The 121,896-nt window shown below is 38.8% G+C and overlaps 1 protein-coding gene across 3 annotated transcripts; it reads right to left on the bottom strand.

The window, feature by feature from the left end:
- Nucleotides 1-6,417: 6,417 nt before the first annotated feature.
- Nucleotides 6,418-91,047, bottom strand: ARHGAP8 (Rho GTPase activating protein 8). Of its 3 annotated transcripts, XM_062592417.1 has the most exons (15): nt 90,888-91,047; nt 88,833-88,970; nt 77,446-77,536; nt 68,046-68,157; nt 64,754-64,891; nt 54,523-54,610; nt 51,698-51,829; nt 48,705-48,791; nt 44,210-44,308; nt 42,978-43,088; nt 32,528-32,601; nt 20,661-20,738; nt 19,837-19,965; nt 16,327-16,430; nt 6,418-9,937 (listed from the first exon to the last, which is right to left on the bottom strand). In XM_062592417.1, exons 4-15 carry the CDS (start codon nt 68,080-68,082, stop codon nt 9,740-9,742), a joined length of 1,275 nt encoding a protein of 424 aa, XP_062448401.1. In that variant the 5' UTR covers nt 68,083-68,157; nt 77,446-77,536; nt 88,833-88,970; nt 90,888-91,047; the 3' UTR covers nt 6,418-9,739. The 3 variants fall into 3 exon arrangements, with proteins under 3 accessions (XP_062448401.1, XP_062448391.1, XP_062448410.1); XM_062592407.1 differs by lacking the exon at nt 77,446-77,536; XM_062592426.1 differs by lacking the exons at nt 51,698-51,829; nt 77,446-77,536.
- Nucleotides 91,048-121,896: the final 30,849 nt, after the last annotated feature.

Here is a 121,896-nt window from a genome sequence, read left to right as displayed (position 1 = left end):
CAGGAAAACGGGTCACTTTCTGAGGCAGCCTCGGACACCTCATCCTCAAAGACAGTGCTTTCACCGTGACACCCCTGTGACCACTGGGGACATGAACCACACAGCTGTCACTCCTATTAGCTTCCAAGGGGTAATAACAGCAAGGAGTTGTTATGCTGTGACATGCACCGAGTGGGCTGTTCATTGCCTCCCTGGCAGGTGTACACATGGTGTCAGGGCCTGCGAGTGAGCTCTACAAAGCCTCCTGTTATTTTCACCCTCTCATTTATATTACTTTGTAAAAGCTCTTTTGGTGCAGAAGATAGTGATATTATCTTACTGATTTTTGTTGTTATTTTGGCATGGATTTGCTTTGTCCTTGTGCTCTGGCCATTTATCCATCAGGGCTTTTAGCGAGCAGTTTAAATCTCAGAAGACTTTTGCTGCAGTACCCCTGGGAATTCAGTCACAAGGCAAAGATTAGAGAAAAGATTCATCCAAGATTTAAAGCAGCAGACATCTTCTAATCCCTTTGCAAAGTTGGAAGTGGTTACTGAGATTTCAGCATTTCACTTGCATATTTGTTTCCAGTGGCATTAAATACTCCATGCAGAAGGCCCTATGCATAAGCATTTGGGGCTATTGGCAGCTCATGGTTGGTAGCCCAGCGAGGCCAGCATAAGGGAGCTACTGGGCGGCAAAGGAAAGTGAGGAGGGAAATAAATCCTCTCTTCAGGTTCCTCGTATGGAACAAGGCAGACCCTGACACTAGCCCGTACTTGGGTCCCTCAATCAACTCTGTGCAGGTGTTTGGAGTGAAAAGTTATGCTGCCTGTAAGGGATGCTGTTTTCACTCTGGATGCGGCTGTTAAATACAGTGCTACCCCGACTAGACATCAGCTGTGGCTGCATTTCAAGTATGCACCAGTATGGTATGCTTTCCAAAGACAGAGGCTGATGAGGAAGCCTGGGAGTAGTGGGCAAAATGGAAAGGAAAAGCTTTGGGGAACTTTTTTTCCCTTCATCACAACAAGTGTTGGGTTATTAAATCAAAATCATAACTATCTATTTCAGAGATAAGAGAAATATATTTGGGGCAATTTCACATGCTCAGCCATTGTGATTTTGACATTTCCTCAGGGAACCAAACCTTTGTGCTTTCTTCTCAATTTATCTAGCTGCAGAAAAGCCATGAAAGTCTCTGACCCGGCCAAAACAGAGCTGGGGAGTCAAAGCGGATGAAAGCAAAGGAAGTAGAAGAGTCCTGGTACAAGCAGCTACATCAGGAACTGGAGATCTGTGTGCAGTCACAGGGCCATGATCTCATTGTAATCACAGAGACACGGTGGGATAGCTCGCATGACTGGAATGCTGTCATGGACGGCTACGTGCTTTTTAGGAAAGACAGGCCAGGGAGGCGAGGTGGTGAAGTTGCTCTTTATGCGAGAGAGCAACTGGAATGCATCCAGCTCTGCCTAGGGGTGGAGGAGGAGAAGGCAGTTGAGAGCTTATGGGTAAAGATCAAAGGGCAGGCTAACAGGAGGGACACAGTTGTGGGTGTCTACTCCAGGCCACCTGACCAGGAAGAGGAAGTTGATGAGGCCTTCTACAGACAGCTGGAGGTAGCCTCATGATCACAGGCCCTGGTTCTCCTGGGGGACTTCAACCACCCTGACATCTGCTGCAGGGACTACACAGCAAGGCACAATCAGTCTAGGAGGCTCCTGCAATGCATCAATGATAATTTCTTGTCACAAATGGTGGTGAAGTCTAGGAGAAAGGATGTCCCGCTGGACCATGTCCTCACCAACAGAGAGGGACTGTTTGGAGATGTGAAGGTTGGGGGCAGCCTTGGCTGCAGTGACCATGAGATGGTGGAGTTCAGGATCCTGCAGGTAAGAAGTAAAGCAAAAAGCAGGATTGCAACCCTGGACTTCAGGAGAGCTGACTTTGGCCTCTTCAGGGACCTACTTGGTGGAATCTCATGGGTTAAGGCCCTAGAAGGAAGGGGAGTCCAAGAGAGCTGGCTAGTATTCAAGCATCATTTCCTCCAAGCTCAAGAACGGTGCATTCCTGTGAGTAAGAAGTTCAGCGAAGGGGGCAGAAGACCTGCATCGATAAGGAAGGATCTCCTGGCAAAACCCAGACAGAAGACGAAAGTACACAGTCAGTATGTGGAAGAGGGGACAGCCTACTTGGGAGGATTATAAGAACACTGTCAGAGTATGCAGGGATGTGATGAGGAAGGCTAAGGCACAGTGGGAATTAAGTCTGCCAAGGGATGTCAAGGAGAACAAGAGCTTCTTCAAATACATCCATAGCAAGAAGAGGACTAGGGAAAATGTGGGCCCACTACTGAATGGGGTGGGGGCCCTGGTGACAAAGACTACAGAGAAGGCAGAATTACTGAATGCCTTCTTGGCTTCAGCCTTCACTGCTAAGGGCAGCCCCCAGTAATCCCAGAGCCTGGTCATAAGGGAGAAAGTCTGGAGAAGGGAAGACATTCCTTTGGTCAAGGAGGATGAGGTTAGAGATCTTCTGGGCACGCCTGATGTTCACAAATCTATGGGGCCTGATGGGATGCACTCACAGGTACTGAGGGAGCTGGCTGATGTTGTTGCCAGGCTACTCTCCATCATCTTTGAAAGGTCATGGAGAACTGGAGAGGTACCTGAGGACTGGAAGAAAGCCAATGTCACCCCAGTCTTCAAGAAGGGCAAGAAGTAGGACCCAGGCAACTATAGGCCAGTCAGCCTCACCTCCATCCCTGGAAAGGTGACGGAACAGCTCCTTCTGGATGTCATCTCCAAACATGTGGAGGGAAAGAAACTGATCAGGAGTAGTCAGCATGGATTCACCAAGGGCAAATCCTGCTTAACCAATCTGATAGCCTTCTGTGATGGAATGACTGGGTAGATAAGGGGAGAGCAGTGGTTCTCGTACACCTTGACTTCAGCAAGGCTTTTGACACTGTCTCACATAACATCCTCCTAGATAAGCTCAGAAAGCGTGGGTTAGACGAGTGGACAGTGAGGTGGATTGAGAACTGGCTGAAAGGCAGAGCTCAGAGGGTTGTCATCGGCGATGCAGAGTCTAGTTGGAGGCCTGTGGCTAGTGGAGTCCCCCAGGGCTCAGTCCTGGGTCCCATCCTGTTCAACTTTTTCATCAATGACCTGGATGAGGGGACAGAGTGCCTCCTCAGCAAGTTTGCTGATGACACCGAGCTGGGAGGAGTGGCTGATGTACCTGAGGGCTGTGCTGCCATTCAGAGAAACCTGGACAGGCTGGAGAGCTGGGCAGAGAGAAACCTCATGAGGTTCAACAAGGGCAAATGCAGGGTCCTGTACTTAGGGAGAAATAACCCCATGCACCAGTACAAGCTGGGGGCTGACCTTCTGGAGAGCAGCTCTGCAGAGAAGGACCTGGGAATGCTGGTGGATGACAGTTGACTCTGAGCAAGCAATGTGCCCTTATCGTCAGGAAGGCCAATGGTATCCTGGGGTGCATTAGGAAGAGTGTTGCCAGTAGGTGGAGGGAGGTGATCCTGCCCCTCTACTCAGCCCTGCTGAGGCCTCATCTGCAGTACTGTGTCCAGTTCGGGGCTGCGCAGTACAAGAGAGACATGGAGCTACTGGAGAGAGTCCAGTATAAGGCTATGAAGATGATCAGAGGGCTGGAGCACCTGTCCTATGAGGAACAGCTGCGAGAGCTAAGTCTGTTTAGGTTGGAGAAGAGAAGACTGAGGGGGGATCTTATCAATGTGTATAAGTATCTGAAGGGAGGGTGTCAAGAGGATGGGGCTAAACTCTTTTCAGTTGCCCCGTGTGACAGGACAAGAGGCAACGGGCACAAACTGAACCACAGGAAGTTCCGCCTGAACATGAGGGGGAATTTCTCCCCTGTTAGAGTGACAGAGCCCTGGAACAGGTTGCCCAGAGGTTGCGGAGTCTCCTTCTCTGGAGATCTTCAAGGCCTGCCTGGATGCTACCCTGTCTAACATGCTCTAGGTGACCCTGCTTGAGCAGGGAGTTTGGAGTAGATGATCTCCAGAGGTCCCTTCCAACCTTACCGATTCTATGATATTCCTTTGGAAGTTTTTGAAACAGTAAACTAATTACCTGCCCTTCCTATTTTTAGAGCTTTGGATCAAGAATTCGTTGAGTGAAGCATCCAAAATTCACTAATCAGAAGACTCTCAATTGACTGCTGCAGAAATTATGTTCATATGCTAAAGATGATGCCATTTGGTGCATTTTGCAGTTGCTTTTTATTGTCCTGTTAATTAAGGGGATACTCTTTATGACACAAGAATAAAAAGCTGTAAACTGCTTTTGCAGGTGATGAGATGTCGAAGCGCAGAAATCGTTTGACTGTACATTTCTGTATTGAGGAACTTGATCCATGTAATAGACAAAAAAACAAAAAGATGGAAGAGAACTCCTGATTTGGTATTAGGAAGGTCAGCATCAATCTGGGAATTCCTTTGTGCTAATAGTAGCTTATATGTTTTTGAGTACTGAAGTAAAAGTTAGTTCCTGTGCTGTTCCTGAAAAGCATGCATTCATTTTGCAGCTTTGCCACACCAGCATTTGGGTCAGCCATCAGATTCAGCCACTCTAAAGCACAGGCACAAATCCTAACCCTGTGACTGACAAGCCGGTGCTCGGGGGACTGCAAACAGACTGCCAGTCATTAAAGCAGTTGCTGTAAGATTATTACACCATGGAGAAATCAGGGCCACAAAAATCCTCCACTTTAACGGTCACTCAGTCATGTGTGCCTCCTTCCCCCCATCCCCCAGCTCCCGCAGAATTCCCTACTTGTCCCAAGCAATCATTCCAGCACCACGTACGGGAAGGTAATTCAATCTCAAAAAGAGACTGCAAAGGAAAATCTGCAATGCTCCTTTCCCCTCAGAGGGGAACTCAGCCCTGTTTTGGAGCAGCACAGCTGGCAGGTTGAGCTGGAGCTTGGGACACTGCAAGGCTGGGGACACCCTGCTCGAAGGAAGTTGTATAGGCCTCCTGAAGACCTGAATGACTGCTGCAAGAACCTCACTAATAAAAAAATGCTTTTATTTTTGTTGAGTTGGCATACTCCAGCAGAAACATTTCCCAAATAGTTAACTATTTTGGGGGTACAACTGCCAGCTAGTCTAGAGATAAAAAGCCAGGGTAGTAGGGCTATGGTCCTTCTACACACCCTGGCACTCACAACATTTAAAGTAACAGACATCCGTTAGGAAGAGTACGAAGAACTTGTCTACCAATTGTATTGTTTGTTTATAGAGCTCACACTCTCTGAAAGGCAAATCAAAGTCCTATTTTGCTTATAGTGATAATTCTAGGTAATGCTTCTTAGCTGGTGACAGGTCTGCAACCTACTGTGGAAAAGTAATCTTTTCCTGGTATTTGAAAGTTTTGTTCTTAGTCTGTAGGCTAGTTCTCTGTCCAAGCCATGAACTTAACCTCAGAGAAATTTCACTGATGAATGGAGTACTTAAGCTTTCCATTTGCAAGAAAGATGGAAGTGTTTGTAGTACATACACCTTTTTAATCCTTCACTGCTCCTAGATGATATTGAATGCTATTGGAATCTTTTGCACAACACACTGATTTTCCAGTATGTGCATCATAAAGGTAAAAATTAAGACACTTCAGATGGTGAAAATAAGTATTGCTCCACTGGGAAAGGCAGAATGCCAACTTACACCAGCCAATCACAGAGATCATTTAACACGTACAATTCATACATTTCTCAGTGTCATACCTTTGTCTTCAATGGAGATGTGACTATTTAAAGCAGGGTCTGTTTGCTTCTTTTTTGTAAGTAAAAATATTTTAGAAATGAATAGAATACAAGTAGGAGGTGTGACTGGCCAGTCAAGTTTCATTTGAACGTGAGTTTCTAACTTAAAAAATTATAGGTGCTGGCAAACCTATGTTTTCCAGGGTTATGAGGATGAACAATTCAAGAAATGAAGCTGGATGACTATACCTTGAATCTAGTTAAAAGTTCAACTTGCTCCTTTATCTAAATACACATCTAATACATGAATAAAGTATCTGGGGCTTTTCTATTATTAGTATCATCATGACTGGCGGAATATATTAAAGTTCATAAGGCTGCAAGAGATGGATGCTGCTAGAGTGCAGCATACACATACAGAACATCTGCACACATTTAAGTGATATTCATTTATGGAAGTTTTTTGTAAGGACTATAAAGACTCCCCTGGTTAATGATATGGTTCAATCTTTTTACACTTCCTCATAGAGTCAGAGTAGAAAAGTATTCCCTTCCCCCTTTAGTGCTTGTTGAAGAGGCATCTGATAATCAGACTAACCTTGGGACCAATTTTAAAATGCCTAACAGCTCAGTAAACTAAAATACTTAAGTAATTTATTTTCTGCATATTGTAAGCCAGGTAACATTCAATTTCTTATTTCATGACTGTATTTTATTGTTTTAAACTGAAATCCAGTATGTGTTTCCAACAGATTATCTCCATAATCACTTTTTGCTATGGAAATGATCTGAAAATTGTTCTTTGATATGAGAGAAGAGTTCACAAGGCCACACTGTACAAAAGCTCGACTCGCGCAATTATCATTTGTAAAGAGAAACTGTTATCAAAGTAACTGCAGGGGACACCTCCAGGACTCCTCTCAGAGTCAGGAAATTTGAAACATATATTTCTCTAACACGAATTTCACTCCAAACCCTTCTGAATAATTCATGAGTGCTGATTTAATGCTGTAGTTAAATCTGGCATTCAGGCCGGAGATCAGGGGCTCTGCGGCAGATGTCAGATTTTGCCAGCTCCTTTGGGGCAGGGGGGATGGAGATCGGCTCTTGCAGGAGTGATTTGCTACTTCATCTGGGGAAGTCCCTTCCCGTCTTGCAGGAAAAGGCTGGGCTGATGCCGGTATGATACTTCCTTCTTCTCATGGCCGCATCCGGGAGAGGCAGGAAGGAAACACAGAGAGAGAGCACCTGTCCCTGCCAGCACGAGGGCTTATGGCAATCAGAACCAGAGGCTCTATTTTGCTTAAGTAGCATCGAATTTCCCAAACTGATGGGTAACAGATGGTATCTGTTATTTCAAGAAAGAAGCAACCTTGGAATGTGAAAATGCCGTTTTGTTCTTCATTCAGTAAATGATAGGAGCTATTAATTCCAGCAAAATGATAGTTCACAAAGAACTAAAAGGACCACCTATAGTTTGTATGTATGGTGTGAGTCTGATTTTAAATATCTCCCATGTCTCCTGGCAGACAAAATAGCCAAAGTGAAGCTCATTGCTTGTACTTTCTACTTGTTGCTGATTCATGCAATAGGTGATTGATGCCTAAGACCAACACTTGCTAAAAGATAGAATAAAAGAAAAGAAAAGGTCGAATACACCATGGCCACTATTGCAGGAATTACTGCAGGGATAGGAGGCAGCTGTGCCTAGCAGCTCCCTTCACTAGCACACTCCCACTACGCTGGGAAATTCCTGCTCTCTCCTAACCTAGGAAAGGAAAAGAAAGTAAGAAAACTAAAACTATGAGGTAAACTCCCCAGTCTGAGGGCTCTGGCTTAAGCAAAGTTGATATTCAGGAACTTAGGATTTCACCCCACAGGGCTCTGGTAAGCCACCTTACCAAAACTGCTCAGTACTCTGATTCCCATTACACAACTTTGCCTGAAGACTACTAAATTTAAAATGTCCTTTAATTTTGCTAGATTTTTTGAGGAAAACATGGGAAAATGAAATACAACTAGTACTTATTAGCATTTAATCCCAAAGCACTTTTCAAATGCCAGGTTTCAATGCTACTTCCTTTTACAGACAGGGAAACTAAGACGCACATATTTTGTCCAAGGTCAGGGAGTTACATAGTGGCAAAATAATCAGGTTTTGTTGATTCCTAGCCTTGGTCATTGGCTCAAAGCCAAATTTTTCCCCTGTAGGTACTTGGTGCTGATTCACAGAACCACACTGCATACAATTGTGTTTATTTTTCGTAACACAGTAGACTACGATGCTGTCACTGATAATTCAGGTCTAAAACTAAGACTAGTTGCAGTACAAAAGTTAGACAGCTTTATCTTTTGCAATCTCATTTTGCTAAAATGCAACAATTATGAATACAAGTTATTCTCTTTGTATTATGCAATATTTTACATTTAAATAGGAATAAGGTTTGCTTATTACTTACAAACATTTGCGAGTAAAAAGTTGTCCTTGAGACACCTGAGGAACTGAGCAAAATACATCACCATAATTTGAGAAGTTCGTCCTAAAATACCTTGCTCCAAAGCCTCTGTATTTTTCAAATTTTAATCACTACCTAATGCTATAGATGACACCTACTGGGCAATTGAAGGCCTGACACATCCAGCATTCTGCAGCTTTTCAAATATTTGGTTATTTCCCTAAACTGCTGACAAGAACAAATCATCTTTTATCCACTGCAGTGCAGTTCTGTTACATCTTCTACATGGATGGATAATTCATAACCGCTGAGATGAAGGTAAGGATTACAAACTCTCAACTACCTAGAAGCTACAGGATAAAAAGTGGCTTTATGTTTACAGAGGGGGGGGGTGGCTAAATTGGCCTGCAGTTTTATCAAAGCCTGAATGATCTCTCTCTTTGAGTAGCTTTGTACAAGAGCAGACCATTAGGGAAAATACTGCTTACCTTTGTTACCACTGGTTCATTTTCTTTTGCTTTGCAAGCAACTGTAACGATAACCGTTACGCCGCCCCGTTATCAGAGTTAAACAATGAACGAGCAGTGTGTTAGAGTTCATCCAATACAAGTACCATTAATAGCATAGTTAGAAAACACTGAAATTTCCCTTGTTATTTTGGCTAATTGTTCATATTGGGATTAATAACAGACTTTAAACATATAAAAGTGACATTAGGTATATCATCCAAGTTGTTGCTGTTACTGCATTTTAGAGAAACTGATTTGAAGAGCCAATTTCTATCAACTCAAATTGCAAAGCATGCAGCCCAGACATAAGCAATGCTCTTCTCAAAGTTATTCTATATTCTGAATTATGCAGTCATTGATATAAACAAAATATCCAAGTATTTAAATAAAAAAACTAAGATTTGAACTCCCCATTTGAACTTATAAAAAATCTTCCATACACTTTGCATATGCAGCTACAGTGATTAACTGGGCATATTAAATATTTGCAAGCATAATTAGCTAGCTGTCTGCACAGCTTTAATACTTCACTCTCCATGGCAGTTGCAAACCTGATGTGTCACAACTCCACACAACATCTTATATACAGGCACTTAAATGTATCAAAAACAGTTCTCAAAATTTTAGTATCTTAAAAACTGATTCCATCTTTATTCACTTATTAGATAAACTTGTAATAAACCTGTTACCAAATAAGTAATAATAAAAAAGGCTGTATAGTCAGGAGTGGTCCAGAACTTAGCTCTGTATAGCCTCAGAAAATAATGGCAGGTAGTGAGATCTCCATATCCCTAAATAAATAACAGAGTGGCACCCTGTGGCATGATTTTTTTTTAGCTATTGGATTTGGAACATTTCCCATGGGAAGAGAGCATATTGGAAAGTGTGCTTCTCCCAGCATCTTTGGTTTTTGGAAAGTTATAGAAACTTTACTGTGCGTTGAAAATGTTCTCTACAACAGAGAGCCCTGAATATAAGGCTCACGTAAGTTCAGATATGGAGACTCTTCCTCCAGGCAGCCACACACTGTTTCCTTTTCCAGGAGCGCTAAGGTAAGATCTCACCAGGCACTGTTCGGGAGTTGAATATATTGGAGTAGAAATCTATAAGAAGTTCAGTGAAGAGATTTAGAGGTACCAAAGCACTCAGAGAGGCTGCTCCTTTAGGTGGCCAGATCAAATTCAAACCAAAGACACAGGCTAGGTTGGATCCTGTCATTCTGTTATATATGCTTTCCTGTGAAACCTGGAAAAACATGAACATAAGTAAGTATATGTAGACATGTGCCACTGAAAGTCAGAGAGAAGATACCATATGCTATCTAGGATGAACCAATTGACTGGAGTAGTCCCTGACCACAGGAACATCACTAGGTTCTTAAAAGTTTCAGCTGGATTTTGGGGCCACTAGGATCTGTGTCCACCAGGTCATATCAGATGTCAGTAAGTCAAGCAAAAAAAAAAAAAAAAAAAAAAAAAAAAAAAAAAAAACTAAATGTTTCCTCATGTTAGGAAATAAAATGTGTTAAGTCTTTATGGAATCTATTGTTATCTCTGAAGGGAGGTGGTGTGAAGCACAGTGCAAATGGACAGCTATTCCATCCTTTTGTGCTATGTCATTTACAGAATAACCTCCAGGATTTCTTAAGTAGTTTGCAAGGGTTTAGATGGACTTTTTTTTCTCCCCCTGATGCATGACTTTGCATCTAAGTCCTCTCACTCTGACCCAATTCCTCCAAAGCAGTGGAGCTGGAAGCAGGATGTAGGTAAGATGCACAGCCATGAAATCTGTTCTGTACCTGGTTGATGTCTCCTACTAGTATCTGTGGATGTGAAAACAAGACTGGGTAGCAGGAACTTATTTTTTTCCTGTGTGAGCCTGGCAGCGAATATGTGGGTGTTTTGCCCTCCTTCATTGCGTGGCAGGTATTTAACACCCAGTATGACCTTGGTGTCCTATCTGGCAAGTTCCCTGTTATTCTAAACAGCCAGCATGCTGAAGGTGCTCTTCATTCTTCCTGGCCTAGGTAATTCCGCCAATTCTTTCCAGGCCAATGGCTGGAGTTGTTGCTTGATTGGTAATCTGTCCTTAGAAGATCATCCTGCCACAAACTGGGATGTACTAGTTACTCTGAAGTTGTCATCTCGGAATAGAACAGGGTATTGGGCAAAATCTCCCACACATTCTTCCTGCTACAATTTCAAGGGGAACAGGAAAGCAGAAGTTCTGCTTCTCACTGTCTATTTCTGCCTTGCTGTAGAGCCTCCTGAAAATGCAACTCTGGTATTACTAAAAGTCTGAGGGCCCTAGAAGTCCTAAAAACATTATGATCACTTGTACGCTTCTTAGTGTGTGGATAAATCAGTTCCCTTTACCTAATAAAGCAGCATTCATTCCTCTCTATCTCCTTCTCCTCAGCATTCAATCTAGTGAAGAGCCTACTTGCTCAGCCATAAGGGGATCTCATGTCCCTTAGTCATAGGAAGAAAGTCTTTCCCTTGGGAGACATGAAGAAGAGCTTATGTGCCCAAAAGCTTAGCATTTTCTTCCCAATCAGAGGTACTATTTCTCCATCCAGTCTTTGCATTGCCCTCTTGGGCCATCAGAGCTACAATGCTACTATGTCTGCTACAAGTATTAAAGGGTTCATTTGTTTCTAAGGTCATGGAGCAGGGCTGGACACAGGGAGAGGCTGTTAATAAAGTGATACTGGTATCATAGCTGCCTTTCTGAAGGAATGGGTTCACAACATGAAAATAAAAAGATGACAGATTAAACAGCCATGTCTGTTTCATGACCTCAAGCAAAAACCACACCATTCTCTCTAGAGTACTGATCACGTATAGCCTGCTGACCTTCACATGCAGCTCTCAATGCACTATTTAACTATAAAGAAAAACAAATAAGCCCATCTTGTTCATTTAATCTGCTTCAGATGAGATCAGTTTAAACAAGAGATCATTATACTGCAGCGATGTAGCAAATCCTAAACTATTACTAAAATAACTGATGAGGGAAAAACGATCCGTACAACAATGTCTATGCCGTTAATGAGGAGACACTGACCTAGGTACAACCCTGGTGGTAGACAGACAATGAAGCTGGCCTTTGGATACTGCTAAATATAACAGGGTCAGGGACTGCAATCTGGCCCCTCAGGTCAAATGGCCTGCACTGGCTTCATTCACCTATATAGCATTTTGCTGTGCAACCCCTACAGATCTAGGATAAGTTCTTTTTGGTGTTTCCTTCAGCTGAAAGTGTCTAAAACCATAAGACGTGTGTTGTATACCCTAAGGCAAGTACCTTACGTGTACACAGCGCAGGTACCCTGGGATGGTACAAAAGCCTGTGGTATAATACTGGAGGACAGCGGAGGGTAGAAGGAACAAAACCTGTTGTAATTTTGTCCACGCTGTTTTTTGGGAAGTGCTCCTCGACATATTCTATTTTGTTAGTCATGTATGGGTGCTCTCTCTGAGTGCTGGTTGAAACACATCCAGCCGGAATTAGTTGTTCTCTTCAAAGGCCTATTCTTCTGCAAAAAGCAACGACACTGACTTGCTGGGAGAACTAGCCTTTTTTTTTTCAATGGTGAAAGGATCAACAAAAATATGCACGTCACAGCTTTTTCGAATGATTAAACTTAAGGCAGAGCTGTATTAAGCCTTATCCATGAGTCATCAATTAGGCTGCATTTAGGAATTCAAGGGAGATACTACACATTGCTTCACTCAAAAACATGAAGTAATCCCTTCCTCAGCAGATCCAAGAAAAAATGTGTGACCAAATCCTACTCTCTTGCCATAATAATATTTGCCTGCTCATCAAGAGCAACAAGCAAGGAAGCCACGTCATGGTGGTATGTAATGGCTTTATCCCTCCTGGACAGCATCAGTCCTCACTACTCTAAGGTCACATTTCTTTCACAAAGATCACAAATACATCCACTTCATCTATGACACTCTCAGTGGCAGCTGATGTTTTCTTCTAACACTAGACCATGGAAGGGTGGCATGCAGTCAGTGAACCTTTTTACGAGCTGCCCCTCTAAGCTATGATCTATCTAAGAAATACAAATGACACCTTTAGCATTTGGAATAAACCCCTAGACTCTTTGAGTCCAGCACAAAGTTAGTAACCATCACCTCCGTGTCAACTGGGAATACATTTGCTCTGCCAATTTGACAAGCTAATAGAAGACAATTCTCCAAAGACCGAGATCATATCTCTGAATGAATCATCTGAACATCACAGAAACATATTACAAGAAAGAACTACGTAGCTCCACTTTCTTGCTTTTCTCCCCTTTCATTGTAACATGTATAGCAAAATCATTAAATAATGACAGCTTATATTGAAAGAAAGTCTAGAAAATGTCCTCTCAGTCTTCAAGTAAAACTTGTATGTTGCTAAAAGCATCAAGTAAACGCGGAAGTTTTCGTGTCACGTGTTTCGTGTCCTAGTGCCCTCATGGATACTACAGGAATGAAACCAGAGAGCCACTATACACATAATGAACTCACACAGAGAAATGATAGAGTGTAGAAACAGCTAATTATCATCACATTTTAAACACGTAAGTACATCACCACCTCTCTGACATCTTAGTTTCAATGCTGAAGGGACCCCCACAAAATATTGTTAAAAGAAAATTAATTTTATTAGTTATTAAAACACCTGACAAACTGACTGGCAATACTAGTTTCCATCCCCAACTCTGCTAACCTTGCATAGGTGCCAACGCCTTGTGTCTGCTCAATGAGGCTTAGTCATCTAACTCTTCCTAATGCCCACCCTCCCCCCACTTCCCCTAGGTTTAGTGGTGCTAATTACACTTCTTAACTGAACAAGTGACTGAGACAAAAAATTAATTCAGAGAGACTTTTTCCAGCTTGTACTTGGGTTTATCTTTGTTGCTTTAGTTATAGATATGAAGAAGAGCTCATCTGCCCAAAGCCTTGTCCATTTTTTCCTAGTTGGTGCAAGGCTGAGGTTTCGATTTGGCAAGACTTCCGGCAATTTTTCTTTACAGTCAAGAGGGCTGTATGAAGTGGTACTAACACTGAAGACATTGTTACAAAAACACAACCTAAAAGATACTATTGTCTCTACAAACTAACCATGAACTATCAAGGAAAACGGCAATTACAGTTCTCCATGAGAACTATAATTAGTTTCTGACTTCAGAACTGTAAAGCTATAACCTCAGCATGTTCTGCCAAGTAATCTGCAGGAAAACTTCTCTAAACCCTGCAAACCTGTGTGCACATTCACAATACCACTCCACAGCACAGGCAAAGCAGGGTGTGCAGAACACAAATGCTTGTGACTCACCTCTTGTGAGAGCAGCTGAGCAAGCATGGAAAACTTCTACAGACACAATTAAAGGACCAAGCGGGGGAAAACAAGCCTTTGCTTTTCTCTTTACTTCTAGTTGTCTGATTATGCCTATGGACCTCGTCTGGGGAGTTCACTTCAAATACAAGGGGACCATATGCCCAGCAGGTCACTCTCCAGCAGCCATATGCACCTCAGAGTGGAGGTGGACAGCTTGCACCTTCCAGAGCATGCTGGGCTTATTACTGGCACAATCATTCATTGCCAATCTGGGGTTAAAGGATTTGGACCTATTCTCAAAAATTCAAGATTTTTCTTTTGTAGGAGCAATATGGGTCTTGTGTAGTATTCTTGGATTAGAAAGAGCTGTTTCATTAAGTAAGGAAGTGGAGACTGCAGAAAATAAGGATTTTTTTCTCCTTCCACAAGCCTGGATCAAACTCACAGTGTTCAAAACCTGTATCCAGTGATTACAATTCATCCTACTTCATGAAATTACCACAAGTACCTCTTGCACTACTCAAGGCTGAGCTCATGGAAGAATTAAATTGCCTCTTAAAGGTAAGAAGGTTGATGCTTGTAGGTAAAAACCAGGATTACTGGAAGAGTGGTGTGTTGAAGTCTGAATTGTGGCAGCTTGCACAACACAGCAATCTGCAATGAATAGAAATCTCTAGCTCCTAGATTTTTTTCATGTTCCCTTGACCTTTCCAAATGCAAATATTCCCTGAGACATTAAGGATGAAAAGCTATGGATCAGCAAAAATTACAGATCTGAGCACTAGTATCAACTTGATGCTGTGCTTTACATAATAAGGCATACTCAAAAATAATGCTATATTCTGTTACCCAATTACAGAAAACACTATGTAGTACTTCTGCACACCTCATTAACACCTCAAGTGCTCAGCTCTTAAGATACGCGTTGCAACGGTGCATCTATTATTGGAACAGTCACTTACACGATTCATAACACTGAGGAAAAATATCAGTTGCTAAAATAATAGCGAATGACATGAGGATTTTCTTAATAGCATTAGAGTTCAGCTAAGTAGCAATAAGTGAACATGTAGATATTACATGAATCTTGCTAGTGCTGTCTGAGTCAGGGTTGTATCAATGTATTTCCTTTAATCTTGCTTTTCTGTAGGGTTTTGATATAAAAAGGGATTAAATGTACTTGTTTCTGGAAATATGCTACTGGCTAGACTATGGCAAACATGTCTTAGCCAAAGAAGAGCTACTGAGGGCTAATTCCTTCAGTGGTGAAAATCATCATCATTTCACATACGTCATTGCTTTGGTAGGCTGTTAGGACTTCTGAATGCGAGATCACTTTATTTAGTTGTCAGTTAAATAGATACCATAAGCCCCAATTTTAGTCACCTGGCTTTGAAAAACGCAGCATTGAATAAGGCAGAAGGGAGGGAAATTTACACTCCTATCTCTGTCCTTTCCTACACAGAACTGGTAGCAAAAGGATATCACTAGGCTAATAGTAGAGCTATGTTTAATGAAGTTCCCAAAACTCCCAAACTCGTGGGCCGAAAATGGGTTAAATAATCAGCAAGTTGAAAATTAAGGCAGAAGACGCATGATTTGATTTATCCTGAAGCATACCAAAAATACTTGCAAAATGACATAGTCAAAGTTTTTAGGTTAACACTGCAGTAAGTTACAAAATGAAAGGCTATTCTGAATAAGAAAATGTTATTTTAAAGATTTAATATACAGTATTTTACGATTTTGGAATATTCCAAAGCTCGTTAATATTTTCATCTTTCTCCAAAAGCACATGAATCCATTTGGTGTTTTAGCAGCCCAAGATTTACAAATTGGAGAAAAAAAAAGGTGAATTAATCCAGTTTTTTTCTAGTACCAAAGGCTCACCAACCCATTTTCAAGTCTTTAAAAGACTTCTTCACTCCAAAATAGGAAAAATCAAACTAAATCAGTAAAGCTTACATGTGTAAGTGGGGAGTGGAAGGGGACAAGACTTCAAAGCATTTTGGTGCAGATGCAGTTTCATTTGTATTCACATAGTAGTTTTTATTGCCTCTAGGGAATTCTGCAGTGAACCTTTGGCCAAGACCATTGTTTAACACTGACTTCTATCAAAGCTGGACAGTCCTGCAGCCTGAGTCTTCTGCATTTGCAATTAATGCATAACCACCTTATCATACTTCTTAAATTCTTCAGTTTCATTTTCTGGGGTGATTTCAAATGTTGAATTAACAAGAATAAAATTAGAAAACAAAATTTGGTTCAACTTTGGAAATTTTGCTTATACTCACCATATGGAGAAAGCATATCAGATATTTCAGAACAACGTAATTGTGTTCAGGAAGTCCTTGAACAATTTGTTTACATCTGGTTACACGTAAACTGCTCTCCACACCTGTAATGTCAAGATCAGTGTAATTTAACTCCAGACATCAAAATATCACCAAATAAATTACATCTTATTTGTATCTGCTAGAATTATTTTGGATATTCATCCGTAAAACAGATCACAGAATTTGGCTCTAAAAAATCACCATCACCACAATAATAATTAGGGTTATATCTTTGGATTACCCCATCATATTTAGTATTATCATGTATTTGGCTAAGACTAACTCTCAGAGTATTTTCTCCAGTCAGTGAAATAACCAAAATAATTTCTTTACTAAAAAGGACTTTCAAAAATTTTGATTTAAATCCTACTATCGCTTCATAAACTGGGTCCAGATGTCTACTTTTTATACAAAAATTTTATTCCTGATGAGACACAGTCCTGTCCAAAATGCTCTTTGTACAGTCCACTAGCTACAAAACCACTTTTGTGATTCTTCAGGAAATGTTTACATCTCAAAGATTTATGAGACGGTCTCGTGGGAGGGTAAGAATTTCCTAGGGATGAGCCTGAACACGTTCGTTAGCTTATTCCTACACGTAGGCAAAAGCTGTAATTGCACCCAAGACTTCTTGCACCACCTAAAGAGTCTGCCTTAAATTTACACTAACACTGGAATATATTTTAAGTGCTGTTCCAGGTAACAGAAATATTATGCTTCAATATAGTAATTATTTTAGTTGTGGAAGTTTAACAAGAATTTGGAGAAAGGTCCAAAGACTACAATCATGCCTGATCCAACCAGCTCATTTTGTGCTGATGCTGTTAGTTACTTTTGCCTTTCTCTCTCTCTTTCAGAAAACAGTTAGAGGTTCACGTAAGGATGTGCGCAGGCACAAAATTCCAGCATGTTAAATGCTCCCTTGAGCTCTGAATTAAATACATGAAGCTATACCCTGGTGAGCTGCGTTTGTATTTTTATTATTACAAAGTTGCCGATTAGTTTAAGACACAATACTCTCTGTCCCAAGATTTTTTTTGTCAGTGTTCTGCAAAGGAGGCAGTATTTCAGGACTCAATAGCAGATAAAGGAACTCAAATTCATAGGTTTCATGACCAAAGAAGAAATTCTTTTACACTTACAAGCTTTCAAGTTTCTATTAATTTTTTTAGTCAATACTAAGTCATTTTATTTCACAGCTCCCCTCAGTAACTCTTTCAACAGTTTCAGATGAGACAGTGGTGTGAAAAGTTTCACTTTCATTTCAAAGTGTTGTAAAGCAGGACTAGCGTATCTCTAGGTTTTCAGGATAAGAGATGCAATAGGTACATTACACTGCTACTGTGCTGCTCTGCTGATTTCCAGAAGACAGAATAAGAACTTTAAATCATCCCAAGACAGCTGCCTGTGCTTGCATCTCTTCAAAATTCCCTTCTGGGCTGAATTCACAGAGAACATGCATTTGCTGCAGTCCAGCTTGGTTCTCAAGCTCAAGATCTTTTAGGATCCAGAAATCACCACCAAAAAGATGACAGTGCACATTTTACTGCATAACAAGAAAGCCCAAAGAGGAATTATCTTAAACATGACTTTTCAACATATTTTGTCAACATTTAAGACATTGATGAACAAAAATTACATGGAACGAATGTTTCACAAAAGTTTTTGCAAAGCAAGTTTTTCACTGTTGCAAGGAAAATGAGTGACAATGAAGTGTTTTCAAATTCCTTTAATATTTATTCCCATTTTTCACTCAGCTCTAGTATAATGCAACGTGGAGTCCAGAGAGCACAAGATAATTCATTAAAAACTAGCATTTATAAGTCCTTTTCCCAAGGACTATTCTTCCTAAAGTGACTGTTCTTACTCCTATTTCTACAAGCTACCTGTGAATAGATATATTTTTCTCAATGCTCTAAGACATTTATTGTGTGGATAGATGAATATTTGATTTTTAAGGTGGCGATCTAAAGATTCCCCAACAGCAAAACAGTACAGAACTTTAGAAGATTCTGAATGTGATCTGATTGATTTTTTACATTGAAATACATGAATAAAGTTTATTATACGGAAAGTACCTGGAGGTGCTACACTGATGGGTGCAACAGAGGATTTATCTACAGTATATCTAGGTAAACTTGTCATACCGTTATGAGAAAGGCAGTATTATACAGGAATCACTACACTTTACGTAAAGACGCAGTAACTGAAATTTCTCCCCAACTTGAATTATCTTAGTCACCTAACCCAACAGCAACAGGCACAATACTGATGATAACCTAACCTTTGCAACAACATCACCCCATGGTTATCAAAAGCACACTACTGGACTCTACAGGAAACTGCACTCTGCTAAGATACGCATTCCTCAAAAAGCAGGTGTTGGAACAACATGTGCTTGTGACTGCAAGCCCCACTTGTTCCCTGCTCACTTGACTGTAGCCTGGATGGCAAAATACCAGTCTGTACAACTACCACGTACTAAATTTCAGGTATTCTAGACTACATGGGGTTGCCTAGGCAGCAGTAAAAACTTTCACAGCCTGACAAAAACTGTATGATTAGAATTTTATGATTGGTAGATTAGTGTGGTTTCAAGTTTTTAGACGATCAATGTCTTCCTTTATGGGAAAATTAGAATTTGTCTTGGTAGTCCTGTCCAAAATTCCTACTAGGTTTCACAGCTAAGCAGAACACTTCCTACTCATTTCTGATGCAGTGTCACCTTTCACACTCAAAGACAACTGTGCCAGAACAATTTCTATTTAGCAGAATACTACCAAACTTATGAGAAAATGCTTTGTATGTGTGCGCATGCATCTGAATTTGCTTGCAGTAATACTTGAACCTTTTGGGTAACTTCAGCTAAATTTGGTAGGAGAGGTCTCAAACATATTAGGTATTAGATTTTTTTTTAATTCTTGTGCACACTTACCAAACTTCTAATTTCTGCACGTGTACTTCTTTGCTTCTATAGCTCCTACTAGACAAAGTATTGTCCAAAATGGCCCTAATACTCACATAAATGATAATTCATACATTTACAATGCAATCTGTATTGTCTGCACTAACATTATCTAACTGTATAATGTGTTTGCACTTTCATAGTGAAGGCTAAACCAAGAAAAAAGAAGCAAAAAGTGGTGGTGGTTGGAAAATTCACCCCTTATATATCCAGCTTGTAGATACTTGTCAAATTTCTGAAACAGCAAACAATGCTCAACAAAGCAGAACTTCGAAGTTCCATGTTTTAAAATCCCAACGAGATACTAGCACCACTGTCCTCTACTGGATAGACTCTCAGCCCTGCTCTGGTACAGATTATGAGGGTATCCATTAACAGCTGTAGTGAAGGACTAATTATATATAGCCAAGACTGTGTCAAGGTTAGCAAACAGCAGTGATTATGAATTAGTTAGGTCCAGTTCAACTCGTTCTACAACTCTCCTAAAACTGATTTATACTCACTGGTGATTCCAAGGATATGATCAAAACACTCAAAGGTTAGTAATGGCTCAGGGAGTTCCCTAAGGAAAGTCTTTAGGATAACAGCAGGAATATGGATATCATCATAGTCATCGAAATTCACAGACTTGCCTAAATGGGAAAAAGAAGATAAAATGTGTTCAGTATGTGTTCAGTAATGTATTTTACTTTTTTTAAAAAAATCCTGTATAAAAATTGTTTCACATCACAGAGATGAAAACCTCTTGGCTTTCTAGTTGCTAGTAAGTCTTAGCATTTTCTATTTTTCATAGTTTTATTAATCTGGCTGCAAGAGATTCTCTCCATAAAGGCATTTCACAAAATGACTTCACAGGCAAGCCAATGACTTTCAGAATGACTTTCATACATTTCATAAATTATTAGGTAAAATTATATTTATTTTTCATAACCATGGAAAAATGCTAGAGGCAAAATGAGAAGAAGACATTGTACTTGGTAATTTTTAACTAACTGCAGTAACTTAAAGTGCACAGGAGCAATACAAGTATTTACGAAAAAAACAGACCATTTTTGACTCAAACCTCACCATTCATTAGCTGCTACAGATTTTGGAAGCTCCGGTCTGACATCAACTGATGACTCACTATTCAGTAAGCTTTAAATGCCTGTTGTTATCTTTCAGGCTTCTGTAGCATAGTTTTTATTTCTATGACATTTTAGTCTACAAATGGCTTCGTGATTACATAATCAGAAGAAAGCTAGTGTTACTATTACTCTGTAGATAAAAGATTAGCAGAGCCCTCACACTGTTACTAATCTGTGGCAATGGCGTGATGACAGCTTACCCAGATTGTAGAGCTTCTGAACATCTTTGATAGTTTGGATGCTGGCTGACCTTCTGAAGAGGCCCTCTACTCGTAGTCCTGAAAAAAACAATTAGTGTAGGTCCCATCCGTGAAAGCTGCCACTCTCTTGTTTTTCTCAATGGGTTCAATTGAAAACAGAACAAAGGAAGAACATTTGGGGACAGGCCCACCTAGCAGATTTAGAAACCATTAGTTCTCAAACACTACCATTTTGTTGACTTTATTGTACTGTCAAGCTCAGTTTCAATGGAAGGACATGCTCATTTGACACACTTTCTTTCTTCATAACAAAGCCATTAAGAATATAGAATCAAATAATGCTGTAACAGTGCCTACAGCATTTTCTTTAATGTGTCTCACAGAAATACTACTACCTTTCCTTACATGTTTTAGAGTGCCTTACCATTTTTTTTTCTTTAGAAGTAGCTTTCAATAGAGTCTAGTGACATAGAAGCGGAAGATTTAGATTCACCAAGCTGCTTATGTACCTTGCTCTCACTGATTGTACCAGCAAACCAAGACCCAAACCATGCTAATAAATCAGCTATTCTACTTTTAAATGCTGTCAGCATTTTAAAAGCTAAAGAGGGTATTTGCAAAGACTGGCTCCCTAAACTCCATCTTCTGTCAGTGGCTGAGATGGGATCCTCTAGTCTGGGGATTCATAACAGCTTTGGATCTACGAGCCAATTTCTTGCCATCCAAGAGATAGAAGCCTCCCCAACCTAAAAGTAGTTTTGAGCAGACCACTGATCCTTTCATCTCTTTCTGAAAATCAATGGAATATAGCACTCTGCCTGCCTAAGATATTTTGAAATACGTTATTTTACTCCTGAGGTATTTCTGAAACAACTCCCTGAAAGGTATCTACCTAATTGTCTTCCATGTCATTGACTAAGTAAAAGCTGATTTCAGCTACAAAGGAAAAACTGCAGTAAACTGCATAGAATAACAACCTAATTCAGATTATAACTTTTATGGTGAGATACTTACCTGAGTTATTAAGCAAAACAGGGCTGGAATAAGAAGCAGTACTTTTTTGAGATTTGTGGTACTTCCTACTTTTGATTTTGGTAAAACCATTTCTCTCTCCAATTTGTGCTGTTATTTCCACCCATCAGGTAATGCAATTCATTCATGTGTGTTCTCTATTTGAGACTACTGCTGGAAGCATGGTGGTCTGAAATTATAGTCTGTGCTGGTCTGCTACAACACAAAATTTTGAGAAGAATTTTTGACCTTTTGAGAAGAGTGGCAGACCATCCTTTACATGAAGGGATTCCTGTGTAAGTGTTTCTGTATTTGAGTATGTGACTTTCATACCTTGTCATGCTTATCTTTCAGCAGATAAACAGCCATTCTGAAATCAACAGTTGCGTATTTCATTTCAAGTATACATATATCCATTTGCATGATCAAGTATCTTTAGGCTGTTTTAGAAAGTTTGAGGTCATATACTGATTACTCAGTCATTCTTGTAAATCCATCTAAGACACATGTGAGAATACACTTTATAAATGAAAAATTAGTATATTACTATAAAATTCCTTAATCAACTCATTCCTTACAGAATAAGATTTAATATTGTTCATAAGAATGTAGATCAGTATACTAAAAGAACTGATAATGTACACTAGAAATAGATCTTCACAGACATGTTTCAGAGGCTTTGGAAAGGAAACCTAACTTCTGTTAAAAGTGCTCCACTGACTACATTTAGATGCTTAGCTGGAGTTTAGCTGAATATGACTCCTAGTTATTTTCTAGAGATTTATGTCCTTGCCTGTTAATTTCAAAGTTGAATATTAAAACATTTGCTTATGCACTCAAGTCTGGAAGGAGTACTAACTCTAAAATGGCAATATCTAAGCAAGACAATATGTGTGTTTACTAAAGGAACCAAACAGACAGTAACCATAATCTACTTGAACTCTTGTTTTATTCCCAACCAGACCAATTTCAGTTGAATAAAGTTACTGCAAATAACATCACTGTAGTAAAACTGTTCCTTTAGATTTATAGTACAGCCTGTGTAAAGACATGGTTTTGAAAGTGGCAGCACTGAATAGCTAATTCATCAAGGCATTGCCCACAGCAAACAAGAAATACAGTGATTTCCTGAGAATGGCAGAATTTTATGCTGGCTGTCAGTGGACTAGACAGTTTTCTATAGAAACAAGCCTTTCTGAGGATAGACATCATAAATGCTTACAATTTGGTACGCAGGAATTTAATAGTTAATGCTTTTAACTGATGCGAATCTCACTGTATAAACTATAGTGTAATAAATATCTATTTTTACCATGTTTATTCCTTTATTGGCTATCCTTTAAAGAGTTTAATTAAAAACATTAATCTGTAGTGCACACAGTAGCTGTACTTGTATAGCCCTGCATCTCAATGTTACTATAATAGCACATAATACTAAACTCTTTGCTGGATATGTTTTTTCGCGGTCTTAATGGTAAAAAGCAACTTCTATCTTTATCTGTAGAAATTTGGAATAGTGATGTTATTTCTGCTTCTTCCAAAATTCAGTTTTCAAATGTAACAAAATTCAGCTGAAACTGAATCAATACATGGTAATTTATTTGATCACACACGGCAACAAGCCAACTACCAAAGCAAGCATCTCCAATCCTTCTTACATTTCCGGACACTCACATGTACAACCAATTCATCTAAATGAAGCGATACTAAGGATGTTTAAGTTAGCGCAACAATTTTTAGGATGAAAGAAAAAGTAATACTCTCTTTCTAAAATAAAAGAACTGTAACAGCAAAATGGTGCACATTTTTTTCTTTGCCTAAAAGATGCTCAGATCAGAAAATAATATATAATAGCATTTTTAAATAAAGCATTAGTCATAACTTCAGCCTATCAGTAAACACAAATGCAACAGTAATTATGCTACTGAAGGTGAAAAACGGTGAGCCTGGATACCTTTTCCAAATCCATCTTCTCTTCTTATGTCACCACAGCAAAAAAAAAAGTAATTCTTGGAACTACTGTAACTAAGCACTGTTTAGCATGACGTACCCATACTAAAATAAAATTAATAACTTGGTGTTCTTTTGCAGATAGAATACATACCAGAGCCAAGAGTTACGGAATAAGGAAATATAACTGTAGGCATCAGTACAGGCTGGGGGCTGACCTTCTGGAGAGCAGCTCTGCAGAGGAGGAGCTGGGAGTGCTGGTGGATGACAAGTTGACCACGAGCCAGCAATGTGCCCTTGTGGCCAGGAAGGCCAATGGTATCCTGGGGTGCATTAATTGTAGGAACAATAGGAAGAATGTTGCCAGAAGGTTGAGGGAGGTGATCCTGCCCCTCTACTCAGCCCTGCTGAGGCCTCATCTGCAGTACTGTGTCCAGTTCTGGACTGCGCAGTACAAGAGAGACATGGAGCTACTGGAAAGAGTCCAGCGTAGGGCTACAAAGATGATCAGAGGGCTGGAGCACCTGTCCTATGAGGAACGGCTGCGAGAGCTCGGCCTCTTTTGCCTGGGGAAGAGAAGACTGAGGTGGGATCTTATCAATGTGTATAAGTATCTGAAGGGAAGATGTCAAGAGGATGGGGCTGAACTCTTTTCAGTGGTGCGAAGTAACAGGACAAGGGGCAATGGCCAGAAGTTGAACCACAGGGAGTTCCACCTGAATGTGAAGGGGAATTTCTTTTTTGTATACAAATTGAACTATTTTGCCACTAACAGCATGGACAACACAGCCCAGCCAGAGAGAATACAGACCTTGGACTAACAATACTTTGTAGAACACTACTAGGCAAATGTATGTATGTATGTATATATACATATATATATATATGTATGTATGTGTGTATGTATATACCTCAGATAAATTTTGCTAGTCTGCACTGGGCTCTCTGGACCACAGACAGCTAAGTTTTACTTTAGAATATTAAGTGCCACATAAAACAACACAGTGATTTGAATAGTAAAAGTGTCATCTGTATTCAGCGAAAAGTGATTCCAAAATTGAGATCTTAACTGAGTAATTATTTAGATATGTCGGTATTCATAAATGAAAACAGGCAGGTACTTCATTCCACATTGAAATAGGATGGGTTTTACCATGGTAGACAAAATTTTACAGTGCAATGACACAACTGTGTCACACTTGGAATTAATAAATTGTTGCTAAAAATACTTACCCCCTTCTACCCCTCTGATCTGTTATCCCAAAGGAAAAACATAGAAAATCAAAACCAATAAAGACATATTAAAAGCAACACATGCTGTCACATTGCTGAAAACTTGTCAAGGAAAAAGAGATGAGAAAATTATATTCTTTTACTTTCAATCATCCTCGATTTGAAGCTTGCTGGCATCATAAACCTTTGTTAATTTGTCTGCATTAATAAGAGAAGTAGCAAGAAATGAGCATCTGAATTCTTTCTGTCCCAATTTGAGTTTGGAAACGTGTCTCTGATTACTAGTCCTACCAAGTCTCAGTAAGTATACATGCTGACTTGAAATTAGTTTTCTTTCTCATTAATACAACTGACCTAGGGATCTTCTTGCAGATTAACTATTTCTAAAATTCATTTTTAAAAATTAAACTTACTTATTTCTACACCAAGAAATGATGAGTTTATAGCATATTTAAAATGTCCATCATCATCTTAATTGTTCAAAGTAACAGCAATTGTGAAATTATATGTATAAAATAAAATTGAGATTTTTTTTTTTAAGCTAGAATACAGTAGAAGATTGAGGAGGATGTTACACAGCCCTTCCTTCCCTGGTAGTCTGTGCAATGAATATAGAACAAGCAAGTGTGATGCCTGCAGTTTGTAAAGATGATTTTCACTGCAAGAAGGCACACAGAAAAACAAGGACAGATGGAAAGAAGGAAATGTATAGTTCCAGTCCTACTGAAAAACTGACCATCAGAGCAAGAGTTTAGAAATAGAACAGTCTCCACAGAAACAAAGTGTATTTGTGGCTTTGTTGTTTTGAACAGCAAACCTGGCCTTTCAATTTATGAATGAATATTCTCAGTTTACACTTGGTATCTCTGAATATATTTTATTTACAATGCCTGAGCACCAGAAACAAAAACTGTGCTTATTATAAGATTCATTTTTGTTTGATGACACATGAACTAGTGTTGAGATTTATCTCGTCTCCGTGAATCCTTGGTAAAAATATTCTAATGAAAATAGAAAGAGCCAACAACTCAGAAACATTTATACGACCAATGTCAGGTTTTCTCTTTGCTGCATTTTTAAAAGATATTTGATTGATTGCAAGAAGTAGAGGCCAGGTGGCAAATTTGCTAAGCTGCAGTGTATTCAGAATGCATCACCATCTATCTCTATCTATTCTGACCACCACCGCCAAGATGTATTCATCCACATTAAAAAATGGAACCAAAACTTTCTCCCTCAGCAAGATTTGTTGTAGTTCATGAAGGGATGGGGAGAAAAGATTAACTGCTGTTTACCACTACTTTTGCTATTGAACAGATAAAGGGCAGTGTTAGTTGTCACTATAACCATACTACAAGGTGTTTATTACTTTATCATTAAACTACTGTAGCATGGTTATTACTGCTGCATTTAGAAGTCTTTGTCATCACCCAGGACTCTCTTGTGGTAACACTAGACAACATGAAACAAAAAGTTTGTACTGCAAAGCACTTGTACTCAACAAAAGAGATGAGGTAAGAGAAAAAGACCCACTTGTGGGGACTACTAGGAGATAATTTTCCTACAGGGGACAGTTATCTTCTCTATTTTACAACTCTGTATTGCGATTACTTCACGATGAGCTTATTGGTCTGTTCCATCATTTCTGAGCTGCTGTTGATCTCAAATGGTCTCTTTAGTAACCAGTTCTCTTACGTTTTCTATGTAATTTTTACAGCTGCTGCTTTATTTGCCCAGTCTCTTTAGAACACAAAGATTTTCAAATTCTGGAAATTTCTGTAATAATCCCAAGAGATTACCTTTGCCTTAACAGGGAACCAATACTTTTGAGAATATTCTCAATAAAAATACATTAAAAATAATAATCTATAACTCCACTCCTATTAATAGGAATAACTCCACTCTACAATCTATATGTTTCAAATTGTTAGATTTATTTATAAATACTAATATGTATTAATACTTGAGATTGACTTCAGCAACATGCCTGCCCCTTTGTAACCTATTTGACATCTTAATGCAGGTCTCAATAGTGCAGTTAATACCCACCTTTACAGCGAATCAAATAAAATTTCCCTTAAAGCTCTCTTTTGACCTTCAGTCACTGGAGTGCTTGCAAATAGAATACAAATTTGCTATCCAACTTTACTTGTGGGCTAGATTATCTTGATTTCTATACTTAAACTGTTGGTCAGAGTTTAAAAAGCAAGAGAGCATTCTGAATTGTGTTAATGCTGATCCAAACAAGCATCAAAACCTCCAGCCATACACCACCTAGCTTTTAATTTATCACAATGCCTTATATATAACATGTAACCTGCTTTTCTAGAGAAATACAAAGTAAAAGACATGAAAGAACTTCTGCTGTGACATCTCACTAAATTTTAAAGCAGAACTGCATTGCTACCCACTTTCTGAATCTGGAAGCCTCTGATGGATAAAATGTTGCCACCAGGGCTGAAGCAGGTAGCCCACGTCTGTTCAGTTGTTGGTACGGGGAACACCAGCAGCTTTAGCCATGCAGACAGTTCAGTTTCCAAGCATTACGGAAGCTATACACAAAGACGTGCGTTCCCTAGTATAGCGTTACTTACATAGGTGGTTACTAAAACAATCTGTTAGAAGTGACAGCTCCCATTTACAACCTCACTTCAGAACAAAATAGGCTACTGAGGACACTCGGGGACATATTAACCAAAGAAAGAAAATTATTACCCTCTGGCATAAGCTGGGCTTTTTTGAGAAAAAGGGTCTGTTAGCAAAGCATCAAGATCATTACCACCAAAGGAACGACATTAGGTTAGAAGTACTTACGAATTGTTCTGACAAAAGAGTGAATATTTAATTAACAAGGATAATTGCTCATGGCATGGTAGAGATAAGGTAGTCCACACAAGTCTTATTTAGTGGGATGTCAAGCCCTGTATTCATAAACTAGACAGATAAACAGGTTGTGGTTTTGAGGCTGAGCATAGAAAAAGAAATGCCCTCTTGTTTCTGGGCAACTATGAAGATCTATTCACAAACATGTTATGCTTGTGAATACACAATACACATCCCTCCTCTTTTGCCTGTCTAAATTACCATTTGGCTTCAGATGACACTGACACTTCTACTTTGAAATTAAGAGTACTCCCCTGTTTTGGTCCAGAAGATAGACTCTAACATGTAGTCTTAATGAGTTGATGACTTTGTCAGACATTCAGAACTCACGTTAGGAAACCAATTCTTCTCTGTGAAGGTTAGCAGGCACTGAAATTAAGCAGTTTTAAATTCAGTATTAAAAGCATCTTTCATGCTAAAGCAGAGATAGAACAAAAGTAGTGACATGCCTAATTTCTCTTCCTTTGCTGAAAAAATAACTTGAAAATTATTATAAAATACTAATAAATTTAGTTTATCATGCTTATTGTAATAGTTTCTGAGGTAGCAGCATATTTGTAGAGATGAGAATGCCTCCACGCTGGGACCAACACTTGTGGCATGTGCAAATAGTGTTGTCTGAAACTGAGGCAGAAAACGTAAATATCGAGGAGGAAAAATATGATATGCAGCAACCTGCCACAAGGACTGGAGTCAATAAGATGAAAAAGGCTAGCTGAACATTACAGACTGAATGTTTCCTTAACGTGGTAGTACATGACTGCAGGCTGGCGTCAAGTTTGAGTACCATCACAGCTCTTGCATCAGATTTTTTTAATAAACAAAAGCCTGAATAGAACAGAACAGAATTGGGAATGTCAGAGAGAGACTGATATTTTAAGAAATCTTAACCCAGTTGATGAAACATGATTTTGCAGAAGTGCTTATAATCTAAGCCAGAGTTTCAGAAATTGATTTCAGGTACACGGATGTGAAAAGGTGGCGATGGGAAGAAAGAGCGAAAATACTGCACTAGTGTTTTTTTTTTTTTTTTTTTTTTTTTAAAAAAAGAGAACAGAAAAAAAAGCAAACTATGCTAATTCTACGAGGACAAAAAACTATGTCAAAATCAAAAGGAATAGGAATGGGGTAATGACAGTGAATTGTTGTCACTTCCGGAAGATCAACTGAAGTTTTCACTGTGCTTACAATTGCGTCTGGAGTGCAAAGAATGCTGCCAGTCAGCTTCCTCGGGCTGTCAGCACTGGAACCGACACTCACTGAAGTTGACGGCAGAATTGAGATACTCCAGATTTAGACAAAGAGTTAAAATCATAGCAGACAGCAGGTACAACAGATACCTGCACACTTATAATCAAGTGCATGTCTATCACCTCCTGGTTAACAGCCTTGGCATGGCAGGTACTTGGCTTTCAGCTATCAGCTGGCTGAGAATGTCAAAAAATCCTCTACCTGACAAGCCATCTTTCCTTATAAATCTGCTTTGTGGAGATCTCCTTATGATAGGGAATATGTCAGCTCTGAACAAACTTGTGCTTGGTTGGAAAATAACAACATTGGCAGAGTCTATGCCCTTCATTCATGCAAGCATGTAAGGACAGAGAGCTGGGGAAAAAATAAGATTGCCAGGCTAGCAAGTGCATGGCTGAACTACGTATCAGTAACCAGAATCACCATGCTGCTGACTTGCATATATCCATAGACCAGGACAAAAGCTTTTGTTCATTACATTTCATCACAGACCACCCTTTACAGACTGTGCTGATACTGCGCTGGAATTATTAATTTTTGAACTTATTTTTAGCCAAAAAATAAAAAAAATAGTCTAGAGAAAAACAAGGATGATGATTGCTTTCATAATAACAAATATTTAATCTAACAGAAATTCTGCCACAATAAGGTTGGAGAAAACCTTGTACTTCATCACAACCATGAAAATTTTCCTGTATTGCACAGTTTTGTTGCTTCCAAAAACTGGGCACCTGAGCTGGACTCAACAACTGGTGAGAGGGAAGAGTATGAGATTACTGCAAAAAATTATCAAGAAAGAACAAAAACAGGATTATGCAGGAACCACTGTGTCAAATCACCACAGAAAATTACTAGTGAAACACTGGTCACAAGCAAAATATAGTAATGAGTATACAACACTAATTTTATTAAAATTTTTAAAGGGACCAGTGAAGCACCAGATATACAGCCTCTTTCTCCCAGGTTTAAATTAATTAATACTTTTAGCGACCGTATTTTTGCTCAGTTTCTAAACAGAAACAGCTCTGAAAAGTAATGATATTAGTGCACATTCATCCTTGATTTAGTTCTCTTTGCTCTAGTGGATTAGTGAGGAAGAGGTATTTGCCTATTAAAATGAGCTAAAAATATGTAAGGATGATTGTTTCATAACAATTTAAGACATAAAAAAAGTCTAGCTTTTATCTGCAGATGGGGGATACACTGACACACTACACAAGCTCTAATTATCCACTTACAATTATAATTAAAGGGGTTGTCTCGAGCTGCCAATCACTTGCCTTCAACATTCTTAGTAGTGAACAGTTTACATTTGCTGTATCCAGTCATAAGGTATTTGACGCATGCTACACCTGCAAAGTTTTCATCTTTAACACTAGTCTGGAAACAGCACATTCAAACAGCTTCATGAGCTTGAGCAGAAGTCCTGACTTTGGACCAACAGGTCTTCAATAAAGTATATTAAAGACTCTTCCTCTACTGCAAACTAGTAGATATTTTAATGGCAGAATCCGGTATTTGGCCTCTGATTGCTGCAGGTATTTGGAAGATAAATTAGCAATTTCATGAGGAAAGGAGCCAACTCTTTTCTACGTAAACATCCTTATGGATGCTATGTTCCACTGCTTGCCAATTGTCAGCAGGTATCCACTGACTGACTCTCATTCTCCTATTCATATCACAAATTAGGTTCACTCAAGGTATGAAACAAGTAAGAATAAAATGAGCAGCTATTTAATGTTCTTATTAAATAAGAGATAAACTAAAATATGAAGGAGCATAGCCTAGTAACGAGGTCAAGACACTAAGGGTCTGTTCCAGCATCAATTAATTCAGTATGATCTTGCACTGACTTAAATGAAGCCAGAATTTCTCTTGGGAATCAGTACTAGAGTAGAAATGCAGTGTTCTTCTGCTCCTCCTAATCAGGCTTTCCTCCACCACTCCCATGTGAGGTCTGCTCTGTATGAGTTTAAAAGAAGTTTAAAATTTCTCACTTAGGGTTCAAATAAACTCAAAATAAGCCTGGTGACAATAGTTAAAAAGAGCAGAGAGAAATGATGCATATATTTCAATACTGAAAGCAAAATTCACCTTGTTCAGAATGACAGCTCAAGGATGGAAATTAAGAATCAGGATTTTTGTGGGACATAAGTTTTGGGAAAGCCTCTCTCTACAGAAGGATGAATTTTATTAAAAATAATACATATATTATATTCTTTATTTTTTACCATCAATACAAACAGTTTTTAAATAAGGAAAATCTTTGCTAAAATGACCATATTTAACAGCAAAATACAGATCTGAGCTTGATTTTTGTCTTAACAAAAATCATGCCCATCTTCAAAATCTGTTCAAGCACTGCTCAAACTTTGTAAAAACTAATGACATGTTAAAGTCCAGGTGATGTTTTCTTTTCTGAAATAAGTGAACCAAACACATTTTAATTTTCTTCACTTGTCTCTACAAACACACCTATTAAAACCTGATACTCTTCAGAGGTCATATCATTCCCAGTTCTACCACTGTGTAATTTTGTGCCAGTCATAGAACTGTGCTATGCTGTTTCTGCTCTGTCGCCTGTCAGATAAATGTCGCTTAATTTATAGATTCATTGGTACTGTGAGATTTAGCGAACATTTGTGAAGCTCTGAGATCTTGGAATATAAAGGCTATGGAAATATTACTGTCATTGCCTTAAAAAATTAATGCTCAAAATGTGCAATTGTATTATACTGACGAAGTAACAGGAATCAGGTTGTGGTTCTCAGGACTACAATCCCCTCTCTGACTTTCTCCCTGCACGCACCTTCCTCCCTATGCAGGGAATACCGTGCACTTGCCCTAGAGATAGCACCTGATACTTCTTCCTTAGTCTGGAGCACCCTGGGGAGCCCACTGGTACAGCCAGCTGCTGACGCAATTCATTCTTTGTCCAGTACATGAAGCTGATCTAGTGAACTAACAACTGGATGCCCCAATTTTAAATGTAGAACTTTGTAATTTTTATTGTGATATAATTATAGCTATGAACTGCAGTTAAAAGCCCTTTGACTGACTGTCACTAAAAATATTTTATGAAAAGAGGACTTCAAGCTTATGCCTACGAAGTAAGTTTTTTCAATGAGCTTTTATGGCCACCAGCTTTATAAAAACAGAACTTCTGAATTAGTTTTTTACTGGGAGTTCTAATTAAAATCAATGATATAATATGAGTTAAAGATAAGACATCTGTCACTTGTGTTCCCTAATATAATCCTCCACGTGAAAGTTTTTTTTTTTTTTTTTTTTTTTTTTTTTTCCCCTCCAGTGGGCAAAGATCTGATAATAAAATCTTCCGTATTCATCAAAGCTGTCAAGGTAGTGCCCATTTCCCACTCAAGTTTTCAGGAATTAAACCCATGCTTCAAATTTAGGATGTTTCCAGAAACTTTGCTGAATCAGGCATGGGTACTTACATAGCTTCATGCTATTGTCCTGGTTCTGAAAGACAAATCCCCACACTCTCAAGCCCTCCCACCCCCCAAGAAACAACTCACCTTTTATTTTTAGGTAGGACACAGTTTGCTTCAGTACTGGTGGGATAAGTTCACCTTCATTTTTGTCCTTGATACTGTTAGAAGGAAAAAAATACATAAAGAAAAAAAATAACATATAAATGCTATTTACAGATGAAGAGATAAACCTAAAATCAAAACAGAGCAGTTTCAACAACCTTCTCCCCTCCTGAGGGATATCTGAAAGCATACATTTTAATTCCACAAATCAAGAAGCCTGCACCAAATACAAGGGATCTCCACCATTACAAAAGGCCCTGAAGGAGCCATTGAAACAGGTGACTTGGAGTCCTATTCAAGAAGCCATTCCTAACTGCCTTCTTCTCCCTCAGAAAAGCAGTACAACTTCAATGGGGATGAGTAATAAGTGCTATTTACTACACCGAAACAGAATCCCAGAGTCAAGGACAAAGCAAGAGAATGGTGTTCTGGGCTAACTTTGCTCCCACTTGAGACTGCTTCTGCTCTAGCTTTGCTCGCCCCAATTGGCATACCCTAGCAGGGCTGCTTTTAACAATGACGCAGGGCAGTGCCCACAATGGTGCCGGTTTTGATTGGATTTGGCTGTGCATTGTTAGCGGATCGTGGTTTTAAGGCAGCTTAGAGGAAGGCAAGGAAGGAGTTTGCAGGGAATGTTTTACAAAAAGTCCTGATCAAGGGATGCTGCAAGTTTAGGAGCCTTTTATCATGCGGATTTTTCTTTGTTATTTGTCTCCTTTTAAGCCACTATGTATGTATAATTAAAAGGATATTGTACTATTTATTTTGAAGGAAAAGTGAGGCAGTGAGATTGAGTTTATTAAAGCTTTGAATGATTCCCATGAAATGAGATTTCTTTTTCTTTCATAAGCGAGCTGTTGAGGCAAAAATCGAACACAACATTTTCTTGATCTAGACAGCGCAGAAAATCCTGCAATTATCTTCCTTATTTTTTTAAAAAAAGACTTTGACATTTTCCAAGCATAACAAAAAAAGACGGTCAGTATCTGCTGGGTATTCTGCTATGTTCTTACAGTAATCAACAGCAAAATAAAGGACCAATACCAGATTTTAAAGTATACTTGAAATATATTTGTGTACAATTTTATGTTTGATACTTAAAACATGATCAGCTTTACTGACAAACTCTAAAGCACCAGCTCAAAACAGCACAGAGATCTGTGACTTTATTATAAGAGACTGCAATTGCTGCAGCTCATCCACAGAAAATGTGAGATGTTTATACTCTACAAGTACACACAGCACTTAAACATCCCCTCAACCTAGTACTATTAATTGAGGTCATGCCTGCAGATGAGAATGATTCTTAGAGTCTTTTCCTTTTTAAAGTATTGTCATTTCTTTTGTTTCGCCCCAAGCTCGCTTATTACTGTATTATTATAAAACAACTAATAATAATTGAGGTGTATTTGATACAACTGTTTAAACACTGTCATGTAGAATGGCCAATCCAATATTTGATTTTGTATCTACATTATACGCAAAAACCTACACTAAAATAACCAATACAGCAATAAGATTCAGCATGGAAGTGTGGGCAAATGCTAAATCAAACCCTCCTCTCCTCCCCCTCATCTGCCATGTTTTCCTTATGCCTATGAAGCATGTTAGAAGAGGGTATGCAGACTGCCTAATTTTTGACCTCAATCTTTTCCCCAGTACAAGAGAGACATGGAGCTACTGGAGAGAGTCCAGCATAGGGCTACGAAGATGATTGGAGGGCTGGAGCATCTGCCCTATGAGGAAAGCCTGTGAGAGCTGGGGCTGGTTAGTCTGGAGATGGGAAGACTGAGAGGGGATGTTATTAATGTGTACAAGTATCTTAAGGGAGAGTGTCAAGGGGATAGGGCCAGACTCTTTTCAGTAGTTGCATGTGATAGGACAAGAGGCAACAGGCACAAACTGAACCACAGGAAGTTCCACCTGAATACAAGGAGGAATTCCTTTTCCCGTGAGAGTGACGAAGCGCTGGAACAGGTTGCCCAGAGAGGTTGTGGAGTCTCCTTCTCTGGAGATATTCAAGGCCCACCTGAATGCAACGCTAACATGCTCTAGGTGACCCTGCTTGAGCAGGGGGGGTTGGACTCAATGATCTCCAGAGATCCCTTCCAACCTCAACCATTCTGTGATTCTGTGAATACAGTTCACTTTCACCTAACATGTTCACAACATGACGGTTTTAGACATTTGATCAAATAAACTCTACATATATATGGAATACACTGGCAGAAAGAAAAAGATCAAGCAAGGAACCAGTTTTATTCAGATAATCCTAAAGTATGAACTTCTACAGGTCAGTAATTCTCATCATTTGTTGCAGCTTGTATTCATGATCTTAAGATCATATGATGCAACTTCTTCTCCTTACACATTGGCAAGGCACCATTAATTTCGGTACAAAACAGTACTGAACTTGCTATAGTAATCATTCATTGCAGTATCAAAATAACATGCTAACAGAAAGAAGAAAGATTTATGATCTGACTTGTAAAACGAAGTCCAACCTCAATCATCATCTTCATCACAGATGTCTGCAAGAGCTAACCTAGAGGCCATAAGTACTACATGATAAAACTCACACAACTAGAGATTGTCACAACTTGAAATGCTACCAGGACAAAGTTTATGACCTAGCTCTCAGAGTAGCATCCTTTTCTTTACCACAGTGACAATTAGGTACCTCAGTCAGACATTTCTTCCAGCACCAAAATTCTCCAAAACTCATCAGGAGATGAATTCTGTCACTCCTAAAGCACCAGGTCTCTGCTGGTTCTTGTTACTTTCTGCTTCAAGGTTACTTTCAACAGTCTTGCAGTGGTTTCACGTATGTTGGTGGCAAAGCAGTGCTGAAAGTCAGTGCTAGTGTTACCACCACACAAGAGTTGTGCGGTGCTCTCAGAACAGCTCTGAGACTTGGGCTGTTCTCCCCTTCCCTCGACTTCCATTCAAATCTTCAAGAGGAGAAATTAACAAGCTACTCAACTGCAATACCATGAGCTCTCATACTAGCCCCTGCAAAAGTTGTCCACAGCAACAGCAAAAGGAATGCAGCTGCATAAATGCAAAAAAAAACAAAAACAAAAAACACATGCAGTGTTCTGAAAGCTTATTCTGTACATGAATTACTTGCTCTTGCAGTAGATCAGTGCTATATAACAACCCTACTGCAAAAAATGGAACAGAATAGGCAATGATTGTGCGACCTTTCTAGAAAACCGGCCTCACTAATAAACCATATCAGGAAGGAAGTGTCATAGAATCGTAGAACGGTAAGGTTGGAAGGGACCTCTGGAGATTATCTAGTCCAACCCTCAGCGTAGCTCATTCGGGGATTGGCGACCTTGGCATTAGCAGCACCACGCTCTCACCAACTGAGCTAAACCTGCCCCCCTTAGTAGAGGTTCTCTGCACAGCATGCAAAGTTGAAATCCCTGGGGAAAGGGTATCTTCCAGAAAGGGACTAAACAAGAAAAGGGGGAGGGAGATGAGGTCAATACTTCTGTCTAGAATACCAGTGAAGAAAAACTTGCAGCAAATCAAGACAAGGAAAAAAATATTTATTATATCTTTCTAATAGATGAGTTATGACACATTCCTTGTGTGTCAAATCTTTTGTTTCATATAGTCAAATCAGTACCCTAAACATTTAAGGCAACTTTTATTAAAATTAGTGGAAAGACTAATTCACTTAAATGGGAACATCATCAAGATTTAATTTGCTTGGAAGCTGTTACATTTTTATTATTGACAATTTAAGCCCATTCCCAGTCTCTCCAAAGTTGCACTGATTGTTTTCACTTTCTTACAGCTGCTCACTCCAGAGGCACTAAATAGCAACCGGCACTTTTTTTATAAATGTTTTCTAATTATTGTTACCCACAATTGTGTTCCCCCATTTCAGCATATAAATAGCAAACTGATTATTTATAACACTCGCTTCTGCTGAGAACTAGTTTATCCGTCAGAGAGGTGAGAAAAATAACAGGCTGTAAGTTAGAATAATAAAATCTACACATAATTTTTCTGTTTCTGGGGAAAAAAAAGAAGATACAGTTTCTGCAGGTCTACTACTTTCTACAGAATTCTTGTTTCTCTTGAAGGATAGATTCCAATCCTAATACATGAAAGAGGTCTTCAAGATAAATGGTATTTTAAAATAGAGTAGAATATTCACTTTAAGTCACATGCAGAGGTTTGTTCCATTCTTCCACCTCTGGGGAAAACTGGGATGTGTATTTTCACAGTATTTCACAATGCGGGACATAGTGTTCAGAGTACTGGACCTAAGACAATAGAAAATAATAGGGATATCACCTCACCTAATGTAAATCAGACCAGCTCAGAGATCAATGAAATTACACCTCTACCTTCTATTTGCAGATCCTGTCAAGTAATCTGCATTATTCTTTCCTTGTTCAGGATGGTGTGATAAGCAGCTGTGCTTTATGATGGACAAAGCAAACTGACACTGGAGCTCAGGCACTACTCTAGGCATTTTGGAACAAGAGCTCTCTTACATTTTCTGCTTAAGAGACAACAGCAAAGCGTTTCAATGCACAGTACAGTTTTCTATAACTGATTCCTGTACATGAACAATATCGTGCAACAATATGTCAGATTCAAAAGCGGTCCATTCCAACAAACACGGTAGCCAAGAAGAGTACTCCTCACTAGAGAACATGTGATTAAGTTATTGCAATATGTTATATATCCAATGACTCATTTCTAGACTGTGGACAGTTATCACTAAAGGCCTTTATACATTGTTCTGAAGCGTCATTAAGTATTCTTGGCTGATAATCTTTCTCCCCCCCCCCCCCTCTTTTTTTCCTCTCCTTTTCATTTTTTCCCCACTGAGACATGCTGAGATTCGGTTTAGAATGTATTCTTCTTCCCTGGTCATGCATGCACAGCATGCACAAGCAGAAAGATTATGACCAAAAAGAAAGCACCCTGAAACATTTCTGATAACAATTCAACATGCAAAAGCTATACAATTGTTGCAATTTCTGTGTATTTTTCTGTCCCCTCTTCCCATCCATCGCAATAGCTAGAAAAACAAGACATTTCTTCTCCCCAAAGATATTTAATTTTAGATTTTAAAACCAATTGGAGGAAACAGAACAATGTCAATAGCTATTCAAGGTCAACTCTGCGTTCTGCACTAGAGCTCAGCTGTACTGTTCCTTGATTACAAAGGCAATAGAGTAAAGCAACAGGGGTTCATAGTAGCTTTCAAAACACAACAGAAAACAATGGTGCAGCTTAGCCCATACAGTCAATTATTAGTGTTGCAAATTTAGCAAACTTCATTCATGCATTTTAACTGTGTTCACCTAATTAATATGAGTACACCCTAATTTTCTTCTTGTCTTTTAAAATATAAAATATTTACTAATTTTTTTTAAAATGAAAAACCTATTTCTATACCCTGACACGACACACAGCACAGCATAGAAAGGGTATATTCTGAATAGCTCGTTTTTGCTGCTTCTACATTTTGTGTGTGAAGATGGCATTACTGAATGAAGAGAAAAATAATCTTGATACATAAATGTAGTTTCTTTGAAACACCTGGATTTATAGAAATGATAGCTACTGCTGAGTAACAGAAAGTCACTTTCATGTACCCTGCGGTCCTTTAAGTCTCCAGTCGCTAGAAGCCAGGCCATTATATCAGAAGATGTATCACTATACACTTACCCTGTTCTACTTCTGTTCCCCAGGCATCTGCTATTGCCCACTGTTGAGGAAAGGACTCGAGGCTTGATAACCTTTAAACTAACTCATCGTGATTGTTAATCTGCCCACTGTGGTTGCACATACAGAATGTGAATCAGCAAAACAGATGACGACATGATAAACTTCAAACATGCAAACTATCCCAACCACCCCGAGCTACACATTATGAATTTGTCAAATTGGAGCATAGATTCCTATTAAATCATGACCGAAAAATAAGTGCAGACAAGACTTCTTCTTCAAAATAAGTGCAGACAGGACTGACTGTTCTCTCTGATAAATCCATGAAGCTAAGTACTAATTTCACTTGGGTTATTTTATGTTTCCAAGAAAATCACATTGTTTTTAATATGATTACAAATCTTTAAAGATGTTTTAGGACACTGAAACAGGCAGAATTTGGCTCTCAGGCAATCTAAGTCAGAAACCAGAAATTGTATGGAAAGACTGCATAGTTCAGCAACTATGCTGGTCCACTGTGTACATGGGAGGCATGAAGAATTAAATAGGGAGAGGGACAATCTTTTTTAGTCCCTCACACTCTATTCTAAAGAAATCCTGTAAGTCACCTCTGGATGATTTAATTGCCTTTATTACATTCATTTGTTATTGTTTAAAGTTCATTTATTATTGTTTGCATTACGGTAGCTTCAGTGAAAAATTCAGGACCATTTGGTACTACATCTGAGTTTTAGCTGCAAAGACCAAAAAACTGAGTCCTTATTTTATGGAAGCTCACAATGACAACGGTTTCCACTTTATGTCTCTGCCTACTGTAAAGCACACATTTAAATCCCAGAGAAGTAAATTTAACTAAAGCTGGACAGACACTTAAGATATTAGCTCAATCACAATGTAAACACCTTGCTCAGGATCAGATAAATATCAGCAACACAGCCCAGAACAGAACTCAAGATCTCCTGAATTCCAGTCTCATACCCTTACTGTCTTGCTCTTCTGTGGAAGATTAAAAGATACTGCACAGGAATATTCACAAGTATGAGATGGTCAGTTAATTATACTGAATATTTTCAGTATATTCTAAAATAGTTATTCTAATAAAGCCTGCTCCTGCACAAGATTCTGGCTTCCTTCACAATTCCCTGTTAACAGGCATTTGCAAGATGTGGACTATAGGCAAATCCTAGCTCCTGGGAAGAACTACCTAATGTATTCCTTTCTACGTGTACAGCATGCATTTGATCTATGCTACACAGATAACATAGTGCATACAAACTGTAAAAAGAAAGATATGACCAAACTCCCCTCTGAACTTTAATCAGAGCTCCCATCTACAGCTCCACTGATTTTCCTGCACCATACAACAGCAACATCTCGATTCACTGAAAAACTTTTCTAAATAAAGTCTAATTTCTAAGGTTCTCTCTGCACTTAACAGACAGACACAGAAACTAGCATATTTTGAAAAACTCTCTGAAAATGTCCAAAACAGATGTTTTAAATTATGGGACACAAACGAAATGAATCAGGGTATGCTGCTGTATAAAGCTTTTATATTGAGATGGTTGGAATGACCAAATAATTTCTTTCTGCCTATATTCCTAATGAATAACATGGTGACTGCTAACTATGGCCCACACCACACAAGTATCACCTCATATTCCTTCAACTGTACCTACATATTTAGGCACTGATTTTCTTCCTCTTTGCACAATCACCTCAGGGAGTAAACATAAAGATCATTTTGCTCTTTAAAGAGATAAAAGTCATTCTGCTGCTTCATGCTTCCCCCTCCCCCTGTACCTCTTAAGAGCTTAAGACGACTTTGAGAGGTTAAAGAGATCAAATGCGACCATTTTAAATTCAGATACAGGACCCTGAACTGCTGAGGCTAACATAAGAACGAAAAGCTTTGAACTAACCCGACAATAATCTTTTCACCTCACTCATAAATTAAAGCCAATTCAGTATAGATGACATTTCAAAGAACTATACCTCCAGCTCTCACAGATTTTCCAAGACTTTTGAATGCCCAATTGCCTTATATTGTTTTGAAAATCCCACTTTACAGGGTTAAAAACATGATTTAACAGATTCCTCTAAGACGAAGCACTGGTCTCAGTCATTTATTTATGTCTAGATGAAAACCTCCTTTAAGCTTTGTTTCTCTGCCCTAACAAAACAGGTTTTTTCCTGCTGTCCATTAAGACAAAAGTGAGGGATCTTGAAACAGTGTTTGTCACTTTCTGCTGTTCTACTTTTTAAGTACATCTCTGGAAACCAAACATATTAACAAATACAAACTGACAGAAAAGTTAAATGAGAAAGTGTTTACGGAGAAAGCACTGCATTTGCTTTTAAGGTATGAGTATGGGTCTTTTAAGTAGAAGTATGGGTTGATCGCTTTTGCAGCCAGAAGTCACTGGGGTACCATTACTACACATACAATCAAAATTAGGCCATCTACAAGGGCTTTGGTTAAATCCCATTCACCATTCTTTTACAGACTGGATAAAAACAGTCATCCCTGAAGCATTAAAACTGAAGAAGCCTCAAGCCTACAGGTCTTTTTGTTTTGTTTTGTTTCCTTAAACTAACAAAAAACCTCCACAGAGAAACAGTCTTTTAACAACAGCAGCTTTCTCTCAGGAGCATCTCTGACAGTACTATTTTTACTGGACTGTTACAAAATACACAGCACATAGTACATATATTCCCACAAATCTACACAAAATAAAACCAGAGTCTCCCTGTATCACACTTCAGAAAATGGAAAGAACTTCACCTAGGTGAAGACTTCAAATCTGCTTCCTTGCTAGAGTGGTGTGAGGTTATTGATGTTTTGCCATTACAGGCTATAGAGATCATAAAAAGAGAAGGAATTAGCAAAAACAGTTCATTCATCAAGATAAAAGTCGATACTTTTTTGGTTCAGATTTTAGAAGCTCTCAATATGTGTCATTCTCCTCCATTACCTTTATCTTTCCTCAATCTAAATTAATACAACCTAAATTAATTCATTTATTTCTCATTTAATAGCTTTGGGGGATTTGTTTTTGATTTTTATATGGTCACAGAGCACAAACTGTCCTGAAAGACAGATTTTGGATAACGCTGGGCAAACAATGAATGCACATCCTTGTGTGCTTGAACTCTTGACACATGAGCGCTCTGAACTGAACTTACATACGGATGGCATCGGTTCAAAACCTCCTTAGACAGTGCTGGAGCTCAAGAGATTAAAAATAATAACAATGTTTCTCTCAGCGTTTTTCTCCTGACAGATCTCAAAGCCACACTTTCAGACATGGAGAAACTAAGGCATGCAGAAAGGGCATGGTTTGCTCGTGCTAACACAACTGGAAAGCAGCAGTGCTTGGAAAGACAGGCAACACCCTCACCACATGCAGCCCAGCGAAAAGCACTGTTCAGAGACAGTCACAGAAATAAAGGAGCATTAAGAGTGGCATAAAACACGCTACCAGATTGCCTAAGCCTGTGAGAGGTTGGAGGTGCTTGGGCAGCAAGGCTTGGCTTGAAGTAAATGACGGAGTGTGCCTTGATGCCTGCAAATAGTTTCATCTTTATTACTGAAGCTGTGCCATAAAACACTGTCCTTCTTAATGACCCAGAAGAGACCACCCAAAAGATATTTTCTGAATTAGGAAAGTGAGTTAGCCATGTTTCCAGTGTTAGGTTGAACTCTAAAGAGGTATCATAAAAGTTAATGTCATAGTAGCTCTTACACAATAGATATTGATTGTTCTAATTTCAGGCCTTCCAGAGAGGACTAATGTTTAACATTTAACCAGGGGAAGATTTTATTTTATATCTCATTTACAGCTGAATCATTAGAATCAGAAAAGTGGAGCGTGGGTAGGAGAGGATCCAGCAACTGTCCACATATCAGGTAGAATTCATTTCTAACATAGACAAAATTGTCTTCATTGAATGTGAATGGTATTTTTCAACTGCCTTTGAGCAGGATGACATAGTAAGTTAGAGTTTGACATAGCTCTTAAATAAAATGATTACAGATGGGAAGCCAAAAGTTTTTTGTTATTGTAGGGCTTTGGTGGGGGGAGGTATTTATTTTTTAAATCAAAACTGAATCTTGCAAATACCACTGCAATTCCATTCCTTGTGTAAACTAAATCGTTCTTCTTACACCACATACATCGCTGTAATTTATGTAAACAGCTGTCAGGGCATTTCTGGAACAGAGGGTTATTTTATTTATTTCATAAAACTCTAATCAGAGCAACATAGGAGCAGCAAAGCAACAATCTATAGGGACTCAAACATTCATTTTGGCTTTATGCACCCATTTTGGAGCTTGAAGCTTTGACATGGCTTTGCTACCCACTGTCTAAATACCACCAAAACATTTTCATACCTGCCAGCATCCCTCAGCAACAGATTACCTCAGGGCTCTGTCACATATGGGGAAAAATTCTGTCCACTGGGAGAATTGTGCAGCCCTGCTAGCAGTAAGTACCATAAAGATACTGCAAACATGAAGACCAGGTAGGTCATAGACTGAGACTTCTGTCCTGAATTCATAAAAGCTACTATCTAGCCTCACAGTTTTATAGCTTTCAAAGAGAATCACAGAAACTAAACATATACTAAGAAAACTTGTGCAGACTTTGTGTCCCGTGAAACCACACATTATAAAAGACTGTGGGATAAAATGGAGAGATATCGCTTTACAAATCTCATAGCTTACTATTGCAGGCTGACCCCAAATTGCTGGGTAGGTAGAGGTGGTCTTGGTGGAGGAATCTTCATCACAGGTGGCAGTTTGCCCTTCTGTTTCCCCCGAAGATTTTCATCATGTCTGCACAAATGAAGAAATCATTGATTTTTCAGTGCATCACAGCTGATAAAACTACATATATGAACAGCCATCAGTACTGATCATGATGCTGATCTCCTGACAACAGAGAATATTCTGCAGGTCCTAGAGAACTTACATTAAAATTAATTCGAGCATTACTGAAATTTTTAGGTAGTGTTTGTGGGAGAATATTTAAGGAAGATATAGAAGAGCTTTTGCTTCAGCCAACACAGTACAGTGATAGATCTGTCCAAAAAAGTAGGAATGCACTATAATTTAAAAGCAAAATTCATGACTATTTGTTATTCAAAACAACTCCCCTTTCTTCATCAACCATGCAATCCATTTTACAACCTTAGAGCTGTAAAGTATTTTCTGTTATTCCGTATTTACACAAAGGTGTGTAAAAACTCACCAGGCTTCAGTAACAGTCATAATCAAAGCTTCCAGCTACTTTCATTCAGTAGTGACATAAAATCACTTCCTGTCAGTACATCAAAGCATTTCCATGTAAAACACTGTGTCAGAAAGACTGTCATTGATACTTATAGTGGCATTTGACAATTCCAGCCCTGTGTATTTCTTTTTCTATCCTGTTCCTTCTCCAACATCGTTTCCTAACACACATGTACACAATATAAAAGTCATGGATCTGTTAAAGATATATCCATAAGGTTTCAATTCAGTTAACACTGAACTGATTACAAATGCTCTTAGCAAAAGAAGGTCACTTGATCTGTTTTAATATGCAAATAAATAGGTCAGGAGTGTATTCTTGCCCACAAATATTACTTGGTACTCAAAAGCAGTACTGACATATGGACTGGTTTTCTTAATGCTTACATAGAGGCTACAATCATACTAAGAAAACATTCTACACCTGAGACTTAAATGTTCCAGATCTGTAGAGAAGTATATAGCATTCTCTTCTGTAAACATATGACACTCATCAGTATGTGTTGGATGACAATGCAGCCTTTAAATTTAACCAAACACAAATAGGTAAATTAAGACTTTTAGAATATAATCTTATTTCTTTAATGACTGTCTAGAATAAAAAGAAAATGCCACAACTCCATCTAAGAAAAGGTGAGACAAGATATGTTAAACTTGCCACATACCGGATGACTTCTTGAGGGATATTAAGCTGGTCATACTTGAGATGGTCTCTCAGGTCACTTAAATAGTTCAAGTAAGTGACTTTTTTCCCAAACTTATGGCTAAAAAAATGGGAGGGAAGAATAAAAATCAGCATAGGAGGAACATTTATGAAGGGTTTAGTTTCTATTACAAAAATGTAAGTGCTGATGCAACTCAGAATTAGACTGTAATTGAAGCAGCAGGAGACATAAGATGTATTTCATTTCATATGATCAAACATATACAGTGCCTGCCTGAGAGTCTGATTTGAATGAAAATAACTGACTTCCATCTGAATGTTTTGTGATTTGCATAGATATGAAAAACATTGCTTTAAAAAACACTGAGAAACAGCTTTCACACAGTATTTGAAAGCTTACTAAAAGAATTTGTATAGAAGACTCGAGTTAACTTTGTAGAAAGTATTATATGGGCAACAGGACAACACACTTAGGAGTTTTGTCTGGTTTTTTTGTTTGTTTGTTTGTGTGTTTGTGTGATTTTTTTAAGGTATTCCTCCCTACCAGAAGACAAAATGTAGATACATAGTATACATAGTATACTAGATACATAGTATAAAATATTAAGTGACATGTAAAATTTTCACAGATGTTTTGTGTGCACCACTCCAAGTGTCAGCCAATTAGTTTTATCCTTTTTGGAAAGGCGATTCTTCAATTATGGCTTCTAAAAAATATCCTGAATAATAAGATTCTTTAGGTGAGTTGCACAATATAGACTTCTGAATTTGAAGACTCTGGTATCACTAGTTAGGTCTTGAGTTTCAGCCAGAGTTGATTAGATACAGGCTAAGATGTTTAAGCATGGTTCAGGGACACATTTTTACACAGAGTTATCAAATCCCTATTTTTCTGCAATATAAAATGTAATGAAGTGTCAAGAAAAGCAATAGGTGTGTATGATAAAACTGTACTTTGCTGCAGGTTACTTTGATACTGGATTTGGAGAAAAATTCTCTTCCATTAATGAATTTATCACTGAATTGTCAAACATATATCCACAGACTCCCTCTAGTGGGAGATGGTACAAACGCAAGTTACTTGAGCATTTTAACAAGCTTTTAATTAAAAAAAAAAAAGTGTTAAATTTGCTAATAGAAAAGCAATCTTGCAACATTGATAGATTTCAGTCTGAGTGTGTACAAATTCAGAGATCTTCAGCTTGCATTTTTTCCAAAATGGCCTGCGACTTCAACATCGTAAGTAAGCAACGAGCTAAATAAATTCTCTAATCAGTCATCCGATAGTAATGCACAACATGTTATAAAAGAGGTAATTTGTAACTAAGTCATGAGCGATTAGTAATTTTTGTTGTTCTTTACAAATGCTACCTCACCACCAGCAAAGTGTATTATGTTAATAATAGATAAGTAGCTTTTGCTAGCTCACACAGTTGCTGTTCTGGCATTTGTCTGCACTTTGGAAAAAACACACTTGACTTAACGCATTAACTTCTTGCTCTTTTGGGACTGCAAAGGAGATTAATCAAGTTCTTTTGCAGCTTGAAAAATTTCACATATTTACATTTTCTTAAATACTTTCAAATACAACTATGCTAAAATACTTTTGTTCTTCACTATAAAAATTGTGCTGTTCACCCAGGCTGCAAATGCTTTGTTCATGTAAAAGTACTCAAGCCAAGTTCCTAAGAAATAGAAAGACAAAAGGATGCTTTTGACAATGATATTTATTTTACAATTGTGATTTTTTCTGGCAAACACCATTCACGAATGAGTCTGGGCTATAATTCAGTAAAGTTATGAAACAAAGCAGAGAGGATTTTTCACTCCTTTTTGTGAACTTTGGTTGATATTGACATTTAGCATGCAGCATGACATGCAAACGTAAGATTATTCTAAACTAGATAAAGAAGGTGTAGTGAACAAGTTCTGAATTGCAGTATTCTAAATGAATGATGTTAGTAAGTTTTAGTCTTAAATGAGAACACAGTTTAGGCAAATCATACATGGATGTTTTCACACTTCAGTTGTAAAATTATATCCTTACTTTTTCCCTTGCTTTACAAACAAGGCAGTCTACCTGAACCATGAACGTAGGAGAGTGTTTGATAATTAAACCATTTTCAGCAGTAAAGAGTGTTTTTTCCCAGCTTCAGCTAATTTTGGCCTTCTGGTTTACGGACTTATTCAGACTTTACTGCTGCTTTTAATTATTTCGTCAGTCCCAGTATATGAATAAATTCATTGCTGTTCATCACATATTCTAACAACAGGGAGTAGAGCAGTACTAAATTAGAATCAGAACAAGCATGTGGGAACACAGTAGTAAAAGTCAAATGCAAACAAGAATGCTGGGTATTCAAAAGGTCAAGAAGATGATGCATCTAAGATGATACACCCCGGTTCCAATTTTCTGTGCCAGATATGAATGCTTAAGTGTATCAGTGTTACTCATTTTCACATCCAAAGTAAAAAGGAATCTAAAAGTCAGAGCATTTTATTGTTAAAGGGGAGGGGAAGCATTTATCTTATTTGTGTAGATATCCTGTAAGATTCAAGAGAAATGAGTACTTGGAAGAGGTATCTCTATTTTTTTTTTTGGGGGGGGGGGGGTAAGAATTAGCAGCCAATTACTATTCGGAGTCAAACAGTATGGATGCTGCGCAGCTGCGGCTCTGCCAGCTGCATAAACACCAAGACGCGTTACTCCTGCCAGGAGTGCAAGGAGAAGTACAGATGCGTGCAGGGAAAGGCAAAATCTAGGGCCAGTCCTGCCTTCACGCTGTAGTTTGATCACTGACTACAGTCCAGAAATAGCTGTAACAAGGAATCTTCGCCCATTCTGCTTCTCTGTCTTAACCATGCAATTCCTGGCTTAACTTCTGAGGCCTGATGCTGAAAACTACCTCGTAAGAATGTATGCATGGACATTCCGGGCCAACCTAAACAGTCTCCTTCCTCTGACAGTGACTAACAACAGACATGGACAAAAGTGCATACAAGCAAACGCACAAGGTAATCCTTCCCCAGAACATATTCCCTACTTCCAAAAATTTACAGCCTCAGGGATTGAACCAGAGGTTCAATCTTTATATTGAAAACTCTACTGAGAGCTACCGAACAGATCTGTAGCGGAGGTTTTCCAGCCTAACAGGTGGACCTGTGTCCGTATGGTAATGCTCATCAAAGCCCTTGTGCTCTGCAGAGCTGAGCTCAATCCACCCTGAAGGCCCTGGCTGCAAGGCACTCACAGATCTGATCCACCTAACCCCCTCATCCCACTCAGCAGACCTCCACTGGGGCTATTCCCCCCAAATTTTCTGCAGCCTCTGAGGAAAAGATTTTTGCCTGAGAACTGACAAATGTATCAAGCAATGCTTGCTTGTTTTCTTCCTCAGCCTCTTATTAGAAAGCTGTCCTTATCCATCTAACAGGGAATGAGGAAAAAAAAAATCCATCTCATTCCTGAAGTACAAAGAGCTACTGGACTCCTGCTTCAGTCACACATTTCTTATCATTAGTTTACATCCTCCATCGCTGGCATCTTTTTACTGCCAGTTAAAATAAAAACCTATAGCTATTCTTCTTGTTTCAAGAACAGTATATTCCATAATGATTTTTAGCCATTTATATTTTCACATGCTTCTTGCATGTCTTGATCTGCCTAGAAATTAAACCACCCTAATTCATTAGCTTTCCATCAGTCAAAAATTCAATTAATAGCAAGTTACTGTAATGGACATTTTAGTTGGTTCATTATGGCTTCCCAAGATAAGCTGTTTAGCTCCTTCAACCCTGAGGACATTCAGAATATAATCCAAAAAAGGTCAGAAGTATTTTGAAAGCAGTAGGAGTTCAGGAGCAAAAGTCAACAAAGCCTAATCATCTTATCACTAATATTTGTGTAGATATGTAGATAGATTGCAAATAGCATCAATTATTATCATGCAAAGGAAAAACATCCACCAGTAAAATAAATCCACCTTCACCATTTATCTCAAGTTCTTGTGGGCACTTCAGGGCACATTCATTAACTTTGAACACAAAAGTAATCTCATTCCTATTCATCTCAGCACTTGAGCTCAGACCAAAGGTTAACTGTTTATCATATTCACTGCCACAGCACCTAGTAATTCCAGTCATGGGCCCAGTTCTATTGTGCTAAGTGCTGTAAAATAGGACAAAAAAGTCATTCATGGTCTGCAGATTTTATCATGCAACTGTGCTTTAAAGTGATATTTACCTGAACATATATCCTTACCATTAAACATACTATGAATTGAAACTCCCTTTTCTTAGAAAGAAAAAAAAGCCTACCCTATCATTCATACTTAAGCTTAAGTACATTAGTTCAAGCCATTAGTTCAAGCCACATTTTATATTTGTATTGTGTAGTTACCTGACATATTTTACCTCAAGTCTTTTTAAAAGAAACATACTACACAGCAAACCATCTTAAAACTAAACGAAAATCTTTCAAATAAACTGCCAAATACCTTATAAGAGGTTTAAAAATATTCCACAGAATTTTTATGAAGTTGGTTGGATGTACAACATACAGTGCTTTAAGGTTTTTCTTATACCTAGAAAAAGAAAATGAAACTATTAGAAGACTTTAATATCATATACTATAGAATTGAATAGCTACAACTGAATGAAAAGTTTTATTACTGGAACATTATACAGCATTCTTTTTAAGTACCTTAAAAAGACTCAATTCAAAGAAAACTGAATGTAAAATAAAAAAAATAAAAAATGGTCAGTTTTGACAATAAAATAGTAGGCTAAGATTATACTACTTATTATATTACTAACCAGTGTCTGTTATCTTGTGGGCTTAATTACTGGGAGAGGGAAAGAAGTATTGCAGAAAAGGCAACCTGACAAAGAATTGAGAAGAGGAGGAGTCCTTAAAAATTTTATCACATAAAAAAAAAAACTTTCTTCATCTCCCATTATTTTCCACTTAAAGGATTTTCATGATGAGAAAATTCTAAATTTTCAGATGTAAAAATTATACCTAATCTTTTATTTTTCTTCCTACATTTACCTTGTTCTGATAGTTCATAATTACCAAAAATGAAGCCAACTGCACACTTATTTACATCAGATGACACTCCTTGTTTAAAATAGAAAATCTTTCTCCATGATAGCCTTGCTGTATTCTGCAGTGTCACATCATGATACAATAAATAATGGATTTGGGCTGAAACAAAAATGAAAACCAGGCTGCATGAAAATACTCTGACCTTACTCAGTAGTACACATTTTGTAAATTTCATTTTGCAGTGATCATATATCTTGCTTCTATATATATCTGTTCCTTATTACTTCTTCAAGTCTCTTTCCCAGTAAGGAAAACTCCACCTAAATGTTCACCTTTCAGGGGTTATTGCTAGTAAAAAAATGATCGCAAACTCCTAGGAAAAACTTCTCACAAGTTATGATTAGAAGGAAGAGAGAAGCAACCTAGCATTTACAGCAGTTCTTCCTTCTCAATTTTAATTGGGCTTACACATCTTTGAACAAAAAACGCAGTGTTTTTACAAAGGCAATATCATACACATGCAGACAAGTGTCAGACACTATGCAACTGGCACCACTGGGAATAGGAAACAGAACCCAAATATAACAAAATATAACAAGCAAAAAGTCTGAGCTGCTTCACTGAAGTTTACATTTTGGTTTGTACCTTTAAGCAACAAGTATAAGCCACTACCTTTGTGGAAGTTTACACGCTTGATGGTTTCCTGTACTACAGTCATATACCTGAAAGACTTTCCTGAGCCTCTGCTGTAAACCTCAAAAGCAAGACTTAACTTCAACACACACATATGCAAGAAGCTGAAATGTATTATTTTATGTTTTTTTCCTCTGGCTAGTACAGTTAAAATATACTTTGGGCCAATATTGCTGTGAACTTCTTAAGGACAATATGCAAAGTCGTAAGTAAAATAATGGGTGTAGGTTGTCTGCTTTTACCCAGTTACCCAGGCTTATCTGTTTCCCTTTGATTCTCCAGCTTTCTGGGACACAGTGGGAGATGAAAAAAATGGATTTCTGCCATATGTGATGGTCACATTGTGTACTTGATAAGTACGCATGTCAGAAGGGAATGAAACTGAAGAAGATATTGCCCTTGTATTGCTGCTTCCCACGCAGCAACAGTGAATTTGGCTCAGGATTCTCTCAGAAAGAAAACAGTATAATAGGGCAGGCTTCCAGTACCATACAACCATTTATTTTCAGAAATTGTCCTAACACAGCAAAAAAATGTAACATTCCAAATCTCTCACAGAAGACAAGACACCTTTTCCTTTTCTTCTTTTTTTTACCCAGTGTCAGAAATAAAAGGTATGTTGTATTGATCACATGGAGAAACCTACTAGCAAAAAATAAGCTTTCTCAGTCTACTGCTGAGTCAAAAGCAAAAATCACATGAAAGCAGTTACAGGCTTCTGATGACAACTTCATGCTGCAGCTTGCATGACTGCTTTGCACAATCTCATTTTCCTGGGTTTTAGTGGTTAGGGTTTCAGGATACTTAGGGATGAAATTCAGAAGATTGTGAGCTCTGGCACTAAGCACAATTCAATTTCAATTTTATATGCTCCTGTGAGACGCTCAGGTATTAATATCCAATTTAGTCTAGAAACACCTCTTAATTTTCTTCACAGCATCTTTTTGAGATTTGCTTCCTGTTTCATCTTCCAAATTACAAAAAATCAGAGATGCATGATCCCTTCCAACACACACACACACTTGCGCTATCAGAAAAAATATATTTTTTCAAATATATTTACTATTTTTGATCATGTTGTTGTTTTAAAGACATCTTACAAACACAGTGAAAAATTACTGTCAACAAAAACTTTCAGCTCCATCAATAAGCATTCATTTTCAGAGAATAAACATTAAATCTTTAGTTCCCACTATTAAAATTAAATTTATCCAGTAGCTTTGGCCCCGACTAAGCTGCATCCAACTAAAACATGAGATCTTCAACAGTAGCGAGTATTATTCCAAAGGTCAGTAGTCTATGAACTCTGTGGTCCCTTATGGGCTTTATACCTAAAAACCAGCAAATATCCCAAAGGTTATGAGATACACCTTGTTAGAAACTAATCTCTCCTTTTACACATATAACGTAGCCTTGGAACAATTAAAGGTTCAAATATAACTGCGAGATAATTAATAAAGGTGTCACAAACATCTTGTTAACCACTGCACAGAAAAGCAGTGGCTCATGCTGCTTGTTCCAACTGTTTTTATACCTTTTGACAACCATTTCAACACCTAGGATGTTGATTAGTACTGCACGGAAGACATTTATAATAGCATCAACATAAGCACCAAGAACATTACAAGAATTTGCAATGGCAAAATAAACTCAACAGCCTGACAGCTGTTTGGGAAATATATGCTTCTTTCATGGAAGTTAGAGACATTACAAAAAAGAAAGAGTAAACCAAATATTTTGGAGACATACTTCCTGTCAAATTCTTTGTAGGCAGTTTGCAACCATTTCAGGGATGGTTTATTCTGACTCTTCAGGCCATAGTGAAAGTAGACAATCGTATAATCATTCTCTACATACTGGTCCAGGGTATACTTTAAATACCTGAGAAGACAGGCAACATTTTAGTTTTAAGATAATATACTGGATGAGATTTTTAAACCAGTAGCTGAGAAACTAAATGTACTATTTTTTCACAGAATGCTGGTGACTGTAAATTCATGCTTGCTTCCAAGTATTTACCAAACAAGCTCATTTTGCTTTAGTAGCAGTGTTACCAATAAACTCCACATTACTAATAACCTCCAAATTTGAAAAAAAATGTTTTGCTAAAAGATGTACAATGTTCATGGACCACTAAAAGATGAAGAAACATGGGACTATGTTATCCAAGAAATTTAAAAAGATGCATTTTAACTGACAATTAGAACTGACTTGTATTTTGCTTTCTTCTGGTCTTTGTTAATTCCTTTTTATTAGCCAAGCAAATACCACCATTTTGACTTTTCAAAATAATGATCTTATTTTTTCCTCCCAATTTAAAGTATTTTAAATTCTTGAAAAAAATCCATCAGCTAATTACTGACCATTAGGACTGGTTACTGTAAACTGTTTTCCCTGAATATGTTTGCCTTTCTCTTGTTTGTATTGCAGCAACTGTCTTCATAGATCATTTCCTTTGAAACTAATTTAAGTAACTGCACTGGTTATCCCATCTTGAAATAATACTGTATGTTTTATAAGTAGATTTCTTTGTGTTGATTCTTTTATGGTATACTTTAAGATGCTTTTCTCTTTCCTTTCTCTTACAATTGAGAACACTGTATGGTCTATTACACAGCTCAATGATTCAAATAAAGCAATGACAGAGGAGTACAATCCAGTCTCATCTCTTGCTGTGGCAGATTTTAACTTTCTCATGTCATTCTCAATGCTTTCTTATTATTCTACGGCATAGCCCTAGCTATTGTGCTTAATTGTACGTAGGCCATTTTCATTTAATAAAATAGATGGTTCCATGTGCCGTTTATTAGGCAGTGGCTATTTGAAAGTATCAAGGCTGCTTTGCCTATTCATGTATGTAGAAGCATGCAACTTCACTGTCACCCTGTACTCCCATAGCCTCATTTATCTGCTTATTCCCCTCAGCATACTGTAAATCTTAGACTGTGAATGATCTGGGACAACAACTGCCACTGCAATCAGTATAAGGCAGTTTTGATCCTTGACTTAAGCATTAGATGTTAGTTTAATAGAAATAGTAGTAACAATTACTCAAGACTTGAAATGAAAATACACCTAAAAAGATCTTCTTACATACAGGCAGAATCATACTCTATTTTATGCCATGTAATTCCTTTGAACATTGCATTCAGAAAGCCTGTACTTCCAAAAATAATGAAGAGGGCTTTGTAGGCATAAAATAACTAATATTTCTGTAAAGCCAGTTACCTATTCCAAGGCTGTAAGACAACTGCAAAGACATTATAAAAGCTTTAGCAGATCAATCTTTTAAGTGGCTTAATCACAAACAACCTACCAATTCAGGCCTAGTCTGCACAGACTTTTCCTCAAAACTCAACTGCTTGGTCTAGCTACTTAAAGCACAGATCACCTGACAGACACAGTGCTAGCTTCCTATTCAGATTCAGATTAACTGCCTTCTTAGCCCAGACTTTCCAAGAGAATTTGACGTAGTCTCAGATACAGAAAAACACCTAATTGTTCAAATCCAGAAGAGACAGAGCTGGAAATTCTAGTTTTATCCAGGTACCTCTTTGCAGAACTGAGGAAGGGTTCTTAAGATCTGGATAGCAATGTTGTTGCACATTTCTTTCACATTACCTATTAATCAGTACAGGTAGTTCCTACCAATGAGGAGTTGACTGCTGTGGATCTTGCTCCAAGGAGCCAACACTCCTATACTATAAAGGGAGCTTTTGCTTAAGACTACTGAACTATGCTAACAGTGTGAGGAGAATACAAATTAAGTAGCATTGTTTCAAACACTCACATCTCTCAAATAACCTGTTTTTTAATCCCCCTCTGTTTCTGAAAAGTTGAGATAACAGCACTTCCTTCTTTTGTAAGGGTAGGCATACTGAAAGGTGCTCAAATATTTTGGTAATGAAGTCTGTACAAGAACTCAAAATAGGTTTAAAATACTGAATATGGACAAAACAGCCCCCATTGTAGTGACAAGCCAGGGAATTCAGGTAGAAGTATGTTCTGACACCTTATTGCAGTAAGTTTACACAGAAGAAGAATGTGATTTTTCATGTTCACCACATTTAACCCAAAAATCAAACATTACAAAGTGAGATAAAAAAAAAAAGTTTAACCATAATGATACAGTAAGTAAGGTTATTTTATAAAAGAAGAAAAACAGACATAATAATGAAACTTTCTTGTTAAGTGACTTAGAAGATTAAGCATAACAAATTAAGGCAAATCCTACAATTCATGAGAATGTACATACAGAGCACCAAAATACTCAAATTTCTATCTCATTGTTTCTCATTACAAATTTCATTTAAATACCATCGGAATTCATTAATAATATAAAGACTACAATACACAAAGTTAATTTCTGTAAACAGTGAATTGCTCTTTCTAGTCAAGATTCCTGGCGAAGGAGCTCTGACAGCTTCATCCACGACTCATTCACTTAATATTAACTTTTCACTCTCTGCCCCCTGCTTCTCCTCCCCAAAAAGCTCATTCACCTAGAAACAAGCTAACAGAAGATCACATATAAAATGTAAAGTAATCCAAGCAGGAAACTGAGAGAAACTTACTCCAGCAATCTGGTGTGATTGAGCTGATGGGAGGGAGGCATACGGCAGCAACTGAAAGTAATCACCTTCCTTCCAGAATTGTCATCACCTGGTGAACAAAACAGTAAAGACAATGCTCATTTATTTATGCAGCGAGATCTCAATTATCTGAAGGAATGGCTCGTATCTTCTAATACTTGGGGCTGCCTTTGTAGCTTCCACTGCTATCTAAAATGCTCTGTGAAACCTCACTGTCAAACCACTTGTTGTATTCAGAAATACAATTTGCCCACGACTGGCATGAAAAGATGCAGCTGTCTGGTGAAGGAGGGAAGTAAGCTGAGGAAGTCATATTCAAAGGAGATTGGAAGTGTTCAGCTCCTGCTAGGGGACACTAAAATCCCCTGCAGAGTTCAGTCATAGAAAAAAATAAGCCTGTCGTCTCCAGTAGTGTAAAAGTGGTCTGTTTTTAAACTCTTCAGGCCTTATTTTTCTAACATATAAGAATACTGCTCTGCCTACAGGCACTTCGGGCATCTGCTTTGTCACATACTTGGGTCAGATTTTCTATTAGGTAACTTAAGCAGTCTTAGATACTCTTTTCCAAAAGCACTGCTACATTCAGATCCCACTTAAAACACAACAAGCAGGGCACACATCTGGGCTTTTTATAACCTGAAGATCCCTAACCATCCATCCCCTTAATCTCTCTTGCAAAACATATTGTTACATCCAAGTCCATTACACCCATGATTCAAGACAGGTTCACTCAGGTTGCCTGCAGAGACAAGGCTGCTGTTTGTGCCAGGGCTTTTGGTATCTGACAAGTCAGACTTGGAGTTTAAACAATGTTTGTACTGAGGGTAAGGGTAACTCTGCCCTGAAGGTGTTACGATACTAACATTTATCTACATGAAAGATACCATTCTTGTCAAAATAATACAGAAGTACCCCAGAAAACTTTAAGACTTAATTCACGTGTGAGATACTTAGGTCTAATTTAATTGTTCAAATTAAATTATACTTAATGCTAGCTATTTTCTCCCCTAAAGTATCAAAGTTTGGCTCCGATATCAGTAGGATAGAAAGTTAAGACTTGATTTTTTTAAGATATTCTTCCTAATTCTTGATCCTTTTCCCTCTCTAATTAGGCAATGACTAGAATAAGCGAAGAAAATAGGCAAAATGTAGGAAGCTAACTTTGAAAAAGAGTAACTTAATGAATAAATAAAATCATTGCAGCATTTCTACAGAAATTGGGCAGAATGGCTTCATATATTTTCTCAGCTGTTCTAACTTGTATAACTGATGCTGGTTCAAATTAGATGATCTGAACTAACAAAGTACTTCACAGCTTTACAAACATCCATGTTTTACATGAAAACCACCACAGATAGTAATATGCTTTCCTATTTTCAATTCAGGAGAGGAGGTTGTCTTGATCTGACAAACTCTACACCAAGAAAAAAAGATCCCTGTATTTCTTTTGTCTAGTTCCTACCTAGTTGTGCTCAACAGTACTTGCAGAAGTCATGATGAGACAGTATCTTTACTTGTTTTTTCTTTTAAAACCCATTCCAGTTCAGAAGTGCAGGGGGAAGAGGCAGGGAGAGGCAAGATTAACACTTAATGACTTTCCACATACAAACATAGACTAAGTGAGAGAGATCTGTATTATCAATTCCAAGCCTGCTACAAGGCTGTTCCTGAGATCCCTGCTTTGGACAACCAGCAATCCTATTTTCTCAGTTTCTGTCCAAAAGTTACAGTGAGTTTATTCCAATTTGTTCTTGTGACAATAACATCACTCAGCTGAAACAGCTCTTCTCATTCAGTACTATTTACCTTCCTGAAGAAATTTCCAGACAGTAATGACATCCCCTCTCAGCCTTTATTTTACTGCTTGTAAACACTGTAGTTCTTCTGTCTCATTTAAGTGTCACCAATCCCCTGATTTAGCCATTTTCTACACTGCTCCAATCTGAATACATCTTTCTGTAACACGGGTGGCCAGTATTAGGCAATGAATTGCAGATGGATGTTACACAGGTGACTTGATAGATCTCCCCAAAACATCAACATCATTCTCTATACTGGAAACTAAGGTTTATTGTGGCAACTTTGTCTAGATAACCTGTAACTCCATCTCATCCTTATTTCACAGGAGCCCACTTTCTCTTGTTGTTCTCTTCTTCTTTATACAACCAAAGAACCTTTTGCTATTCGCTTCAATATCCTTTTAAGGTCTAATTCAGCTTGACTTTTGGCAATTATTACTGTAACTCCCTATTTTTGACTTCCAAGACACAGCTTTCTCTGCTGACTCATTCTTTTTTTTCCTGTTCCTTATAGGCTGTCTGCTTATTTCTGTTACCTTTCTTGAAGATGTTTTTTGACCCCATAAGGTCTGGCGCCCCTTCCAACATTAAAAATATATTCCAACTCATTTGCTAAATAAAGTGCTTGAGCACCCCTAGAGAAAGGACATGCACAACAATACAATTACAGACACTCAGGTATGTCTGCATGTTGTTCTTAAAGGGGTCATAATTTTATTTCCTGGAGTTATTTTTAAATATCTTATTTGATGTTCTCAGAGCACTTATAAAGGCATTATAACATGACAAGCATTAAAATGAATGATGTACTAAAATTAAATTAAAACATTAATAACAGATTGTTCTCTAACTCATGATTTGTTTGTGGAAAAAACACTGCATTGCAATACACTGTAGAATATTCTATTCTAAATCTAAGAAAGGTTCCCAGTTAAATTACTAAATGAGTCACTAATTGTTACCATTGGCTACACTGGACTGCCTGCATTAAAAGGCAGAAAAAAATAACCAACTTTATAAAACACTGTGAATAGATACACTCAGAACATAAACAAACATCTTTTCCCAGTTTTAATGATGAGAAAGCTGAGGCAAAATAACTTTCACAAAATTACCAGCAGAGTAGTGAAGAGCACCTATAGTGCTATAAAGACAGTGATGACAAACCAAAACGTGTGATCTCAGCTCTGTCCCCAACCCTGCCCCGACTTATTGCATGGGCAAGACACCTCTGTCACAGCTCTCCCTCTGTAAGGACTTAAAAACCTAAATAAAGCAGTGCCAGCTTCCCACTAGTGATGAGATTTAGAGAAATAAAAAAGGTTGTTCTTTTTCATGCACATCAATAATCATTTTTCATAGGTATCAATAACATTTTGAAAAACATCTAGTTTTAAAATGACACACAGAGTGTTGATCCAAATACAAATCAGGCATGCCTTATCCTCCCCTCCACCAGACAGGCTAAGATTGACCACTCCGGGAAATCCCCATCACTCCAGCACGCTTGCTACCCGGTCTGAGACAGTTTGACACCCAGGACCTTGAGGATACAATTCCTCCCTAAACATCTGAAAGTGCGGTGTGGAAAGTGAAGTGGAGAATGGCAGGAATCTGTATGCTCAAAGGAGCATGTAGTCCCACCCTGCCCATATAAAGGCTTTCCTCCTGTCATCCTTCTGCACTGTTTTTGAGCTCTTCGTACTCAGGCAGGGAGCACGCTCAAAGATCAAGTGCCTTAACTGCCTGGACATTCAAACACTCCTAGCAACTTTTTTTTTTCCTTCAATCTTTATACCCCTATATTATTCATTTTGGCAAAAGTAACTGGTCAAATTCTGCTCTCATGCACCAAAAAAGTCTTCTGTTAGATTTCTCTTGACTATGGTTAAGGGACTACTGCCTTTAGATCAGCCACCAGCATCACGGAGAAACACTCACAAGTACGTAATACAAAAATCCCAGCAGACTATTGACTGCCACAGCCTTAGCATTATCAACTGTGCTCACAGCTGAGTTGGTTCAGTTAGCCTCCTACTGCAAAACCAGCCTCTTCTTCATGAGTAAGGAGGGGTATAGAGAGTATATTGTCCATAGTAAGATTTACACACATTAAAATACAAGATAAGGCCTGAGATTGTATTTGTGTGTTTCACTGAAATAGACAGGAATCACACACCACCTTTGATATCAAACTTCGGAGTCCAACAACAATAAGAAAGTTACAGTAATGACACAGGGAAGGGCAAGTGGGAAAACGGATCGTACTACTTTTTGTTAAGAATTTGGATGGCACAGTACTTACTAAGTGCTTCTTGCAAATGAAAATGATACAGTGTTTCTAATGATACAGCTCATTTCAATTCGCAAATGAGACTTTCTGTATGCTGTAATTTTAGCACAACTGCTTAAGAACTTTGGTTCCGATGATACTAAATAATACCATTTTACAAGTGAAAAGTGATATATTATTTTACTTCACTGAAGCCTGTCATTATAACACTACAGCAGAGCCAGATCCTAATGTCACTGGAAATTCTGCCTCTAGTTTCAACTGGAATAGAAGCAGGGCCAAAATCCAGAAGACCTGCTGTTACAATGAAAAGACTTGCTCACATTTCTGATTTGCTCATATAATTTAGGCTACTGAAAATGAGCCGAATCCTCATTTTCTGATTTAAATGCCTCACAGGTTGTGCATCTTAATGTCAGTCTAATGCAGGCACCTCAGGTATGCCAAGGGGTCCCAAATGGCACTAAAATTCAGTTGCCTAGTATGGCAACAGAACTGAGCTCTAAATCCCCATAATCTAGGTAGCAAACTTGGAGACTAGTGCACTTAGAAACTGCACCCTAACACTTAAATTTGAATGTCAATCTCGACCTGAATCCCCCAGAAATACCCAAATTTAATTTAAAAGCAGCTCAGAAATACTCATTAATCAACTGCAAAGCTCACATCCCCCTCCCTATGCAGATGGGTAGTACGAGGTTTGTCCTCTCCCACATTCTCACTCAAACTTCATGGAAACAAACACACACCATTTTCTCCTCATGGGTCTTACAAAGATAGCAAAATGAAAACACGTAGCCAACAGCTCTAAGATTTGTTTTCATTGGAATCATCATTTTGTAAAAAACTGTGCTGTTATCAATCTATACATTATGATGTATATTTTAATATTTCATCTTCAAGCTGCGTGAAATCTGTGATCATGATCCCCTGAGTAAACACAGAAAATTACACCAACTCTGAATTCTGTAAGTCAAGGCCTTTTGATTTTGCAAAGTTCCCTCTTTGTGTTCACTACTCTGAATTCCACTCACAGCCTCCTGTTCATTTAGAAAAAAAACTTTGAGAGGACTGCACCTCACTGACTCTGCAAAGTACTAAAAATGCAATTAAAGCAAAACGTATGCTCAGGTGTTTTTCCTAAATAGGAATGATTGCAAATGACTGTTTAAGACATTTTCTGCATCTTCACTCCTTTCTGAAAACAAAGATTCCGCAAAGATTCCTTCAGTTACATTTTTTTGTTTGTTTTTTGTTTTTTTTTTGTTTTGTTTTTATATTTTTGAGAAATACTTTGCATAGTACCTTTTCTTCAGGTCAGCAGAAAGCAGAAAACGATGTTCTAGTCTTAAAAGAGACAGTGAAAGTCAGTACCGGTTTCAGTGACGCAAAACTAAATATCAAGACTACACATTTTGCTAACTCACAGACATTGCAAAGGAAATAGAAGAAAAGCAAAGAAACAGGATAATATTCAACCAGAAAGAGAATATAATCTACTTACATTGTGAAGTGGAAATATTGCCAGGCTATTCTTTTAATAAAGTATATTGTGGTGTAGAATGATTTTTCGAATATTTTCAAGATATACAATCCTAAAATCAAATTCACACTCATATTTGAAATTGGCACTTCAAGACATCATTTATTTTAATAAGCCTATTGCTCTTAAGTGGTTGAAATCAAATATTTAAAGCAGACTTTTTTCTCAGATTCAGTAAGAAAACGTGTCCATATATTTTGATGTAATTAACTCAGTTTTATCTTAAAAAACTATACTACTACTTAACAGTCTGATGTTCAAAGGCAAGAAACATGATAAAGAAGGATTTATTTCCTTTGACATTCACAAAAGAAAACAGCTGGAGAAAGAAGCAGCAGGAGGACTGGTCTAGAAAGTAGAAAATCCAAGTTCAATTCCTGTCTGCGCCTGAAGGATTTGAACCTATGGTTCTGTGATTCAAGCAGGTTTCCTCTTTCTAGAGCAGGGAGCATTCTTCATTGCTTTCAATCTTTATTCTGGAGTTCCCCTCATAACAATTGAGGGTAAAAAAATGACAATACTCAACTGGTTAAGACCTGCTTTGTAATGTGTGAAGCCCATATTAAAATCTGTTCTTGTGCTGCAAATCAATTATGAACTGGAACCCTTGGCTTCTTGAAAAGCACTCAATGCCTCTCCAGTTGAGGTTTTTTCCACCATGGATCAGCTCCTGAAGATACTGGAGGAATTGGCAAAGTTGCCACTGATGTAGACTCTTACTTATAAAGACTTGTGTCTTAAGCCTATTTAGTAACTGACTACTGTTTCACTATTTGATAATTCACTACTGTTTCTCCTTATATGTTATCAAAACTAAATTACTACTTTAACTTTCATAGCCTGATCTACGTAACACTACTCTAATCAGTTTCTATTACACTGGTCTGATACCACAAATGGCCATGAAATAAACTGGAGCTTGAAGAAAAATACGAACACTCTCTGTGAGGACAGGCTGAATATCTGAAATCTTTAAACACAGCTACAAAAGGAGTAAAATGCTAGTGAAAATACTGACTTAAAACAAAGATGGATTTTGCATCCATTAGCAAGTTAAGTCTAATGTATGAAGGATGCAATCACAAGTTTCAGAAATAGCCTTCTAGTTAATCAGCACATATCCAAAACAAGGTACTGCAAGAAATTATCAGCAATCATATTACAAAAGCAAACTATAGAAAATAAGGAAGTTTGATGCACCATATATGCTTAATATGCCTTTCATTTTTGCCCCTCCAAAAAATAAAATCTTTGATTTCGTTTTAAGCAACAGTCTAAAAATTCAAAATTGAAATAAAAAATACTAGCATTGCAGCACTGCTGCCATTTATGAATGCTTAAAATAGTCAACACATTAGTATTTGTGGGATAAATCACTATGTAATAAGCAACTATTAAAACCTGTGCCTTTCAAAAATGTCCCCTATTAATTAATTTGCATTTATACAGTGTTAAAATACACTCAAAAAATCTTTTTTGCAGACAGTCAATACTACTGTCAAAGCTATTGTTATGCAAGGCAAGTACAAGTCACTTTAACTTATGGGAAGTGAGGCAGAATTTTAGGGGTTTTTTTTAAGTAACTGTTGGAAACCAAACCACTGTAATAGATGCATAAATTACCGCAAATATTTTCACCTGAATTCTGTGTCGTCATTCTTCAATCACAGCAGACAATACATTTCGTTGTCTTTCAATTACAAAATTAAAACATAAGGAACAGCTTGCAGAATTGCCTTAAAACAGCCATTCAAAACACTGAAATTATACTTTGTCTTATTCAAGATCATTATGAACTGTAATAAGCTAGATACAAATCATTTAAAAGTGCTTTGTTCTCAAAAGGGACTGGCTTTTTCCAAGATGGGAAAAGAGGTATGAACAGCTTGCGCTTGCTGCACTTGATTCTAAATCCAGAAAACACTGATATCTGACTCAACATCAGTTAACACTGGGGACAGAGAAGTCTCATTTTGTGGAAGCGAAGTGTGTTCTGGTGATATTTTTACTTTTTGCATGTTCTGCATTCATACGCACACTTCTGCATTCCCTTCTAAGTTTATACTATCAGAATCATTTCTTTATTTTTGCATACTGCATTATGAAGCGCTGCTGCCAGCTTGTGCTTTGCATTTAAATTGTGCAGTGTATTTGTAAAACCTCATCACATAGTTCTGATGGTTGCAGCAGCTAAATTCACTCTTTTCTGAGTTTACGTAATAGTCAGGGAACTTCCTCCTCCCCAACCCCATATCAAAGACTACAGCATTAAGGAAAAGTCATTACAGATAATCACACATTTCAGCCAAGATTTATCTTCTGAATATTTCTGTTGGCTTCATTGAAGTTACACCAGGAATACATCTAATGTTTGCATTTATTCCAAGCAAATACTGATATGGGTTCTGAGACAATACAATGGAAGCTACCAGTAGTTCTCTTAAAAAGCAGGTCTCACTTTGGACTATACTGAGGCACATTCCTGTTCTCCAATAAGGAAATAAAGTGAAGGCAAAGGCATAAAATTAAGCCCAGTGAGAACGGAGCCAGGAACGGAAAGGTTAGTTAACATTCTGTCTCCACTGCATGTTCTCCATTTCACCAGCAGTAAAGCATGAAGTTTTAAAAGAAGCTGTTCCGGTATATTTCATTTCTTCATTCCAAAATTTCCCCCCTTTTCTGAGTTTCCCAACCATGTGATCTCCACGTCAAAGGACAGGGTCAGTCTGACAATAAGAAGGTTAAGGTTTTTGTTTGTCTTGGCAGCAAATAAATTGTTATTTATTTACCTTCTTAAATCAGCAAGGAATGTCTTATTGGCCACTTGAGTAGAACAAAGAAAGATTGCCAACTTGTCCCCTCCCCTACAGTAATGAGGGATGGAAAAGAAAACTTTTTTCAACTGCAGACTCAGAAGTTTCAGTTCAGCATCAGGCACTCTGAAAAGCCGCAAAAATCATGACAACTCTTGCAAAGAAGACAAGCATAATAAGGACCCTCTGAAATAAACACCAGCCAAAAATTAAAAGAGTATGTCTGTTAACGTAACTATTTCACACTGTCAGATTTATTTCAGTGATTTCATTAATAATTTCTGTATCTCAGTATTTCCCACATCCCAATGCTGGTGCTTCAGTGAGAAACATCCGAGAGGGATAGTATGTAGTAGTTTTTGAATCACAAGATTTTGAATCTGTTATTCCCTTGTATATTGATTTCAGTCTTATGTTGAGAGAAGAGGTTATCATAGAATCATAGAATCAGTAAGGTTGGAAGGGACCTCTGCAGATCATCTAGTCCAACCTCCCTGCTCAAGCAGGGTCACCTACAGCATGTTAGACAGGGTTGCATCCAGACAGGTTTTGAAGATCTGCAGAGAAGGAGCCTCCACAACCTGTCTGGGCAACCTGGTCCAGTGCTCTGTCACCCTCACAGTGAAAAATTCCTCCTCATATTCACGCAGAACTTCCCGTGGTTCAGTTTGTGCCCATTGCCTCTTGTCCTGTCACATGGGACAACTGAAAAGAGTTTGTCCCCATCCCCTTGACACCCTACCTTCAGGTACTTGTAGACATGTTTTGATGAAGGTAAAAGATAGTATTTATCCCGTGTATAACTAGCTTTAAGATGAGAAGTTAGTATGAGTGAAATTCTCCCACTGTAGTCAGAAGTCAAGTCGGCACCGATTAGAGAAATGGTTTCCCTAAAGTTTCCAATCACCTGTATTAATAAACCAATGAATTGATGACACTCTCTTTATGGCTCTAGTTCAGGAAGGCACATACATACACACTTCAGTCCATGCCTTTCCAGGAAGCTCAATCTAGGTGCATTATAACATGATGCACAAAAAGTTTGTGCAATATAACAAAATCTGCAGGTGAACAGTGTTACATACAGCTTGCTTCTTACTGCATAAAATTCTTAAGTTCAGGAGTATGATTATAATGTTATTTTAACAAGCATATGAATACCAAAAAAGAACAAAAAGTAAAGAAAACACGCAATGCATGCTTTAAAGAGGTGCTTTTATTTCGTAGATGTGTGTACCTGTCCTACTAACGTTACCAGAGAGATTTTAAAATAAATAACTGTAAACATCAAATAATCCAAAATTCAAATATGATACATACCCACAGCTTCTCTCCATCATTGCATGAACAGCTTCCTTTCTGTGTTTTATTAGTTTTTATACAGTAACCCATATCTCTTTCGTTGCACTCCCTTTCCTGGGCAGACTATAAAAGTGATCATGTGTGGCTTCATAACACTTCAGGTTATTCAGAAAACAAAACAGCTTATCACTCAAATAAACCACAGACCCGTTGCAGTTAGTATTTAGGCTTTAGATTATGATATATTGTAATGGTTATATTCTAAAGCAAGATTAAGCTCAAATATTCGGCTCATAATTCATCTGTAGAAAAGCACTGGATCACATATTACTACTATTCACCTTCTTTTCGGGATGAAAGCTGAAAGTATTAACATGATTCTGATGCATCAATGAGGCTTAGAGTAAGAAAAACATGATAAGCGGTCTAGTAAGCTGAAGATGCACACTTTTTCCAAACATACCTGCTAACTGAATGATGCCATGTCTTGCAACATCATAGTAGGGGTGATTAATATTTAGTTCAGGATCTACCAGTGGTGGTGGAATAAATGATTTTTCCTGGTCAGATTGTGCATCTTCTGCTTCGTCTCTCTGCAGTTCTGAAGGAGCAAGTAAGAATGCGTAAATAATAATGAACAAAGAAAAACTACTGCCGCTGATACACTATTAAAAGGCTGAATTTTAGCTCAGCTCTGGCAAAATTCATTGACTATTGTTATATTTTTAAATCAATTTCTTGCTTTTTCCCATCCTCATGTGTGGGAAAAATCAACCCTATAATACCTCACAGTCACCTTCATGTCCTCCTTAAAATTAGTATCCACTGTGATGTTCACAAAAATCTCAACAATGACTGGACAGCTGGTATGCTGGTGTTGTCTTCTCATTTCCTACACTCCCACTATCTGCTTGTTGTACCCATCTACAGCTTCTTTTCTTTTACTTGGAGCTTGTCTGCACATGGAAGTCAGTGTTCAGTGTGCTAGCATATGCACTGACATTTACTCCAGCATTAACACCCCACGTAAATACTCCTTGACAGCAGACTCATTGTCTTACATCAATTTATCCTTAATGCTTGCTGACAGTGTCATATGAGGAATGTGTTGTAAACTGTCATACAGCTTAAGCGTGGACTAACTTCTCCAAGCAGGTAAGTCTTCACTCAGACCACACATTCTGAATCTTCTGCAGATTTTAGCACAACAAGATCTAGACCTATCATTAGCACTGTATCTTAGCTGCTATAAAATACTACAAACAAAATCCCATCTTAGCTCCCTCCAAATCCACCATATCCTTGACATTTGTTATCCTTCAGAACTTGCAATAGGCACAGCAGTCAAATGTCCATTCAGTATACTTTTCAGGTAAGTCCCAAATGAAGGTGCAAATATGCACAAAAACCCAGTGAGTAATGGGCTTTTTCCCCCCCCCAACTTCAGCATATCCTGGACTAGAACCTCAAGGCAAAATCTACTCTGCACTAAATATGCAACAAAAAGACAGCAGGTTCTATCTTCAGAGTTTTTGGGGGGTTTTATTTTGTTTTCAATGTTTTTCCAAACTGTTGCATGGTTCTGAAAGAGATGATCTTAAGTACATACCCAAATGAATGTAGATTCTGGGAGTGTAATGCAAGAATTACCAGTGCTAATGTTTTTACAGTATTTAAATGAATGTTCTCCAGAAACTGACTGGAATAACATTGTATTGACACATTAACACATAACTTAAATAGGCTTAAAATAGGAAAAGATGTTTTAAAGAGACAAATTAATATTCTACCAAAGCATAACACCTCCTGCACATCATCTATCTCTTTTATCATGCAAATTATAGTAAGATACATAAACTTATATAATAAGATGGAAATAGCAGCTTTTTCTAAGTAACACTAATGGTGTTACAGATATGTATTTTGAGAATGTTTTGTTTTCTAATCCTCTGCGTAAATATTTCATTTACCTTGACCACTACCCAAGATACACTAGGGCAGAAAGAATATATTAGGTATTGATTTCAGTCAGTTTTATATACAGTAGCTAATAACTGTTAGAGAAAAACTGTTACTAAATATTTCTGAATGTTTTCCACTCACAGTTTCCCAATATCTTTCTATCCTATAAACAGCTATATGAAAGTTTTATTGTCTCATTTTTAACATTTGTACTAAAAATGCATTTCACTAATGGCTGGGCTTCTAAATGACAAAAAGAAGTTAAGAAAAACAAACATAAAAAAAAATACCAGTTATGTCTACCCTGAATCCACATTAAAGTCTCCACAGAAAATAAATCAGCAGTCCTGGCAAGTCTTGGAAAAAATATCTGCCATTAGAAATAAACCATTAGTCTTCCTCATACACAAAAAATAGAAGTATCAGCTACCAAGAGCGTGTTTTTCTATCTTTTAAAAATGTATCACATATTAAAAAAAAAATACAGTAACCTTAACTCGAACAGTATTCTTTCGCTTTAGAATGATTCTGATCAAAGAGCTGTGAAGAATAACATAACATAATGCAATACATGATTTAAATACATAAGAAAGGGAAGAAATACTGGAATTCACGTTAAAATTGGAACATTTGTTATAAAGAGGCAGAGGCCAACCCTTTCTGTACAAACTTATTTTGTACTATGCAAAATAATAGGTTTCCAAAAAAAGGGGTAAGGATTTGTGATCAAGTATAGACAGCCATCTGGCTTTGAGACATAAGATAAAGAACTGCAGAAACAAAGCACATGTGCACGCTCATGTGCATTCCAGTTACTCACAGGCACTAGAGTCCCAACAGCTATCACAAACCATTGAAAATCTAGTTACCCTGACATAAAGATGGGTTGTTTCTTTTTTTGTTTGGTTATTTGTGAACAAGAGGACTGGTGCTTAAGAGATGTTTCATGATAAATACAAGTAAAAAAGATTTGTTGTTCTGAACTGATGGAGACCAGAGCTCCATTTTTCTCCTGCAAATAATAGGAGTTTATTGCCCTACTTCATGAGCCATAGCAGAGAATCATCTGTTACTGCTTGCACTACTACTTGTGTTAAATCCTGACTGGGAGACAATATGAAGGGCCTGATTCAGAGCTTTCTGAGTTTGATGGGAAAATTGCTTTCAATGGATTTTGAATTGGGCCCAAAAAGTAAAGACGCCTGTCCGCTGTTGCTGAAAATCATGACATTTAGAGAAATTAGAGCTAAGCTGAGGGACAAGGGAGATGGGGGGCGGGGGGATAGGAGTGGTAAATAAATAAATAAGAACTGAAAGACTTGCGCTCTGAGATTCAGGCCAGTATTCTCTAAAAGATAGGAGGAAAAAAAAAAATCTAACGTTAATTTTTCAAACTGATGAGCCTCCTAATTCCATGGTCATATTGCTCAGCTCGACTAACATCTTTGGAGATAACATGCAATATAGCAATCTCTATACTCATTCAATACTTGTCTCTTTGGAGTAATGACTCCCATTTGTGTCAAAATATGTGATGATGGTGATACTCCAATAGCCTAGCATTTCACTGGAAACATATACCAATAATTCATAAATGCTGCATGTATTAAACTAACCTTCAAACCTAATGGCTTTCATAAGGTACACATCAGTATAGTGGCTGTAACTCACACTGGATTGCTCCAAGAAGTATTACAAAAGGCTGGTGAAGCTTCTCACCTAGTGAAGATGCCCTATTTAATCACCTGCAACTCCATACAGATGCCATTTGAAGTATAATAAGAAATATTTACCTATTTCAGCTAACTTTTCATAGTCAATTTCAGACATGTTTCCTCTTTAGAGGAAGTTTATGAAGATCTTGCTATCTGATTCTTGCAGGATGAAATGGTCCTTGGATCAACTCTATAAAAATAAACAAAAGCAGCTGTCATCATAGCATGGCATGTTTAACACACTATACAGATGCAAAAAGAAAACAAAAGTCCCAAAAATCTATTATCCAATTATTGTAGAGGAACCAGCTTATTTGCATTTGGGCATCATTTCTGCACAAGAAAAAGTATTATGAAATACTTTTGATACAGCAGTCCAGAATACAACTACATTTAACAATGGGACTTTAACAAAGGTGTTCTGTATTTATTTGTTTTTTTTCTGTCTTCAAAATACTTGCATAACACAAGTTTTGATGACAGACATCAGAACTGAGAAGTATTTCACTTCTTGAAACAGAATCTTAATCTACCTGCAGATATTTTATTTTCCAGATGAAGAAAATCTATATTCTCATGCCAGTCCCTAATTCTATTGCAGCTGTAAATTTTATTACAGGAAATGCTCTCAACCTCAAATTTTACATGAAACAGCAACATGAAAATTTCAAATGAGTATTATCTTATAAAAATAAAAGCCCAGCACCTCCTGCACATAATCACTGCTTTTTGTCAAATGCTCTTAGGAGTGCTTCTTAAACATAACACTAAGTTATATACCTAAAGAGAGTATCAGGAACCAAGACCACAATTTAGAAGATCTGCCTTGCAAAGCTACTGCTCTGAGCAGCAAATAAGAGTACTTCTCTTAAATTAAAAAAAATGGACTCAAGTGGTTGTGGAGGTGGTGCTATCTAGAAATATAACAGATGTCCACACCAGCAAAGCAAGTAAACACCTGCAAACTTGTAAGCATATGTTTACCTATTTCACTGAACAGGGACTAGTCAACAGAATGATCATAATTTTTATATTTGAGAACTACAGACAGGCTGTAAACTGGTTATTGCAAGGTCTATCCTTTGGCTTTAGGTTTATCCAGGCCAAATATAGTTTTGTCCTAGTATATGAATACAACCCCCAAATACCACAGTAAAACAAGTATTTGCTAACAACCTTAACATTTAAAAGTACTTCTGATGGCTAATTAAAATTTTCTATAAATTTTCACTATCATTTCACAGATCTGATGCTAATGTAATAGTAATTACCACCAAAGGCAACTATGCATTTTTACAACTTGCTGTTGTGCAAATAAAATACAAACATGGTTCTACTACTTTGAAGATTTTCAAAATTTAACAACTACTTTATTATAATCTTACTTGTTTCTTATTGAAAACAGTTATTGCCATTCACATGGAATTCTCAGTTTAGAAGTACACAGATGGAAAAGTCCCCAAAAGAGCAAAAGAGAAAATTTTGCTTTCATTTTTTCAAGAAATCACAACTCTGGGCCAGATCTATTTCATTTCATGTTATTCTTACCACATGGCATTTGTAATAATAATTCCATTGTTATTTTTAAATTATCATGCAAATAAAATACTTGTTGATTGATATTCCAGCTGGTAGTTAATTTCTTCATTACTGTTCTCAGTGGTATTTAGACATTTCTAAAATTAACAACTAGTGACTAATGTGATAATGTGTGTTTTATTTAGCAACTAATTTGTTATAGATATTCTAGATGGCTTAGTAATAGACACAGTTTGCTAATTAGTAATTGGTATATTATCTGAACACGTGCACCTGGGATGGTGAGAAGAAAATGCTACACAAGTATGTAATTCAAATAGACAACATAAAAAAATAAAAGCTTTTGAAGCAAAACACAGTGGCAAAATAAGGTCAAGAAAATGGAATGCTCCTACCTTAACACTTTGTCCCCAACTCTTTCCCCAAATAAGATGCCTAAATTTCATAAGAATGTTCAGTTTTTATACTGAGATTTTTTTTCAAGAAGCTCCAAATTAACTCTACTGCTCACACTTATATTTGACTCATCTTACCCGCCAAATCACACCAGCTATTTACTGCAGCCTTTCAGTTCTTTGCTGAAGCTGGAACTTGACCACAGTTATTTGTGTAACGCAGAGATTGTTCTTCTGTTATGTTCTTCCATTTAGGTTTCACAAACTATCACTAGCCAAACTTTCAGAAGAATGAAAGCCAGCATGCAATATATCTGATCTTCCTAGACTCTTCACCCCAACCTAGCACATGCCAAAGCCCTTATAAAGAAATAGGGCACCACCTTCCTTCTACAGGACCTATTTATGCCAGGCTTTTCCCTCATACTGAATTTTACCCTGTAATCATCAGTCATAAAAACTGGAATGCACCTTTGACACTAATTTTTTCAGATAAGGTGAATAATGAAAGGCTCAATGAAGTGATGGAACAGGAAAAAAAGCTGCCTTCTTAAGCTTCTAATTGGAAAAAAAAAGGCAATACAATCTTTCTGCTACATAGCATGGAATAAAAATTGATTCCTCCGTAACACTAATTCCTTACATTATAGCTACATTACTGATACACTATAACCATAGTTATAGTGTACAATATACATACATTCCTCAATCCAAAGAGGACAGATGTAAATATCCCCCTCCAAATCTGTTGGAAAAGATCTGGCTTTTAAAGAGCAAAGTTAGTGCACAAATGAGAAAAACTATGGTAGCATTAAATATTTGCAAAACAGTTAATGCACAGAGTTGCCAGGATGTGAGAAATAATTTAGATAGAATCAAGAAAGAAGGGAGATGGGGAAGAAACCATCTGCCTGGTTTTCAGCTTACTGCTCCCTTGGGGCAGCAATGAGAAAGTTTCCAGTTACAAAGACAAATTTACTGTAGCACCCTCAGAAATTGATTTCCCTTTGACCCCAGCATTCTCTGTTCCTAAGAGATAACATAAGCTCCTTAATAGCCACGCCACATGTCACCATTTGTAGTAAACTGTCGATTTATTGCCCTCCCCCACCTACCCCCCCCCCAAAAAAAGAAAAAACTCAGTCAAACAAACCCCCCCTCCCAAAAGAAATTTTTTTGGGGAAGTATTTTACAAAATGCCACATCTGCAGGCAAGGTTATTACTTACTGACATCCCTAAAAGAGCGCTGCTTTATTGAGAAGGCAGCCAGTCGTGCACAGAACAGCTTGACAATGAGCTAGCATCTCCGGATGCTCCAAACAAAGGCAAGGGATTCCTCACAACATTTGTCAACGTACCGACTTCTTTGCTGCCTATTCTTTCTGTTCATTCAGCTGTCAAGATATGTTCTTTTTCAAATTTAAACACTGTGATTTCCCTTCATTTTTTCCCCTAATGTTCTTGCCTTCCACTGATAAGTCCCTGTGACTTTTAAAAGGTGTAACACAGTGTACCACATAACATTGGTAGCAAATGTACATTTTGATAAGATAGCAATTCCACGTACACCCAATATCTGCCAACGGGTACAGCCTACAAAACCAGGAAGAGGACTTTCAGATTATTTTATTATTTGTAATATTACAGCAACATTGCTGTGGAATTTATAAACACAAACATATGAACTGAGTAGACAATATATTTGTGAAAAGTGTATTCAAAACATTCTAGTTTTCTTCCCATGGTTTGTATGCATTATCTAATACTTTTCCTCAATGTATTCTTTACACAAGGTATACCAAGGACAAAGCCTGTATTCCTTCTGAGCACTTCGTTGTAAGTCCTTGACATCTCTGACTTCATTTAACAACATACTATTTTTTTTGTTGGCAGTACACTGGTGAAAATTAGCTAGACCATGCATTCCATGTAGGAGGTTTTACAGGATGTAAATGCCAACAGGACTGATCGTCAGCGAGGGCTACCAAGCTGTACTTCTCTGGGTATCCTTTATTCTAAGGACTGACTTGGGTCCAGTTCAGCGAATTCCAAAAGCTTACTTGGCTACTCAGAGCCTCTACCATGTTCCAGGTCAATTTTCATACGACAGGCTAAGAAAAGAGAAGATCAGGAGGATTACTGTATTTTCACACACATCACTCATGGTTCATCTTTTAAAAAGCAAACTCTGGTTCAGCAGCTGAGTAGCGGTACGTTTACTCATACAAGTAATATGAGTAACAGAGCTTATCCCAGCATTCCTCCTATAGCTTTGTCTTCTCATGAATTAGTCTTTTCCTCCATTAAGCTCCTTGACCCAGATCCCTCAGCATCAATTCACATCCAACTCCAACTCTCAGCTTCTGCTCTCGATTTTGTGCAAAAGTCTGTGGTGTAGGTTACCCAAAGGTATGGAGTATTACAGAAACATTTTAAAATATTAGTACTATGGAAGGTCCTTTCTTTGGAGTTTCTACAAATTATCATATCACATTTATGTTTCATCTTTCAGCAGGTACCTCATTTTTTTATTTTTGTCTATAGCTATCATACTAACACTTCCCAGCTCTCCTCTTTCCTGCTCGCTCCCTCTATTCTCTCTCGTGTCTCTTGTTCCTTTGTGTCAGGCCGCTGTTAAATGTTGTATCTAACCTCACAAACAGCAAAAGTTTACATGTAGGACCTAGCTTCCCTCATCATATAAAATCACTAGATGGCCAGAGGCACTTGCTATAGAATTTCTCGTGGGCAAAAAAAAAAAAAAAAAAAAAAAAAAAAAAACTTTTCTGGGAGAGCTGGAGCCACTTTTGCCTTCCAGCACAGTGACACCGTGACACTGTGCAAGTGCCACTTGCTACAAGCTGGGAGAGGCAGTGGGGGGTGCTGCAAGCTGGGAGCGCGGGGAGCAGAGGAGGTGCAACGCAGCCTCACAGGCACAATCCTCCTGCTGCTCTAGCTTCAGGCCACCCCAAGTCATGAAGGGAGAAGGAGTCAGTGACCTCTTCAATCCGACAGCAGCTTGCATGCAAGGCCTGCACTCTGCGATACAGTATATAGTTGCGTAGGTTTGCGATGTGGATTCCCCATCCTGCTATGATGACGAGAACGGAAATGGGAAGCACGCGAGCACAAAAAGAAACAGAGGGATAAAGCCATTCTTAAAATAAAGTGGATCTCCAGTTTGTCACAGTGACTTTTTCACATTCAGAGCAGCACAGACACAACTTACTGTTTGGACTCCTGTACTCTGCAAGGATGACGGTTGCATAATCATTTGCTGCATTTTGCATGCAGCAAATGCAGCTACACAGTTGTATCTGAGGTTTTGCACAGCACTGAAATGCTGAACACAGTACTTTTCAAAATGAAAATACCATGAAGCCTGTAAAGGCAAATATTCTAGTGTTAGTTCTACAGATCAATACTGATGAAAAGTGTTACTGAACCTTGAAATTAAAGAAAATTTAAACAGCTTTAACTTTATTAAATTTTCCACTTGCACAGCAATCCTAAAAATTCTGATACACTTAATTTTACTATGTTAAGTTCTATTGATTTTGGTGCAGTAAAGATCAACAGGCATAAATTCTGAGAACTCACCATATTTCTACAAAATGTCAGAACATTTTTAGCTAAAGTTCCATGAAAATTTCATTTTGAAAGAAAAAAGGTATTCAACAAATCTTTAAGAAAACATTATTTAAGAATTTGAAGGATGATGGGTCATGTACAGGTGAGTTGGAGAACTCATTTCTAAAACGAGAAAATAATTCTTACTTTGAAATCACCAATGCAAGTTTAAAAGAGATTATTCAAGTATGTATTGATAGTTCAGTCAACTTCAAAGGTATAATCATTGCCCTGAACTCTGTTAATATTAACTTTTTTTAACACCACATAACACACAAAAACATCATGCAACAATTTAAGGCAAAATATTGTAAATAGTTCTGTAACTGTCAGCATTAAATTTGTGCGCAAGTTTTAAAAGATTTGGGTTCTTACATACTAATACCTTTTCCAAGGTAACATTGTGCTCCAGTATCAGTTTTGTGTCCTGGAAACAGGGTATGAATTTATCTGTTTTTAAGGCTATGATGAAAATATTCTCTTAAAGGGAAAGAGTAAAAACAAAAATTGAATGCATATAGCCTAAAAAAAGAACACACACACATATAAATACTTCATCCATTATGTATCAAATCAGTTTGGGAGATTTTCTTTTTATGTAATAATCAGAGGTAGACAGAAGCAGAGCATACACAAAGGTTAATTCCTGTGATAGACTAAGACATAGCCTTGAAAATAAGGAAGAAAAGGAGAGAGATGAATATCTGTGCTCTATCATGCCAAGTTACATACTGATTAAACAGCACTGATTTCTCTGAAAGCAATTTTATACAAGTCTCATCCATTTAGGGCTTGGAAAATACAGAGAATATTGCTTACTTGGTATACATTATCCTAGACCTAGAGAAAAAAACAAGTTCATGCAGCCATTTTTCTTCAGTATTTATTCCTAAATAAAATATAAAGCATTATTCTTTAACTATCCAAAAGCCCTTCCATAATATGCTACATAGTTTGGCTCCATCTAGGCACATTGCAATGTTACACCAATCCAGAGGACACAGCTTTGCAAAAGAAAGCACAACAAATTTGACTTGGCAAAAGAGATATAATAAAGTTGAGACAACAGTTCACACCTCGCTGTTACTGAGGGAAGTGCTATGCACACATACGGGAAAAGCCCAACTCCACTGAAAGAACATACGAGGTTTTGATGGCACACTTAAAACACAGCTTTGCTCCTCTTACGCCTGGGCCACTCAGAGTACGTGCGCGCTATACTTCTGGGCCATGAAAAATTAACCCCATGCGGCAGGACCTCACAGCATGGCCTAGTGCCACGCAGAAATCCTGGCTAACGTCTCATCTTGGCAGAGACATTATTGCAGACAGAGTGCTCTGGTTATCTGGCACTTCGGTGCTCCCAAGCCCTGCAATGCATGGCGCTGACTTACCTACACAGCCTGCCCCCCAGAACCCTCATTCCTTCCTCCCAGGCACTACTGATATATGCTTACAGAGCTGGAGACTGGTTTCAAGGCCCATTTTCACTGACAACTCAACTCCAGCTTTTTGACATTCCCACTTGCAGCTGGGATGAGGTAATCCCATCTTCTGTTCAGCCAAATGCCAACTCTCTGGGAAACCTGGTGCTTGCTAGCACCAGGGAGAAGGAAGGGGACCAGTGACCTGCTACTTGCTGTTCCTCTGTAACAAGAGCTTTAGCTCATACTTTTCTGTGCCCATTCAAGTGGCTCATCTCTTTATTCCTCCTTTGATTTAGCTTCTTGCACCTTGTTTTCTTTCTGTCTTCTTATCCACCAAGTTCCTCCCTTCTCTTTCTTCCTATCCGGCCTTCCCCTTTCTGTCCCTTTGTTTTCTCTTCTGCCACTACTCTCTTGTTTTCCACTTTCTTCCTCATTCCTTCATCTTGGCTTAGTTTCTCTCCATACCACTTTTTCCCCACCAGGAAAGGGTAACTACCATCAAATCTCTTAGTTACGCTAACAGAGGGAATTATCCTGTGGGCTGGATCTAGACTGCAGACTGCCATATGGACTTCACTAATCTAATAATACCTTTTCTTACAGTTATATACTATGTCAGATCTTAAAGTACATTTCAAAGTGCCTGTCTCTCTAACAGCTGTGATCACCTCTGTTGCACAATTGGAATAGGCAGATAAACAAAACTTGTACTTTGTACCTACAGACTACTCATCACTAATTTCTCCTCTGCTAGGAAACCAGTGACACTTTTTAAAGGGAAAGTGGGGGAAAAGGGCAGGGAGACCATGAAAAATATAAGCATGTATGCATGCCCTCCCCCTACCACCTCCCCTGTTGGAAGGAGTCAAAAATCTATTTTTGAGAAGAATTAAGTATGCCAGTGAAATAAAAATTGTTTTCCTACTGCGTATAAATATCTGCATGTATCAACCATTCCCAGTTCAGAAAGCACTGAAGTAAAAGGATTATTTCTACCCATTATGAGCAAAGAGGTTTCAGAAATTCTCTTTTGTTGTCTGAAACAGTGCAGCTATTTTCTTATCACACCCACTCATTCATCTGGCACAGCGCAAGTATGTGGAAAAAAGCACCTAATGTATAACCAATTAACAGAAAGCCATGTAAGCTTGCTATATCATTAGGACAAAATTATCTGAACACGGATAAATGGCTGCAATATGACACACTACAACATCACTTTTTGATTCAGAATAAATGTTTATTGACTAAACAAAGATTACCACAATGTAATCATAATAAACATTAATGATCAGTCATCTATGGAACTTGCTTTCTAAATTAATATACTGCAACACACACAAATGTGGCAGAATTATGTTGGGCTGAACTCATGTTTAACTAGTGCTTCTATCTCAAGAGATTAAACACTTTCAATTACAGACAAGTATAGTTTTAAGACTGTGTTTTTTAATTAAATTAATCTGACAAGTTACTGGACAAAGGGTTGGTATATTATGATAACAGAGTTTTTTAATTGCATAATTATTCACTGGGGATTCCTCTGGCTGGAATAAACTAGGGCTTTTAAAATAAATTACTATTTTGCTTGCGTTTATGTAACACAGAACAGTGTTTCTACTTCTTGTCAAGATGCAGCTACAGCTCATTCAGCTTACCATCACCCCTCACACATCCTCACTAAACCAAAATGAAATAGCACTTCAAAGCAAAGAAGCAGAATTCCAAACCGCATTTTACATGGTGAACATACAGCCCATGTTTTAGTTATAAATTTCAAATCAAAATCAAGCAAAAATGAAGATAACAGCATCTATTTTTTCACTGTTTCTCCATTTGCAATGACCTGTTTCTGCATCAGTGTACTATAGATACAGTTATTTGTTTGCTTGAAATATTTTTTTCCCCACTAAGTCAGGAGTATCAAGATTAAACTTTCTACCTCCCAGAAAATTTCTAATTTATCCTAACTTACTGTACAAGGTAGGACATTTAGTACTGCAGAGCCTGGTACTGTTTTACTACAAGAGTTCAATGTGTGAGCACAACAAAGCTGCAAAAACACTCCAGCAAACATTTCAGATTAGAATGCAGTCATTGATCTGCTTGTGCCAATGGGCTTTATAGGGCTCAAACCAGTTCACATGTTTAGTAAAATCAATATAATCAGGCAGCAACAACAACTACTTCAGATCTAACCTTGAGCTCAACTTCCTTCTGTAACTTAAATTTTAATCCACCTCAAATTTCACCTCTATTAACATCTGCAAATCCCCCAACAGGATCTTATTTTTCAGATCACATCCCATGCAAGGGTAGATTTCTATAGGATGTTTTGGGGTTAAAACTGAACAAAAAAAATGAGAAATGACTTTATAGCAAGAGTTTCAGATATCTTCCTGATGTTAGAATTGCAGAAACAATGCTAAAATGCTCTTGGCTCATTTTGCCACCAGGATGTATCAAAGTATCAAACTAATACTCACCAGAAACTAACGTTTTATGCTGTTGTTTTTTTCTGATCAAAGCTGTTTGCAGCTTTGTGGAAGAGCACAAAGGATTCTTGAGTGTGTAAATCTGAAATAATAAATTGGTCAGCAAGGACTATAGAGAGCTAGATGAAGAGAAAAAAAACAGAAGAGAAAGACTTGAATAAAAGCAGATCTTTCTATCTTAAATTGTAAAGGCTGAAAAAAGATGTTAGGTTTAAAATACAGCTCAAAGGCTTCCTGTTCATTTTCTTCTTTATTATACCTCAGTCTTATACAGGTGTAACTCTCTAAACTGGCATGGCACACAGACCTACAAAAGACTGGCTAAAATCCGGATGAGAAACATCTCATGTCATGGTTCAATTATAAGTAAATTTGACCTTGATGTTCTCAGTACTGGATCAAAAAACCTGAGGTCACACAAAAGAAAGAAATGACCCAGCATAAATGAACTCTACAGATTTAGATTTGTTTGAATACTTTTGGCAGGTTAACTTTATACCAGCAAGATTTACGTGACATCAAGTATTTTTTGTCCTCCTGCAGCTGACATAAACATGGATTTATTTGCTGCTTCTATGTACTTTGACTACCTTGACAGAAATGAGGCCGTGCATCTCTCCTTGATCTGAGATCACATTTTTATTGCTGGGTGATCTGCTTGCATGTGTATTTCATAATAACGATTGTGGTAATGGCTGCCTTATTATACTGTTTAATATAAAGCTTCCACCCTGTAGACATCACCTCATCCAAAGGGTTTTGTCTATATTCATGCATGATACAGAAAAGTTCTCAGGTAAGAGACTGTAGGAAAAAAATGAAGCAGTAGCATGACTGAAATTATGACATACCATCATTAATAGGATTCTGCTACCAGACCCTTTTCATATTTTAATGAAAGTCATCTTCAAAAGAAATCTTGCCCCTATCATGTAACACTACTTGCTGTCATTGCACTTGCTTTATTACCTTCCTATCTTTAACTGCATCCTGAGAACACAAAAAAATTATCAGCCTAGAAAAAATCAAAACTTCTAACATCTGGAAAATAATAAATCCTGCCTTCCACCTAAGAAATACAGCACTGGTAACACATTACAGCAGTGATGCATATTAGCCCGTTCATCTCTATCAAACACTACTAGAAGGTTCTTCAGAGGTACTTAACTACATTGGCATCCAGCTCTTGAACTCTGAACATGATAGTTTTTACACAAATCTAAAAATACAAATGCATCAGCTGTATATTCACTTCAACCCATGCTAACATCTAACAAGACCACATTGCTTATTCATTACTCTTCCCTGCCAGCACATCACAAAATTTGAAAACTTACAGAAATTTTCTGTAGAAATAACCATTGGAGTTGTTATAGCCTAAAGTACTACCACAGCTGTAGTAACATGACGGTCTAAGATTTTAAGCAAGGCAGAGGGAGAGATGATGAAACGTTTTTATTAGGTGAATTCATGCAGCAGGAGGGAAAAACTGTTAAGTTTACAGAGACTCAAGCCCTTCAGATGACCTCAAAGAAAAGCTTGTGCACCTAACAGTTTATCATTTTATATACTCCCAAAATATTCCCTTTGATATGTTTAATAAATATTTAATAAGCAGTATGTAAACAGCACAGAGTTTGAGAAGAAACTAAGGGGACAAAAACACTGTAAGGGAGCAGCAGAAAACAGCAAGGCCATATAGCAGAGAACATAAAAAAGTATTCATTAATCATAGAATCGGTAAGGTTGGAAGGGACCTCTGCAGATCATCTAGTTCAACCTCCCTGCTCAGCAGAGTCACCTAGAGCATGTTAGACAGGGTTGCAACCAGGCAGGCCTTGAAGATCTCCAGAGAAGGAGACTCCACAACCTCTCTCGGCAACCTGGTCCAGGGCTCCATCACTCTCACAGTGAAAAAATTCCCCCTCACTTTCAGGCGGAACTCCCTGTGCTTCAATTTCTGCCCACTGCCTCTTGTCCTGTCAACATGGGACAACTGAAAAGAGGTTGTCTCTGTCTCCCTGACATCCTCCCTTCAGGTATTTATACACATTGATAAGATCCCACCTCAGTCTTCTCTTCCCCAGGCTAAACAGGCCCAGCTCTCGCAGCCATTCCTCATAGGGCAGATGCTCCAGCCCTCTGATCATCTTTGTAGCCCTACGCTGGACTCTCTCCAGTAGCTCCATGTCTCTCTTGTACTGCGCAGCCCAGAACTGGACACAGTACTGCAGATGAGGCCTCAGCAGGGCTGAGTAGAGGGGCAGGATCACCTCCCTCGACCTTCTGGCAACATTCTTCCTATTGTTCCTGCAATTAATGAACCCCAGGACACCATCGGCCTTCCTGGCCACAAGGGCACATTGCTGGCTCATGGCCAATCTGTCATCCACCAGCACTCCCAGGTCCTTCTCTGCAGAGCTGCTCTCCAGAAGGTCAGCCCCCACCTTGTACTCGTGCCTACTAGGTTATTTTTCCCTAGGTGCAGAACTCTGCACTTGCCCTTGTTGAACCTCATGAGGTTCCTCTCTGCCCAACTCTCCAGCCTGTCCAGGTCTCTCTGAATGGCACCACAGCCCTCAGGTGTGTCAGCCACTCCTCCCAGCTTGGTGTCATCAGCAGACTTGCTGAGGAGGCACTCTGTCCCCTCATCCAGGTCATTGATGAAAAAGTTGAACAGGATGGGACCCATTACTGAGCCCTGGGGGGCTCATGATCATAATATGATGATAATATGATCAAATATGATCATAATGCAATATGATCATAATGCAATGATCATATTTAAATCAGGTTGTCAGGTGAGGCTCATTTCTTCTCACTACCATAATTTGAATCTTTACATTTTAATTAAATCACTTGTTTTTCTTAAGTAACATTTATACCCTTTCTAAGGATGTGGGGACACAGCCTACCCCCCAGAAATGCTGCATAACACATTTGCTTTATTCACATGGTTGACACAAAAAACACATTTGTTTACAGTGCTTTTTTTTATACACACACACACACACACACACACATATATGCTGTCTTTGTCTTAGCTGCTGATCACGGTCAATTAATTCTTTAAGCAACAATTGGAATAAGTATTTCAAAGCCAACTCAATCTTTTTTAGAAGTAGCTTAGACATCAGTCCCTATAAAGAATTCAAAGCCTGTATGCAAAACTCTTCCATTTTCTCTCTTGGTTGATTAGACTATTCAGCAGAAAATAACCCCTTGCATGCTGCCTACCAGATATGTTTTCAATAACAGGGACACAGTCGAGCATAAGCTTTGGAAACTCCATCAATGCAATGAAGCAATTGACAATGTTTTCTGCCTCCTTCCAAATACAAAAACTAATCCTTTTCCTCACTTTTAGTTATATGTTAAGAACAAATGCCTGTAAATCACTCGCTGTGCATCAATGTAAAATGGATATACTATCCTATTAGGCCTAGACTGAGAAAAGCATTCAGAACAGCCATAAAACATAAGCTCAAATATACGCACAACAGAAGCCCAGCTAAAATGAATTACGTGTTCAAGGTTTTCATGAATCAAAGCTTCAAAGAAGTGTTAGCTGCTTGATTAATCAGAAAGTAGTTCTGCCACTCTCCACCTAATCAGGTCTTGTCACACTAACTCATACTGAGATACATTTTCCTTCCTAGTACTTCTCCAGGTACCAGAAGGATTACAATGAAATTTCCCAGACTGCCCCAGACTACAATTGGCAGTATCCAAACCTTCCACATTCAGCACCCAGCTGCTGGTAGTCAGGACAGCCAAAATAAATGGGACTCCTCAAGGAGGAACGTACTATTCAGTTTCAGTAATAGCAATGCAGCAGAGCTCTTTGTGTGCTTCACTGAAAAGCATAATTCAGGAATAAAGTATTATCATTTTTCCATTCAGTCTTTGGTATATGAATTCTACTGATTCCCCTCTTCCCTTTTTCATAAATTTAATCAGGCTTCTGAAGGTGCTCATGTGGCTTCATAAACATTATTGTAGATTCTTCTCATCATCTGACTTTAAAATCCTCTGAAGAAAGTGTTTTAAGCAAGTTATCCCAAAGGCAGATAAGGATCATTTGGCTCTAGAGCCAGTTCATTCATGCTTCCTGCCTGCTGGTAAGGAATATAAAGAAGAGAGAGAGAAAAAAAGAAACCAAAAGTGAGTATGTTGAATATTTTAAGTCCTGAAAATGACAGCACTGTAAAGGGGACCCATTTAGAACAACGGGACCCTACTACTTCTAAGGCTGGAACAAGAAGTTATTTTAACCTCTCAAAGGCATCTTACTCTTAAAATGACATTTCTATCTGAAAATTTTTACCTAGTGTGGGAACATATAAGAGCAAAAAAAAAAAAAAAGATATTAATAAGAAAAAAGAAATTAAGGATTTTTTCCCACAATTTTCAGTTTATTTCCTTTGCACAGTTAGTATCATCCTATATATGCATATCTTCATTGTCTCTTCAGTAATTAAACATTTTCTTCACATGAGTCTTTTCATTTAGGGAAGACAAGTTTTTTTTTTCTTTTTTAAGTGATAAGAAAATAAGAGATGAAAAAAAGCTAACAGGTTGTTAAGGGGAATCAGAAACAAATGCAGTGTGTGAAACTAAGTACAATGAATCGCTTTAAAATTATTAGCTTTCAGGTTCATCAGTGCAATTTTTTTCTTTTATATCGTAGTCTCCTTTCTCTTCTGGTAAATATCACTAGCCAGTGTCTGTAGCATCACCGAAGCATCCACTTTTGGAAGCTGTCCCAAGCTTGAGAAGTAGTGCATTTTTTTTCCAAGTTTTTAAGTGCAGTTTTTCTTTCTATTCTAACTGCAATAGATCATTAAATGTTTACCCATGGGATGTCACCAGGTAATGGTAAACAATCAAGGAAGCCACCCCACACAGAACAAAAATTAAGAAGCTCATTAAAAAGACTTATAACATCAGTAGCATTTTTGTAACACCAAGATGCAGCATTATACCACATCCAAAGACAGTTGTTGAATCAAACATGAAATTTTCAATTTTTTTTTGCATTTTTCCTTCAATATTTTCCTCCTTAGATCTTAATAACATATCTTTTATCCTCACTTACAGGATTCTGACCGCAAAGATAAGATTACAACTGTGAGCTTGTCAAGTTTGTTTAATCTTTCTGTCAAGCAAAGCAACATGCGCAAATCCAGACACTGAGACAAACAAAGCTGCAAACATACAGCAACTTACTCTGATACTTGAATACTGTCCCAAAGGAATTGTCCTACCTCTAATAGGATTGAAAAACCTTGAAACAACACCCAGTGGACATACCAGAGCATGGGGCATAATACAAAGCTTTCAGTTACTCTTCATTCCTAGGTTCCGAGTTTAACACTAAAAACTTGCCTACCTGTATTCTGGCACTCCTACATACACAAAGCGAAATTCTCCCACCAGTGAAATCAACACCAAAACCTCATATTGACACGAAAAAACTAGGATCTCACTCCTACGTTTTAGGCATCTTTCTCCCAAATATAGGATCATTTCCTATACTGAAACTCTCTTCTGATGAGCTCAGGAATTGCCCACACTCTGTTAGTACAAGTGATGAGTCATCCTTCTTTTTTCACCTCAGCTTCAGTAGAGGACTTTGTAGCATTCCATCCTGAATACACAGCTCATTCTCAGCCAAGATTCAACAAGTAGGTTGAAGCTGTAAGGTCTCAGCTTCTAAAACACACAGCAAAAATCCCCTGGACAAATGGAATACTTTTTTTGAAGAGTGGCTTTTTCATCCATATTTCATCTGATAGGCAACAATAAGCATCATATCCGCATGAAAATGCACAGTATATTTGAACAAAGAGCCAAAACTACTAGGGTGTCTGGGTTACCACCTATTGAAGCTAGCCCAAAATGAACAGGAGCTGCTAGAAGTTTCAGTTCTGAAGCTACAGAGATTACCCTTTGCTGCAACGGCTTTGTTCAAAGCCCACTTTCGAGGGAACATGTCAAACTTCTGAATTTCAGCCTCAGATTCAAGCTTCTAGGAAGCTTCTTCCAAGCTTGGGACAGCTTCCAAAAGTAGAAACTTCTGTTCTGCTACAGACACCAGTTACTAACATTAACTAGAAGAGAAGGAAGACGATGGTTGTTCGGGGGTGGGGGGAGAGGAGGGAACCCACATCCAACTCCTTACTTTTATCATTGTTTCAATTCATTTAAGCAATTTTAATTCATTTAAGCTATATGTGTAATACATTTAAACTTCCTAAAGACTGTGTATACAGTAAAAAAAATATACATTTTTGTGCTTTTTTCTGACTCAAATGTCAGGTAAAATTCTGAATGATGAATGAAAAGATGGATGTAGAAAGTCTGTGACAGGAAATATCTTAGTCTTTTCAATTTCTTGTATGGCAGGTTATGCATTCTTCTTCAATAATTCAATGGCTTTTTATAAATAAAAAGGTACTCTGTAGTCTGATGTTCAGAATTTAATCTAATTCTTCTCAGCTATGGAATAAAGACTACCATGAAGTATTTGAGGATGTAGCCTCTAGTGCACTGATTGCTCAGTGCACGTATTATCAGGCATTCACATATTCAGTGGACTAATAAGTGACATGGCATAGGTTTTTCTTGAATGTTCACACAGAGGTGGCTCTAATGCTTCTAGGCTGGTAGGGATCTCAGCAGAAAATTCAGATGTGTGTGTGTGTGCATGCACATGTGTGTATGCACAGAGCAAGAGGTGTAAAAGAGCAATATCATCCAAACCAGGAATAGCACAGGTAATTCATTATCAGCAGAATACTAACAAGATGAGACTATCTGGAAGTTATTCACTGGAAAAGAGAAAAATGTGGCTACTACTTTGTAAAAGACCTAGTACCCTTTTCCTATGTAACTCTCTTTGCATCTAGCCCAAATTCCACATGCCCATATCTGTGAGGCTGGTGACTGCGAGCAAAATCCCCACTAAGGGCTACTTAGTAGGTGCTCAAATGTCGAGAATTCTACAAGGGGTTTAAAAGCTATACAAATAATAATAATAATAAACCTTAATATTTTAGTAAGAAAATTAGTATCTTAATCTATTTGTGGAAACTTGGTATGTTTTTACTTCTTATATGTTTACCTCCATTGCATTATGCAGCCATTGCATGTTACTGTTTAGACAGAATAACTAATAGATTTTAGTATGGTTTAGAAAGTTGTGGTGAGGATGAACACCATGATCCCCTATGAGGATTCCTGGTGAATTTTCTATGTGAAGGTCTGATGTTCAGCCTATGAGTGTAATCCTGCAACGTTATCCCAAAGATACTGTATTCCCTGATGTTAGTAGAAGCCACATAGAAGCAGAAGCCTGAAGTCTCCAGTGGTGTTAATGTCAAAGTTAGAAAAATTCAGTGAAATGCAAGCACTGCACAGCATACATAAAATATCAGCTATAGTCTTCAGTAAGAATTTACAGTTAAAGAAATATCCCTAGGATATATTAATGTAAGAAAAAGAATAAAAGGTATCTTGAGAATGAACAAGTCAAAGAAACAGCCCTCGAGGCAGCCATCACTGAAGGGCAATAAAGTTACACTGCTGGGGATTTTCTTTATTATGGACGAGACTGGTATCAGCGTAGTTGATATATTAAGGCTACCTGAAACTTTCAAATCTAAGACACTACTTTCAGTTCTTCACAACTTTATTTGTGGGCTGAAATTTTCCAACCTTGAAAGAAGCACGCAAGTGAGATTGGAGTTCAGGAAGGGTTACTGAGAAAGCTAAGTGAAAGAAATGGGATTTGAACGAGATAAGAGAGAAAAGATGAGATAGGAGAGAAGTTGAATGAACCCCAACCAGGGATAATAAGCCGAACATCTGTGCCCACTAATGCAGCTTGAAAGGAAACCTAAGGTTGTTCTGTCTCACCATTTCTCTCCTATGAGCACATCTACTGTTACATCCACTTACACTGCTTGGCCTTAGAAACAGCAACCTACAACTGCTATCAGTTATTCCATCATATCAAAAGGCAGAAGTCTTTATGGTTAATCTTAAGATTCAGCCTTAATGATAGCCTACACTGGTGTTAATATAATGCCCTACAATAAACTACCTTTTTTTTTAAAAAAAAATAAGATTATACATGCATACAAAGCCACAGAGTTTGCTACAAGATCATCAATAAGCTTCGAAAGTCTAGTGCTCAAACTTTCGGGAATGCCAGAGCTGAGCTTGCCTCAACAATATTGTAGGTCCCTATGTGCATGTGTAATACCACATTTTAATTGCAGGCTTATTCTTTCCATGGAATTCCTACCTAGTCACAGCACAGGAGAATGTGATCTAGGAGCACTGAAGGAGAACTGTTCATCTCTAATGAAAAAATGACTTGTCTTTCTCCTGTTAAATAACATAGAGAATGTCGTCACGGTGTTATGGCTTGCACACACAAAAAAAATGGTCTCAGAGCTAATATCAAAGATGCAGATTCTATTTTTGTCTCTGCCAACAGTTTCCAGTGAAATACTTTGTAAATCATTAAACTAAACTTATATCTTAGGTGATTTTAAGACTACCTATGAGTTCGCCTACAGACAACACGCAACTAGTATTAATGGAGTGTTTCCCTCTTGAGAGCTGATCTTAGCCTGCTATCCATGACTGACACCTCTGCCATGCTCCCCAGATGGTGAAAACAGAAATACCAAACTTGCTTTTGGAAGAGGATGAAAATAGTTTTGAAAAAAAAAAAAAATATATATATATATATAAAAGAGCAGGAAAGGGGGCAAGGAGCACTTTTGCTCATCAAAGAAATGAGAGTTTTGAGAGTATTCTGACATACAGGGCTGGTTTGAGAATCACTGAAAACTGAGTAAAACCACTAGTCAAAGAAACAATCAAAATAACAGCTCCAGTTCAGTGTTGTCTACTGGTTCTGAACGCCTGAATTCAGACACATAGTCTTTGATTCTCAGAGGTACCTGCAGCCCCTGCTGAAGTAAACTGCAGCACTCACAGGATTCATAATTTCTTATGCAAGTGTAGTATGACCCACCATACTCCACATTTGCATGATTAGAGGATTGTTATTTCTTACATGTTCGTCAGTTCATGCTACTTACTCCCCATCTACAGTCACTGTCTGCATATGCTGTGAAAATTATTGTCATCATAGATCAAAGATTATGTCTCCTAAAGACAGAGTGCACAGGAGGAGGAAGAGAAACTCTCAAGGAATGTGGATTGTATCAATATCATATAAAGTGAATTCAGTAATAAAGAATGTAAGATTCAGGAACTGTGAACAAAAGACTTCTAGTAGCACCAGAAAAGTATTTCTTCTTTCTTTTTTCTGCTTTCAAATGTTCTTGTTTCTTTAACTGGGTATTATAAGCCTATGATTACATTTAGCTTTCTTTTAAAAATGCTTTATAATTTATAATAAAACAGCTTATTTTAGTTTGGGTCAGGGAAAATTTGATGGTGCGACTAAGCCATTCTTAGTACTGGTAATAGTACCTGCCAGTATCTCATTGATAAGAAGAAAGCTTTTTTTTTTTTTTTTTTTTTTTTTTTGGATAATTGTCTCCTTGAAAAGGTATTGAGATGTTAGTTTTTAAGCTGTCAGGCTTGAATAGCATATATGCACAACAGAATTTGCACTTTGTATAGTAACATCCAGAAGAACTGCTAAATATAAAGGTCTTTTGGCAATTCTTTTACTATTACTTTTTACCTTCTTTCCATTTTGGTCTTACGCATTGATGACTCAAATATCTCCTTTAATCGGTACTTTCACCTACACATTCTAAGGCTATTAAAATAACATTTAAAAACAGTAAGTTTTTATATTTTCCAAATTCAAATTTTTCAGTATTTATTTTTCCACTGAAATGCTGATACTGGCCTCAGTCTATTTTTTCATGAAAAAATATGTATATAGTTTTTCTTTAAAGAAAAAAATCTGTAACTGGACTTCTTAGCTCCTGTACATGAAAGTAACTACTACTTTTCTGAGCTTCGCTTGGGTGGATTTTTTTTTCCCCTCCTTCCTTTGTGGCAGACAACCTATGTGTCTCTAGCCTCACATGACTCAAACAGGTCATAGGTGGTTACCACGATAGGTCAGTATTACTTGACTGGCAGTGGGTTATATTGGTGTGGACACTGGCAAAGTAATCTGAAATCCCAACTGTGAATATAGTGAGCAGCAAGAACTATTAAGACTAAAGCTGTGGAGCCACTGCTGAGTGGCTTGCCTATGTGACCCAGCCCTGAGCAGCAACCTCTGCCTGGATTCCCCAATTTCTACCTCTCAGAGCTACACACTGCATCTATAGCCTCAGCAACATTTTGGATTGCAGTTTATATGGTCCGGAGAGTGACCACCCTTAACCTAAACGTATAATGTTTGGTTAAGTCTCATTTAAAAATATGAAATATGTTTCATATTTTTAAATCAAATTTACAGTTATTTTAAATAAAACCGGAGTTATAATTTCAATAATACAATATCTGTGAAACAATGACCATATTCTGTTATATCTGAATTTCAAAATGTAACCAATTAAGACAGTACGGCACAAGTACTGACAGCTATGCTATGCACAAACCCTTCACACCAAAGTCAGTTATGAGTAATTCAACTGATAAAACTGCTAAATGTAAAACTGGTAAAACTGCTAAATTTAAAACTGATAACCCTAAAACTCCTGATAAACTATTAAATTTAAAACTGCTGAATTTTAAACAGATAACCACATTAGTACATAGGCTTAAATTATGAATAGATTCATTCAGCTCAGTAGCACAGTGATTTCATGCGTTCCTCCTTATGCTTAAAGATAAGCTTAAGAGTTCATAAAGGGAGTATGAAAAATACTGCCTACACATTTCTTCAGTGATACTATTATTAAACATTTATTCAAACCAGGAGAACTTCAAAAATACAGTTCACTTCTTATTGTGTTTATTTACTTTTTGAATTCCTGTTCTAACAATGGAGAAAACAAAACTAGGAAGTCAGTTTCACTTCACTTATTAAAGTTAGTTCCACTTAGTAACACCGAATATTTCTGTCTGAAAACACTGGAATAAGTTACTTATTTGTGTAAAAGCAATTTTAAAATAAGTTTTTCAGTTACAGACTCATCATTGCCTCTCTTAATTCTATTCCAAGTCCTCCACGGCAAACTGCTAAATTTGAGACTAAAACTGTCACCAAAAATACATATCTACAATAAAACAGCACATTCTTTTTCAGGCAATAAATCAAGGCTCATACAAGTCAGTGGCAAAAATAAGCTTAGATTCAGAAATTTCTCACAGACGCAGAGGTCATTCTCCTTGGAAAAGGGCACTTATGTGAAAGTAAGTCTTACCTTCAAGGACACAGACCACGGTTCCAGAAGGAGCTTTCACTCCTGCAGCTGAACACCCAGGGCAGATTTGGAAAGCAAAGGACCAGACAAAAAGCAGTCTACCGATCCTTCAGCTCAAGTAGCAGCCCGGCAACACATCTGTTTAAAAATAAATAAATAAATAATGAAATAATAATAGTAATATTAACAAAAACCTAAACCCAGCAAGGCAATCAATTACAACATATAACCTGAAGGACAGCAGATTTCTGGTTCTGCACTCAAATTACATTTAACAGATTGGGAAAGGCTTCTACCTGTGAATGGGCCTTTCCCTCAAATATTAGGTGAGCTGCTTGCTTGCAGTGCAAGAGTGTGAGAAGGGGGGGCTTAGCTTCTTTTGTCTCTGCCTTAATGCCTTAAAAAGTTTCAGCCTTTGGATGACTTCTACCACTGTTTCACGGGGGTGGGGAGGGGCAGTTGGAAGCTGATGCACGGAAGGAATTACAGGAATGCAAATAGCGGCTAACAAGTGGAACAGGTTCCAGAAGGTACTTCCTGACCATCACAGCTCCCGCTTCCCCCAAAGTTAAACTAATCTTAACTAAATCTTGCATTGCATTTTTAACTGATGTATTGGAAAATAATAATGTTAAAGGAACATCACTCAGCAGACGTTCAGAAATGTCAGAAAGTTTCATGTACAATGTGAATTCAGCCCCTCGTGCATGTGCACTCTGACATGAATTGTAATTACACAATAAATTTTTTGGTCATCAAAGACTGCAGGGGTCCCACGAAAATAAACAATGTAAATGAATCTTTTAAGATTTAAAGGAAAAATACAACACATTTAGAAAGTGCCTGGAAAATTTAACTAATAAAATACATAATAATGGAGGGGAAGATAAATTCATAGGACTTGATTACAATGAGAGAGAAAAAAAAGTATATTATATAGCTATACATTTTCTTTACAATGTACTATATGGCTTGTACTTAAAGACTGTTGAATCTCACCACACAACCTGTGACTCACTCAGAGTAACAGTTATTACTGTAGTCTTTGCCCCATTTTTTCTGTTTCTTACGATGCTTTCCATTGACTCAAGCAGGACTCTCACATAAGCAGGAACTTTTGCTCTTATGAAGCTCAACCCTGAAGTCAGTGAGGAGAGTCACAAGTGCGCAAATTCACCCACGTGCCATCAAACCCTGCAAACTATTTCACACACTCCTAGTGCACCAAATCCTCCTCAGCCGAGTCACGGACTTGCATAAGTAATCACAGGAATCGCTTCTCAGGTCGCAATGTAAGCACTGTTGCAAAACACCTGCCATAAAATACCTGCTACAGTAGAGACCTCTGCTCCTCACTATGACCTCTGAGTCACATTACCAGGAGAAACTGCAGAAAAAAAATCAGTGTACCACTGCAAGTACACATCCAGACTTCCCCTTAAGGCTAACTCAAAGTTAACTACTTTAGTTTGTAAATCCGCATTTGGCCAACCACATAAACCTCTCTTGCTCGTCTTCACGGACAAACCCCAAGAAACTGCTCCATGCTTGGAGGAGGGCGAGACGATCGCTCCAAAATCTCGCCCCTCCCCCGGCGGCTGCAGCAACACTGCCTTCAGCATACTTTTCCCGTTACGAGTTTTGTGCAATCGCGGCTTACGGGGGCAAAGGGGAGGGGAAAAAAAAAAAAAAAAAAAAAAGAAAAAGAGAGAGAGAGAGAAAAGGAAAAAGAAAAAAAAAGTCCCAGAAGAAGCGATTTACCTTTAGATAGGGCACCCAAAGTGCAGCAGAACTACTCACGCTATTAGAAACCCCAAGAGTCCAACCCCCAAATCCTTGGTTTACCACACCCACATGCTCCCTAAAACATGAGGCGCCGAGGACAGGGGCAGCGCTGCCCCACCGCGGCCTTCCTGCGCGGGCGGCTGCCACAACCCTCTCCTTCTCCTTCCGCCCCCAATGCCAGGAGGGGCAGGGACGCCCGCCGCCGCCGCCGCCTCTCGGGGAACCACAGTCCCGCTCCGCCTCCCTCCGCGCCGGCGCTGCCGCACCTACCTGGCCAAGCGGCGGGGAGCGCGCAGGCACCGCTGGGCAGCCGAGGCCGGGGCTCACCTGCGAGGGTGGGGCGAGGCCGCGGCGCGAGGAGGAGGTGGCGGCGCGCGCCACGCTCCCAACCCCACTCCCCCGGCCCCGAGGCGCGGCCGTTGGGCCGCGGGGCCGGCTTTTCGCTTTCGTTTTCCGTGCGTGTGATGGGGCGGCAGGGAAAGGTGGCTCCTCCTCCTGCGAGGTGTGAGGCGCTTCCGGAGCTGCCCTGTCCTGCGCCGAGCTTGCCACCTATTTGGTGAGCCAAGTCCGGCGTAGGCTGGGATGGAAATCTCAATTAGTCCGGGGGCAGAAGAAAAATAACCCCCCACCCAAAAAAAAAAAAAACAAGGTGCAAGGATTAACCCTTTTTTTGCCGTCCTTTTAGGGGAAAAAAATAGTTTTCAAGTTTTCTAGCATCACATCACCATCTGACTACAGCAGGGATTAATGAACATATTGACAGAGTGTGTGTGTGGGGGGGGATCAGCCCTTTATAGTCCATTACAGTGATCTAAAGAGGCATGTACTTGCTGATGAGGTCCGTGCTGCCAACAGCGGATTTTGTCTGACCAGGAGGTAAACAGGTGATGTCTGTCCAGTGTGATTTTGCAGTCTGCATAAGACGCAGACATCTACCTCACCCTGCTTTATTGGAATTAATAGGAATTTCTGCAACTGCATAACTTTGCATTTCTACTACTGAATTTCATATCGTTTCTCTTCCTCTTGTCCACAGTCTTGCCTGTTCTTTCTATAGGGTATTCCAATTCTTTTCTGTCATAACAGCAGCTCTTAGGTTTATGTCATAAGCAAATTTTGTTAGCAGACTCATGGTTTTTGTGCCAAGGTCACTAATAAAAATTTTAACTAAGATTTGTTCCCAGATCAGTCCCCAAGGAACTGCATTAGTAATCTCCTTCCATCTAGACTTTCCTTTTCAGCACATGCTGTTGTCCTTACTTTTCATTTCTTACATTCATCCACATCTCTCCATCTTAATTAATATTTTCTCACGTGGAATCCTCTGAAATGCTTTATTGAAGTCCAGATAGATTTCATCTACCATATTTTCATTGTTCGAAAAAAATGATTTATCAGAGAAAGATACTGACTTAGTCTGGCATTTTCTCTCTTTGGTGAAGCCCTGCTGCATTTTAACCAGCTTTCCATTTACCTCCACATCTTTAATTAGTTTTTTATTCAGCGTTTGTTCTAAAGCTTTGTGTACTAATGAGGTCAGATAAAAGAGCCTGTAGTTACTTGGATCACTCCTTTTTTCTCACCGAGGACAAGTCCCCCACAAAAGTCTCTAGACCTTTCTGTTTCTTTTCTGGGCTGCTGTGGTCACTAGGTCTGACCTCAAATTAAAATACAGCTGCCTGTCATTGATTTGGGGCTTAGTCATCAATCTGAAAAAGCCAAATGTTACATTTTGTACTTCAAAGCAGGTCTCAAAGGTTTCTTTTGCAAAACCATGCATTCAGATTGCTTAGTTCCCAGATTTACTTACATTCATGCCTTTGTGATTTTATGTATGTTACTTCAATATGCTGATAATGCTTTGCACATCTTTTCTGTCTCAAATGCATTGCATTATATTTCTATTTTTATTGTATTGGCACTTTATCCCTAGCCCCAAAAGAGCAACTGTAGAACACTGCTTCCAGTTTCCCTTTGGTAACGCCTCCCGTGGGTGAATTTAGAATAAACCTTATTACTTTAAAACACACTTTTATTCTACTTGTGTCCAAAGGCAGCCAACTGCCATCTGAAAAAGGAGATGTAGAAGTACATGAGTATGTGTAGAAGTGAAGTACATGAGTGAAAGAAGTGTCAGTTTGTTCTGTAGAACCCAAAGAGAGCATTCTCTACTGTTAGTTTGGTCTAAAAGAGATTTCCTTCCATGAACTTTGCTGCTTTCTTAATTAGCTCCCAGCTGGTATAAAATTGTAGGATGCTTTCCTCCAGACATCATCCATGGTGAGGTCCTTGTGAAGAATGACATTTAATTCCTTGTAGCAGTAGCACAAAGGGGAAGGGAAGAAGACAACTCCAGATTTTTGGCTGGACTTTTGTACTTCCATATCCTTCATCCATCTTCCTTATGATGAGTTGTACTGAGGTACAACTCTTCCCTGTTGTACCTAAGCCCCTCTAGGTCCTTTTCCATGTCTGAATAAACAGCTTCTTTAGAGATAGCTCTATATAATCCCTGCTTATGTAATCACTAAGCTGAATTTGTAAAAAAGAGGTAGTTTAGAGATTTGAAAGAGGCGAACTTCTAGTCACGGCAATCTTCTGAGCAGCAAAAGTCAGACCAGAGCAGCAATAACTGTAGGGGCTACAGGGTCATCGTTGCAAGACTTTGGTGCCAGCACAGCTATTCAGCATCTACTGTTGGCAGAATGCCTGTGCAAGGTGTTAATTTAACTACACCCATAGATAATAAATAGTCTGTAGGTAGGCTCTAAAGCTAAATATAGACTAGATTTTGCCTACAGAAAGCAAATTTTATTGCTTAAAAATTTGAAGTAATACACCAGGCTAGGCGACAGATTTGTAGAAGATTCATTCATTTTTCTTTCAAAATGAAACGCATTTGCATGTTGGGTCTTTAAGATGAGTTTCAACACCGAGACCAGCTGACCTTATGCAAACTGGTAGAAATATGAATAGAAATAGCAAGGTTTTATCGCCAAGAAATCAATTAGTATGACTGTGACATCTTGCCAGACTAAGCTTAATCAGTCATGTAATCTTTTTTCTTCAAAATAAGAGAGTTCTCAGTTTCCTTTGTGGTATTTACAAACAGAGTAAGTGTATGCAAACTGACTCTAATATTCTAGCCTATCATTATATGAACAATAACAAAATATGTATTATTTGTTGTCTGTAAATCTGTAATTTGTATCCAGGTCCACTTAAGGAATGTAAGTCACTGTTAAAATTTGCTTTAGAAAGAGTTACAAACAAAAGCCTCCTAAGGCAAAACTGCTTTACCTCATCCTTTAATATTAGATTCATTTATGATGTATAATGAGTCAGTTACCAAGATGAGTGCAGCATAAATACACAGATTGAAAAGAACCTCCAGTATTCTTTGAATGTGTCTGTAATTTCTAAAATGGCAATGCAGTACTACTGTATACATAATAAAGCAAAAACATAATTTAAAAGGCAAGGAAAATTTCAGGTTATACCACTTACAGTAAAAATAATATATGTGTCAGTAAAACAGAATTGCTTGTTTTCTTGTTTTGTTTCTTTAATACTTCTCCCGTTCATGCAACTTGTCAGATCCTTTCATTGCTACAAAATGGAATAGAATGCAGAAAGAAAGCTATGATTCAAAAGCAAGATTTAAGTGACTGAAGAGTTGTTTGAATTTTGGTTTTCCTCTCCATTTGCCTTCCCACATGTTTATGAACTCATAGCTGGATTTCCTCAAACAGGAAATTCCATGGTAATTAGTATTGGTGAGCTACAGTAATAGCAGTCTGGTAAATACACAGATTCTTTTCCAAGTCATCTCTTTTAACGGAAATGAACTCTAATATGGGCCAAATCCTCATTTGCTGGGTTAGCATCACTGAATACAGCAGGAAAACATTTTTACACTGGCAAAAACAAGTTTATTATGACACATAGAATAGTGGTGCAAGAGAACTCTTCTGTGACATAGAACAAGTGGTATTGAGCCATTGCTGTGCAAATGTATTTGTTGTTTTAGTAGATAATGTAAACGTAAGGCAAAGTGAATCTGTCTGGCAATTCCTGGAGGACAGAGATAAGTGGGGGTCAATGGAGGAAGATGACATACATGTACTTCTCTGAGAAATTACTTCACCAAAGACTTCAGTGAGGACATACGTTGGCCCTGAGCAATGATCTACTCAACCTAGGAATGGATCACCCTGCCTCTAAACATCAACCAAGTGGGTCAAAAAAAGTTGTACACTTCCTAGTGGAAAGGCATGACAAAATCTGTCCTTCATAAAACTTTCAACAGAATCCTTAAAATATCTGGTCTTCAGCCAAAGTGCGAGGTTGTGTATCCCTTTCAAGTTGTATTAACCACTGATGAATAATCTTAAACCAAGTTCTTTTTTATCTGTTTCATCAGCCCTTGTTCAGAAAGCTCTTCATGAGCTTCTTAACACTTCATCTTTACACCTATCCTTTTAACACCTTCCTGAATTACATGTAAGGTGATGATTTAAACTTTGGTTTCTGACATGCATTTGTTAATCAGAATTTGTTCCAAAGTTCTATCTGGCTTGTTTCAGGTTATGAACTGATTGCATCTGAATTTCTACCAAAGGTTTTGCATCAATTTATAGTTCCCTGTCTAATAAGCACAAACTGTAAGTGCAGCTTTGAATACAGTCTCCATTTGATGGGACATAATTGTGATCAGAATAGAATTTAGAACAGAGATCTTCCCAAATCAGTTTTCAATGCAAATAAAACAACTAAATGTAGAATCAGCACATATGGCAGTAGATTTTTATTAATTGGTTAACAGCTCCGATAACAGAGATGCCTAGACATCAAAGTCATGTAAACAGAACTCAATCACCATATGGAACAAGACCAAGATGATAATGGGCAGCAAAGCAAGGCAATCCTATGCATGTTCCATATGGCTTCTGCTGTCTTGTATCTATTATGTTCAACTTCTGTGTACTCTATTACAGAATACAAAGTCTTTTGCTTTTTAGAATGGGTGTATGAAATTAGCAATCCAGATTTGAAAATATGATTTTTTAAATCAGTATCATGCTTACTTGAACCCTACCTAATTTTTTTTTTGTTTGATAAAGATGGTAGGTAAGCTGAATCTTACTCTTCTTCCAGGGAAGCCTCTTCTAAACTAATGACATAAATAGGTCCTTTTGTTTTAGCACAGCTATTGCAGTAATGGGTCTTAAGAGAGAAATACAATGGCTACAGGCAGCAATTATAAACAAAGATTCCTATTTACACATACCTTTATTTGCACCATTCCAAGTGCATAGTACAACACAGATCATTTTCCTAGCTGGCAAGATGAATGGACATAGATTCTTATTCCACAGCAAGAGGGATAAAAAGGCATAGATACTTTGAGGAATTCACTTGGGAAAAACAAATCATACTGTTGTGAAGATCCCGATGCTTTTCCTGCTTTCAGTCTGAACATATATGTCACTTGGAGCTAATAATTAACAGATTGGATTTTTCAGAGAGATGTGCTAAGTATACCTGTGGAAAAGCAGACTTGGAAGATGGCTGTTACAGGAATGAATTGCCAATGTAATAAAAGTGCTCCTCCAAGCAATGTGGGGTACAGTCAGAGCACAGTGGCTTTCAGCTCTGAGTTTGGGTGAGCAGGCAGAAGAGATGAGGAGCAAGTAGAAAGAAGAGCCTTCCACCTAGTGGAAGCTTTTTATTTAACAGCTGATTCAGAACAGGCTGCAATTTTAACCATCAGCTTAATCGAACAACCACTACAAGCACAGTCCTACACTACTGTGTATCCCAGCATGTAACTGAAGGTTGGGACAATACACTCGACCGATGCACACTCCAGCCACAGACCACTTTCTCACTTTGCCTCACACGGTTAAGACTTCTGTTAGGCAGTCTATGTGCAGGACGAAATTGTTTCAGAGTTGAGATGTGGGGAACATAGTACTGCCTTTATTTTTCTTCCTAGAATAGGAATCTGAACCACATATAGACATATTTAAACAGAGGTACCTGTTTGAGCTTTGAACTTCTGAGCTTTCCTCCAGAAATCAAGAAGTGCCTAAAGGCTGGCTGTTGAGCTGCACCTTTTATATATCACTGGTCACATGCCTTGTGGTTGGCCTGAGTGCTACTGCACAATGTCAGTACCATATTCATTGGGATGCTACTGATTTTTTAGCTAGATTGAGGCAAGTTTGATGTCCAGTATGCAAAGTGTCTGTCTATATGAAAGAGTTAGCAAAAAGGGTTGCTACTATCAGGAGCGTATGGTCACCACCAGCTCTGCTTATCCCCCTCTCCCCCCCCCCACCAGGCCTCCACCACCCTGAGCAGCCTGGGCTACACCATAAAACACATCACTGGTTGTTTCGCTCTCTCCCATCAATGACAGTCCTCTGGACAAAAGATAGCAGAGGACTTGCATGCTTCATTTCCCTAAACAGATTTATAAACCACAGCAACACCCCAGCAGGTGCTGAGGTTTGAAGTCTCCCATTTTCCTTTTTTTTTTCTCCTTGAGCAAAGGCAGCTGGTGAACTATAGGGAAATTGCAAACTTTTAAAGAAAGCATTTAATCCACCATCTGAAATTCACAGAAGCATTAAGTCATTATTCAAATGAAAAGCTGCTTTTAGCCATTAACATATTTTCGTCAACAACAAAAAAAGCAAGATGCTGATATGAGAGGAGATATGCGCATTCTTATTTATATGGTAATTGAATGGTCAGGGAGTTTGCCTGTTATTTTCCTAAGACATAGTATGCGTCAATTAAAACTATGTTGTGCTACTGCTCTAATGGAACCTGGCACCATTAAGAAATCTTTTCTTCTGTATGAGATGTGATGGGAAGGAGGTATTGAAAGTCAACCAATTTGTGCAGCCTACTTTGTAACATGATTGCTGGCTTTTGCTTTTCTACAGACAAAGCAAAATTAATAATTCTTCTCTGTAACAAGTGACAAGAGAATTATTTCTGTCTATCAAAACCATCCTAAATAGGAGTAAGAATATTGCTTCCCTCCCATAAATTTGCATATTTAGAGTGTTCTTAGTAAAATCTGGTATGTTATTCAATGGCTCATATTCTTTATCAATCAGGCTTCTTTCAACAGTGAAAATATTTTTAAAAGCCAGTGTACAACTACAGTTCTCTTTTGTCCAGGCATCACATGCTGTAAATCATGGAGCAAAAAAACTCAGGCTTCATTTAAATGGGCTGAGATCCACTGAAGCTGATGGTGTGATGTTTGGACGGAACTGTGTCCAAGAAGTCCAGCAAGCTTCACTCCAAATGCATCATTAACGGAGATAATTGCCAGTGCTGAAGAAGCATCCTGGGAACACGTATAACACTATTTATTGTATAAGGCAATCATTTTAATACTCTGGGCTCATCACTCAAGCTGGAGCTGCGGCTTACCATGGAAGCTGAGAGATCCATTCATCACTGCTTTATGCCTACCTGTCTTTCTATTTATGCAAATTCTCCAGGGCCCCACCAAAAACAAACCAAAAAGACAAATCACTGTCCAGTGATGTGGGATTATTAGCATTCTTTACTAAACATGCTTACACATATGGGACAAGCTTTCCTAGTTATGCGGCCTCAGCCAGAGGAGAGAGGAGTTAAGGTGCAGAAAGTAAATACTTCAGTGCTATCAGGAACTGCAGAGGACAAAGCTATCATGTGGAAGAGGTTTGCAGGAGTAGTTGTAGAGAAAACATGACCCAGTCTTCAGAAATTCTGAAAGTGAATTTCCTAGATCCTTAGGTCTAGCTAATAAAAACAATGTAGAAGGAAAGAGCTGAGACTCCTCAGGCTGTCCAATGACCTTGCACACTGGATGAGTTTCTGGCATCCTGTGAGGAAGATACATTAGAGCACAAGCATGGAAGACTAACTGGGTAAACGACTGCCATGCTGAGCACAAGGTCAGTTCCTAGACACAGGCACTATAATCCTGAAGAGGAAAATAAAATGTGCAGTATCTTCCCAAATAATTTTGTATCAAATTTGTATAATGACTTTATCTAGCCTGTCTTTTGGTCATGGAACATCTTTCAGAAAATGTAATCCAGAGAAGACACTAATTTTCAGAGTGTTTGGGGAAGGATGGCACTTGTAATTTTCTGATGACAAATACTTCAGTATTTGCAAAGGACAGTGATGCTGTTACACAAGTTATAAAATCTGGAACTCATAGTGTAGTGGTTATCACATCTGCTTTACATGCTGAAGGTCCTGGGTTCAAGCCCCAGTAAAACCAGCACCAGGAAATCTTTGGGAGGCTGGCTCTCCGGAGGTCCCTTCCAACCTTACTGACTCTGTGAAACCACACCTGCAGTACCATAAAGCATCTTTATTTTCATTTGAAAAAGAGCTAGGGGATTCAGAAGACAAAAAAATACTCATAAGCTAGTCCTAATGTATATACTTAAAACCAAATAGCATGTGTTGGCCAAAGCAGTGCTAGACGGGCCTGGAAAACATGAAGTGTAATTGTTTTGGAGAAAATGAAGTCTAATTGTTTCATAACTGTGCAGCTGAGATAATGGGGAAGTAGAGAATGTGACTGATAATCAGTTAGACTTAGAAGGAGGATGTCTATAATCCATCAGTGATGACAGTGAGGATTAACAAAAAACTGTAAGGTTCTGTAAGATTAAGCTGTGCAGAGTCAGAAGCCTCCCAGTATATCTGCAGATTGATTTAAACTGTCTGGATTGATTTAACTGTCTGGAGTACTTAAAGAACTTTCCTCTTAACTGAATACTTTGTGAACGGAGCTTTTGTAGTGCTTAACAGAGGGATGAGATAACCAACCAATTTAAAAGTGCATATAAAATAGTGGGTACTCCCACTCCTACTATCTGTGTTAAAAGTAGAAAGTATATGTTGCAGGTAAGTTGAAAGATATACTTTTTTTGATACTTTATATATGCCTAATTGGTGACGGATTGTTCAAGGGAAATGGCAATCTTATATCTCGCCAATATGAAAAAATACACTGCTTTAGCTATATTGATATACTTAAGGTAATACAACCATCTCTTAAAATGGATGCTGATACAGATAGGAATAAGGTATTCTGCTCAGATACTGCCATTTTCATTAAAACAAACAAACAACAACAAAAAAAAAGAGTAGGATTTTCACAACCTTATTTGAGATTGTCCAAAAAAAAAAAAAAAAAGAAGAAGAAAAAGAAAAAGGCTGGTGAAACAAAACCTTGCATCAGATTCATGTATTGTCCTTGTACATATTCAGGAACCCTGCCAGTAGTCATAGGTACATAGGAAAAAAAAAAAAAAAAAAAACCTGTTGCACAGATTTGCACTGAGTTTGGAATTCTCCCAAATTACAGGACTACAAGAGTACATAACATGTAAAATTTTAATTTGTTATTCAATGAAAAGCAAATGAACATCTTGCATTATTCTTGAAAACATTCATACTGCATTGCACAGTACATAGAACTATCTTTCTTTCAAATGTCAGAGTTTTTAAAAAATATTTAGCATGAAAAGCATTCCATTTCATCCATTTAATCATGCACTGAAGATACCACTCTGGAAAAATGAATAAGGAAAACCCAAATATAAACCAAAAAATACGGTGACATTTTGCTTACTGAGATTATAATATTTTTGATCATAAAAAGTCAGAACTGCTAGCTGAGGGGATGCAATTCTGCTTTCTTTTCAGTTGCTGAGGGAAATATGATTTTAATATGCTCCTGTAGACAGGTAGAGGCTGAATGCAAAGGCAATGTTGGCCTTAGAGTAGAGCTGGATATTAGAACTGATGTAATGGAAAGAAGCTGGCTGAAGGCTATTGTTCATGAACAGGGTCTGCAAGTGGGATGATGAGGCTGCAGGCATACAGTGACAGGAGCTGTGAGTACTGCTGAAGATTTCTATGGCTGAAAACAATTTTTTATAACAAAAGAGCTCATGGGGAGAGAGGGGATTCTGGACCAGAAATATGTTTGCAGCTACAAAGCCTGCCAGAGCAGCATGGGGATTTCACTTTATTGATAGAAACTTCTGAGAAATCAGGGGAAAATGATAGGGAGTCAGAGGAGAGAAATAATGCCATGCCAGAACTGAACACTGAAAACAAGTTTATGTTTTTTAATGGCCTTCTGCATTTCTCATGCATGTTTTCACTCTAAGCCCTTGCATGTACTTCCAGAAACCTGTGAAGGCAGTAGAAAGGTATACCAACCCCATTTTCCCACTTCACTCCAGTGTAAGAGATTTATTTCTCCCATCTTGTTTTTATCCTAAGCCTTTCTAATGACATTTCTTTTCTCCTTCATCATGTATGCCATCCTGCCTGATTCACGTTCATTTGTACCTCTTGTTGTGCTGCACACCTTCCAGGCTACAGAGGTTGCCAGAGTGATGCTGAATATTTCAACAGAGACAAAAGAAGTCATTCATATGAATAACACTCCCAAACTTGTGCTGAGTATTCCCAAACATGTCAGTACTTCACAGATAATCATTCTCCTTGACAATCTTTTAGAAAGGATGTACCAAGTGAAGATTATTCAGAACAGACTCTAAATGCAAACTGCAAACTTCATGTTTGAAAATCAGTGGAGTAGAGGCAGCTTGGTAACATACAGTTTGGAGCTGCTGTAGTTATAAGACCCTATGGATCATTTTTTCGAATTCTTAGTCGCATTATATGTCCCACAAACAGTATTCTGCTACTGGATATTAACATGCTGAATACAGCAAGGAATCAGTTTATAGAAGTCCCTGTAGAGAGGGCAATAATATTACAAGCATCTGTTGTATTTTCAGAAGCATTACACAGGCCTTTTCTCTTAGGGGTTATTACTATGAACAACCATTGCATGTGAAGAAGTCAAAAGCCGTTGGAAATAAAGTAGAAAACATTAAGTAGAAGGTGTACAGTTCTGAGAAATTCTTTCAAAGTCTTTGTACTTACATGGAAACTTTCATCTCAGGAAGTCCCAAGTTTCTTTACTAAGCTTCAATACTACCGGGGAAATACTATGTATTCTATAGATGGTCTTTCTCCATCTCTGGGCTATAACTTTTTTTTTCTTTACATGTATTGTAGGAACTCAAGCCTTGAGCTTCACTGTGTTAGGATCTTCACAAATGCAAACCAAAAGTGAACTAGACCCCCAAGAACTTACAATCTAAGAAACACCTAAAACACAGACAGTAATGCAGCAGCAGCAATGAGTTATTCTATCATATTGTAATCCCCAAACCAACACAACTGTGACTAAGTAACTTTAAAAAATACCTTTTGGCTTAAAGAAGAGCTCATCTATGTAATGTACTTACATTCTTTGTCCTCTATGTATGCCTGTGTTTTAGTGTGTGACTGCAGTTTATTATTTTTTAAGCTTTGATTCTAGCAATAAATATAGCTGGAGTTTCCAGTGGTATCAGAAGTCATCAAATAGCTTTCCAGGCAGTTGAATATTATATCTGATGAAGAACTTTGCACATAAAGGAAAGGATTTTGCAAACCTGCTTACTGTGATTAGTAGTAGTTTTAGAACCCTTTATACAGTACCTTTAGAAACTGTAAGATAGATAGATTCTTCAGTACCCACAATAAATAAATAATATATATATATAAAAAAAACAGAAAGTGAGACTCCAAATTTGGCATGAAAATCTCTAAGCCCTATGCATATAATCAAACATCATGTGGTGAATTTCAATTAGATTTCTATTCAAGATTTGCCTAGTGTGTTTTGGATATTTTGTATTAGGTTACTTTCTATTTGATTCATTTTTGCCAAAAAGAGATGGATATTTTGTTTGTAGTATATGCTAGTAACTTTCTCTGTAAACTCTTCAATAAATGCCAAAGAATATATACACATTAAATACTCTGCTCAGGAAAGGTATTCAATCTGAGATGATCAAATATCTCGCAGCTGGACCTATAAGTAGCCCTACAGCAGCTTCTTACTTTATCAAAAGAAAAGAGCTTTATCAAAAGAAAAGAATTGGTACCTTGGCTATGCTACCATTTCAAATTGCCAAAGAGCCAGCAGAGCATACTTCCCCACAGAGCCAACAAAACCTATATAGAAGTAATTGGTAGCTTACCAGCTGAAAGCTTAGGTCAAAATCAATGGTACTGCCTGTTTTCTAGGAACTGCTACTATCCATTGCTGTAAATTATGATTGGTCACCTTGAGAAAAGCACTGAAAGTTAAGGAACAGACCAAAAGCCCATTTAAGTAGCTCATCATCATGTTTAGACACAAAACCTCTATACTGAGTTCACCTGTCTTTCAAGCAATTTAGGTAACTATGAGCAGAAAGGGGTTTGTAATTATTTAAAGCTCAAGTGCACCCATCCTTCATATGTCGCATAGGTTCTAGTGAATTACTGGTTTTGTCCCATTCATTTATGTTAACATTTTGTCACTTATTAATGCTTTAAAAGGAAAAGCCACCATGTCTTTGAGTCTCTTTTTCCATGTTTAAGATGAAACGAGGACTCTGTAACTTGTAGGAAAGGGCAGACAGGCCGAAAAATGAACCTTTGGCAGAAGAAGAGAATGCTGTTTTCATACTATCATTTTCATTTAGTTTTGTTATTTTTTGACAAGACACAGACATAGCTGGAATGTCTTGTCCCAATATGTAAAACATTAATCAGTGTTCACATATTGCTGTTCCAGGGATATTTGCTTTACAAAGTAATCTTTAAAAATACAAAAGCAAGCATCATGAATGGCAGCATTATTCTGAAACCTATTTAAGGAAAGCAAATTTATTTGCTGGAACCTATACTGAATCATTAGCATGATCAAAAGTTAAAGGAGGCTTTTTGGTGTTGTTGTGAATGCATCTGGCAGATGTGAGAGCTTATACAAAGATGCTGCATGAAATGTTGTTACAAATAAAGTGATTTTTAAACGTTAGAGGCTGTCAATTGCTCTAACGTAAAGTGAAGTTAGCAGACTTGCACCAATTAGTGCTAATGCTAACATCCTCAGCTGACATAAAGTTTTTAACGATTGTTAGGGTAGTAGTGTCTGATGAGCACCCAGAGATAGTTCCTTTTCTTGCAAAGTAGTCTACGCAACACAACATTTATAAGCCAATAGGCTAAACATACCAGGTGATAGCAACCCTCAACCCTATGGTTATTATATTTTTCCTCTCATGGATTTACTGGGGAAGTAGTATTTAAAATCTAACCAAAAAGAAAGGGAACACTGAAGAGATACAAGTGTGGAGAGAAGCTGAGGTGAAGAGAATGTGAAAAAGATGGTTTGAGCAACAGCCAGCCAGCATAAAAGAAGAGAAAACTGAGTGAGACCTGTTAAGAGTTCTCTGTGGGCCCCCTGCTTTCCCTGTTTCTGTAGACTCTGCATGATCTGATATTATTTCAAGACACAAAATTTTGTTTTAGCATTTTAAGACAGATTTTTATCTTTAATAAAATCTGCCTTTGAAGAGCTTGTTGCAAGACTCACTATGTAAATGTGAAATTTTTGTATTGAGGTGCTAAGCAATAGTGTGCAGAGAGCATAACTCCGGCCATGAATGTTGCTGAAAGGCCACCATCCAAATTTAAAAATACCACATAATTCTATCCATGTCAGATGTCAAAGAAGCAAAATGGAAATCCAGAGCCTGACACACATTAAGAGCCTGTACTCATCTTTCTTTTTTCTTCTTAGAGTGAACTGTAATCACAGCTATTTGTTTTGAGAAGAACAAAAAATAATCTGCTGCTCTCAGCACTGCAGCTCATTGAATTTCCTCTCACGCACATGCATTCACATACCCCAACCTGACAAAGCAGAGTTAACACTGTGTATTTATTAAACAAAAAGATAAGAACAATTGAACTAATCTTACTGTTTAAATACACCATAACATTTTACTGTCTTTAAATCTTGCAAAACAAAGCTGGAAAAAATGTAATAGCACTGAAGTGCTAAAAAAGGCTCAGCTGGTATTTCCTGAATACAAGGTCACACAGGTCCTGGGGCTTAGGAGGAGGGAAAAAAAGCTTGCAGGAGTGAGAAGGAAGCACTGCTTAGCTGCAAGGCAAAAAAGTACACTCTCTACCAGGAGAACTTCATCTGAATTAACTATTCATGACTACCTTGTTAATAAATATGTGACCCTGCTCCTTCTATCTTCATTTTCTTACCATTTTTGCTGTTATATTTGCATCTCTCCTGTCTATAGTTGGCCCCAATGCTACAACGAAATCCAGAGCCTGTTTTAGGCTCCGGCCTTTGACTCTTAGGTGTCTCATATAAACAAGGTCTATCTGCATAGGTAAGTGCAAAAGGCTGCCTGGGCACTTTTTTCAGTTGAAACCAAGCTTATTATAGTTCAGCTTATATGAGTATGAGTTAGCAACACTTTTGAACGAATTGTCCTGGTTTAGCATAAACTAAAATAATAATGTACCACCAAAATAAAAATTTTAAGAGTTGTAAAGTAGAATTTTCTTCTAGTCTATAGGACTTTGATTACAAGATGTTAAGGAAAGAGCTGTGTCTGTTTAATTTGTATAGGTAATCCTTATGTACCGAGTATGGGATAAACAACAACAATCAGAAAAAATGAAACTGTAGAAAGGTTGTTCAGAGGTACATAAGCACAGGCAAGTACGTAAGAGACATGCTGTCTCTTGAATGGAAAGAAACCTGAATGAGTAACAATGACAGGCTATTATTTTTTCTATCATTTTCAGTGCTGCTGCCACTCTGAGATGCCCTTAGTATATCCCAGGGATTAGAGGGAATTGTGCACTTTCTTCATTTACCACCAGCAAAGTGTTACATACCCTGGAGCTACACCATGATGAAAATGGAGAAAAGAACTGCATTTATCTTACTGAAATACATCATTTAGGCCAAAGAAGTTGAACAACCATGTATGTTTTGAAATAATAATTACAAGAATATCCATGTGGAAAATGAAACCTGCAACACACCTGTTGCTATGGCATGAAATAGTGCTGTGCTGCCCAGCACTGTGAAGGCTCTCCAGGGCAGGGGCAGCTTTCAGATTCCCCAGCAATTTTATATGGTTTCTTTCTTTCTCTCTCGCAGGGGTAAAACAAAATAATTACCAAAATTGATAAGAAAATCCTTGCTGCTTTATCATTTTGAGAGATTGCCTTTTTTGCAGTTTACATCCTCTGTTCTGGCATCACTACACAGTGTAGGCCAATATTGCAGAGTATTTATTTATCTTTGTTGTCCCCACAAGCAGAACACCATTTCAAATTAGAAGGTTTACCCATTTCCTTTTTGGGAGACAGAGAGATTACCCAGGGCAAATTGGCCAACAAAGTTCTGAACAGCATTGCTACCAAAAGGGGATTTTTGCTTTTAAAGGATGAAGTGAGAGAAGTATAACTAGAGATGGAAGATGAAAGCATCTTTTCTGCTTTAGTGATGAAAGGGAGATATTGCTTAAGAAGTTTTCTAGAGAGGAAGAAGGGTATTAGAAGAGATAAATATTTCTTTACAAAAAATGCAACCAAAAACGTTGCTATGCTTCAATGTAGAGATCAAAAACAGGCCTGCCATTTAGAAAATAGTGGGAAGAAATCCATGCTGGCAGGGAGCATGAGAACCTCATCCTTTGAGCAGAGTCATATGTGCTCATGTTAGTGTTTGCATATTCTTAGTGCTATTTAAATGGAATTACTTAATGGAGGAAGGTACAAAGTTTTCCACATTTCTTCTCTAACCTGGGCTTCTTGTGCACTTCGCTGTGCAAATATCAAAGAATGGGTTTTTCATCCTCTGCATGGTGGTCATTTAAGTCTCACTGGTATCAAGAGAATCAATACAGGATGAAATTCAGATCTTTAAAATTTCCACTATTTAATAACCCAATTCCTGACTGAGGAAATGCATAACACCTTCCTTTTTCTCAAACGTAATGCCTTGTCCATCTAGATTCAGGGCAGGGACTTCATTCTATTGTTTGTCAGAAATTTTTACAGAAAGTCCTCATAATTTGTCAGTTTACTTTTTATTCTTAGCAGAGCAATTTAGCCCTATACAAGTGAAGACCTCATGTCTTTTTCTGTTTATGCTTTCCCAAAGGCTAACCTTAGCCCGGGGATGCCATCCTCTCTCTGTTTCTAATGCTTCAGCTCACCATCTAGAGAAGCCCAGCCCTCTAGAGAGAAAGCTCTGTCGACTGGCAACATCAGCTTACTGTTTCCACACATGGCAGTCACTTGCATCACCTCCAAAAGCCAAGTTGACTATAGCATCTGAGCACTTTGGCTCAGGGACTATATAAATAATAACTATCCTGATATCAATTGGAAAATTAAAGCACATTTCATATAATCTGTCTTGATATCTGTAATCCGTGCCAGAATAAGCACAACCACCAACTACTGTAGTCACCTCAGCAAGGAGACCAGTGAAAGAACAGGTCTGTTGCTCCCCGTAAAATGATGCAGTTTAGGCAATGGAAGTGAGATTGCCACTGCTGTTCTTCTGTGGGAAGAAAATTTTAGTCCCCCTCCTCCACTCAGAATACTGAATGCACACTGAGAAAAAAAAAGAAAGAAAAATAAATATTCTCCAAGTGATAAACTGTCAGCAGGTTCCTTGTGGCTGTTTTTTGATATGTAACATAATATTGACAGAAAATAATTCCTCCTTCCCAATCATTGCCATTGTCAAAAGCCACCAGGCCATTCTTACAGTGCCTTCCACTGATTCAAAAAAGTCTGTGCACAAGAGATGACCTTACAGAAGGATAACCCCAACACACGGTACTTTGTTGCCGAACATGAAAAGGGCAGGAGGAAGGGCTATGCAGCACGTTAACAGGAGAGAATCCAGAAAAGAACTAAACTTCAATAATCTCTCGCTCTCTCTGCAGTCTGTCTCCAGCACTGTCTCTTCTTGAGACAATCTCAAGAAATCTCTTTATAGAGCATTTTTCATTTTGCAGAGATGAATGCCTAGAGGCATACATTGGTGAGTTCATGGTGTAAGGCAGCAGGCATCATGATTTAGCAATTAGAAATGCTGTAGCATTGCTCTATAGCTTGAAGTCAACGAGTCACCACAGAGCCATGTGGCAGCATGTATCTCAAAATGGCACCTACACCATGACACATTGCAGCTCCCTGTCACCTCTTGTTGATGCAGTCAGCATCTAAGAATAAGGCAAAAGTGCTCATGGTAGTATGGACACTTGATATGATTCTGCGCAGTGCAGGATGAGACACAACACTCAAATAGATAGCTCTTCTTTGCCTAACACCATAGCTGTTGAATGCATAGCCTGTTTTGAAGTATCAGGTTATCATTTAGGCATCTGGTAGAATCCTGACAATTTTGGTACTGAGAAAAAAACAAGCAAGGTAAAAAGGAATCAGAGGGTACTTGCAACTGATTAGGAAGCTGGAGAGAGAGAAAAGGAGTCCTTGCAGGAAGGGAAGAAGACTCTGTCAGAGAGGCTCTGAGCAGAAATGTGCTACATGCAGTAGCCCACCCACTGCCTCAAAACCTCTCAGACTGAATTGTGAACAAAGGGCTGAAAGGAAGAAATGACACAAGGAAGGACAGCAGAAGAAAATAAGACCAAATGGTCACGGAGGCTAGCTGCTGTGCAAAATGCAACTCTGTTATACTGAAAGTGATTTCAGTTTTTGCCTTCACATGGCTTTTTAGAAAACATCTGTTCTCAATAATTATGGCTCAGTTTGGCCTGCTGATTTCTTAGAGATATTTTTGCAATAAAGCTGGTCATGCAGAAATACTTGGAGGAGAGATTTGTGGCTTTTATGGAGGAGTTCCAAAAGGAAATCACAGTGCTGAGTGAAGGCCTGCTACCGCTGAAGGACACCATACACAAGTGACTGCAAAGAGAATCAAAGTGGAGGCAACATTCGGAGCAAGTCTATGGCATTTACGGCTATAGATCAGCTACATGAAGCTGACTGCGGTAGTTTGATGGCAATACTTGCCTCAGTTGTCCCTAAACTTTTGGGGCCACTAAATTGCTTCCAGTCTAAGTTAGTCATCTTAATGCCAGTAACCCAACACTCCCTTGTCCATGCTAGCAAATGAGACTGTTATTGAGGAATTGTCCAGACTAGGGCATAAGCATACTTATCAAGGATTGGATGCTTTTTAATTGCTCGTTTTACATGAGACATAGTGGTTGTATAGTTCTAGTGGATGAGAAGAAAAAAGGGAGTGCAAATGGAAGACGCTCTTTGCCGCTCTCTGAGGCCTAGTAAATCCATGTGTAGGTATATAAAAGTGCTAACAATTTAGTCTGTAATCAGGTATCTTTGGTAAATAAAATGGCAGCAACATCCATCTCGCTCTCTTCTCTACAGCCTTTAGTGTTCAGCACATTAACTGCTAAATAAATTCTGCTGAATGATGAAGAAGGCACTTAATAAAGTGTAGCATGGCTTCACTTCCAATCCTTTCAGCACTGTCTACTTGCAGTGCTATAACTTGGCATGACTCTAACTTGGGGATATTTAGCATGGAAGAGTGTGATTGCTTCCTATATGAGGGCACACAAAAAGCAGCCAGGGGTCTTTGTGTTTTCAGTCCTTCAGGTGCTTAGGGCTGCATTCGAACTGCTGAGGACATCTCACTCACTTCAGAAGGATCTAGATCAGACCTTTGTGGATAGCTAATCAGAAAATTGCCCTGAATTTGCCTCCTCTCTTCCCAATTAAATTCTTTTGCTCAACTTATTTTATTTTCCAATGTACAGCAGAAATGAGACTGTGTATAACTATTACTGCCTTTTTAAAGTCCTCTCTGACTTCTTTCACGTTATCTTAGTGGTTTCATTTTTTAATGCCATGTAAGTAGTACTTAATGCAAGGTTTCCAATTAAGGTTGAATTAATTCTAGACAGAAGAGTCAATGCCAGGCTCAAGTAATACAGACAGCTTGACCAATTCATTTAAAAGGCAAGAGATCAGAGCGCAATAGCTTTGTGAGAAAAAGCATTGGTATAGCAGAGGTGAGAAATAGGTTGTACATTTGAGGGCAATCCTACCAGACAAATGGATCAGTAGATTCTCATTTTCATCTATTTAAGGCCCAATCAGTTGCCTTATCTGACTTGTTGGCATGGAACCACTGGGAAAAGTCTTTCCATCTGGGGCTTATATCTTAAGGGACATACATTTCTGTTTTTACTTAAGGCAGAGTTTTAAAGTGCTATATGTGACTTTTAGAGAAGTAGGTTAAACAGTACGAAGATCTATGACTCAAGCTAGGTCTCCTTATCATTGTTGTTGTGATGTTTCATGTGTCATTACTGATGAGGAAGAAGAGCATATAGGTAATCTGATCTCTGGATTCAGTCTGTTCATCGCTTGTCTAGCCTCAATAGAACTGCTCCTTGTTTTCAGTAATAAGGACCCACAAGGGCCCTTATACATGAGGACCTAAATACAGAGTATTGATATTCTTTCCTCCCTTTCTCCCCGAATAGTTCCATACTGTGTTAATAATTTCACAAGACAGAAAAGTTCCCAGAAACAGTCTAAAGTTTTTCAAGGTCATTCTTGAAGGATAAACATTCTGCGGTGTAGTGAGAAGGGGAGGAAGGACAATAGACACCCGTGACTGTGGTGCTCTCAGTGAATTCCTTATGCAGTTAGCAATGAGATGGAGACTCCTCTAAAGTGTGATTCAGAGCACCTAAGTTAGCCTGCTGCTCTGAATTGCTCCTTCTCTTCCACTGAGCATCAAAGTAACATGTGGAGAACAGGCATTTAGATGCAATGCCTTCAGATACTGTATGAACTCCTAATTCACCACGGGCTTGCTTTAGAAAAAAAAAACAAACCAAAGCAAAGGGGCATTACTGAGTACAAATATGGTATAACCAATGCAAATAAAGGTTTAGCTTCATACCTACAATAACTAGTTCCTAAGAACCATGGTCTCTATGGCCATGATATTCATTTACTAACTGATGTGAGAGATAGCAATTTTTCACCAGAGTTTTACCTGTTTTTTTTTTTTTTTTTTTTTTTTTTTGAATACAGCTGAACACACAGTAGTACTTGGTGTTAGTGATTAGTAACATCTTTGCTTGCTGCCTCTGAGATTTGAGGTGAGCAGTGGAAGCAGGGGGAACCTTTTTTTTTCCCCCCATCTTTTAAAGACATCTCATTTCAAACCTTCTACCTTCTGTGTAAATAGGAGAGTCTTTGCAACTGCAGCAATTGTTCCTGTACTGCTGCTTGCAGCTAATCGCAGTGAGAGAGTTAAGAACTTAGTGATTTGACATGCTCCATTATTTCCCTGCCTCTAGATCCCTTTGCACAGCCCCATACTGCAGTGCCACTTAGCAGGTATTACAAATTCATTTTAGTAAAAGGATTTCCTATTTTGCATCCAGCAGACCTCCCCCCCACACACCTGCAAACAGTGTATGAGAAAATAAAAGCAGTAGCAAATAGGCTGCAGAGAACCTTTGGTCACACTTTTGGCACTGGCTTTCTACAGGTTCACACTCTACCTGTAACATAGTAAGCTGGGACCTATTTAATAAGAATACTTTCTAATGCAGAGAAAGCTTTTTCCTTAGGTCCTGCCTGGAACTCAGGGGGCATTTCCAGACAGGATAGAGGAGGTTGTTTCAAGGAAAGGTGGTTGGAAAAACCACTCCCAGAATCCACATCTACTTGCAGCTAATGTTCCTGCCTTGACAATTGTGGATAACAGTATATGCTTCTCCAAACTAACAGCCTGTTTTGTTCTTACAAAGCCCTTGATGGTACTACCCAGCTCCTGCCGGATATCACATGCACTGAGCCTGCAACAGAAAAAACCTGTTTGCTTCTCTGGCTTAAGAACCAGATGAAGAGTTTGAAGAGCTTTGCCCCAGTACTGCTGAGAACCAGAATGATTTATTAGTCAGATTCTTAGGGATCTGACTGAGCCAAATGCAAGCATACAAAATTTTAGAAGATTTAAAAGCCAAAGAAGTTAGAATTCAGGTTCCAGGTGTTGTTTCTCCTCCATATTCAACCGTGAGACTTTGACTACACCTACCCCAAGAGAGTCTTCACAGTTGTGAAGAGAAAGCATTCTGCTGGCGATACCCACTTGCACCTCCTCTCTGATAATGCTTGTGGAAGTAAAGAGATGAGACTAAACCCCACAGGTTAGAAGTCGTAGAAAAATCTCACCTGAGTTGCTTGCTCAGCTCCAGATGAAAAACAAGCATTACTGCCACTCTGCTGTTTTCTCAGTCTCTCTGAAAATTTCAGCTCAAAGTGTGAACTTATGTGCATGTATTTGAGTTCCTGCCACATTCCTACTCCAAGACTTTTGGAGTGCCCTACTTCCACTTGATATTGTGCCCATTTTTGTATTTCTGATATCTGGCTGCACAAAGTCTATATCAGAGGAGTGCAGCTTCAGCCTCCTGACATGCTTTTTCTCTGAGGTCAGGGATTACACGGTACTGTCTTTGTTCGCTACCAGCTCTTTTCTCTAGTTCACAAAGTTAGAGAAACTCCACCATATCAATCACACTGTTAATTAGTCAAACGTATGGCAATTGCTTGAAATTAGAGGTATTTCTGTGACTGCTCTCAAGAGCAATCCTGTTGCGAATTCTCTTGGAAGTACAAAGCAAAGTGGCTTATGTCGAACCGTCATAACTGTCATACAGCAGCAACTCTAATGCTTTCTCGGGGGTGGGGATAACAACAGAAAACTTTCCAGTATGAGTGTACACATGTGAAAAGTGCAATGACCATTTAAAGAACAAATGCATGAAAAACAAGAGCAGTGTAGGTTAATAGTTATCAAAAATAATAGCAAGATGAGAATATTGATTTGCTACTCATTGTGCTACAAGAAATCACCATTACCGTGGAAAGGACTTTATAACTTTCTCATATGCAACTGTTTTTGCTTAAAACCAGAGGTTACCCCATTCCCTTCTCTATGACTTTGGTAGGAACTGGGGGAATCCTGACTGGGTGGGGTTGTAGAGGCACATTAAAATCTTTTCCTGTGGATTCTTCCTGTTCCACTTGGCTACAGTGCTGGGCTCAGGGAAAAAAACATTGGCTAGCAGGGCAAGATGGATGTAAGAATGAGAAAAAGGTTGCAGAGGGTTATGAAGTTCTCATGGGAATGTAGCAAACTATGCTCAAGATAAAAAAACAGCCTCATTCTATTATCTTTGTATTCAGAGTGCCTCCATCCAAGAACTGGATACAAAAGTCCTGGTTAAAAAAGTCCTAAGGTACACAGAGCAGAGGTTAAAAAAATGTTAAGGTACACAGAGCAGACTGGAGATTTCTTTTCTTTTTTTTTTTTTTTTTTTTCTTCCCAGAAGAAAGAATCAGAAGTTCAGTTAAAACAAAGCCATCATTTCTGGAAGTGTAAAATGCATATCATTCCTTTTTATTTTTCTTTCTTTCTTCCTTTTTTTTTAATTTCTTCCTTTTTGGGGTGTGTGTGTGTGTGTGTGTGTGTGGACATAGTGGGGAATTCCAGGCAAGGGGAATGTCCACCAGCCTCTTCGGCAGTCCTTCTTCCAGGGATGGTCTTCTTTGGGGGCTTTATCAGTAGCAGGTGGAAGGCATATTGATGCAGAGCTCAAGATGTTGCTTTTGAGAGCAGCCGTTGAGGCACATTTCCCAAAGAAAAGCCTATTGCCCAAAGAGACTCCCATGTACACCTGAAAAGGAAAGAGCTCTTCCTCACAATGCCAAACTGATGACATTGGAAGGAAACCATCAGTTCTCAAGTCCTGACCAATTCCTGCACCCACGCTCCTGCTTCCCCTCTTAGCTTGACATGTGATGCCAGGTATGAGCACAAACACCTGACTTCCTGCTGGGACAACCCTCCAAGTAGCTGCCTTTTTCATGCCAGTACTGCCTTTGTGACTGCTTGGGCTGCCATCTGCGCTTAGCAAGGTTGTCCAGGATACCTGCAGGGAAGTTATGACCTTTGGGTTTTGAGAAGAGCCGGGCAAAAGGAGATTTGAGGTCTCGACTGGACTGGCTTCTCTGTAGCCCTTGCAAAGTCCACTTTGGCCTGGGAGGCAAGCAGACAGGCACAGGCCAAGGAGAAGCCATGATCTGATTATGTGCTTGGCTAGGACTGACCCCCATTTTTGTACCTTTTGTGCATCCACTGGGAGACTCAGGATGAGCTAAGTTGGGCCTGACTAGGTGACCTTGGAGAGCAGTAAGTGCAGAGGATCTTACATCAGCTCCAAGGCTACATCACAGAGAGCTCCTGATCTGTACTGAGCCAACAGCCCCATCTCGGCAGCAGACTCAGGGTGAACTGGACTGCATTTTGCCTTTCAAGGAAAAGTGCTTTTCTGTCTGAAGGAGTTGGGCAGGGCAGGAGGGGTGGTATTTGTTATGTTGTTTGCATTTTTTGGTGATAATAGTGGTGGGAATTGCAGCAAAAGGGACTGTTCACCAGCCTCTTAGGCAGTCCTTCTCATAGTGATGGTCATTGGCAGGGGCCTTAGCCGGTAGTGGCAGGGGGGAGGCCCAGAGGTCTCCTCCAAACAGAGAAACCCTGCTCCAAGAGGTCCATTCTCACTGACAGTTGCAAGAGGCCTGTCTCTGCTGACAGAGAGAGGACTTCTGTGGGGAGAAGTACAGTGTCACCTCCTGAATTGAGAACACTGTTGAACACCGTCCCTAAGGTCTGGTAAAAGCCATTTTCAAAAAAGTCTCCACCCTCTGTTCTTCCTAGTTATCATCAGATGGCATTAAACAAAGAAGAGCCTGAAAAGCCCATCTGAAAAATAGACATGCTGCTTTGGGTTTGGACCAATTGTCTCAGCAGCTGTGCAAGCAGTACTTAATATTGGCTCTGTTGGTCAAGTTGCTTGTGCATTGCAGATGTGTTGAGTTGGCAGAACCATCCACTGGCGCTGCCTGATGCAGCTGGTTTGTGCTAGCTTGATGTGACTTTCCAGCCTAGCTAGATAAAGGAAGGACTTCCAAAAGGGTAGAGGAGCAGGATTCACCTTGCTAGGAATTAGGCTCTCTTTGCTGATGGGAACTCCTCGCAGCACCCTTACAAGTGTCCTCGAGTCTTCACTTCCCAGAACCTCATTTGCATCCCTACAGTTCTCTGATTCACACCTGAGCCTGAAGAGCTGTGTGTTCAGTGAACTATGAAACAACCTGCTCAGTCATGAATTTAGATAAGTTCTTTTTATGGCCTTGGACAAGCCTTCGAACTTCTGGATTATTTTTGCTGGTTATTTAAGAGGAATAATAGAAACTCCTGAAGGACAAGATTAATATTGCAGTGTGCCTAGACTGCAAGAATGCTGGCTTAGGCTACCTCCAGTTACTGGAAAATGGCAGGAGAGATCTAAATCTGTCCTTGTCTTTACCTATCCTTCCTTCCCTTCATGCCCTTGGCCAAATTCAAACAGAAGAAGAAAATACACAGAATGTGGAAGAGGGGACAAGCTACTTGGGAGAATTACAGGAATGCAGTCAGAGTATGTAGAGATGCTGCGAAGAAGGCCAAGGCCCAAGTGGAATTGAGTCTGGCAAGAGATGTCAAGGACAACAGGAAGGGCTTCTTCAAATACATCAGCAGCAAGAGAAGGACTAGGGAAAATGTGGGCCCACTACTGAATGGGGCAGGGGCCCTGGTGACAGGGGATACAGAGAAGGCAGAATTTCTGAATGCTTTCTTTGCTTCAGCCTTCACAGCTAAGGGCAGCCCCCAGGAATCCTGTGGCGTGGACGTGAGGGATAAAGTCTGGAGAAGGGAAGACTTTCCTTTGGTTGAGGAGGATAGGATTAGAGACATTCTGGGCAGGCTAGACATCCACAAATCCATGGGCCCAGATGGGATACACCCATGGGTACTGAGGGAGCTGGCAGATGTTGTTGCCAGGCCACTCTCCATCATCTTTGAAAGGTCCTGGAGAACTGGAGAGGTGCCTGAGGACTAGAACAAAGCCAATGTCACTCCAGTCTTCAAGAAGGGCAAGAAGTAGGACCCAGGCAACTATAGGCCAGTCAGCCTCACCTCCATCCCTGGAAAGGTGATGGAACAGCTCATTTGGATGTCATCTCCAGGCATATGAGGGAAAAGAAGGTGATCAGGAATAGTCAGCATAGATTCACCCAGGGGAAATCCTGCTTAACCAATCTGATAGCCTTCTATGATGGAACACCTGGCTGGGTAGATGGGAGATGGTAGGGGAGAGCAGTGGACATTGTGTACCTTGACTTCAGCAAGGCTTTTGACACTGTCTCCCATAACATCCTCCTAGATAAGCTCAGGAAGTGTGGGTTAGATGAGTGGACAGTGAGGTGGATTGAGAACTGGCTGAAAGGCAGAGCTCAGAGGGTTGTCATCAGTGGCGTGGAGTCTAGTTGGAGGCCTGTGGCTAGTGGAGTCCCCTAGGGCTCAGTACTGGGTCCCATCCTGCTCAGCTTCTTCATCAGTGACCTGGATGAGGGGATGGAGTGCCTCCTCAGCAAGTTTGCTGATGATACCAAGCTGGGAGGAGTGGCTGATAACACCTGAGGGCTGTGGTGCCATTCAGAGAGACCTGGACAGGCTGGAGAGCTGGGTGGAGAGGAATCTCCTGAGGTTCAACAAGGGCAAGTTCAGAGTTCTGCACTTAGGGAAAAATAACCTAGTAGGCACGAGTACAAGGTGGGGGCTGACCTTCTGGAGAGCAGCTCTGCAGAGAACATCCTGGGAGTGCTGGTGGATGACAGATTGACCATGAGCCAGCAATGTGCCCTTGTGGCCAGAATGCCAATGGTATCCTGGGGTGCATTAGGAAGAGTGTTGCCAGCAGGTGGAGGGAGGTGATCCTGCCGCTCTACTCAGCCCTGGGGAGGCCTCATCTGCAGTACTGTGTCCAGTTCTGGGCTCCCCACTACAAGAGAGACATGGAGCTACTGGAAAGAGTCCAGTGTAGGGCTACAAAGATGATCAGAGGGCTGGAGTGTCTGCCCTATGAGAAGCGGCTGCAAGAGCTGGGCCTGTTTAGCCTGGGGAAGAGAAGACTGCGGGGGGATCTTATCATTGTGTGTAAGTACCTAAATGGAGGGTGTCAAGGGGATGAGGACAAACTCTTTTCAGTTGTCCCATGTGACAGGACAAGAGGCAATGGGCAGAAACTGAAGTACAGGAAGTTCCACCTGAACGTGAGGAGGAATTTCTTCCCTGTGAGAGTGATGGAGCCCTGGACCAGGTTGCCCAGAGAGGTTGTGGAGTCTCCTTCTCTGCAGATCTTCAAGGCCCGCCTGGACGCAACCCTATCTAAAATGCTGTAGGTGACCCTGCTGAGCGGGGAGTTTGGACTAGATGATCTGCAGAGGTCCCTTCCAGCCTTACTGATTCTATGATTCTAAATATTTAAGGAACTGAGTATGATACTCATCCCATACAGTAAAAAGATGTTGATCCAACAGCACCAGCAAATTAAGAATAGTTTTGCTTTTTAAGCTAGGTATGTAAAACATAAAGCAGCTGCTACGCACATTAGTATATTGCCATACTAATAACATATAAATAAAAGCACAAAACCCATTATCTCATGTGCTGAGATATATTAAATTCAGTCATTCATCAGACAAGTATTGCAGACCTTTCTGTGTACCATAGCCAGGAAAATCAGCATAGACTTTTTATTAATACTGAACTGTTAAACTTTCTTTCAAGCCTAATTGATAATAATCAGTTGAAGCCCATTGACTCATCCAATGAATCCCAGAGAATGACTAAACAGTTATATCAAATGGTCTCAACAAATCACAACAGCTATGTGGCAAGTTGTAAATCTAAGTTCCTTCCTACCAACATTGAATATATATTTTCAAGATACAGATTCTTTTTGAATTCAGCATTTCATAGGGGCATCTTAAATCTTAAATTACAACTCAGCAATGACTACAAAGCATAACTTTCATGTTTGCACAATGTTTTTTGGTGAAATAAATACACATTCCACTCTTATTTCTTAAAATAACAGCACTGGGATTTATTGTACAGGTTATTGGATTCCATATACATACAAATGTCCCATTGACTTTCATTGGAGTGAGTTTTTTTTTTTTTTAATTTAGTCAAGGCCTTGGGGTACAGTGGCAGAGCAATGAATATGTCTTGCTAGACATGAGTTAAATGCCTCAGTCTGAGCTTGTTTTGAAGTCTTCCTTGTCTTCAAACCAGCTATCTGCGAGTCAAACAGCCAGATGTAATGATAATTGCTGCCTTCGTATGTGCTCTGGAAAGGGGTGTCTCTTAGCTGTGACAGTCCATTGCACCATCTGAAACAAAGCAAATCTGCTGATGTTTCACACGTTTGATGCCACTTCTTCTCCCACTCCCACAGCCATACTGATTCTGTGCGAGCAACCTTATATTCTTCTCACCTCTCAGAAAACCGACCAAGATGACTCATCATCATTAATGTTTTGCTTAGCAGAGAAAGTCTTTGATGGTCATCTAGTTGTCAAAATGCTTCACACAGTAAATAAAGGAGGTGATGCCATGAGGCAAGCAATCCTCATGGGAGGAGCAATATCACGAGGAAAAGTGGTAATACTCTAGACTGAATCAGGGGAAAAGAGAGGGGTGTGGATGAGGTGGGAAGATACAGGAAGGCCAGCTTAGATGATCAGAACGACTGAAGGCAAGGCTCTAGCACAGGCCTTTGAACATACACTCAAAAATGCTCTGGTTAAAATACTCTGCCACACAAAAAGCACAGAAAAGACCATGGGTCTTGTGTACATGATTATCGGATACAGAACTGTGTTTTGAGCAAAGATGCTGTGAAGCTGAGAAGTAGTCAATCACCTCTCATGACTGAGATCCAAAATTACCTTCTTGCTTCATGTCTTGGAAGAACAGCATGCTGTTTGAAACCCAGGCAGATCAGGGAAAGCCATCTCTCAGAGGCAAGACACTGCCAATAAGATTATTAGCAGCATTTTGCATTCTGAAAACTTCACACCCAGGAAGGAACAAGACACTGCCTTGCTGAGGACACCCTGGCCCTCCTGGCTCCTGACCCTGTGTTAGCCTCTCCATTTCTGTAAGCTGTGTACTTGGTCTGTTTGGTACCTATAAAGGAGTCTGCCTGGCTTTGCCTCAAGACCTGGTTTGTGCCAGAGACAAATGTGTAAACTGTGGCTTTAAACTGATGGACAGAATACAAAATGACCTGTAGCTGCAAGATGCTTGGTTGAAACCAATGATAGATGTAGTCTGCTGGAGGTTAGTGATAACTGAAATAAAAATCAAGACAAGACAGAAGTATCTGACTGGACAATCCATGCAGTGCCTAGACCAGAGGCCACCAAGATAAACACAAGCCATGGCAGGTCAGATTTTCTGAAGTTCCTCTGAAGACCCCAGAGGAGACTGATTGAAGAACCTGAACAAAAAGAGAGAAGAGGCCACTGCCTTCACTGCATGCCCAAAGCAGAGCAGCTATGTGTGGAGACCCTGACCCGGATTGGTGAGAGGGTCCCCCTGGACCGTGACTGCTGCCCACCCCAGTCAGCATGGGCTTGTCCACTGGTCTCTGTGGATATGGATCATTATAGAACCCATGTCACACATTGCTGGCTCCTGAAGTGGGTTATAAGGAAGCTGTAAGCAATTCTGGATATGCCTGAGGTTAGCAAAGTGCCATCCAGGGGTGGAATTGAGACAGCTTATAAAAGCTGTTTGCTTCAGTCCATTAAAATAGCCTTCCCTTTCTCCCTTACTCCATGTCTCGGGAGATGGCCTGCTACAGTGGCTGTGCTGGGCAGCCTGGATGCTGTCTGCCTTTCTGTGCTGCCCCTCTGTTTCTCCCCAACCTCCATTGAGTTTTTCAAAAGATTAACTAACTCCCCAGGTTTCTGAATGTCCTCATCCTAACCATGAATTGAGTGGGGGTAAATTGGGGTCTGAGGAAATCAAAGGGCATTAAGTTTGTCATGTTTCTTAGTCCCCCTCAACCCACAGCTGAAGAAATAAGTTTGATCAGAGACTGATTTTCTCGTAGCAAACTAACTGAGTTACTATGGAAAGCAAGAGCACAAATGGCCTTTTATATAGACAGAACTGGCTTCTCAGCTCTCAGATGCTGTATTGCTTTCAGATGCACTTATTTGGAGCAATGGTGCAATCCAGTGGCCAGTTTGGATAGTAACACAGTAACATTGCACAAGCTCCAACCCACTATTAAAATAGAAAACACCGAAAAAGAGCTGCAATACTGCTGAGCCCGCAAAGAAGAAGTGATGTCTGAAGATAAGTGACATAAGAGATGTGCAGAGGACCCATGTTTCTTGATAAGAAAGGCTCAGAGTGTTGGTTCCAACAACCAGTAATCAGGAGCAGCTCTCCTTTGGGGGCAAGTATCCTCACCAAAACTGTATAACTCCCAGTAAAATCTTTGAGTGTTGTTTCCTACTGGTGCCAAGTGCAAGCAGTGCACATGCCAGCACCAAGCCCAACACCACAATCCTCTGCAGCAGGAAGCACATCCAAGAGGAGGACCTGCACACCAGACCAGGGAGCACACAGTGCCTCTACAACAGCCCTCTGTGGACTGGGTTGGGGGCACCACCTAAAAAACATTAACATGGGCACTGCCAGTAAGAAATTGGCCAATTAGAGCCAGTGGCTGGAGGTTGGGACATGGATTTATTTGATCCATGGCTACAGTCTAGTTATTCTGGACTAGAGAACACTTTCTTAGTGGAAAGATCCAAAGAACTGGCTCTGCAGGATCCTTTCATCCCAATAGCAAACTATGCAGACAAGAGCCCATATAGGTTTGATATCACTGTTCACCCAAGTAACCACAGAGGTGAGGCCATAGAAATCCTACAGAAAAACTTAAAAAAAAATCATGGTCCCAAGACTGACTGCCAGTCAGCCAGGTATGAGGAAGGGTCCTTGCTCTGGGAATTATCGTTAGATTCCTGCACTAACAAAAATGTGTCAACTTGTGGCAGTGACTTGGCCAATGTTGCACTGCACAGATCCCCTGAAAGGCCTTTGCTGGAAGCATTTATGCTGAGCAGACTCCTCATTCCGTGTAGTTTTACATATGCTTTAGCCTAGAGAAGAGAGAGGAGGAGGAACTGCTGAAGGAAGCTGTTTAACATGCTTGACCATACCCCTTTCTTGGCTCAGAAAAGATGAGAAATAGTCTTCTGCAGCACATGCTGCAACAGGAATACCTCCAGGAGATGCTCAGCTCTGGGAACGTCTCCTTATCCTCTTTACCCCTATAATCAATGGTTTTCTTAGCAAACAGGGGCCCCAGAAATGGATACTGAACCCTGACAAGATTATGATCTCTCTCTCTCTCTCTCTTTTTTTTTTTTTTTTTTTTTTTTTTTTTTTTATAGCTGTAGAATTGTTGAAACTGCTAGGAAAGGTTGCAGCAGCTTGGTTAACGAGGAAAAGGGAAATTACATTGCTAAGAGCAAATAGCAAAGCTGTTTTGAGTCAGTTCTGTTTTTAGTTGTTGCTCCCTTTTCAAGCATGTGGCCTGACCATGGGTACAGCACTGAGGGAGCATCTTAGCATGTGAAGCCAGGGCTCAGCATTTGCCACTGAGGTCCTAATGAACAGGTAACATTACTGTCCTAAGGAAGAAATAAGAGCAATACAGTCATTTGTATTAGAAAAGACAGAAAGATAATCCCAATGTGTGCAGAAAACACATTTTTCTGAGTGCAGAAAAGCAGAAGTTTAAGTTTTTTAATTCTGAGCATCATCTGCGGGGGGGGGGGGGAGGGAGGGACGACGACGACAACCACCACCATCATGACCACCATCCAAATCCCTAAAGTCTGCTCAGCGAGGAAGAAGAAAAGATTTGACAGTTTAAGAGATAGATTTTTTTTTCAAGAAAGAAAAAAGAATCCCATCTTCTCATGTGATGAGACCTATACCTCTGCTGTGAGCATTTACAGCAAAGTGTTTAGACTGCAGCATGCCAGAGGAGAACCCTGCCCATGCACAATGTTCAAGGAATAACATTTGGCAGATGCAAAAGGAAGGCTATCAAATTAGCTCTTCAGTGCGGACAAATCATTAAGTGATTCATACTGACAGAAACTTGGTTTAGCCTGAATCTGGGCAGTAATCACATCCACTGCCCTTCCAGATGGCAGCCTGGAGGCATCACCACAGTTCCTTTCTCTGCTAAGTGTGCTATCATTTTTGCTCTGTTTTGCCTTTATTTGTTAA

The sequence above is a fragment of the Rhea pennata genome, chromosome 1 (assembly GCF_028389875.1).
Source record: "Rhea pennata isolate bPtePen1 chromosome 1, bPtePen1.pri, whole genome shotgun sequence".
Lineage (NCBI taxonomy): Eukaryota > Metazoa > Chordata > Aves > Rheiformes > Rheidae > Rhea > Rhea pennata.
This window is presented reverse-complemented; position numbering and strand designations above follow the sequence as displayed.

Bases quoted from the DNA above. Each gene is read 5' to 3' on its own strand.
- ARHGAP8 (XM_062592417.1), bottom strand. From the start codon at position 68,082: ATGTCTGAAATTGACTATGAAAAGTTAGCTGAAATAG. The intron at 44,309-48,704 runs GTATTTGGCAGT...CCATTTTTTTAG, and splicing joins ATTTTTAAACCTCTTATAAG to CCATAAGTTTGGGAAAAAAG. The intron at 19,966-20,660 runs GTAAGCTGTCAT...TTTCCCATTTAG, and splicing joins TCAGAAGCTCTACAATCTGG to GCAAGTCTGTGAATTTCGAT.